Source organism: Brassica napus, chromosome C6 (genome assembly GCF_020379485.1).
Source record: "Brassica napus cultivar Da-Ae chromosome C6, Da-Ae, whole genome shotgun sequence".
Lineage (NCBI taxonomy): Eukaryota > Viridiplantae > Streptophyta > Magnoliopsida > Brassicales > Brassicaceae > Brassica > Brassica napus.
In genome coordinates this window covers 18,029,798-18,172,442 of record NC_063449.1, presented here as the reverse complement: position 1 = coordinate 18,172,442, position 142,645 = coordinate 18,029,798, and the positions used below count along the sequence as shown (strand labels likewise).

The following is a 142,645-nucleotide window of genomic DNA, read 5'->3' as shown; positions in this document are numbered from 1 at the left end:
CCCCCCCCCCCCCCCCAAACCCCCTCGCCTCCAAAGCCCACCGTCACGAGCTCAGTCCACCGTCTTCGAAGCGAACCTGCAAGCTGATAAAGGAGCCACTTAAGGTCCAGATCTGGAGAAGTGTGCCACCTCAACGTCAAGCCCCCGCCCAAAATAATACTCGAACCACCACGCCTATTCGTCATAGAACACTTAACCACCTTGGATCTACAGCAGATAATCAAGGAGAGCTTGGGGTCCACGCGCTAGAAATGACCCCTCAGACATGTATCGTGAAGCTAGAGGCCCAAACAAACCTCCAGACCGCCGCGCAAACCACCACCGCCTTGCAAAAACCACCTTCCTCAAACGCCTTTGGGTAGTAACACTTGAAATGAGACTCAGCTAAAGGAGGGGGGAAAGACACAGAAAGGGGGCCCTCTCACGACAGCCACCGAAGAGGCAATGTGAGTTCGCCAGGAAAGCTCAGAGAGAGAGTGAGAGAGAGAGAGATTAACAAGTCAGAGAGGAAGAAGTTAAACGAGGTAAATAAATATATTCTATAAAATTTTGCAATCACGTCAAGTTCGCCCCAGTTTTTCTCTAAGGCGCCGTTATCGACGAAGCTTACATCGCTCGGTGGCGTCGCCTCTTCTCTCCCTTTTTCACGCTCCTTTTGACTTATGTAGATCTCCATTCTCTTTGCTTGGATTGTACGACATCAAGGATGATCCGATCTCTCTTACCCTCGTGTCAGTGTCAGGGGAGCTTCAGATCCTTCCTCTGCTTCGTCGTCTCTATACTCTTCTCGTGCTCACTCCGATTGTGCTCCTCTGAGATAATTTCTTGGGTTGAGAATGCACAGTTGGATTGATCTCAGACCTTAGACCGTCGCATCGCCGACATGAATCTCACTCAACAAGGCATGTTCTCTTCCACTCTTGGCCGTCTCTGCACTTTGCACATCAGAGTTTGCACTATCCGACAAAGACCAAAACGATCTACTCCCGAGATAGGCCTCTTTTGTGTTCGGATGGGATTGGAAAGCTCAATAAGCCTTACATGCCCCAATCTCAAAATATCTTGTACACATTGCAATATTTCTCTTGCACGAACGGTGTCTTGTGTTCTCAGGTACCAGCGATAGTATTTATTTATATATTTATTAGAATCTTAAATTTCATATTCCAAAAACCCTAAGTCTAGATTAGTTAATCATAGGGCTATAAGTGTCTTCTACCCTTCATTAAAAGTGAGGGTAAAAGTGATTAGCGTAGACATGAAAAATAGTACTATGAATGTAGTATTTGTGGTAATTTCCCTAAAATTTAGTACATATACTATTTAAAAATATGTTATTAGAAAACTATGAAATTTTAATAATTCATTTAAAATATTAATGACAAATCAAATTTTAATTATAACCAAATATTTTGAGAAAAAAATATAAAATATTACCAAAAATTAAAACATTTTTTATAAAATAATTTATTAATGTAGTAACAAAAAAAAATTCAAAATTCAAGTCATCTTCCAAACTCAAAAAAATAGTTGTGTAATTTTCCAACGTTTTCTTGACAAAATATATAATTTTGAAAATAATCATTCAAACTCAAAACAATAATATTTCAAATTTACAAAAGATAAAACCATAGATAATAAAGAATAACTTTTTAAAATACAACACAAAAAAAAACTAAATTTGTTGTAAAAACTAAAGTAATCTTAATTAAAATACAAAATTAATATCATAACATCCAAAAATATATTATATCAATAAAATTTACTAAATTAATATAATATATGCTGCTATATATAAAATTTACTAAAATAATAGGGCTATATTATTTAAACAAAACAATGTTTTTACTTATAAATTCCAGTAAAATACTAAAATGATATAAGTTAAAGTATATATTTTTAAACACAACACGTAAATATAAATTATTTTAAAGATACATATTTTCTATAATATAAATAAATATATTTTAAAAATATATTTTATGCCAAATGTATAAATTAAAGAAAAAAAACATTTTTTGAAAGAGGTTTTCTATTTGATTTTTTCAGATTGTTATTTTATTGTACGTAACTCAAAAATATATTCGTAAGTGATAAAAATTAATAACAAAGTAAAATGTATTAAACAAATCACTATATATTAATAATGTTGAATTAGAAATATAAACAATAATATTATAAAGTTACACAATATAACGCTAAAATGGAAATAACATATATTTAAAATATTTGTAGTAATATCAAATACATTTATAAAATAAAATGGAAAATATCCGCATAGACGTGCGAGTCAAAATATAGTTTTAGTTAAGATTCAGGTTTTTTATTTACGATGAAAAGTTATAGCGGTAAAAACTAAAAAGTATAGAACGAGAATCGCTTTGGTCTACATTTTTTACTTTAGAAACTATTGTTTAAAAACATTTTAAATATAAAATATTCAAAATGATCCGCTAGTGTTCAAAAACATTTTAAATATCAAACATTTTAGAAACTATTGTTTAAATACATTTTAGAAACTATTGTTTAAAAACATTTTAAACTAGCCGTGATCCGCTAGTGTTTCTTAAACTTGACATGATATCTAACAAGCACACATAAAATATTCATGTTATTCTTTTATCTTAATACTCGTGTATTGTAATTTTCTCTTAAAAATTGTAAGAAAAAAATGTGTACCTCTTGCTGTAGAACTTTAGTTGATTGTATTAGGTTAGATGAATAGAATAATTCTCATATATATAGTGGAAGCAAATTAGTCGAGAAAAATATTAATTTTTTGTATAGTTCAACTTACGTTAACAGAGATTTGCCATTTTTTTTATTTTCCATTTTGTTCCTTGCCAATATAAATAGAGAATATTTTTCTTCTATTATTTCCTAAATAGAAATGAATGAAAAGGAATTGTATATGTTCCTTATATATCAAAAAAAGAAGGAATGAATAGGAATGCAGTGTTCCCTCTCGTTCCATTCTTTCGTAGCGGTCACCAGTCAGACAACATTGGTAGTAATTATGATGACGAGAATGTAAAATAGCGATTGAAACACATCTCATTGGTATAGTTTGATAAAAGAGTGTAAAATGGAGAGTGAAACACATCATGGAAGGTTATTTAAAGACTTAGATCGAGGCAGCAGCATTGTCACCACCACTTCAAGTTATATTCATTCGGCAACAATCTTCTTATCTAATTTAAAAATTGTGAATAGTAAATCCAATTTCACCATATAAGTTAAATTAAATTATATTAAATTGTAATCATAACTTTAAAATAAGTCATCAAAGCTACAAACCAACATAAAAGTAAAGACAAATGTCTTTGGGATGAGGATGGAATTCTTAATTTAGAAAGTCATTGTTGGTTTATATGATTTAAATATAAAGTTCCGATGATGGTTTGTTTAAGAAGATTGTTCTTCATTCTAGTTTGATCTGTTATATTTTTAATTTATAATGTATTTTTTTATGAACTGGTTTCGTGAATAATATTATTTTTACATTTGGATCAATTTTTTATTCAATTTTATTTCTATTATGAAACTGTTCAATTGGTATTACAACTCACTAATTCTAAATTTAAAACAAAGTTTAAATCGGTTATAAATTTTAAAACTGTTTTATACAAAAAAACTAAATACATAAGATAAATTTTATTTTTAATCATAACTAGGTTAACTCTTACACCTCTTAGCATTCTGTATATATATATATGATTTCCAGTAATAATAAACAACAAATTGTGAGTTAAATTATTTGAAATTTGTTAGACACAAAGCAATGAATAAATACTAGCCAATTTAATAGTTTAAAATCAATTGTAATATATATAAAAACAAGTTATATTCAAATATATGTGAAAATTTTAAATTTAACTGAAACATATACGAATACCCCGGGACACTAGGAAAATCCCTAGTATTCAAATAAAATACATATATATATATAGGGATTTGCCAAAAGTGACTCAAAACTTGATTTTGAATACAATAGTGTACCGCAAATTCAATCAAATGCAAAAAGAACCCAAAAGCCTAGTGAAATTACAACAGCCCCCTTATGAACAAACAAAAAACATGTATTCAGTTTTACCGTTATAACTCTCCGTTAGAGAAGACTTACAAAGAAGTCTTCTCTAAGAAGACTTTTTTGTAAGTCTTCTCGTTCAGTAGATCTTAAAAATAATTATATAAAAAATATTTTGATGGGTAAAAAAATGAAATCATGTAATAATAAACATTTCTCAATGATGTAAATTTAGTTCATCTGAAATTGAATTATTTTCAACATAGGTGAGTGAATGTATATTGGCTCATGAGTCATTGGTTTAGGGTTCGGTAACATATGTTATAGTATTGTATGTATCTTTAGGGTTAGATTCTGAAATCATACCTTCATTTTTTTTTTTCAAATTGACCCTTATATGTTTAGTAACTATCTAATAATTTGATTTAAACATTTTCTAAGTTTCTTTTAAGTTTAAGAAAGTATTTTTTGCAGGTTTTTCATTACATGGTTCTCATCTTTCACTCATTCAAAGGTAGATCTATAAATGTTGGATATGTATTATTGTGTGCTTTATATATTATATTCTAAAAAGCTATAGATTCAACATATTGTGACTGTTTTGTTTATTATTTAAGCATTAAAATTATATTTTTGAAGCTTTTATCTGTTTTGAAGTCATTTGAATGTTTTTGAATTTGTAGGTTTTTCAGATCTGAGACTTACGTTGAAAGACTTCTCAGAAGACTCTCGGAAGACTTCTAGACAAGTCTTCTAATGCATTTTATGCTAGAAGACTTCCCACGAAGTCTTCAGGAAGTCTTCTTCCCAAAGTAGTACAAATTTTGGATATGTATTTTTTGTGTTTTATATATTGGATTCTAAAAAATTATAAATTCAACCTAATGTGACAGTTTTTTGTTTATTATTAAGCATAAAAAAATGTTTTTGAAGTTTTCTCTGTTTTGAAGCTATTTAAATGCTTTTGAATATGTAAAATTTTCAGATCTAAATCAGACTTTGGAGGACTTCCTAGAAGACTCTTGGAAGATTCTCGGAAGTCTTCTAATGCATTTTATGCTAGAAGACGTCCCACGAAGTCTTCAGAAAGTCTTCCAAAGTTTTCTGCTCAAAGTTATACAAATTTTGGATATGATTTGTGTGTTTTATATATTAGATTCTAAAAAATTATAGATTCAACCTTATTTGATTGTTTTATTTATTATTTAAGCATAAAAAATATTTTTGAAGATTTCTCTGTTTGAAGCCATTTGAATGCTTTTGAATATGCAGATTTTTCAGATATGAATTAGACTTTGGAAGATCTCTTAGAAGACTATTGGAAGACTCTCAGAAACTCTCTGAAGACTCTTCGCAGAAGTCTGCTAATGTATTTTATGGTAGAAGACTTCCCACGAAGTCTTCGGGAACTCTTCCAAAGTCTTATGCCCAAAGTGGTACAAAGGGATGATGTCAACTGGAGACCAAGCTTATCTATGTTGATGAATGATATCTAGTTTCATGTGTAGTAGTTTTGTTTATGGTCTGTTTTATGATTTGTATGTGCACTATTTAGTTGTGAATTTTTTTGTAAACTTAAAGAAATGTTAATCAAAATAATTTTTTTTAGTCATTCTACCCACTCATAACAAAACACAACATCTCAAAAACTTAGTCAAATTTACTAAAATTAGGAGAGAAGACTTCACAAAAAATCTTAGTCAAATTCACAAAAGATCAAACTTGAATTTTAAATGAAAGTTGAAATTTTTTAAATTTCATGTAAGTTAAAAATTATATCTTATGATCTAAAAAGACACATTAAACCACATGACTTGATCTTCTTGAAGTTACTTAACACTTTTGAAAGTTAACACTTATGAGGAAGACTTACAGAAGGCTTCTTCGTTTAGCTAGAAACATTATTAAACATAAATGTTTGTAACTTCATATTTATCACCAATTAAGCTATGAATTCGACTCAGTAGTCCCAATATGGACTAATAAATATGAATTAGAAAGAAAATATTCAAAATTCATTTTAATTTTGGATAAATTTGAAATTTAATAAATATTTACGTAGAAGACTTCTTTTGAAGTCATCCATGGAAGACTTCAAAAGAAGTCTACCCTGTGTAGACTTCAAAAGAAGTATTTTGTTTAGATCATTTTTGCAATTGCAAATTTACGAAGGAAGACTTCTTAATAAGTCTACTTTACAGAAGACATCTTCGGAAGTCTTCCTTTGTAAATATTGGTTTACTTTTGAAATTGAATTTTTTCGGATAAACAGGTTACTTTTGAATTTGACAGAAGTTGGTCAGAATTTTAACATTTTGTAGAAGACTTCTAGGGAAGTCTACCTGGAGAATACTTCAAAAGAAGTCTTCCGGAAGTCTTCTCAATATTGCAAGAAATCTGCTGGGTTACTTTTGCAATTGACTATATTTTACTTTTCGAGAGAAGACTTCTTTAGAAGTCTTTCGTCGGATGACTTCTCTATAAGTTTTCTCTCGCGGGCAAAGGTTTGACCAAAACCCATAATTAAACTCGAGAAGACTTCTTCATTGATATTAAATGTTTTACTATTATTTTTCAATTTTAAAAGTAACTCACGCATACATCTTCCGGCATTGAGAAGACTTAGAGAAGACTTTCAGAAGACTTTTGTAGAAGTTTTCCTCAGGAAGACTTCCTTAGAACTCTTCTACAAAAAGTCAAATTTCTGATGAACTTCGGTCAAATTTAAAACTAACATGTTTATCCGAGAAGACTTCCTTAGAAGTCTTCTCTTAGAATTTTGAAATTTTATGTTTACAAAGGAAAGTTAGAATATTTCTAAGGAACTCTTCTATTAAAACACACACAAAAGGTCAATTGCAAAACTAACCTATGCATTGACCAGAAGACTTCTAAAGAAGTTTTCTTCGTCGAACAGATCTGAAAAATAAAATGTGGTTCGCGATTTCATACCTTGAACTCGTGAGATGACTTGTGTGGTTTCTCCAATCACCCAGAACTTCACCACAACAGCTACCTACTCGTTAATCAGAGCGTATGAACCTTACATAATTTGTAATCAAAATCTTCAATTTGTTTGATGAATTTTGAGAGAAAGTGTAAGATATGTGGTTTGTGTGGATAGGAAATGAGAAAGGATGAGAAAAAAAACTTAAGGGCATTAACACTCTCAATTTGGTAGTTCATGGTGGTTGAAGTATTGATGTCAATGGCAAAGTTGTAAATATTTGGTGAAGATAAGAATGATAAGGTAAAAGCATTATTTTCGGAAAAAAAAAAAGAAAAAAAAGTAATGACATTTTCGTGAATAACTGGAACTTCTAGGGTGAATAAGACAAAACAAAGTTTCAAAAAAAACATAGGTTATTTTTGTGTTTGACTTGAAATTTTGAGTCATTTTAACCCCACATATATATATTTATTTATCTTAAATATTTATTTAATTTAACTTGATCAAATCATTAAAATTATATATATTATTTCAAAATATGTTTTCTTTCAACTTCAAAATATGTTAAAAAAAAATACTTACTTAACAAATATTTTATTAAAAAAGGTTATGTGCAAGGTGTGACTTATTACCTAGTGTGTTATATATTTGATGAACATAAAGTGTTCTCTCTTGTAAAACCGTTGATGATAAAATCTCAACCAAAATGTAGAAGAATTTCGTGCAAATGGTTCTTGGCCCACTAGTCCAAGTAATTGAGGTTTCATTTCTATGGTTTTGGAATATACAATGTTAATAATAAAGGGGTTTTCAAAGGGTTTTCATATTAATTTTTGGGAATTTATAAAATCTGCAAGATAAAAAAATAACAGTTGTAAAGAAAAATTAAAGCCCACTAAGAACCCAAGAGTTGGGTTGACTGACAATAGAGATTGAGCAGAAAAGCTCAAAAGCGGTTCAATAGCTGAAACGAAAACTCGAATGCCGCAGTCTCTGCCAAACGAATCTGGAGGTACCACACCGACGAAGAAGATATTGAACCACTGCGAAGCCACTACCTAATTCTAAACTGAAGACACGCCACTGAAAGAGCACCATGGAGACCACCGAAGAAGCACTACCACTGACGCAGCCACCACCAGTCCTCCGTTCAAGTACAAGTATATTGTTTCACAAAACTTGATTATCAAATATAGAAACACACACACAAATCAATAAGACGTCTTTTTATTCAATCACTCAAGCTTTGAAATCACAATATCAAAGTCAATCACAAAACTCATAAGTGTAACCACAAGTCGGTATTTACTTATATAGAATCATATATTCTTAATCTCATATGGATAACCACAATCACATATATCCTAATCACTTTATTCAAACCAAATCTCAATGTGATTAGGATAGGTTGCTTGCAACTCAAGCTAACTTCAAGTTTATTAAACCAACATTCTCCTCCTTAAACTTGAAGTCATCTTCTTCCACCATTTGAACACCAATCAGCTTCCTCATCTCTGCAAATTTTATTCTTCCAAGGGACTTTGTCAATACATCAGCTCTTTGTTCACTACCCGCAACATGCTCAACTTCCACTTGATCATTCTCGACACATTCACGGATAAAATGAAATCTTCTATGTATGTGCTTACTCCGTCCATGAAATACTGGATTTTTGGACAGAGAAATCGTACATTTGTTATCGACCTTTATGACCACTTTGCTGCTTGCTTGGCCGATAACTTCTCCTAGAAGGTCTTGTAACCATATGGCTTGTTTAGCTGCTTCTGTTGCCGCCATGAACTCGGCTTCGCAAGAAGATAATGCAACTATCTCTTGCTTACATGAGCACCATGATATTGGACTTGCATTGAGATAGAAAGCATACCCTGTAGTACTTCTTCCATCATCAACATCAACATTGTGAGAAGCGTCACTGAAACCTACCAATTTTATCTGTTCAGACCATGTGTAGATAAGTCCGAGAGAGAGAGAGTTCCTCGCAGGTAGCGCATCACCTGCTTCAGTGCTGCTCCATGGGATTGCTTCGGATCATGCATGTATCTGCTCAAGATGCCGACACTAAACGATAGGTCTGGACGGGTATGAAGCAGGTAACGCAGGCATCCTATGCTCCTCCTATAATCCCTTTCGTTGATACTTTTCTCTTCAGCTGATCTCGATAACTTCACATTAACATCCATAGGTGTTGAGACTGAATTACAAGCCGCCATCCCACACTCTTCCATTATTTTCCGAGCATACATATCTTGTTTCAGAGTGATACCCCTATGATCCTGACATACTTCAATCCCAAGATAATAAGTTAGCTTGCCTAGATCACTCAACTCAAACTTTGTTGTCATCTCCTTTTTAAACCGAAGAATTTGCGCCAATGATGTCCCTGTTACAAGTAAATCGTCTACATATACTGCGACAATGAGTGTTCCGCTTTTCTCTTCTTTCTTGTATACTGATGGGTCCTTAGAACAGCGCTGAAAGCTAAACTCCTTCAGGATCTTGTTTAACTTTTGGTTCCAAGCTCTAGGTGCTTGCTTTAGACCATAAAGAGCCTTTTTTAGTTTATAAACTTTGTGCTCCTCGCCTGCAACTTCAAAACCTTCTGGTTGAGTGACAAACACTTCTTCTCTTAGATCTCCATGGAGGAATGCGGTTTTAACATCAAGGTGGTGTATCTCCCATCCTTTTGAGCCTGCTAGAGCAATGATCAAATGAATGGTCTCGATGCGAGCTACAGGTGCAAAGACTTCATCATAATCAATACCTTGTTTCTGAACATATCCTTTTGCAACTAACCTTGCCTTGTACTTGATGACGCTACCATCTGCATTCCTCTTAACCTTAAACACCCACTTCAAACCTATAGGTTTCACTCCCAATGGCAAATCGACAAGCAACCATGTATCATTCTTTTCTATACTAAAAATCTCATCCTCACAAGCATCAATCCATACGTTTAACTTCTTAGCTTCAGTATAATCCCAAGGTTCATCATTAACTATACTCAAAAGTCGTTCACTGCTTCTGCCATAAGCACATAGTTCTCAAGGTAAGACGGTTTGTTACTTGTTCTCGTAGACCTTCTTAGTTGAGGTTGTTCTTCTTGATCACCACCATCACTTTCATTATCGTCACTGTCAACTTCATCAACAGTCTCAGGGTATGTCCCTGCTTCATTCTCCACCTCGTTCTCATTACTTCTTGTATCCTTTCTCAAAGTGATCGAGAAAGATTCACCTCCATCGCCTTGGACTGGACCTCCTTTTGTCCAATTCCAACCTTTACTCTCATCACAAACAACGTCATGGCTCACAACTATCCTTTTAGTCAATGGATCATACAAGCGATATGCCTTAGAACCCGGTTCTGTTCCCAAGTGAACTAGCATTCTAGACCTATCGTCCAACTTCTTTCTTCCTACCGTATCTGTCTTAGCGTAACAGATACATCCAAACACTTTCAGGTGCGCAACATTAGGTGTTTTCCCTCGCAAAACCTCATACGCCATCTTGCCGTCAAGAGCTCTTGTTCCAACATGGTTAATCAGATAAGTAGAGTGCCTAACAGCTTCTCCCCATAACACATTAGGTACCTTCATATGTTTCAATATACTTCTGGTCATCTCCATGAGTGTTCGGTTTCGTCTCTCGACTATCCCGTTCTGTTGAGGAGAGTATGGTGCCGTCAAGTGTCTTGTAACACCATTCTTATCACAATATGCCAAGAACTCGTTAGAGCAAAATTCTCCACCTCTGTCTGAGCGAAACGTTTTCAACGAGGTCTTTGTTTCACTCTCAGCTATCGTCTTGAAAATTTTAAATTTTTCAAAAGCTTCACTTTTCTCCTCAAGTAGCATAGTCCACATGTATCGTGAGAAGTTATCTATTAGAACAAAAACATATCTCTTATGTGATGGGGTCTGCGGTGTGATAGGCCCACAAATGTCTCCATGAACAAGTTCAAGGGGTCGAGCTGCTCGGAAAGATGTTGCTTGGGGAAAGGGTTGCCTCGTCTGTTTCCCAAGGAGGCACGACATACATGTCTCTTTCTCGAACGTTAGTGCAGGTACACCAGTTACTCGTCCCTTGCTGATCATTGCCTTCGTCGTATCGTTGTTGATATGCCCAAAACGTGCATGCCACTTTGATGCCTCTGTCTTACTAGAGATTTGTAGATTGTCTACTTGTAGAATGACTTTATACAGACGGTTCGCTGTTCTAGTTGTTCTCACCATAAGGTTCCCTCGTCGGTCGAATAGCATTAGTAGGTCATCTTTCATTCGAACCTCGCATCCAGCTTCGGTAGCTTGAGCTAGACTAATTATGTTACTCTTCAAGCCAGGAATGTAGTATACATTGCTCAAAATCTTTTTCTCTCCTCCATCAAAAGCGAACTGAATTGATCCCTTTCCCAATATATCAATACGCGAGTCATCTCCAAACCTTACCTTCCCGGTGATTGTTTCATCAACGGAGACAAAGAACCTTTGGTTTCCACTCATATGATTGTTTGCTCCATTGTCAAGATACCATACGTTTGTTGTATCAAGGTCTATGTCGAACATGCTTGGTTTGACCTTCTTTTCGTTGAGATAAACGACCTCATGCATCATAAGTTCATCAGCCTCTTGTGTCTTCTCTGTTTTGGTTTCAGTGGCTTCTTGAAGCTTAAGTGTCTTGTCAGGACAGTCATTCGCATAATGTCCCTGTTTGTTGCAGGAGAAGCATGTTATGTGTGATATATCTCGTCCTTGTCCTTGTCTGTATGTGTCTCTTTGAGCTCGAAAGTTACCAAACCTGCCACGACCTCTTCCTCTCCAGCCAGATCGTCCACCTCGTCCTCTACCTCTGGCTCCACCATTGTTACTATAACCATAACCATCCTGTTGTGAATCCGAATTTGCATACATTTCCTCCATCATCTTGTTGTTCATCTTCGTCTTCACATATTCTTTCTTCATAGGCCTTGAGCCTTCCCACGATATCCTCAAAACTAATTGTGTTTAGGTCAAGAAGTTGTTCAAGAGAAGCAATCATATGGAGGTTGTTAGCATCGGGAACTTGATCGAGGCAGGTCCAGCAGCGTCCTTGTTCATCACGGGTTCTTCCTTTATGTCACTCATGTTTGTTATGTATCGTATCGATCGTCAAGACAATTGTTGCTGGCTATGATACCAAATATTGTTTCACAAGACTTGATTATCAAATATAGAAACACACACACGAATCAATAAGACGTCTTCTTATTCAATCACTCAAGCTTTGAAATCACAATATCAAAGTCAATCACAAAACTCATAAGTGTAACCAAAAGTCGGTATCTACTTATATAGAATCATATATTCCTAATCCCATATGGATAACCACAATCACATATATCCTAATCACTTTATTCAAACCAAATCTCAATGTGATTAGGATAGGTTGCTTGCAACTCAAGCTAACTTCAAGTTTATTAAACCAACATAGTATCCCTGCCTTCTTTCAAAATAGGGTCCTACTAGACAGAATCAGTGGGTCTATCAGATTCCAACAATAGGACCATCTCTAATGTATTTTTTTTTTCATTTATAAAAGAGAGTTTGACATGTTAACATAAGTTGGGCTTCTACTTTAACACTTTTAAGGCATTTTGTGTTGGTAGTGTACTTTGGGCTTGTGTCTTGGATATAATGTGACAAAATTACCCCTTGTTGTAAGGAGAAGCTCTCGCTCGAAATGTAACGAGATTGGTTGGGTTTTCTTTTGTCAACCATTTGTTGGCATTTAAACAATACTTAGGCTTTGGGCAGGTTTATGGAATTCTGGGCTTTCACATGAGCCATTGGATTTATTCAAAAATAGAAAAATCTGAGGGTTGTTAATGAACATAGTAAAACTAACATAATTCTGAGGAATCAGTTTGTGGTTGTGGTAAAGTATGATTATGTGGTTAGATGTTAATATTTTAACTGTAAGTGGGTGACTACGTTTTTTGCAAAGCTATGGGTTTAGCTAATGCAAATGTAAGATGTTTCTTGCTGGTCTGTATGAAATCTAGTTGTTGTTGTTGGTTCTAGTAAATAGTTTATTACCCTTATTTAAGTTGTTGTTAAGCGTATTTCCAACGCGTGGTTAGCTCGACCAGTTATAAATATTAAATTTGTGTTTGTGATTAAGTATGATGATGTGGTCAGAAGTCAACATTTTAATGGTAAGTGGTTGGCCAGGTTTTGGTAAGGCAATGAAAAACTCCAAGTGTAGCTAAAGAAAATGTAAGATGTTTCGTGTTGGTCTGTGTCGTTAACTAGTTGTCGATGTTGTTTTAGTAAATAGTTATTTATGTTGTGTTTAGGTGCAATGCGTGGTTAGCGTGAACAGTCAGGAGGATCCAAGTTGTGTTTGTGGTTTAGTATTATTATGTGGTCAAAAGTCAAATTTTAATAATATGTGGTTGACCACGTTTTTTGTCAAGGCAATTAAAAGCGTTTGGTTAAGCTAATGCAACGAATGGAAAAAAAAACAGATCATTGGGTCTGTTGTGCAGTAGGCAACTTCTCATACGAAGTTAGTGCTTTAGTAACTGGCAAATTGGATACATGTGGTCACCGACCATATGAAGTTACGGTTAGGATGGTTTGTGGCCATAGCTCAAGTTAGAGTGGATGTGTTCATGGATAGGGTCAGAATCGACAGTTTGTTTCTGGTATGGTCAGTGCCGTCCCATACTTTTGAGAGGCTTCAAGCTTTAAAGAAATTGTAGCCCTCCAATACAAACAATATGTTGTTCAAAATTAATTATAAACAAAAAAAATAGAAGTTTGCTAAATAATGGTTCGAACAGTAACCAATAGGTTAACCTTTGAACAATTTGACTATTAAACAAAACTAACATCTTAGAAAATGTGGCCTTCCAATTACAATTATATTTTGTGGCCTAAATCAAATGCTTTATGTGCCTTATAGAAGGAACGGGCATGGGTATGGTTGTGGGAAGGAAACGAGTTCTATATATCACCGCTGGTTACGGCTCCTCGACGAGTCCGATTGGGAGACGATGAAATCCTTAACGGGTTAGAGAATTGTGGAGGAGAAAGAGAGAAGTCGTCGACGGTCTGGAGAATTATGTGGAGGAACATAGAGATGAATTGCGGCGGAGATGAAGAAGAAAAAGTGTTTAACGGAAGTCTCATATTTTGATTTTTAGATCTATTTAGTTGAAAGCGTTTTTTTATGGTTGAAACTAATCATAACTTTTAAGAAAGAGAGAAGGTAAGACTAGGCATGGGCGTTCGGGTATCCGTTGGCATTCGGGTCGGGTTTTTCGGATTTTCGGATTTTCGGGTTTACGCTTCTAGGTCCCATACTAAAATTTTATTAGTACGGGTCGGATTCGGATAATAACACTTCGGGTTCGGTTCAAAATTGTATTGCATCATAAAACCCATAAAGTAATCATATATCGTACGGATTCGGGTTATATCGGTTCGGTTCGGATATAACCAAAATAAAAAACAAAATTTTTGAAGTAAAACATAAAGAAAAACATCTAAATTAAATAAAAATTAATCTATCACATATAAAATTGATAAAATAACAATAAAATGTTAAATAAAGCATGAAAACAAACATCATTTGTAAAAAATATGTATTGCCTTATAGAGAGTAGACTTTTTATTTCAATGAACAAATTATAAAATACTTATTTATAACTAATTGTGTACTTAAAGCATTTATTAGAATTTTAATATTTATTATTATATATAATATTACTACAAATATTGAATTTAATAATTGGAATACTTATATATATTTCAAAATATTTATATTGACTATTAATTTCGGATTTTTCGGGTTACCCGTTCGGGTTCGGTTAATAACACTTCGGGTTCGGATATTTTTTGTACCACCCTACAAAACCCGTTCGGGTATTTTTACGTTTCGGGTCGGATAACGGGTCGGGTTTTTCGGTTCGGGTTCGGTTCGGATTTCGGGTTCCGGATTTTATGCCAAGCCCTAGGTAAGACTTAGAACTCGTTAGCTTTAGATTTCAAGAGTTTAAAAGAAAGAAGGGTATTTACGACAAATCATGAGGCAAAAGTACACTACATGCTCAAAGTATGTCATTGTGTGAAGAGGAGACTTGAAAGTATGTTAAAGAGTAAATTTTTCTTTATAAAATAGAACAATTCTGTAATAGAGATGAAATATACTTCAATGTATTCTTCTAAAATAACAATCTCTAGATCTAGAGTTAAAATAGAAGAATGATATTTCTTCCTCTAAAAATAGAAGAAAAACTAGCAATAGCGATCTTTATAATAGAAAAAAAAAGGTAGATTGAAGCAATTTTACCTCTAAATGCTATTATAGAGATACAATATTATTGGGTTGGAGATGCTCTGATAAAATATGAGAGATTATTACTTGCTCTCACTGTAGTTTTAGTTGCTGATAAAGTTGAGGTAGTATGATGAAGCAGAATATTCAGATAGGATCGTATATGATCTTTGTCTTTTTTTTTTTAAACACAATGATCTTTGTCTAAAAAACACATTTTTCTTATATCAATCACACATAAATTAAACATGTTGAAAATTTATTCTCGTAACATCGTTTATTTAACCAATTGTAGTTTTTATAAGTAATTTTTATCTTATTTGGCTGAGTTTAACTTAACACCAATTTTATTTATTTAAATCAGTTCAAAGATTTGGGTTAAATGAATATTTTTAGATACTTTTATTAATATTGACAAAAAAGATCTCGAACTTTTAAGATGATCTCATATATATACTATATGGTAAAATTTATTATAGAAATTTGTTGAGCAACCAATTTTTGATAAAACATGGCACAGTTTTATATAAACTCATAATTTTAAAGTCGGTAAAACCAATTATCTCTTTTGTGTTAGTAGTTTTGTTTTGTAATATATTTTTTTTCTTTTTTTTTGTCATTCGGTAGTTTACTTTACTTTCTGGGACTTATATATATAACCCGCATAAGAAATTAGAAATAATTATATTATTAATATTTTTATTCGATTTTAACAAGAAATTAAGACTATAGAAATTATCACAAACTTTCTATATAACTTCTTCTAATTATTTTTTCTTCCACGAACTTCCACAGGTGCATTTCATGTAAAGTTCTGTCTGTGAAAATAAACCATATACAATTTATAGGTAAAATTTATTGTGTGAAACACTAATAATACATTACAATAGAATAGTATAGACAGAAGGAGTAGAAACATTAGTACCTAGGGGGAGGAGGGGGTCCTCCTCGACCATGATGATGTCCTCCTGGACCATGATGAGGGTTTGTGTCACCACATTTAGCTTTACAATGTTTAAAACAATTACCGTGGTGAGGCTTACAAGGTTTACAACATTTGTGAAAACATTTTTTTTTTATTCGCTTCTACTGTTACCGCAACAGCGATCACCACCATCATTATTAAAACTATCGCACTCCATTTTGCCATTCTTAACTCTTAACAAGCTTGTTCTACCCTTTTCACTCTTATTTTTCTCTTATAATTATGATTGTTATATAATTTTCAATAAATCAAACTCTATATATAATACTTTTGTTTGTATCTTTTTAAATTTGAGTATATTCTCTTACTAAAGTTTTTTCATATTTTAATTGGTTTTCTCTTTTCATTTCTTTCTATATTTAAAATATGATATGTTTTATAGCATTAACATTTATTTTTACAGAAATAAATAGATGTGATTACATATGGATATTTCAATAAATCTAATCTATTTAATTCTTATAATAAATGACTTTTAATATGATTATATATATAATATATATATATATATATAAGTAGTTGTGTGTAATATAATTTTTATTTTCCTTTAATTTAATTCAATTAATAAATAATAAATAATAATGAATTTTTGATTTTATCTTTAATAATAAATAATAATCAATTTTAGATGCAAAAATTAAGTTAATTAAATAAATAATAATCAATTATATATATAATTTAATTCAATTTTTTTTCAACATTTTCCAAATTGCATTTTTGTAATTTGACATTTTATCTTAAATAATAAATAATAATCAATTTTAGATGAAAATATTAATGTTAATTAAATAAAGTTTCTTAATTCTAAGTTTTCCACTTTTGTTCTTTTTTGTTCAGAAAAAGATCTGATATTCAACATTTGATTTTGATTCGGTTTAAATTGTTTTTTTTTTTGTAAACAATATTTATTTTAATTTCTTTTACATTAACATAGTTGATTAATACGTTAATATATTTGGGAATAAATTTCTAAACAATAAAACATGATTAAAGTTTAATAATAATACATTTTATTTGTTAGTTAAGGTGGTTAATAATATTTTAAACCATGTTTTATTTTTTAGAAATTTATTTAAACAATAGATTGTTTGGAGGGAAAATAATTGTTAAACATTATATCATTTCATTATATAGGTTGGATTTATAGAAAAACTATAGATAGATGGCATATTTTTACCAATTATAAAATTCCGTCCGGAATGTAGTTGGAAAATATGGGGAGATGAATGTAGGGAGAATTCTAGTTTTACCACAAATTTGATTAAATAATTACTATTTTCATAAATATTCTAAATTTTTGATGTAAAAGACTAAAATAAATCTCTTAAAGCATTTTTAATTTTTTATAAACTCAGCCACATCCTAAAAATACTAATCATAAAAAATAATCACTAAACTCTAAACCCAAAATATAAAGTTGACTGTCCAAAGATATATTTTGTGAATGTTTTAAAAGTGGAAAGAATAAAAAATGAATATAAGGTTGATTGTCCAAAGATATCTTTTGTCAGTATTTTAAAAACTGAGATTTGATTAAGATTCGATTTAGTGATTAATGATTTAAAAATTTGTTATCAAAGATAAAAAATATTATAAAGCCATAAGAGTAAGAATCCTTATTTAATAAATAATAAAATTGTATATGTGTTTTCAAACCGCGAGATTACTTTTATTTGCAAAATTTTATCCACTATAAATTATAGTTGCATCTTTTATTTTTTATAAATTTATTTACATCACTAAGTTTAGTTTGGTAAGTTTTGAATTTGTTTTAATTTATTTTTAACAAATTAAAATGAAAAATAGCAATACATTGTTTAATATGTCTTGCATTGAAAAATATTTGTTTTTATATCTTATTAATGAAAATGATTTATTGGGTTCATTTAAATATGATTAATCTATCGGATGATCGATGAAATAATCCGTAACATTATATAATTGTAAAAAGATCAAATTTATCAGTTCCACTATATTCAAATTTCTTTTTTAAACGAACTTTTTCTCAAAAAAAATCAAAAACAAATTTGGATAATTTTTTGTGAAATTGCCACAAATACCACATTCATAGTACCGCTTTTCATGTTTACACTAATCATTTTTACCCTCATTTTTAATGAAGGGAAAAATACTCTTATATCACTAGGGTTAACTAATATATACTTAGGGTTTAGAGTTGAGGGGTGGGGTGGGGTAGGGTTTGTGGAATGTAAAATTTGAGATTCTAATAAATATATAAATAAATACTTAAAAATATATATATAAAAAATTTTAAAATATAGTTTCAAACATAATTTTCGATTTTCAAAAAGAAATTTTGAAAAATATAAAAAGAAATTCAAAAAGAAAATTTATAAAAAGTTCGAATTTGAAAAAGTATAATTCGAAAACATAAAAAAATTATTTTTTTATTTTTTTTTTACATAATGATTTATTATATATATAGATAACAAGGGTATAAGAATCTTTTGCCACTTAATGAAGAATGTATTTTTGAAAATGTTCATTTAGTGGTGGTAAAGATGAAAAGTGGTACAATGAAAGTGGTAAACATAAAATTTCCCCTAATTTTTTTTAAATGTTTAAGAATATCTTTTTGAATATGTACATTTTATTTTCCCAAATTCGGAAATTTCTTCATAAGTGGAAATACTTCTTGAATGTGAATTATATCAATATTTAGGAAGCTTCTCATAAATATATATGATATCTTCCTGAATTTGACTTACATGCATATTTAGAAAATTATTATTCAATATATAACATCTTTCAAAAATTTACGTCGATGCTTTTAAATGTATATGATATTTTTATAAAATTTTGATATCAAACTGAAGAAGTTCTTCCAAAAACTTAAGGAAGATAATATACATATTTCAGAATATCTTACTAAATATACATGTAACTTAAACTTAATAGGGTATTCATCAATATATATATTCATGAATGTCTCCCTAAAAATATATTTCAGAATTTATTTTTAAAATACACATTTCTGAATTTTTTTCTAAATGTTATGAATATATTATTATAAATATTTATCAATATTTTTTCCTAAAAAACATATTCATCAATATTTTTTTTTTCCTAAAAAACATATTTATCAATATCTTCCTTAATTTCAGGATTGCATTTTGCCTCAACTCAAATTCAAGAAGATATCATGATGAATTTTCATGTTTACCTTTTTTATATCATTATTCATGTCTACCATCAATAAAGAGACATTTTCAAAAATACATTTTTCATTAAGTGATAAATTTTAAGTGACAAAAGACTTTTATAGTCTTGTTCTTTATATATTTAATAAATAATTATTTAAATAAATAATAAAATAAAAAATAATATTTGTTATGTTTTCGAATTATACTTTTTCAAATTCGAATTTTTTTATAAATTTTATTTTTTTTGAATTCTTTCGATTTTTTTTCAAAATTTCTTTTTGAAAATCAAAAATTATTTTTGAAGCTATTTTTTAAAAAAAAATTATATATTTTTAAAGTATTTATTTATAATTTATTAGAATCCTAAATTTCATATTCCAAAAACCCTATCCCACCCCTCAACTCTAAACCTTAAGTCTAGATTAGTTAACCTTATGGTTATAAATGTCTTTTATCCCTCCTTAAAAATGGAAGTAAAATTTGTTAGTGTAAACATGAAAAGTGATACTATGAATGTGGTAGTTTTGACAATTTTCTATATATCAGGGGAAATTGCCACAAATACCGTATTCATAGTATACTTTTCATGTATACACTAATCAATTTTACTCTCACTTTTAATGAAAGGTAAAAGATACTTATACCCCTAGGTTAACAAATTAGACTTAGGGTTTAGATTTGAGGTGTGAGGTAGGGTTTTTGGAATATGAAATTTAGGATTCTAATAAATATATAAATAAATATCTAAAAAAAATTTTTAAAAAAAATTAAAAATAGTTTCAAACATAATTTTCAATTTTCAAAAAGAAAATTTGAAAAAAAAACAATTAAAATCAAATTCGAAAAAAAAATAAAAAAAAAGGTACCTTGAATGTGGTATTTTTGACAATTTTCTATATATCAGAGGAAATTACCACAAATATCATATTCATAGTACCATTTTTCATGTCTACACTAAAACAATTTTACTCTCACTTTCAATGAAAGGTAAAAGACACTTATACCACTAGGGTTAAATAATCTAGACTTAGGGTTTAGAGTTGAGGGGTGAGGTAGGGTTTTTGGAATATGAAATTTATAATTCTAATCAATATATAAATAAATATCTAAAATGTTTTTAAAAAAATTAAAAATAGTTTCAAACATAATTTTCGATTTTCAAAAAGAAAATTTTTTAAAAAAATTAAAAACAAATTCAAAAAAAAATTATAAAACAGTTCGAATTTGGAAAATTATAATTCGAAAACATAAAAAAAAATTTCTTATTTATTTAAATCATGATTTATTATTATATATATATATATATAAAACAAGAGTATAAAAGTCTTTTGCCACTTAATGAAAAAAATATTTTTGAAAATGTCCCTTTAGTGGTGGTAAAGATGAAAAGTGATATCATGAAAGTGGTAAACATGAAATTTCCCCATATATCATACACATTCTTGAAGCTCTTCTTTAACTTTATGTTAGAAATAATAAAAGAGAAATTGGCACAAATACCACATTCATCTTCCACTTTTCATATCTACACTAATCACATATACTATCACTTTTAATGAAGGGTAGAAGACATTTATACCCATAGGATTAACTAATCTAGACTTAGGGTTTAGAATTGAGGGTGGGGTAAGTTTTTGGAATATAAAATTTGAGATTCTAATAAATATATAAATAAATACTTAAAAAATATAAAAAAAAAATTTTAAAATAGTTTCAAACATATTTTTCGATTTTCAAAAAGAAAATTAAAAAAAAAATAAAAAAAATTCGAAAATAAAATTCAAAAATAAAATTGTAAAAAGTTTGAATTTGAAAAAGTATAATTCGAAAACATTAAAAAAATATATTTTTTTTATTTTTTTATTTAAATGATGATTTATTATATATATAGAGAACAAGGGTATAAGAGTCTTTTGTCACTTAATGAAGAAGATATTTTTGAAAATGTCCATTTAGTGGTGGTAAAGATGAAAAGTTATACTATGAAAGTGGCAAACATGAAATTTCCCCGTAATAAAATTGTTGATTTTTTTGAAATATGCATTTAAATATTTTTTATATCTGCAAAGTGGGAGTATAATTGTCATTTACCTCTTTATTGAAACTTGTTTTGGTTATTTGACCTCTGTGGACTATTTTGTGAAAAATATAGCTATTCTAGGGTATTTATCATAAATATATATATTTATTAATTTTAAAATCTATTTTAAATATATATATATATATATATCCTATATTATAATTAATTCGACATTGACTTATTATATAATTTTATAATAATAAAAACTAAAGTATATTGTAAAATCTAAGATTTTTTATTATTTTGTGTGTGTATATACTTTGAAATGTGGTATCAAATGAGAGAATTCTATATTTTGAAAGTAAATTTGAAATGTGGTATCAAATTTGTTGTAAAATTAGAGTTTTCTCTTTTATTTAATTTTCATGATGCTATAAGGTTTATCTAAATATTTTATTTTGTATATAACTAATTATGTTGTCTAAATATTATATTTTTTTTTATCTTTTACCATTTTAATGAAATCTATTTTTGGTCATTTTCACTTTTTAGGGCTATTTTGTGACAAAAACATTTTAGTGTTGTTCTAGGGTATTTCTCTATAAATAATTCATAAAATTTTTAATTTCAAAATTTAATATGTATCATATTTGATTTGATAAAATTTTAAATACTTTTACAGTTTTAACTTGATCAATCCTAAAATTATCTTTTACATGTCTTTGCTATTATTTAACAAATGTTTTTACGGAACATATCATTTGCACAACAAGTCAACAACGGACTATTACCTAAATTCAAGTAAGAGACTTTAGGGAGGTCTGACCGTTTGGGTTTGGGTTTAGGTAAAGTTTTGGGGGTTTTTGGATTCACAAAAATAATTATATAGTTTTAAAATAAATATAATTATATTGTTTTAAAATTCACAAAAATAAAAATGTGAAAACATTACTTATCAAAAAATGTTAAAATCTATTCATATTGTAATTAGATTTAGTTAAAAAGTATTTATGTAAGCGCGGATCTTAGTGTAGTTTATAATTAAAAAATATTAGTGTAGTTTATAATTATATCATTTTTTAGTGTTTCCTATTAGAATCCAAAGACTAGTATAGAATAATACAAGATAAGTAAGAAAAAAAAAATGAAATATAGAATCCAATGGTCCGTCCACTCTAAAAAACTGGTCAAGCCTTTTTCCTATAGACATCTAAAAGTTAATGCCATTTTTAAAATTACTTCACTTTTTAGAGCATGATTATTGGAAGGTTCTTAGGATGGGGTTATTAGCGGAATGTAAGAACACGTCTCTTAATTTTTAACTAAAAATGTTAAGAACCGTCTCTTAAAACTCTTATTTAAGAGCTGGTTTTAAGAGACGGTTCTTAGTTTTTTTTAGTTAAAAGTTAAGAGACATGTTCTTATATTTCGCTAGACATGTTCTTATATTTCGCTAAGAACCCTAGCTTAAAAACCCTCCAATAATCATGATCTTATAGCTCTTCTACGACAATAGAACTGCTACATTAGATGCAGACAACTAGTTAGCAACATAAGAACACAAAACCACAATAGAAGAAACAAAACAAAGAAAACTCCATGGACATCACAAGAAACAGCAACACCAAACTCCATCTTCAAACTCAGTCTTTGTTTCCTCCTAATATGGTAAAAGAAACAATGTCTTTTCTTGTCTTTAATACTTCTCTTCTGTTTCTTGTTACTGAATCTCTCTTTCTTGTGTTTATTTGTTTTCAGGAGAAAACTGTAGATCTGGAGCCAAGAATGAACACAAACCCATTTGAAGAAGATTCGCTTATAAGCAGAATCAACCCAAATAAAAATGCAGACCTAAGCAGTAGCAGCAGCAGTAGTGATATGGTAAATGAAAGAAGAGAGAGTTTCTCATCACAAAAGAGCATTGGAGAAGGAAGAAGCAGTGGGCAGAGAAGAGTGATGCTAATGGAGTCTCCTTGCACTCCAGGTAGAGGAGTCTTCAGTTTCAGTAGCAATGTCTCTGGGAGAAGAAGAAACTTTCCTTCTAAATGGGTCGATGCAGAGAAATGGGTCACCTCCGGTCATGAATCTCCGGCACATTCCCTCAAAGTTGTTTACTCGGAGAAGTCTAGGGTTACAGAGGAGAAAGTCTCATTATCTCCACCAGGTCTTATACTTAAAGGTACAAATATAGAAACCCTTTTAATAGATTCTTGAAAAGTTTTGATCTTTGACTCTGTGTTCTTGTAGATAAGTTAGCAAACGAAGTGCTCCCATCAACGGAAGGGTTTATATTCAGAGATTCCGACAAGTTTCTCCAATTTCAGGAAGAAGAAGAAGCTCAAGTTCAACACAGAGACATGGGAACAGAGATGACACCAACCGGAAGCGTAACGGCTTCAAGATGTCACACGCCATTTAAAAGCATGTCTCCGGCTAGACACAACACGCCTTCGAAAATGTCTGGTCCGTTAACAGAAACTAAAAACGTTATAGACATCTCCGAGTTCGCCGACAAGCTACGACTCAGTGGGTCAGCAGCGACTCAGTACTATAGCTCGGTCACTCATTGGAACTCGAGGGAAGAGGAAGAAGAAGAGATATCGAAGAGCTTAAGACAAATAGACATGGAAAGTGAGTTACGGAGAAGTGTTTCAGAATCTAAAGCTGTTTTATGGGATGGTCAAGACGACAAGATCAAGTTTTGCCAAAGGTAGTATAACCTTTTTTTTTGGTTAAACTATTAAAACTTTTTTTTACCTATTAAAACTTAATTTTGGTAAACTCAAAAAGTTGATTTCTTTTGAAGATATCAAAGAGAAGAAGCCAAGATCCAGGCATGGGTGAATCTCCAAAATGCTAAAGCAGAAGCTCAGTCCAAGAAACTCGAGGTATGTGCATGGTAATACATATATTTTAGAGAGAGAACCGTGTGAAAATACGGTTTTTGTTCTGTTCTAGTAATAGATTTGTGGAGCCATGCGCCGAATAGTAGAGTAATGTCCGAAGTCCCTTGCACGAATTCATTGACTAGTCTTTGTTACTTTAGAAGCAAAAAGTCTTCGAGTTTCTAATTTTTTTAAAAGAGATGATGATGTATCTTTGTAGCTGTACTTGAAACTTGTGCAAGTCCCATGTGAAAATTTATTTATAGAGTTTATATCTGTATTAAACCATTAATCATTTTATTATGTAGCTTATTAAATCATACAAGTCCTAATTTTACAGCGTTGTGATGATTTTTAACATTTAATAATTAATTTGTCTTTTCTTGTGTGGTGTTTTATTTGTTTTAGATGAAAATACAGAAGATGAGATCAAATTTTGAAGAGAAACTGATGAAGAGAATGGACACGGTGCACCGGAGAGCAGAGGACTGGAGAGCTACGGCGAGGCAGCAACATGCTGAGCAGTTGCACAGAGCAGCTGAAACGGCGAGGAAGTTAACAAACCGTCGTGGCTACTTGGTTTCTGGGCGAAGCTCATGTGGTTGTATTCCTTACACTAATACTTGTCACTAATTTTAAAGAAGAGAAAGTATATTACAAATGGACAACAATGACAAGAATTTTTGTTTATTATGTGTGTTGGATTATCAATATTTATGTTATTAATAATATCAATGAAATACAACAAGGAATTAGTGGATAACTACATTTTTAGATTACTAAAACTTTTTTTTTGTTGGAATCCACCTAAAACATAAACATATAATAATAGTTTACTACGTGTGTTTTGTCCGCACATGCGGACATAATCATTTTGCTAATAGTTATTAATATATGATTTAAATATCATGATAACTTATTCTCAATCATTTTAGTTTTCTTCGATTTTTATTTCAGTTTACGTCTCCATAACACAAAAAAGCTATAAAAATATGAGACTATAAGAGCATAATTACATATCAAATATTCTACACAATAAAATAAATTAAGAATGTGAATTTTTGGTCTCTCTTAATCTACTTTGTACTTTTGAATCAGAAACATGTATTAAATTACCAAAAAAATACTAAAACACACAAAATCCAAGCAAGAACAAAATAAATTAAAAGTAAATAAAAATTAAAGTTCGATGATAATTTAGAAGAAATTTTTTTAAAAAAAAACGAATTGAGAAAATGACAATATTTCATTGGTTTACTTGATCAATATACGCATTGACTTATTTTAATATTTCATAAGTTTACTTTTAATAAAAGAAAAAATAGATAATGATAGTTTTATTATTAAAGTTAAATTGTGGTTAATTATATAATGATAAATCTAATTATTAATTAAAATATATCTATTTTAGCCGTTTCATAACATTCTCTAAACTTAATATCAAAAAATATTTTTCTTATAGATTAAACAATAATTAAACATACACGGGAAATAACTACATAAGTAATTCAGAATAATTAATTCATAATTTCAAACTCCATGTAACAAAACCGACTTGCTCCTAGTCTTTCAAACTCAAAGAAAAAAAATAGATTTCCAACTAAAAAAACAAATATCAAACGTACATAAATATATATGTCAAAAACTATAATCGAGACAATTTAGAACGAATGAGAAAAATGAAACTATAGAATTTTAAAAAATCTTACATCATATGAAAATAACAATTGGTCCTAACTTGTGTGAAATAATTATAATTGTAATTCCAGTTTTAAAATTTGAAATAGTTTTATATTATTTAAATTAATAAATTAATGATTTATGCTAAAAACTAATAAGAATCTCGTGAAAGTTAAAATAATTATAATCATATTCCAATTAGAAATTTTGAAATATTTATAATATTAAAATTAATGAATTAATTAGAAAGTTTGAAATATTTATATTATCTAAATTAAGAAACTGATTATTTAATCTAAAAACTAATAAGAATATGACAAATAAGCAAAATTAGCTAAAATCATGGAGAATGTGACAAATCAGCAAAATCATTTCATAAATAATAGTATAGATTTTATGATTTCTAGACGTCAAGTATGGCATTATTTTGATAACTACACACTAAACACTCTCAATTTTTTTGAATTTAAGAGTGGATGATTTAACATTACGATTTTAAAAATATTGGAAAAGAAAAGAAAATATTAACCAGTGAAGCTCCTATTGTTTTCCTGTATTATGAAGTTTTGTTGTTGTTGTTGTTGTTGTTGTTTTCTTGTTTACCCTTTTTTTTTGTCAACTGTTTTCTTGTTTAACTAAACTTGAATTGTTGTTATTATGCAAAAGCTTAAATACAGAGAGAAGACTGAACAAAGACAAAAACGTGAGAAGACTTGCAACAAGTAACATCATTTCTTTCTCTCCGTAATCTACAAGACAATACTCCTGCATTTCTTTTTGTTCTTTTCTGCTTGGTTGTATTCCTAGCACTAGTTGTAACCCCTGTTAAAAAACGCGGCCGCCTAGCCGATTAATCGCTCGGCTAGGCGCTCGGCGGCAAGGGACCGCAGCGACTATAGCCAATGCGGTGCAACTATTCGGTCGACCGAATAATCAGACAATTAACCGATTAATCGGCCGCCTAAACCCGATCAAATTTGGACTATTGGGCTTATTTTAAAACCCAGTTGCGAGCTACGAAAGTAACTCTGAGCGACTACTTTTTATAGGCGTCCTCATCAGCTTCCCTTCGTATCCTTTACAGATGTGGGACTTTACTTCATGCGTGTTTTAAAATTTTTTTGTTTAAAATTGAATATGACACACCCGAGGTTCGAACACAGGATCTTATACACCATGGTTACCACCAAACGCCAATAGACCACTGTATAGTTTGTGGTTTATGCTTATATTATCGTTCATATAAACATACCTTTAATAAAAAATAAAATATGACATTCACCTATGCTAACAATGAACTGTTGTTAAACTAATAAATATACATTTCAATAATAACATACAAAAACTATTACATTCTAATATATTTATATTATATATTTAATTTAAATATTACAATAAATAAAATAATAATTAAAACTAATCCCCGCGTATACCCCGATTAATCCTCGAGTTTTTGGTAATTCGCTAGGCCCGGGGTTACCGCCCGACTAACGCCTAGCGTAGTTCCGAACAGGGGTTGTAACACTTAAATTCTGACACTGACTACAGTGTACAGGCAAAAACATAATTCAGCGGGCTATTTTATAATTTGTTTTTATTGTAACACTTAAATTCTGACATTGAGTTAAAAAAAGGAAAATCATTTTAAAAAGTCCTCAAAGTGTCACCTATCTTCAAAATGACATTTATAGCATAGCATAAAAACATTTAACCTAACTTACTTGTTCATAAAATAAAAAGTTGACATGTTGTACATGTAAAAGCAATAAGGTGTCGATTTTCTTTCCAAAAAATAATTATACAATAAATAAAATAAAATAAAAAAATAAAGAAAAATCAGAAAATGCAGAAAAATCAGAAAACTAAACAAAAAAATCAGTAAATTAAATAAAAATTCAAAAATTAATTAAAAATTCAGAAATAAATTAAAATTAAATTAAAATACATAAAATTAAACAAAAATTAATTAAAATTCCGAATTCACAAAAAAAAAAAAAATAGAAAATTCAAAATATCTTTTAAGCAAAAATAAAAATATTTCTAAAAAATTACAAGATTTTTTTTAACTAACATATCATCGTTGACAATAAAATTTTCAAAAATATCTTCAATAATAATTTTGACATCACCGTTGAAAATAACGGTAGATATGTCAATAACGACAATATAATCATGTAATCTTGTAATTTTAAAAAAAATCTTGTAATTTTTTTTTCAAAAAAAAAAGATATTTTGAATTTTTGGAATTTCAGAATTTTTAATTTTTCTTCAATTTTATGTATTTTAATTTTTTTATTTTCTATTTATTTTTCTGAATTTTCATTTAATTTACTGAAATTTTATTTTTCTGATTTTTTTCTTTAAATTCTGATTTTTTATTTATTTTATTAATTAAATAATTATTTTTAGAAGAAAACGATACTTCATCATTTTTTACATGTACAATATGTCAACTTTTTACTTGATGAAATTAATTTAGGTTGAAGGTTTTTTATGATATAAATGTCACTTTAAAGTTAAAAGTGCTAGCCAAAAAAATTGAGAATTTAAAGTGTACACTTTCAAGACCTTTAAGAAAATAGATATTAATTAGTATTTGTACAGTTATATTTGTTCTTTCTGGACTGATTCCTTTTTAGCATATTTTGTTCTTTCAAGATCCACAAAATGTACTGTAAAATTCATATGATTAAATAATAATATATGTTAACCAATATTATAAATCACTAAAAATTAATAATAGGTGGTTTTGAAAAATTAAAGAAAAGGTTACTAATCAACACAATTTTAAATCCAATAACCCAACTAAAAGTCCAGCTCATAATCAAAATTAAGAGCAAAAAGTTAGGGCCTACTTGTGGCCCATGAATAAGATAGTTAGGCCTGTTAAAGCCCATTTTAAAACGACACGTTTGGGATCCATCTAACTTGTTGTTCAAGAAGTGAACTTGTACAAAGCATCTCAGTTTCTTCGATTCGCCGATCAATCAATCAGCTGGTATGATTATCCAATTTCAACAAGTTCTTCCTTGATTACACCCCCTTTCTTTTGTTCCCGAGTTCTTGCATTCATCCAGATCTGTTAATTTTTCTAGGGTTTTGATTCTTTTGGTGATAGCTGATAAGGTTTTACAGATCGAAGAAGAAGATGTTTCTCACAAGGTCTGTCTATCTTCTTCTGCTTCTGGGTTTACTTAAAGTTTCTTCCCTTTTATTTTGTGTATGTTTCAGTCGTTAATGCTTATGGTGATTTGTGATGTTGTTGTTGTTGGAAGGACCGAGTACGACAGAGGAGTCAACACTTTCTCTCCTGAAGGAAGGCTATTCCAAGTCGAGTATGCCATTGAAGCTATCAAGGTAACTCATTGATAAATAGCAGAACCGAAGATATGTGTTTTCTTTCAGTTGTGTGTGTATTATATTTCTTGAGTCTCTCTGATGAGTGTGGAATTACTGCAGCTGGGTTCTACTGCAATTGGAGTAAAGACTAAGGAAGGAGTTGTGCTTGCTGTCGAGAAGCGTATCACCTCCCCTTTGCTGGTTTGACTTCTTACATTCTCAAAATTTTGACGTGGTTGCATTATACATGAGTGGATGGCATAGTTTGTTACTTATGGTGTTAAACTACTAAATTTGAAATGTTCAGGAGCCGAGCAGTGTGGAGAAGATTATGGAAATTGATGACCATATTGGCTGTGCCATGAGCGGCTTAATTGCTGATGCGCGTACTCTTGTTGAGCATGCAAGAGTTGAGACTCAAGTGAGGTTTCTCTTTCTCTGTTTTTTTTTTCTTCCTTTAAGCGTTTATTGACTGCTTGAGTTTGCTGCTGTACAGAACCACAGATTCTCGTATGGTGAGCCAATGACTGTAGAGTCCACCACGCAAGCACTGTGTGATCTGGCTTTACGGTTTGGTGAAGGAGATGAAGAATCAATGGTAATAACTTGATACTCAAATTGTAGTCTCTAGTTTCTTTCACACGTCTCTTGCCTTAGACCGATATATAATCCTTACATGAGTACTGATTCTCTGTCTTCATCCATGCCATGTTATTACAGTCTCGGCCATTTGGAGTCTCTCTTCTCATTGCTGGTCATGATGAAAACGGACCGAGCTTGTAAGTATTTTATTCACTAATGCTTTCTCCTCACTTGTTGGTAAGTTAGTTTATCACATTTGTCAAACGACTTGGGCTTGATACAGGTACTACACGGACCCGTCTGGAACGTTCTGGCAGTGCAATGCAAAGGCGATTGGTTCAGGCTCAGAAGGAGCTGATAGTTCTCTTCAAGAGCAATTCAACAAAGTAACTTCAGAATTCTATTCAATAATTAATTCCCCATTCTTATTGTTACACAATAACTTTAGCTTCTTTTTTTAATCTTTGTTGCAGGATCTGTCGCTGAGTGAAGCTGAGACGATCGCTGTATCTATCCTCAAGCAAGTTATGGAAGAAAAGGTATAAACTTTTCAATCCAAAAGCTTCTTTTTTTAATCCCAATCTAAATGGGTCTGGTCTGTGTGTAGGTGACTCCAAACAATGTGGACATTGCTAAGGTAGCTCCAGCGTACCATCTCTACACTCCACAAGAAGTTGAAGCAGTCATCAGTCGCCTTTGATGAAGATTCTCGAATACGGTTGATGTCTACTTCGAATCTCCGACACCAAGTGGCTTTCTTTCATTTTGTCTGTTACAGACTTGATGTTTAATGAGACAGTTTAGTCTCTTGTGTAAGAGAATCTTTAATCTCCCATGTCATTCTATAACCTCTCGGATGGATTTGTGGCTCAATTCGGATTCAGAAGGGGTTTTACACATCACTGTCTAAAACCGATCGCCATCAAAGTAAATTTAAAACTAAATTTAATCCAAAAGTATATAAAACTCGGAAAAATATATATGCATTATGCATATATATATAACCCGAATGTTGTTAAGAAATTGAATTCAAAAACCTTACCAGCATCCAAATAAGAAATTGAATTCAAAAACCTTACCAGCATCCAAATAAATATCCAAACAACCAAACCCTAAAATTTAGTAACTTCTCTGATTATAAAACTTCAACTATTATCTCATATCACAAAGTCACAAAGTACAAATACAGACCATAATTAAAAAAGTAGAACGAAACCGGATGTTCTCATATAAAACAAAATCTATAAATCCAAGTAAAATCCATAATCTCACTAAAATCAAGATAGCTGATGGGTCACTCCCGTCGCCGGTATCCAATCACCGCCATGTAAAAGCGTTGCCACCGTAAACTTAGCTGCCTCATCCGCCGTCATAACCGCTTTATACCCAGCCCATTTAACTCTCATTGCCACATCCGAACCAGGACCCGTATTCTTGTACTCACCGTACACAATACTCGGAGGCGGATCAACGCCGTCAACCCACGACATCCACCCGGTAGCTTTAACCACCGGTCCAATCTCCGTCTCCATAATCACCGTCGTAGAAAAATCCTTCCACGGTCGGCCAAGATACGTCGGAGCGGTCACATTCCCGTTGGCTGAGATAGTGCATCGCTGGATCGACATGCCAGAGTTCTGGTTCGGATCTTTCTTCCCCTGAGCCGTTATGGTGTTGAACTGGTTCCCGAGAGGCTGACGTGGCATGATCTTGCAGTCTTGGAAAACCACAGCGGCGCTTCCGAAGATGAAGTCGATGGTGCCGGTGACATCACAGTTGCGGTAGAACTGGCGGTTGGAGTGAGGGTAGAGCGTGTCTTGGAAACCGTCGAATGAGCATTGGTAATAAACGGAGAAGTCGGAGCCTGATCGGAACGCCACCGCCTGGTGCTTCGCTGCTCCGGAGGTGTTTATGATTGCGATGTCCTTCATTATAAATCCTTTGCCTTGTATAGCTACAGGTAAAAAACCAAAAATAAATCAAAACGCCGCCGTTTCATAACGGATGCCTTAAAGAAGGAAAAACTTACCAAACGTCGCCGTTTCATAAGTCGGAGTCCCGTCGATAAAGTTCTTCCCGCCGGCGATAATTGTTTTATCTTTCCCGTCGCCGTAGATCATAACATTCCACTTACCCTTATCCATCACAACATTCTCAACGTACCTCCCAGCTTTCACATAGATCACAAACACCTTCAAGCTCTTCTTCGGCACCATCGCCACCGCTTCGTTCACCGTCATCACATCTCCGCTTCCATCAGCCGCTACCGTCACATCAGGCTTCAGACCCTCCGTCTGTAACAGCCTCCGCCGCGCCCACTCCGGGGTCTGCTGACTCATCAAAAGCCGTCTCCTTCCGTGAATCGGAATCCCGAAGTCGCTTATCGCGGCGAGGATCTTCGACACGATTGCGAGGCTGTTGCTTGCGAACTCGGTGGAGCTGCTCATCGCGGACTTGAGCTGCTTCGTGATCGTCGAGTTCCCGTACTCCGTCTTGTTCGTAGCTAACTCGTCTATCGCGTCGAAACACGTCTCGTGATCCGTCACGGTTGCGCTAAGCCAAGTCTTGAGATCGTTGATTCTCGACGAGTTTAGAGTCTTCTTGCTCCCGTCCTTAGACGCGTCCATTGACGAGACGGTGTCGTTGAGCCGATCTAACGCGTCTTCGATCAGATTCCCACATACCCTTAACGCGGATTTGATCCTCTCGTCCTCCGTCTCCGTCGATAGCTTTTCCGGTAAATCGGAAATCGAATCGAGCTCGTCTATGATTACCTTTAACGAGAGCTTGAACAGAACCTCTGGATCTGTTGTGTTGGAAGATGGAAGCTTTGAGATACTGTTGAAGCAAGATTCGGGGAAACGTGTCACGCTGCAAATGGTTTTAAGCGATGTGGATGGTGTTAACTCGGGGGGTGAACTCGGTGTTGGCTCGGATGAGTTCTTGTTTTTGCTGTGGACCACGGTACCGACCACGGCGGCGATTATCACCGCGACGAGGATTACGCCGGAGACGGTTAGGAGAATCAGACGTTTTCTTGTCTTTTTCTTTAACGCTAGATCTTGAGCTTCGTCTACTTTTCCATATCCTTTGAAGGATGTCACTGAATCCATAATCTTCTATAAAGTAAGCTCCTTTTTTTGGTTTCTGGGTTCTTATTACAAAGTTTATTTTATGTTCTGTTGTTGTTCTGTCAGTGGAACATGTGTTGTTGTTGTCTTTTATAAAGAAGAGGGGAACCAAGCAAAAGTGTGAATATATGAATGTGACTCGCTAGCTCCATTTTCTTGGTGTGTGCAAGTGTGCGAGTGTGTGACAGTTGATCTATTTGCATGTGGAGATTCATGATTAAGTTTTTAACTATTTAATTACGTAGATTTATTATAAACTATACTAATCTCCATTACGCAACCTTTTTTGTCTATCCAATCAAGTGCAACAATACCATGTCTCTTCTAAATCCATTGATAACGCATGATTAAAGTGTAATAACCCAAAATAAGTCAAAAGTCAACTCCCTTTATTTCGTAGTAGGACCAAAGGGAGGAACACATTCAAGTGATTACTGGTAACATTTTCAAGTATACACATTGGAAAGAAGAATAATACAACATGAAAATGAATACAACAAACAAGAAAATTGAATACAAAAAGAAGATTATCTTGCAACATTGAAATGGCCATGTGCATGTCTAACAAGTGGTCCATCTAAATCTATTGAGGCCTTAAATCCGACAAGTGACAGCACAAAGATTGGGCTTCGAACACATGAGTCCTGGTTATATTACTTGATGAATCCAAACCAGTAAATCAATCCGGTATTATCCGGTCATGTAGGCTTTGACACCATATCACTCCGGAGCTGTGTGTTAATTTTATTCCATTAATGGAGTGTATAAAGTTTGAATCTCGGTTTGGTTTTCAAAATTTGGTTTAAGTCGGTTTCATTCTACCCGGGTTTATAGTTTGAACTAGGCATGCGGGTTCGGTTCGGGTAGTTTGGGTAGTTTGCATCGGGTAATTTGGAATTCGGTTAGTTTGGTTCGACCAAAATCCCACCGAATCGAACCAGAAAAGTTCAGTTTGGTTCTCGGGTAGTGTACCGAAACAAACCAAAGTTTTTTGGTTTTGATTATTTTTCGGATAATTTCGGGTAATTTTGGTTTAAATTTTTGGTTTATTCGGTTAGTGTGGTTCGAAATTTGGTTGACAATTTTTATTTTTCTTGAAAAATCGAACTAATCAATTTATGAACCGAACCGAAAACTAAAGTTTTTATTAATTTATCGAATCGAACCGAACTTCTCATCGAACTAACCACAATTTTGGTTCGTTTCGTTCGGTTCAAAATTCCAGGCTAGTTTGAACCTCGCCTTGGATCAGGAGAATGACATGAAAATTCATATTGATATGAGCAGATAAAAGTAGGTATGTTAACTTTGGCATGGCTTAACCTTATAAGAGTAACTTTATAATTTTATCAAATCCATACTTTATTGATTAATAAGGGAAGATAAATTAATAATTCAAATTATAAAAATATCAAAGACTCAGCGAGAAAGGAAAACCGGTCGAGCCTAACCAGCCTTCACCACCAATAAACTGACCAGCCGTATACTGTTGAGCCTCTGTAACATTCGTAATCACCTGATAGCCCTTCCACTTTACTCTATTTGCAGTTCCAGACCCCGCTCCTCTATTCAAATACTCTCTATAAGTCAGAGTATCCAACGCAAAATCCCCGCTCCACTCAAGCCATCCTTCAGGTCGGATCACGTCGGAGATATCCGACTGCATTATCACTGTCCTCGAATATTGTTTCCAAGGACGACCAAGATACGTCGAAAAACTTCCTTTGACGGCCATAAGATCCGATGTGGCACCAATCTTACAATTCTGAATCACAATCCCAGTGTTTTGGTTCGGGTCGGACCGGCCCTGAGCCGTGACCATGTTTTTCTGGTTGGAGTTGGGTCGGCGTGCGTTTATAACACAGTCTTGTAAAACCGCGGCTGCGTTTCCGAAGATGAAATCGACGGTTCCGGCTATGTGACATTTGACAAAGAACTGACGGTTGGAGTGAACGTAAAGTGTGTCTTGATAAGCTAACATGTCGCAGTTGTAAAAAGCGGAGAAGTCTGACCCGACCCGGAGAGCCACCGCTTGATGCTTTGACGGACCCGCCGTGTTTTGGAACGTGATGTCACGCGCTAAGAATCTTTCACCAACGGCAGCTACATTCACGAGAAAACAAAACATAAATTAACCTGAAAATGTCTCTCATGTGATGTTACGTGGTACGTATACCGAAAGTCCTCGAAGTACTATTTTCGAATTTTATAAAATTACAAAAAAACATTAAATTTGTTAGTAGTTGCATGATGAAGAATTTTAAAACAGAAAAATGAATAATTAGAATATTAAAAAGTTGATGATTTAGATTTTTCACATGTACATACTAAACAAAATAAATGCACTTTTTGTTTATTATTTTTGAGTTTTTCTTTTAGTTAATTTAATGTTGTATTAGTTTTCCAATAAAATTATACCACTTAGATTTTTTATTTTAGCTATCTTTTATTTTAAAATTAAATGTATTACTTTAAATTTAGAATAATTGCTTTTAATAGAAAACAAAAAACATCAATTATTTAGATTCAGGGGGAGAGTACATACCAACGGTAGCTGAGTGGAAAGTGGTGCTTCCGTCAACGACGTTTCTTTTTCCGGTAATAATAGTCTTTCCTCGACCATCTCCCAAAAACATTATATTCTTCTTCTTCTTCGACACTTCCACATTCTCTCTATAAACTCCTGCTTTTATATGTATCACATACCTCTTATTACTCTTCTCCGGCGCAGCTGCTACAGCCGCCGCAACCGTCGTAAAGTCACCGCTTCCATCAGCCGCCACCGTGGCGTCTGCATTCACCCCCGTTGACCCTTGAAGAAGCCTTCTGTCTCCGATGGATAACCAGTTTGGCCAGCCTTCTCCGTCTAAGTCGCCTGTAAGCTCCTCCTTGAGTTTACGGTTGTTGGTGGAGCCGGACTTGTCTTTCAGCTCGAAGTTGGCTATGTCGGTTTCTGTCATGTTCTTGATCATTGCTAATGCGTTACTACACATGTGCTCCACATGTACCTGTTTTGGTCGGTTCAATTCATTGATAAGCTGTAACATTTTGTTTTTATTCGTTTGAAAGAAATGCTGTATATGCATAATAAGTTCATACATCTACCCCTATTTAATTTTAAATATTCATTTAAACTTTATATTAAATTTGTGTACCTGCCCCTTCAATAAGGCCTTGCGAAGTTTCCGATCTGCATTGTCGTAAGAGAAGCCGTCAAGGCAAGTCCCTTGGTTAGTAATGGCTGAGCTAATTAGTGTTTTCAGATCATCAGCATGTTTCCTCAGAGATTTGCCTTTAGGATACTGATGAAGATCCTCCAGCGCCACGTGAAGCTCATCTAACGTCTCATCAATAATCTCCAAACAATCATGAAGCGCTGTTACCTCACGCGCCGTCAAGCCTTTTCTTTTAGTGATAAGCTTCTTGACTGCAAAGTAGTTGTGTTTCACGGCGTTTGTGGTTAGGTTCAGCGACGCTTCGATAACGTCCTTATCTGACGTCAACTTTTTGCCGGTGGCTGCTACGGCGGAGAAACAGAGCTCCGGGTAGAGAGTTGAGCTGCAAACGGACTTTAAAACGGCGTGTGATGTTGGAGATAGCGTTGGGATTTTTTGGTTTTTGGTTTGGTTAGATTTTGTTACGGCGATTCCAACGACGGCGGAAAATAGCACCAAAGCTAAGACGGCGGAGGAGATAATAAGTTTCTTGTTGTTCTTGAAATCTGAGAACTTGGATATGAGATCTTTTATTGGTGCCATTTTTTGTGTGGGAAATGTTGTTTGTGAGGAAGTAGAAGATGGTGGAAGAGGGTTTATATTATTGAATTTTGAGATGAAATGGTTATATTTTTATTATTTTATTTTGAAATGTTGTTTTACTTGCTTGCTTTTTATGTATATTAAATTTTTAATTATTTGAGTTGATCATTTTCAATCTCCCTTAGGCCCACTTTTGATATCATACTATTATAAATTTAATGATCTCGTATAAAAGTTACAAATTATCTTGAGTTCATATTTTTTACATCGAAAGCATAGATTCAATTAAATTTGCTTATACTTGACCAGCCTCAATAGCTAATTCAATAAGGATCAAAACAGTTTACATAGGATGAGCTAACTTCACGTGATTGAGCACCTTTGCAAGGTGACCCGCACGGACATCTGTAGACTTTGGTATATAAGATATAGAGGTAAAAAAATCGTTAGAGGGAAATTCGTTTTTTTTTCTTGATTCGTATGAACATGCGTTATTTTTATTTTCAAGGAGGAAGAAGCGACTACTCTTGTCCACGTTTGATAAAACCTGAGGAAACATAATAAATTTTCATAATTACTATATGAATAATATTTGAATGAAAGTGTCCATCTGTTTTTAGTTACACACCGAATGAATAATATTTGAATGAAAGTGTCCATCTGTTTTTAGTTACGCACACCGAAATCGACCTTTAATGAATTTATAACTATGAAATAGAATAATTTTTGTTTGTTTATTAGTAATAATTAACTAAAATCAAATGTAAAATATATCCCTTCATCACATGCTGTTCCCGGAATTTATGCTAGGAAAACGAATATTTTAGATGTCATTGGTAACGACAAATATTTTAGATGTTATTGGTAACGACAAATATTCTAGAACTGTAAATGTTTCAAAACATGTCATTGGGGCTATGTATTGATGTAAACTACATGCTTAAGTATCGTTAAGAAATAAAATACACGGTATGTAGCGACAACATGCAAAACAGAAAAATATGAAACAGCAGGAATATTATTTTCTTGATTTTATAATATGGTAATATTCCATTTTCATATTTAGCAGTGTTGTATAAAAAGATTTCCTTTTTGTTGTATAAAAAACTAGATGTCAGCATGTAGTAAACCAATCCATTATTTTAACAACATTTTAATTGAGAAATTGCAAAAAATACCATTTTCAAAGTACCATTTTTCATGTTTACACTAACCACTTTTAACCTCATCTTTAATGAAGAGTAAAAAACATTTATAACCTTTTGATTAACTTTGACAAAAAAAAAACATATGGTTAACTAATCTAAACTTAAAACATCAACTCTAAATCCTAAATCATCAACTCTAAACCCTAAACCCCGAAACATCAATTCTAAACCCTAAACCCTAAAACTTCAAATCTAAACCCTAAAAAATCAACTCTAAACCCTAAACGTAAACTCTAAACCCTAAATCTAAACTTAAAACATCAACTTTAAACCCTAAACCATGAAACATCATCTCTAAACCCTAAACCCCGAAACATCAACTCTAAACCTTCAAATCTAAACCCTAAACGTAAACCCTAAACCCTAAACGTAAACCCTAAACCCTATATTTTTCTGAAATTCGAACCCTAAACCCTAAAAACCTAAACCTTCAAATCTAAACCCTAAAACATCAACTCTAAACCCTAAACATAAACCCTAAACCCTAAAACCCTAATCCTTCAAATCTAAAACCTAAAACCCTAACCTCTAGGGTTTTAGGGTTTAGGGTTTAGAGTTTAGGGTTTAGAGTTTAGGGTTTAGAGTTAAAGGTTTAGGATTTAGGGTTTAGAGTTGATGTTTTAGGGTTTAGAGTTTACTTTTTAGGGTTTAGGGTTTAGTGTTGATGGTTTAGGGTTTAGAGTTGAAGATTAGGGTTTAGGGTTTAGAGTTGATGTTTTAGGGTTTAGAGTTGAAGGTTTAGGGTTTAAGGTTTAGAGTTGAGGTTTTGAGGTTTAGGGTTTAGAGTTGATGTTTCAGGGTTTAGGGTTGGTATTTAAAAAAAAATAGGGTTTAGGATTGATGGTTTCGGGTTTAGGGTTCGTATTTCAAAAAAAAAAAGGTTTAGAGTTTAGAGTTGAGTTTTACGGTTTAGGGTTTGAATTTCGAAATAGTATAATTCGAAAAAAAATTAAAAAATTTATTTTTTATGTTTTTAGATTTTTATTTATTTAAATATTTATTTATTATATATATAAAGAATAAGGACATAAAAGTCTTTTGCCACTTAATGAAGAATGTATTTTTGAAAATGTCCCTTTAGTTATGGTAAAAATGAAAAGTGATAGTATGAAAGTGGTAATCATGTAATTTCCCTTTTTTAATTTGTGTAGACATAACTAACTATCAATATTATTAAAACCTAAACACTTTTTATCTACTTACAAATATTGTAGATTGGACATTTAACTAGTTTTTATATTATTTCTACTTATATTTTACTAAATTATTATTATATATAGATTCTAACCTAAAATTAAAGATGTAAATAACTAATTTATTTTTAAATGTATTCAATTTATATTACCACTAAATTTAAGTACCTAATCAATTATATTTTATTTATTAATATAAATTAGAATTATATATGCCTACTAATTTGCATATATACAACTGCACTTTAATCCAAATGCAAGAAAAACAATTTTTCAAAACCTTTACCAGATACATAATAATATAATTTTATAGATAAGAGTATTAAAACTAGATATATATATGCTTGATAAAATAATATTACTAATAATTAGCTACAATTAATATTTAATGATATGACGAAACATGTTATTATTGACATTTTTATGAGCATAGTTTTACTGATTATTCAAATAATCATGTAAAATATTTATTTAAGTTAGATTTAGGCGTTCAGGTACCCGTTGGGATGTGGGTTGGGTTTTGAATTTTGGTTCTGATTTATATCACATCCTAGCTCTCATTATGGTAAATTTATAAGTACAGATCGTGTTCGGATATAAAGCCATCTTATTGGCGTTTTTAGGATAATTAGTAATTAAAAAAATAGATATTAAAGGAGGGAACGATTCTTATTTAGGGGAAGCAAGATACGTATCTTGTTGGACACGTACCGACGATGAGCGAAACCGAAGCCGTAGGAGGAGCAGAAAAATGGGTTGATGATTTGCAGCGGACGGTGAAGGAATCGACGGATTCCGATCTATTTAGCTGTACTCGTACCGGCTCTCTCATCGAAGAAAAAGTTTTCTCAGTTCTTTGGATTCTCCATGGCCGTATATAGGGGTGTCAAAATGGGTTGTGATTAATGGATTGATCCAAACCAAACCAACATATGGTTCTAATGAGTTAATAACTTGGATCTTAGTGAGTTGGATTAATATTGGTTTGGATCAAAATGAGTTTATGGGTTATCCAATCCAAACCAATTTTTGCACACACGTTGTTTCTCTTCGTCTTTCTCTCCCTTTTTTCTTATCTCACGAGACTTGATCTCTCTTTTTCGATCTCGCTAGACCTTCATCATCGATCACGACATCGATTCACACCTTTTGGGTCATTGATTTTCGGTTATCAATCACAACACAGCAACTCATCTTCCTTGTGAGTCGAACTCTATTTTTCTTCAATTTGGCTTTATGGGTCACTGATTTTGATGATTTGGGATTAACTGAAGTGAATTTTTATGGGTTTGAATCTATCGACAAACTCATTAGTCAAGAGGGTTTCTATCTTGTGGATTGTATTTGAGTTTCGACTCTCATGGCTTAATATGATTTTTTTTGATCATGCGTATGATATAGTTTCTGGTTTGATATTTTCTTATTGGAAAATGCTTTTTGCTCTATTGGGAGTTCATGGAATCACGGTTTATGTTCTTCTCCATCTGTTGTCTTTGTTGAAGGTGAGACGGTTGTTATTAGACCGAGTCCAAATGATGTGGAAGACATGATCACACGTCCACCAAAGGAGTAAGTTCTTTGATTATTCTCAAAGTAAATATTGACTATTTTCTTTGACTCTGCTTATTTCTGAGAAATTTGATATGCATGAGTCTTGAATGTGTCATTCTCGTTGGTTTTATTGCGATACTATGATTCTTTCTTTGGAAATGGCTATTGTGTCCTCAATATAATTCAACAAGAAAACCATTTGTGAAAATCCCTTTTCGAAACGAGTTTCTTTTTGGGTTCTTGTTATGTAAAGTGTTTTACACCTTGGATGGTAAAGGAATAGTGTAGCCAGTGATTGTTACAGTGAGTGTTTCATCAAGCAGAATATTCTCTATCTCTAAATTGGTTCTTTGAATGTTGTATTTCTTCTAAGAGATTTTAAGATATGAGTTTGCACTCAAATGGTTGATTTTGTGTTTCAGGTGAAAACAATGGGCATTAGAGAAGTGAACGAAACGATGAAGTGGCTCGATTGGAATTAGAGACTTTTGTTTGTGTTCTATTATCAAACGACGAGAGTTCTTGTTAATGTGTAATGGTGGAGACTAGAGAGGCAATTGTTAATGTGTAATGGTGGAGACTAGAGAGGCAATCTTGTTTTTCTTGCTAGACATTTGATTTTCTGTTATTTCAAATATTTTGATGAGTTATATTATATAACTTGAGAAAAGAAAATTATATAATTTGCTAATTTTTTATTAGCATTTTTAATTATTAAATGTTAGTAAGTTGATGGTAATCTTATTGTGATATAGTAAATATTTGTAAATTATGTTTATTAATACTATCGTTAATGGGTCAACCTAGGCATGGGCATTCGGGGTTCCAATCGGGTTTCGGTTCGGATCTAATCGGGTGTCGGGTTTTCGGGTTTACAAAAATCAGCCCCATTCGGGTCTTTTTAAAGTTCGGATCGGTCTCGGTTCGGGTTTAGTCGGGTTCGGTCCGGGTTTGGTAACATACCGAAGATCCGACTAAACCCGATATACTTTCGGGTTTCGGTTCTTAACCGGATTTCGGTTCTGAAACACTAACTTATACTTGCTTAGACACTACTAAATACTTGCTATTGTATTACTACTCGGCCTCTTTATGAATAATGCCATGTACGTTAACCTAAAAACAGGTCGTAAAGCTACTCTGTATACAAAAGGCAAACATAAAAATAGACACATCGAATTGTAATCAGACACAGATAAAAGCAACTTTCAAACTTTATTAAAAAGAAGTGATGCAAAGATCACAGTTATTGAAATGAAAACCAAACGAGAATAACCAATATCCAAGTGAAAACCAGGTCTAAAAGCAACATTATTCAATAAAATATAAACCAACTCTTTCATACTTCCAGCTTCAGCCTCACGTTCAAGCTTCAGCCTTCAAACTCAAACATCCAGACATCAATCGTCAATGTTTTGAGCTTCAAACTCTGACAACAAAAAGGTAAATGATTTAAGTGAAATGACTAATATACTAAATTTAATGAATAAAGCATAAGTTAGAGAAACATACCTTTCTCAAGCTTATCAAGCATCTCAACATCAGCTAGGATTTGTTCATTTGTAGTGATGCTTGCATTAAGCTTGATGTCAGCTTGCATCCATTGCTCAGTACACATAAGAACCTCAATCATGAAGTGAGTTAAACAACTTCTATGCGGTTCCAATATCCTTCCACTTGTGCTAAAAGCACTTTCCGATGCCACTGATGATACTTGCATAGCAAAGAGATCTCTGGCCATTTCTGCAAGAACCGGGTACTTGATTTTATGCACCTTCCACCATGACAGAATGTCAAAATCGAGTCCCATTAAGATCTTAGGATTCTCTACAGCTTCCTTCAAGTAAACTTCCAGCTCATCCCTTGTATCTTCACCTTTTTCAGCAACAAGATCCTTGTACACAACATCCATTCTTTCATAGCCAAAATCGTCAACTACAAGTTCCATTCTGTCTGTTGCTTGTTCCTGAGACTCTGAACCAGGGACATTAGAAGCCACCTGCGACTGTGATGCTTGTCCAGAAGCCCCTCTGAAACGCATGTTGTACTCATTGAACATGCATGTGAGAAGATCAGTCACTGACTTTAGCATTTCCTTGGCCTCGAAGCTGTCTTTCCCATACAGTTTCTCAAAACAAAGCTTAGCAAAATGCATCTTATTCCTAGGATCAAAGATTGTCGCTAGGATCACCATTTTGTTGACACCTTTGATGCCATCCCAATACTTCAAGAACTTCTTCAACATTTCAGATGCTTTTACCTTCAACTCAGAGTCTAAGCTACTAGCTAAAAGATTGAGATTTCTCTCGATTGTCACAATCTCACCATAGCATTTGAATGCATTGACCTTAGATGAGGCTGAGACAACCAGAGTGCTGTTGTAAAAGATGATCAAAAATCGAATTAGCTTCTCAACAGCACTCCAATCGCTAGCAGCAGGTGGTCCACACCTCTTAGACCCGTTTTCTACTTCTAAAAAGTAGTCATTATACAACCTATCTTCAGCTTCCATCCTATCAAATGCTATCTTAAACTGCATTGCTCTAGATAACATTAGAAAAGTTGAATTCCACCTAGTCTTTATGTCTAGGGGCAAGCTACCACGAGTCATCTTACCAGTCAGGACTCTTTGATCAAATGCATTCAACCGACTGGTAGAAGATCGAACATACTGAACAGCATTACGGATAGCCAAGACACTCTCGCCTAAATCATTCAACCCCTCCTTAGCAATCAAGTTGATAATATGAGCAGAACACCTCATGTGCAAAAAGTTCCCATCTAAGACCAAAGCATCAGGAGAAATCGACCTAAACTCACTATGGAACCTCCTAATAGCAGAAGTATTAGCAGTTGCATTATCTACTGTGATGCAGAACACTTTCTCAATTCCCCAGTCTGCTAAACAGTCTAAAAGAACAGTAGCAATGGTCTGACCTTTGTGATCCATGACATACTTGAATCCAATGATTAACTTCTTCAGTTGCCATGATTCGTCAATGAAGTGTGCAGTGATAACCATGTAACTTGCACCTGTGAGTCATGAATGAAAACCGTGAACAAATTTGTATAATTGTATGTCATTATTGAACTATGAATTGTATTGACAGGATTAATAAATAAAACACTTTACGGTCTTTACCTGTGACATGAGATACCCAAATATCAGTGGTAAGTGAAACTCTTTGTTTGCTTGTGGTGAGCAAATTCTTCAATGCTGCTTTCTTTTTCACAAACATCTCCACAATGTTCCTTGTAGCAGTCCTTCTTGACTGAGGCTTGAACAGGTTAACCTTGCAATATAACAAATTAAAAGAGTAAGTAACGTTAGATTATTTCAAAACAAATATTAATAAGACAATGTTATATAAGGTATTACCTTTTCGCAGAAGTGCTTAAAAGCAGTACTTTCAATGAATGAAAGTGGCAGTTCTCCTAACACTAGAAGCTCGTTACAAGCTTCTTTGAAAACCGTCTCAGACACTTTAGATGCCTTCAGATTTCCTTCACAACCAAGCCGCTGTTGATTTTTTTTCTGACTAGTTAACCACGCTTGGTGTTCTTTGCAGATTTGCAAATGCTTCTTCAGGTTAGAAGTGCCTGACTTGGATGCACATGAGAAGGTCTTTTGGCAATGGTGACAGATGCATTTGTCACGACTCTCTTTGGTTCTGGTGTAATTCTTCCAGACAAAAGACCTTGGCTCAACCAGCTTCTTCACCTTGCTTGCCTGAGATGATGGTCCATTTGCATCAGCATTTTTCCCTTGGTACTCTTGCTCTTCGTATTCCACATCCATTGCTTCTTCAGTCGCTTGGTTCTTAGAAGATGAGGATGCCATCTGGAATAGAAGAAGAACAAGCGTTAGAATTAGTAAGAGCTTGTTTACAATAAATTCAAACATCATACGTTAAACATGATCACTAATATATCAGCCACATCACAACAAATAGACTTGATATCAACACATATATGATCAACGCTTGATGACTCATTACACATAATGTCAATATTAAAAAATATAATCAATTATAGAATCATCATACGTTAACTCATCAGACATCACACGTGAAGTTCAAGCTTCATCACACTCATATGAAACAAGTTATATCTTAAGAACTTTCAACCAAAGTCAACAACAGAAGCTTCTAAAAACGATTTGTGACAGAAGCGTAAAGACTTTCAACCAAAGTCAAAATAAGAGAACAATTATAGAATCTAAAAACAACAGAAGTTACATGTATCGAATATTAAGACTAATCAAAATCACGAGACTTGACCCAAAACACCAACATATTATCCCAAACAAAAACGTGAAATTGAAAAACGAAATTAAATTTATCGAGAACTCAAGAGAAAATTGAGTACCTCGGATTGATTATTTTCTGACTAAAGAGATGGATTGGTTTATCAATTTTGAAGAATCGCAAAGCCATTTATATAGGAACTGGTATATAGGGTTTCAAATTTGAATCGATGATGAGAATCAGTGAGGATATTTGATTACGGGGTTAAGGAAAAGATATATGAAACAATATTACGGGATGATGAGATTTCGGAAAGGTTTGGTAGAGGATTTCGCAGAGAATCTCGTGTTAGGCTGTGTAATCAAAACAAAAATGGAAAGGGATTAGGGTTGAAAAAGTTCGGGTTTCGGGAGTAACCAATCGGATCTCGGGTTTTTACCCGACCCGACCCGACACCCGTTGTACCAAGAAAACATGACCCGATCGGTATATTTAGAGGATCCGTACCCGACCCGAACCGGTTTTATCGGACCGGATTCGGTTCGGGTTTTCGGGTTCGGATTTATTGCCCAGGCCTAGGGTCAACCAATAAAACCACTAACTCGTTGATTTAAATGAGTTATGGTTTAACCCAATCCATTTAGTTAATGGGTTGGATTAACTCATGATCCATAAACTGCTAAATCCATTTGGGTTTGGATTGGGTTGGGTTGGTTGACCCATATTGACACCCCTAGCCGTAGATACCAAAATCGATCTCCTCAGCGAAAGAGCTCTGCTGATGAGGAAGTCTCTCCAGAAGAGTCAAACCATCACTGACAATGCCGTCTCCATCCTCGGCTCATTCGATAGCCGTCTCTCCGCTCTCGAATCCGCCATGCGTCCCACTCAGGTTCTAGCGGGTCTTGTTCGGCGGCTGCCGTGACTGCTTCTAGTTCTCTGTCTGTTTCATCAAAAGTTCTGTGAGTTCTCAGTTTAGACATTTGATCATTTTTTGTTTTTTTTAATTAACAATTATTGTCTGTGATTAAAAAAATATTAGAAAAACACAAATATGTATAGTATGAAAATCTCTTTCTTAAAAAAAGAAAAGAAAAATGACAAATAGATAGTGAATAAAATTACATTCCCTCTTGCTGTCGACTAAGCTTCAGGCTGTCACGGGATTCATCTTCTTGCTCGTACAATAGGAATCTTTCTGTTGTTCTGATCTTGAGAGAAAGTTTTTGTTTGCATCACTCATAACCGTCCGTGGTACTTTGGAAGGATAGAAAATTATGACTCATGATCACGCTGAACGTAAACTATATAACCAAAATTACTTTTTAATTGAGTCCTATAGTGGGAGTGGTTAATAGGAAGTCTGGCCGTCTTGAGTGGAGAAAAACGGCTATTTCGTATCAAACATATCACAATATATTCAATTTATATCTGGTTTATACTTTTTTTCTTTTGTCAGCAACATATACATATTCATTTACACTTTGCAAACCAAACTTATAACTCCTCATCCATATGAACGACAAACTATGGTTATTTTCTCGCCTGCGTATGAGACTGTCCGCCTTTGAATTCGGTGTCTGTGGTATATGAATGAGTTCTGAGCTGTTGAAACTTCTCTTCAAGATTTTTATGTCTTCCAAATAACTTGCAGAGGCTGACCATTCTTTTGGTTCCAAAACTATCTTCACCAGTTGAGAACAATCCGTTGCAAAAATAACAGAAAATTGTTGTAGATTCCTCATACATTTCATTGCTCAAATGAGAGCCTCTATCTTCGAGTAGAGTGGCGACTGACTCGCTTTTGTATTCTTCGCTCTCATTAGACCATCAAAACCTTCTAGTGTGCTATACCACACTTGTCCCGAATAAGTTTCATGATTTTTCCATGATCCATCTGTAAAACACCATCTACCTGGGATAGACGGTACCGTTGTTTCTACTGGTAAACGAGCTTGATTGATTCCATGTGTAAGTGAAGTCTGTGCTTCGGCCCAAAGTAAAGATTTTGTTTCTGCCAATTTGAGAGTATCTTTAGGATCAATATCCAAATCGGTAAAGACTTTGCTGTTTCTTTCTTTCCATAGATACCATAAGATCCAAGCAAACTAATGATCTTCCAATTCCGGAGAAATCCTCCAAAATAAATGATCTATATTTGCAAAAAGTGATTCAATGGGAAACATTTCTTGGTTCGATGGAATTCGTGAGAGTGCCCAAACCTGAACCGCTGGTGGAAATTCAAAAAATACATGATTTATGGATTCTTCGGATGCTCCACACCGTGCACAAATTGTATCATCTTGAATTCCTCTTGCTCTTATTTTTTTCATAACTGCTATACATTTTGATACCAATTTCCACGGAAAATGTTTCATCTTGAGTAGACAGTAGACTTTCCAGCAGTGTGCCTTCAGTGGAGATACCGAAGTACCATACTCTGTAAGCGTTCTGTCTCTATCTGGGTACACTCGTTCTACTTGCTATCAAGATTTAACCGTATATCTCCCATTAGTAGTAAAATGCCATTCATCTCGATCTGTTGTCTGAACTTTGACTTAATAGTAAACTTTCAATTATTTTCGCATCTTGAGGAGCCACCATATTCTGAATGACCGGTAAATTCCATGATTTTGATGTTACATTGATGAGCGAATCCACTATAAGCCCCAGGTAAAGATGGTGATACCCGGCTTATATGGCAGTGCAAAACATACATATACTTTTGAAAAATCAAATAACATACATTTTTTATATTTTTCAGCGAAAACATACACCGTCGCCACATCATCTAATCTTACTGACGTTGATGTTACGTCAACTATTTTGGTGACGAAGATGCCACGCGTACAATATTTTTTTCTAAAATAAAAGAAATCAAATAGTTGTTTTATAATTTTTAGAAAACGTTAATTTTTATAAATTTTATTTTAATTAGTAAAATAAAAAAAAAACTTCATTAAATAATGAAATTTAATCATATATAAGAGATATGTTCGTAAATGTTCTGATTCTATCATAATAATATCCTTATAAGATATATATTGGTGTTGTAATGATTAAAATTCAATGCTAGTGTTGCAGTCATGTTACTCTCGATTAATTTTGGTTATGTTGTTTACATTTAAAGAATTTATGTTAACATATCACAAATTCTTAATCTCTTAAAAAAAATTATTCGCATAACCACATAACCAAGATAAATCTCTTAAAATACAATTGATCTAAAAAATTTATATACAGACACATAACCAAGATTAACATAAGAATAACTGATAGGATTGAAACATTATAACGAATATATATCTTATATAAGATTAAAATTTTATTATTTAATTACGTTTTGTTAATTTTACTAAATAAGAAAAATTTATAAACATTTACAGTTTATAAAAATATATTTTTATAAAACAACTACTTTTGTTTATTATATATATTTTTAAATTGTTATAGACGTTGCTCCTTGCCAGCAAGATTAGCTGACGTAGCTTCCACGTCAACAAAATTATATAATGTGGTAGCTAATGTGGCGACTAGTGTATGTTTTCGCTAAAAAAGTAAACAAAATGTATGTTATTTAAATTTTTTAAAAATACATGTATGTTTTTGGACGGTCATATAAGTCGGGTATGAATTAAACATATCGCGATATATTGGATATGAAATGACCGTTTTCACTCTTAGCGGTATCAAACTTCAGAGATCTTGTGTATCTTGATGAATCTTATAACGGAATGGAGATGTATTTTGATAGTAAAGAAATAAGTTTTTTTTTTGCAGAGTCGGTCTTAACATTTCGGAAGTTATAAACGGTTCAGTAAAAAAAATTAATAAATGATTTTTTCACAAAATTGAGGGTTTATCTATGTAATTTTCTTCAAAAACATTTGGGACAGAGTTGGGTTTTTTTCTTCCTTCTACAACTATTAAAATTTTGGATTTGGATGATTAAATTCATAAAGAATAAAATATCTAAAATTATTTGTAGATATGATAGTAATTTAGATTAAGTTTATTTATTTTTACAACAATCTAATTAAATTTATATTTAAGTACAAATTATAATTAATTTTAAGTTTTTAAATAAAAATAATATATATTTTGTATAGGACCCTAAACAACTCAGATCCGGCTGTGATCAGTGATCACGTATGGCAGAAAAGGATTTAACAGAACATGATAATCGATAAAGAATTTTTTAACAATAAAATTATTTGGAAAAGACCATGCGGGTTTTGCCTGTTGGACGCCCACATTTTGACTACGCCAGAAACATTCAGCTAAGCCAAATCATTCGGTCAATTCTTTTTTCTTTTGTTTTTATCATCTGGGATTATATTATCAGACATACTAATATTATTAAAGTTGATGGATAATCGATATATATATATCCGAAAACAAAAACTAACAAAAAAACGTCCAAACAAACTATTTTACAAAGAACATTTTCACTCTAGAGCAGTTTTAAGTTTTTTATTACATTCTAGGGCAATTATTGTTTTTAAGATATTTTCTTCTAACTTTTTTTTTTCTAACTAGATATAACTAAGTGGACCTACTCAGTATTTCATCTTCTTCCCTATTTTTTGTAACCATGGAAGCAATGATGTAACTATATTATGAAAACATCGGTGATGGGAACGGTTTTGCCGGAAGCTGTCCGAGAGCTCTGTCATGATAATGTTGCGACTCTGCTTCCACCGTCGGGATCTATCAGCGCGATGAACTTCGAGCCATCGCAGTGATCTCCGACTACATATCCACCTTCGTCGTCTCGATTCATTTCAAGCCATGCTCAAGCTCGATCCGCAAACAGGCCCCCGTTAGCCATGACTGACGTGAAGGAGCAGTCGGAGACTCTGTTGTCGGCGACTTCAAACCGCAGCTCAATTCCGTCAGATCTCTACAGCGGTCCGTGTTAAATTCAAGTCGTCTTCTCCTCAACGTAGTTACAGATCGAAGAGAGCACCACCGGGTTTGGTCGCAGATGGAAGAGAAAGCTTCTCTGGACTTTGGAGTAACGATTGTGAACTTTAGATTATTTGCACATCTGGCCCTCTAGCTCTTGTTTATTCTCCAATTCGTCTCAAGTTTCTAATTTGTTCAAATTTGTCCACGAATTTGACTTGAGACTTTTAATTGTGCAATCCAAACCAAGAAAATATTTCAATTTTACAACATTTGGTCCCTGCCGTTTTGTTTTGTTTCTGCCACATATTTGTCTGATTTTCAAATAAATTCTTTTTATTTGTTCTCATACTTCCAAATGTACATATATATATATATATATATATTTAAATGCATCTTAAAATGATTAAAATGAGGTAAATGAGAAGATAAATATCTTAAAATCATTTCTTTTGTACGTTGTTTCTAATAATAATTGTATAAATGTCATATGTACATGACATTATGTACACAAAATTTCTTTATCCACGTGTAAAATAATTCACATGTACACTAGTGAATTGGATAATGAGTCACATGTACACATTGTAAAAGAAAAATCAAATATATATTTGCTAAAAACAAAATCAAATACTAAGTGCGTTCTTTGGTAGTCAAACTCGCGTCGATAAGGTAAAGAAACACTGCATTTAACCGCCATACTAAATAACTCACTATATACATAATTCGTAAGTAATCTAATATAATTTATACTTCCATGATATATTCAATTTAGTATAGTCAATATATGATTAGTTGTTTGTGTTGGATGTTTTGTGTCTGTTGGATTAAACACTGGCTGTACACCAGAATACCAACAGCGTTTATCTCCTCTTTTCCCGCCCTTTTCCTATTAAATTGACTTGACTTCTTTTTTGTGCACTTTATTTTAAATTCTATTTGTTCCAATTCTTTTAACATATTAGTCGATAATTTTTAAATATATATTTTTTCTTAGTATCATAATAAATATTGTTATTTTACTGATATTTTAATTTATTTAAAATTTATAAACAAAAATGTTATCATTATCTAATCAAACACAATAATTGGTTTATGAAATTTCCTATGATAGGTCTTTTAATTTATTTTCATAAAAATTGCACTCAAAAAAAAAAATGGCCAAAAAATATTTTATTAAAAGTTAAATATACATTTATACCCTAAGGTTAAATGATCTAAACTTAGAGTTTTAGAGTGTTTTTTTGGCTCAACTTCAACTTTTCATTAACAACAAAAAGATTACAAACGATTTAGACCTCACACGAGATTTAACCGCAGTGAAAATAGATTGATTTAGTATCACCTAGGAAGACGTCTATGGTTCATACGCTACCTAATCAAACTCCATTGTACTCTTTCAACCACATGGGACGAATTCACTCCAAGACCCGGAATGAACCGACCCTTGAGCCACACATACATTGTACCACTAAATAACAAGACTACAAAGCTATTCCAGCCAACTAAAACATTCAAAAGATGAAACACATTGTTTAGCACCGAGCAATTGGTGCCATAAGGTCAGCGTGAAGTACATGACCAATCGCCACAACACCATAGAGGCGCATTTTCCATCTAACGGAGAGCTTAAAGGCCGAGAACTAAGGCTTTTAGCCTTGTTAGGGATCAATAGATCAACTCCAGGACCCGTAATTGTCAGCATCAGGAATCCACGTAAGCTACCAAAATATCCCAAAGAAAAGCGGGTTAAGGTTTTGGCAGAACCACGATTCAGCACACTGAATAGGAGAACATGAAGCAGACGCTACCGGATGATGCTTTGAATCGGTACTGAAAATGCGTCACTTCGAAACATGAATAGCGCCCAGGCGCGAACTCCCTCGTTGACCAAGCGATGAAGCTTGAACCTTGTCACGTTCTGTCTCCGAGAACCAGAGAGCAGCTTCCCTCGGGTAGACTTTCCTGCCGGGATGGGTCGCCGATGGCCCAATTGGAGGTTATAGAAGAATGGTATTTCACCCTGAACAAGTAGAATTTAGAGTTAAGAGAGAGGTTTTAAGGGTGGAGTTTCAAAATTTTAAAAATAAAAAAATAAAAATAAAAATTTTTTAAAAAAAGAAGAAGCCATTTTGGTTATTTTTTAAGTTTATTTTGGTGACAAAAAGTTTAAAAGAGATATTTGAGAGAATTGCCCATAATTGTTTGTAGAATATACTGAAAAAGAAAAAAATTGCTATAAGTTGAGAAACCCATAGAAATATTGATATACTTTTTTCCTTAAGACTTCACTTAATATATATCAAGAAAAAAACTGAAGTTTTTATTTTTAATAAATATTTGTGACTAGTTTTTAACTATATATAATAGAACAAATAGGAAATATGTTTAAATTTTGTATATTATATAACACTAATTATGCTAGTAGTAAGTTTTCATTTCTGAGTATTTTTTCCTTGATTGTAATTTACTAGAAAGTGATGTTACGATTATTATATTTCTCAAAAAAATGATGTGATTATTATGAATTTTTTACATTAAGAGACACTTTATCATTTTTCAATTACATCCAAGGTCACAATGCACTTGCAAGACACTTTCTCATGAGAGACCTACAGAGATAATATACATATTTGTCCTTAATGAGAAGAAAATGAGATCTTTCTTAGACAAGAGGAAAGAGAAAATGTGTTTCTTTATTATTGTTTAGTCTACTTTTTAATATTTTTTTGGTTATTTTTAAATTAAAAATACATATAGCAAATTTTGTTGATATAATAAATTATATTTTTTATTCTCTATAATTTGATATCCACTTTGATATATATTTTTGTTATATTTTAAAATCTATACTTGTACACGTATTCAATGATTGTGTTATGGATGAGTGATGTGTGGATGTTTGAAAAACATGGATAACTACATGTATAATATAAGCATGGAACAACACATGTGGATAAGTGTGGGAAAATAAGCGTGGACGGGTAAACATGGACGGCTATTTGTGGACGAGTAAAATTATGATGAAAATTGAAATTTCAGCATACTATATATCTCATGGCGGAGGACTGCGACGAGCTCGAACCACCGCAGCTTCACCAAGCTCATCCACGACGATGTTGAACTCGGAATCCATGGTGTGGCTCACCGGGAAGAGGAGCTGACTCGTTTTGACCGGGAGTTTTGGAGGAGGAGATGACTCGTTTTAACTTTTTGGTTTGTTTAGCTTTGTTTTCATCACTCAAGCTTGTTTTTTTTTCTCGACATGTACGTTGTAGTTATTGGTTTGAAGTTATTAATTTGTTCATCCTTGAAATTGTGGACACATTGGCATTCATATCACAGTCTTTCAATATGTTACATTTTTATATCTATGTTTAGTGTTTGATTTAGTACTCTATCCACCATATCAAACTTCAATTCCCTATACAAAAATTTAAGAGATCTTTCTTGTTCTTTACTCATGGTTATGTTAGCGTTTATATCCACAACATAATCAAAATCTTCTCGTCCCCGTCCACAGACAAACATTGTTGTTGGAGTTGTGTCTTTAAGTTCAATTATTGTGGAGCTTGATCTGATGAAGCTTCTGAAATTTTTACACTCATCTCCGTCCACGCATCACCCGTTCACGTATCATCCATCCACGCATTACCCGTCCACGTAGCATCCGTCCACGCATTGAATGTCTATTAAGGACAAAGTTGTCCACAATTTATTGCTGGTCCACAACAAAGTGTTTCACATGTAAAAAATAACTCTGAGTGTAAAGAAAAGTCCAAAAGTGGCCTAGAGAGTAATCAATTAAATTATTATTGGTTGGCAAAAAAAAGAAAGATGATCATTTTTTCGCTGAGAGATTCTTGGTGGCCGGGTACATTGACAAATCATCCGTCGTAATTATTTCCGTGATGTGATGAAATTATTGAATATTTATTATACTTTTACATTATTTTCGTTGGTATAAAGGCTGTACGTGGAAGTTTATAATCGCCAGCATCGCCGTAAATCGCGCCTCATTTATTTCAAATTCTAACTACTGAATCATTGTTCATTTAATACAAATGCCAATATCCCTTGTACACCAATAAAACATAATTGCACTTGCATAATATCATAACCTCAAAGGGAATGTCTAATATATACGTAAAATTGTACTTAAGCTAATATAAAAACAAGGGAAACGATTTCTCTATTCAGATATTGAAGAAGAATGTTCATCAACGTACTGCTTATATAATAAAAAAATCTACAATATATTTAGATAAGAAAAATAACGAATGTTATGTAATACTGTGTCGGGAAAATAGCACATATTAACCCACTGTATATTTAAAGAGAAATATTACAACATTTTACCTATGACACGTGTCATCATTAGAATGCTTCATAAAATCTCTAGAGAAATATATTGATCCACTAAACATATATTATATATTTCTAGATGTCAAAAAAATATATTATATATTTCTCATTAAACTAACCATGAAATTAATTAACAATCTACAATTATTATTTTTTCTTCTTTTATTAAATAAAAGCTACGGAATTACCAAAAATAAATAAAATATATATTTGACAATTAATAATTTTAATAATAAAAATTTGATAACAATTTACATATCTTCCATTATTTTAATGTTATATTATTAAAAAAAATTAAACAATCATATAATAAAATTTTAAAATTTTTGTATATGTTATCTTTTGAATTTTCTAAAACGACTATAAATTACGAAAACTTTTAAAAATCTCACACTCAAAAATTAGGCTTATGATTTATAGTTTAAAATTTTTGTTATAATAAAATAAAAATGATAAAAGACCATATGAGCAAAAATCACATTTAGTGGATATTCAGATTGATATATATATAGAATTTGTGACATGATATAATTATAGTTTAACGGGCAAAGTTAGTATTTAACAATTATTAGGATATACATTTTATTCCGCACATGTACGCGGATAATCATGTAGTGGTAAGTTATTGAAGAAACAACGGGATATATTACGACGAATGATTTTGTCCCAGAGCTTATAATATATCTCAAGGATTGATTACATTATCTGGTGGCCCTCGATAATCATCTAGTGGTAAGTTATTGAAGAAACAACGGGATATATTACGACGAATGATTTTGTCCCAGAGCTTATAATATATCTCAAGGATTGATTACATTATCTGGTGGCCCTCGACTTCAGATACATGTATCAATCATCAAGCACGTTTGTGATTCACACATAGTAATTGATATACTGGTTTTATGGAACATGGCCAAAATGTAAAAGTTGAATAATCGATACTATGAAAACAGGATCTTTTTTTTATGGATTTTCCTTTTTTTTTTTGGATATTATTTTTTTTGCGCCATCAGCTTTGCTTTAAAAACAAAAATTCATTAAGGGTAAAAGAGAAACATGAAAATAGACCACCTAAGCTACAAAACAAATGACCCCTTTTATTTATATTTATATTCCTGATTTTTGAACTAATCAATTAACCAATACTAGCATTTGATCCGCGCGCCCACGCGGATGTCATTTTTTTATAAAAATGAATAGTTAAAATCTTTTAATACTATATATATAATATATTTACTATATTACATATCTGTTTTAGAGTATCCCTATTTTTTTTTTATGTTTTTTATATTTTAGAACGACCTCAACTTATTTGTTAATGTTTAGCTATTGATTTTTTTTCTTAATGAGATTGTTTTTTTCCTACAACTGTGTGTGTTTTAAACTATTTGTGTATGATTTAAAATAATATTATTTGTTGGTATATGTTTTGATAGATTAGGTTTATGTATAAATTTGTTGCAAAATTAAGTAGATTGTATATGTTTAAATGTGATTTGATTATAATAATACATAAATAATATTAGGAATTGCTTTGATAATTAGTCTGCCCAAGAAAATAGAAATTGTCAAGCAAATCGGACCTCATATAATTTAAAGACCCAAGCCCAATTTTTCCAGAAAAAAACAGAAGAAGCTTACCCACTTTTCTCGTTCGAGAAACTTTTCGTTTTCTTATCTCTTTGTCTTCACCAGATACCGTGCTCAGGGATCTGATTTATGTCATGTGATCTAAGTGTTTTGCTATGTTTACACTATAATTAATCAGATGACTATTGCATCCTACAATCAGTTTTGACATAAAGGTTTGATTTTTTTTATTGAGGTTAACTTGAGTTTTTCGTTTAGTTTCTTCTGAATATATTGTTTCTTTTGCTTTTTTTTTTTTCTTGTAGATTGTCTGAAGTTTCGAATACAAAGACATGAGATTATCTGAGCAAGTCCGATATAGATACTATCACGGAAAGAAACATCATGCATGTCTCAGATCAGTAACGAATCCGTTAAAACTTTTCAGTTTTTGGTTTTCTTCTGCTGACTGTTTTTAAATCTCTTTAGTTTACCCGTAACTGTTTCCAGGACAGGGTCTGAATTTTAGATAGATATATATTCTTCTTACACAAAGTAAGAAGAATGTAAGAAGAAACCGAAGAATAGATGGATAAAATACTGTTGATAACTTGTGTGATGATATGTTATTGATAGCCAGTGTTTATAAATCATGTTAAATTGAGTTCGTTTTTTTCTTGCTCTTGTTTGTGTAGTTTGGCATCTTATGTGGTTAAAACAGATGGTCATAATATTTTATCGAAACAATTAGTTGGAATCAATATTTTGGTTCATCTTTTATACCTCATAAACTGATATTAGACTTTTTTGAATGTTTGACATGCTACTGGACATTGTGAGAACACATTCCAGGAATCCAGCTGCAAATGAGGACAACAACCTTCCCAAAATACATCAACAGAACACGGTTAGTAATTATTTACTATACTTATTAATTCATAAGATGAAACAATGTAGGACCATCTAAAATTAGTTATAAGATAGAAAGAGCCCTGCCTTAATTATATAAGTTTGGTTTTAGCTTGTCAGAATGATGTACTTCTGGGTTTATGTTAATGATAGTTTTATATAAAATTAAAATTTAAAAACATAGCTTCAAGTGACCAAAGATAATTGAATATATTTGTCAAAAACAAAAGACAAAGAACATTATTTAAATGAATTTTGATTTAAAAAAAAAACAATTTTGGTTCCTCCAAATTAAACAAATCTTCTTAAAGCACACCAACTGGCCAACATTCTTCCACCAACGCTATTTAGTTTGTTCCAAACTTGCAAAGAGCAATTATAAATTCCTACAGTTTGATTCTTAGTCTTTATACGACACGCATAAACAGTTAAACCAAAACAATAATTATCATTTCCACTGAAAAGATGTGCAAGTTAGTATCAGGAATAAATATTAGGATGTAATGTATAAAACAGAGTTTGAGAGAAATAACTATGTGTCAATCATACGGAAATGTTAACATCACTTAAGACTGAACCTGTCATAACAGTTTATGGGATTGTCATCTTGTATTGACGTTTGGTTGTTTGACATTGTCCACCAGCAGCAGAAATGGAAACGTTTAGATTGGTAGACCTGGCCATTCTCCTATAGGTAGGCCTCGTTGAACTTTGTGCATGTGACTTCTTTTGCAAGAAACATGGATCTTATTACCCTATAGTTAGTGAAAAGGGTTATATTAGATAATGGTTGACAAGTAGTGAATTGAAGTTTAGATTACGTTTACAAAGAAAACATACCAAATTGATCGGTTAAAACCATCTCGAAGGAATCACCTCCAAAAGATGTGTTTTGCTTTCATGAATGCAAGCATTTAATATTGAACTCGCCATGAGTTTTTGAAAGGTCTGAGTTAGTTTAGAGGAGTAAAAGTAGTAATCTTAGAGATTTTTTTTTAGCTAAAATGATATGGTTTTCACACAGTAGGGATGATGTATATAGAGTTTGGTTCGGAATGGGTAGGTTAAATAGGATATTCTAACAAAATATTTTGTAGTTGTGATTAGAAGGAATAGAAAAGTGAATATACGTTTTTGAATTAATTAATTTTCTTTCCTTTAATATTTAATCATCATGATTTATAGAATATTCGCTTTTAAAGATTAGCCACCCGTGATATGCAAGTTCTTGAAACATAATAATAAGATTTTTTTTTTGTTCAAAAGAATAATAAGATTATGTTAGCCGAGTGATATTGTATTAGTTAAGCGTAGAAATAGGTAAATTTCATTTCTGATTTAGTGCACCAATATATTCTAAAGATACTAACGGTAATATCTATAACTACAAATATTATCAATAGCGATTTAACATACTTATGTTTTGTCGGTTTTGCAGGAAGTTGGTTATGTCTATCAGATTAATTTCACCGGTTTATGTCTTTCAATTTAAGTTCGGTGGTTTTATTATTATGCTAAACGACAGTGCACAAGATCAGTGGCATTCTATTGTAATTTTTTAGGAAAAATTAGGGTTAAGTACTATTTGTACTTCTGTTTTAATAGATTAGATTAATCAAATCCTACTCACATTAGTCTCAAGTCTCAACTATTAATATATCGTAACTTTGATATCTGATTTTAAAGTTATCAACAGTACAATCAACATTACATTTTTAAAGATTGGTCTACCCACAGTTATTTACCTCATCCATGATCAGATTAATCTCCAACGAAAAGAGTATTCCAATCATAAGGCCAATGTACACACAACAGAAAGAACATGCAAATCGATATTTATTCCATGTATCATATTTTTTTTTGTAAATGACTAGAACGAAACATATAATAAGTGAGTATATATGCCCATGGGTGAAATTTGTTTATCAATAGGAACAACAAAAACAAGTATGTTCGTTGTTTCACACCCAAAAAAAAAAGTATGTTCGTTGTTAATATATTATATATAAGTTTACATGTGTAGAACAGAACACTTAACCCCAAACTTACACAAGAAAACCTTACATAACTCTAAGCCCTAAACCCTATTTTTATTTTGTGTTTACATTGAATAGTTAACAATTATTATATTTTACAACCAATTAGATCCAAACTCTTAAAACTGTTAAGTTATCTAATTATATGCGATTTTTTTTATTTGGAAAAAGATAATCACACGCAAAATATTCTTATTTCAAACTCAAAATATAAAACCACCAAATCCGAAATTTTGTTGAGCTCTAATAACAATATATTCTGTCTTGAATATATTGTTAATCAATAACAAAATATACTCCAAGTAATATTCTTTATTCACCAATTACCATTATCAATTAATAACAAAACTTAATATGAACCGAAATATCCTCCCTCCTAACAAAGTTGGTGCCAAATAACATTTTTCACTTAGTTTAAACAAAAAATATACCTTACTATCATCCTACCAAAATATTATAACTCATAACTAAAATATTCTAAAGCGATTTACATTGTTACTATGTTGTTGAAATATTAGCTAAAAATAGTCGAGTATTCTTTCAATACCTATCTATTGTAAGCTATATAACTATCGTATTCAAGCATAATCCCGACAAAACAGAAATTCTTTCTGAGTTTCGAAAATTCAAAGATGAAAAAATTTCGTACCTTTCAAGCCTAAGAACTGATTGAATCATCATCCTTGAAGATAATAATGTGTTTCCCTAGTAAATGGAAAGAATTTTTCTCTATAGGCAATGATCTATAATGAATAGGAAACTTTAGAATCCTCCATGCACCTTCACAAGCAGAAACATACCTACCACAACAACAAATAATTAGATCATATAATGGATTGAAGCAATGTAAAGATTTGTACTTCCCTTTAAAGAAATCTTGTATTTCTTTTTTTCTGTTCTGGATTTGAACTCTTGTTGTTTGCATTGTATGTAGAAGTTTCTCCTTTGTTCGGTGGCATTGTATGTGAAAGTTCTTTGTTATAGGGTATAGCATATCTATTATCGCATTTGAAGCCTTTTTTTTTCCACAAATCGATTGATATCCCTTCTCCAGTAAATTGGGGTAAATTGGGAACCCTTGTTCAATGTAGTTTTGTCTACAAACGCCTTTGGAAACATTTTAGAGCATTTACCATTTTCCATACACAGTGAACGCATGTTTACAACCGCACTTGGGCCATGAATTATCATGTTTTTAACCACTTCATATAGTTCTGGCTCTTCAGTTTTGTCTGAAATCTCTCCTGATATTATCTTGTCAATCTGATCAGTTGTAGAGAATTTAGAGGTTGGATATATGAACAACAAAATGTGGGCATGAGGCAAACAACGCTTTTGAAACTCGATAGTATACATAGCTGCCATATAAAAAACTAAATAAATTAGGAATTTTCACACAGCCAGAATGCACAAAAATAAAACCTAAAATTAGCAAAGTGAGTTTTATTAATACGCCACGGTCTTCCCAGAATGATCATAATCAGTTAGATCAATCATTAGGGAATCCAATTTTATCTTGAACATCCGGTACATAATCTATAGTCTATCCTCAGTTTTCAAATTTCGTTTAGACAAATACCTTGTGATCTAATTCAAAAAAAAACCTTGTAATCTCAGACCATTTTGAATTGAAAAAGTCTCAAAACCCAAAATGCCTACAGATGGCCATAACATCTAAATAGTTGTTCTTCATGTACCCTGGTCCTCCAATGAAAGAAGCTGGCAAAATAAACTTTTGACCTTGATCATTTAAATATATTTTTCCAGCATTCTCCGCCTACTGAAATAGAGTCAAATGTATCAGACCTCAAACATTTCTGATTCAGCCTCAAAAAACTTAGTATGTGCTTCTCGGTGGCGGACCAGCTTCAAACGGTTTCTAGGGTTTCGGGGTCTCTGGATTGGGCCTTTTTGTGGGTCATGCCATCTAGGGTTTTCTTAGTCCGGGTCCAATAGGGGTTAAATGGACCGGACCTCTGTCAGTTTTCTTTCTTTTTTTCTATTTCATGCTTTCCTGTAATAAAAAAAACTCGAAAATTAATACGAAAGCCTTAAGAAAATATTTACGTGGGTGATAAGGCATATATCCTCCAGTTCTTATTCGTTTTTGAACAAAGGATCGAATTCATACGAGCCGTATCTGCTTCTTCTTTTTTGAATTAAAGGAGTTTCGGGCCGGAGCCCTAATCCCTCGGCCATAAACCACATCATGTAATATTAGTTTCGTCTAAGCATTTATTCAAACTGGGGACCTCTAACATAATGGCCAGGGTCCTTTCCAGTCATATATATTTTCCTTTTCCCAGTTTGTTCTTTATTTTTCCTTTTTATCTTTTGGGCTTAAAAGGTTCTTTCAAGTCTTAGCAAGTATAAGTTGGATCCAAGAAGAGCAAAGATACCTGTTTTTGTCCGTCTACATCCAAAAGCTAGGGTTTAAAGGTATCTAACCCCCATGAAAAAACTGAAGCAGAACGTCTTAGAGGATCAAGGATCCAACACACAATCTTTGACCCTAGGAAGAGAATACTCAGACCTACCAGATCATCTTCTAATCGATATATTCTTCAGAGTCCCATCAAAGGCTATAGCTAGACTTCATTGCGTATCGGTCTTCAATTCTTCGTCGTCAAGATTTCACTGAGTTGTTCCTGACGAAGTCTTTGACTCTTCCGCGGCTTCTTTTCGCTTTTGAAGTTGGTGGCAAGTTGTTCGTCACCTCATCTCTTCAGATACCAAACTGGGACAATACATCTGTTGAGATTGAACCTTGATTAAATATCCAAGAGAAGAAGAACAAAGAAGAGTAGCTTAGAAGAAGCTACAATAGAAGAAGAAGAAGAAGAAGCTTGAAGCTCAAGAAACAAAGAAAGAAGAAGAAGAAGAAGAAGCGTGAAGAGCAAGAAAGAAAGAAGAACAAGAAGTCAAGGAAGAAGACTTGGTTTTGTAACTAGAAGTTACACAACAACAAGAATAAAAGTAACTAGTTGGTTTGTAAGCCAACTAAGTTAAGATGAAGTGGGAAGAGTTGTTAGAGTTGTTGATGTCTAGGATAAGCATTGCTTGTAAGAATAGTCTAGTGTCTTAGGCACATAGACTAGAAGAAGTTGTGCAAGTGTAGTAATTAGAGAAGTCTACTATAAAGTGTATGTGTGTATGATGTTGTAAGATATCTTTTTCAATAAGAAAAAGAGTTGAAAGAGTAGAAATGTAGAGTATCCTCTCTTCTCTCTCTACATGAACAAGAACAAGACAGTGAGAGAGTAAAGAGAGAAGTGAGTGCTTGTGCTCAGTTGTAACACAAGTATGAAACGTGAGTGAGAAACAAAAAGTGTGAGAGTGTCCAAGCAAAATCACAACAACATCACGTCTTGATTCTGTCGATCATCAAACTTATTAGCCCAAAGATTGTTCCACAGCATCAATAGAATATCACCATTTAAATGGATTGATCTGTCGTCAAGAGCAGAGGCCAAGATCGGCGGTGATTTGTAATCCTAGCACGGGAGAGTCTCTAACCTTACCGGAAGTGTCAACAGAGAGAATTGATAAAAGAAGCTATTTTATTGGATATGATCCAATTCAACAACAGTTCAAGGTATTTTATTGGCATGGTATATCTCTAATGTATACAATTACCCCAGGAACATCTAGTTATGACCTTAGGGAATGCAAAAAATTTATGGAGGAGAATTAGGTTTTGCAGACCTCATTATCCTTTGCCTAAAACGATATGCATAGACGGCGTTTTGTATTACCTTGCTTACATCAGCATGATTTTTTGTATTACCTTGCTTACATCAGCATGATTTCAAGGGTTACTACAATAGTTCGCTTTGGTGTTAAGTCTGAGGTATTCAGCTTTATCGACATGGATGAAGGCATGTCAATATCTTCTTCTTCTTGTACTTTGATCAACTACAAAGGTAAATTAGGTTTGGTTCACCTAACAGGTTGGATTGAAAGAGATCTTGAGATGTTCATTCTAGAAGATGTTGGGAAACATATATGGAGCCATACTTACGAATTGTCTCTTTTGTGGAAGAGTAAAAATGAGAGTACTGAGTTACACATTGTTGGAGTAACTGGTACATGTGATATTGTGTTTTCACCGTACTTTCTATCAGACCCTCTCTACGTTTCTACTACAATCTCGACGGGAGAACTTTGACAAGATCTGAAATCCGAGGATTTCATAAAGAGTTTTAAAATCTTAGGGCCGGGTTCACACCTTTCAATCTTTGTAATTCCCTTTTAATGAAAATCTCTTTTTAAATCTTTTTAATACTTTTGATTGGTTTGTGTCTTAAACTTTGGGTGTTTGTTAATGAAATTTCACATATACAATTTTTTTTTTTTTTAGAAAACCATTTAAATACAGAACACAAACGTAAAAATCAATTCCAAGAGAACGTGTGTCCCTCTCATTACATCAACTATAGCTGCATTGTAAATCAATAATGAATAGTAACCAATAGGACAAATAACTTATGGTGATTTTAATCAGACTATATGGAATGATGTGTATATACATTACACAAAATCAGGGCTTGATCCGTGCGTTGTTGTTGTTGCGGTTGGATTCATTAGTTCTGAGATCCATTTTGTTCTAATTGATCCTGAATTAGAGATAGTTTTTTTTTTATCGTATTCCCATAGACAATGCCAAATTGTGAAAGTTAAAACCCGTAATCAAAATTTGAATGTGAACAGAATAAAATTTAGGGAAACGGTGAGAAAAATTACTGTTTGTTCGATTTTTTGACTAAATTTATTGACAACGAATATGATAAAACAAAGAACAAAGTACAAGATAATACAACTCGAAAAAGTATTCTAGGTCTCAAGTGGATAAATAAAAAAGTCTCTATCAAATAATGGTTTTGGCTTGTTCTTTTATACTGCTCAGCTCGCTCTAACCACTTTGTATATATAAGGTGCACGTGTCGTACCTTGGTGCACCAAAAAGTGACGTATCTGCACTTATTTTAAGATTTTATGAATTCTTCCAAATTTTTTTATCTTCTTATAATTTAACCCAATTAATTTTACACCATTTAACAACCCATAAATTTATTTTCTAAAAGTATTCTATTTATAACTTTTTGTGATGACTAAAACGTTATCTATAGATATACCATATTATTAAATATTTAAATTTAAAATATATTTTTTATATAAATATGTTTAAAAATAAATATGATATCATTTGTTATCTTCAGTCACTTAGTTATATTAACACAAGTTCATGAAAAAATTAAAGGTCAATTTAAATCTTCTAATCTACAAACTAAAATTCTATTTTAACATATTTCAGTAAAATATAATAATTTGATTATACTAATATATTATACATATATATAAAGTAGTTTTTCTCTTCTGATGATGGTTCATCATTTATATGAGTATTACATAATTAAATATTTATTTTTAGTTTAAGTATACATATAATTATACTTAAAATATATAAAATATGTTATTTATCATTTTTAATAAGTTATACATTAATTAATTGAAATATAAAATATTATTTGATATTTTATATGGTAAAATAAAATAAATGTTTAACATATTTTACTAAAAGAAATTAAGTTAAAATATAATAATATATTTCAGACTTTTATATTTTCAAAATTATATATTTTTATTTAAAATAATGGGTCCTTGAATGAATGTTACTTGACCAAATTGTTATACACAATATATCATTTAAATAAAATAATTATTACAAAAAAAAGATTACCAAATTAAAATTTTGTTTAATAATAAAATACTATGGCAAATTTGTTAAGTAGATCATAAATTAATGGTATATATATATATAAAATCCAATGTACAAAAGTTTTATTCAAAGTTTTATCAAATAAAATAAAATATCCATCAATTAAACTCTAAAACAAACAATAATATTTTTTAAAAAATTCTTAATAAACTTGAGAGATATGGTTTATCTGATAAAAAATTAGATAAGTATTTATGTTTTTAAATAGTAACGATCAATATTAGATTGTTATGCTATCAAGTTGATTTTAGAAAACATATTTTATATCAATTCACTTTTTGCAACATGAACCGAAACAAAAGTACTAAAGTATTTAAAAGCAAATCAATAAGAGAGGAAAATAATCATTGATAAATCTATTGAATTTCAGCTGTAATTTGAGGGATTTTATTTTATTAATTTTTATAATAAATTTTAACAAAAATTGTAATGAAAAATAATACATTAATAAAATTTTCATAATTAACTAGACAAACATGATATTTCTAACAAAAACAATAAAAACTACTTTAAACTATGGATTTTGCCGTGCTACGCGCGGTTTGTTTGTCTATGAAATTTATATAATTATAATATTAAATATAACTTAAACCTTAGAGTTTAGTAAAAATTAAGTTTTTTTATATTATATCATTTATTTGTTTTGAAAGCTTATATTTTCTGTTTGAAATATCATTCAATTATATTTTTAATATATATAGTATATGTAAACATATTAAATGTTTCTATTAATCTTTTAGTAATAATTTTTAAATCATTCTTACAATTTAAAATACTCTACATTTAAAATATATATATTTTCTATTATCTTATGTATATTATATATTTTCTTATAGATCATCTGATTTATTTTTAAATTATTAGTTGAAGTATAGGTAAATAACCTAAATAACCTTTATATCATATAAATATATAATTTTGAATATTTAAATCTGTAAATTTTGATGACCAAGAAAAAATGATTCAGTAATTCTTTAAGTTTTGAAGCCATAATTTATTTTCAATATTAAAATTTAGTTGGTATTTATTATTTTGTAAATAATTATTTGTTATAAAAATGTGAAATCTGTAGTAGATTTAAGTATGAATGATTCAATGTTTAGTTACTAAATAAAAGTACTTTAGATAGATTGAATTACACATATGCAGATATATTAGTTATTGGTAATATGTAAAAAAACTATAACCTTGGATTTTTTTTGGATTTTACAGTAGAAACATATTTCACTATTCTTAAGCTTAAGAAGGTGTTGGAGTAGCGAGAAGTAATTTAGAATTTTTAAAAGTTTTGTAAAAACTTCTCAATAAATTAATTGGTGATGTTCTAACCTAAATTAAACTTTACACAAATTTAATTCATATAAAATTATAAATAAATCATTAAAAAAATCTAACAGTATATTGATAAAATCTAACAATTAAAAAAATCTTTGTAATGCGATTTACTGAGTGAAATCAAAAGCTCTAAACAACTTATTAATTCATACTTTCATCTAATAATTTTGTAATTAGAATATATACAAGCTTATTTCTATTTTATATTGATAGATATGATTTTTAATAATTTTAACACTTCTAAGATTTAATTTGTTTCTCCATGTTTGTTAAATTTTACTAAATTTTAATATTTAATTAAAATAATAAATGTTAATTTTCAAAAACTTAACCTAGATATTCAGTTAGTCATTTTATACTGATTTAAACCCTTTTTGGTTTTGAGAAATTGATTTTAACTTTATTTTGACATAATTATTTTTTGAAAGTTTTACATTTAAGAAATTTTTATGTTAGTGAAACTTTGATGTTTAGATTCCAAAAAAACAGTCTAAATATCAAAATTTGAATGTTTTTGAGTTCATTTTGTTTTAGAAGATATGGAAGCTTTAATGTTTTTAAAATGTAATCACAAAGCTGACTAAACATAACCAATATGTTTTTTTAAATATATTTGTGGTTAACTATGAATGCATTAGGACGTTTTCTGGAATCAAAGAACGAAAATATAGTGCTTAGGACATTGTTCTGGTAAACAAATGAATTAAATTATATTTTCTAGAATATCATAGACCAAATACGAAAACAGTCCCATTGTTTTCTTGGCGGAACATGTCATAATAAGTGACCATGCGAGGAATATATATGTATCATCTATGCATGAACATGTCGAACATTGTAATAATCGAACATTGTAATAGTCGTACTAATGAGGCAAAGGGTGACAAATCAAGTGGAATTTCTGGATTATCATAAAAATATCGAGAACTAACATGGATTTAAACATCATAGACCAAACTGATATACTAAAAAAAAAAAAATAACATCTCAATTTAAAATTTAAAGCCTCTGCAGACCCTTTATTTGAGCTCTAGCGATCTCTCCAGTTCTTGGGCTCGTTCTTCCGAATAGAAGCACAAGAAATTTTAAAACACAATCCCTGGTTAGACCTAAGATAGAAAAGAAAACTGAGACTTAATTCCAGAATATTTTGAGAACTGTTGTAGGTTTAAGAGAGCAGGCATAACCACTTTAAGCCAAGATTTTCCAAGTATCATCCTCCCCGATAAAGAGAGACTAAAGTATCTACATTAACAACTTAGGACAGTATTTTCTATGCAATCATTCAGCTGAAAAGGAAGTTACAAATTTTTAACACATAACAGATAACTCGCACACATTCCTGGAACCTGCAAATCGACATGAGATGCAAAAAAAACCAGAGGGTTGAGGCATTCTTCTGCGCCTGACCTGGTTGAAAAAAGTTCAAACGAAACTCAAGTCTGTTGTCTTATCATCAGTTGTATATATGTGTAACACTTTCAGAATTTCTCAACAACAAAAAAAAAATAGAGAGAGAAGGGAGCAAGAAAAAAGACATAGATTCAGCTTATATATGACACTTAAAACAAAAAAAAACGGTAAAAAGCATCAGGTATAAAAAAATGTTATAGTTTAAATCGATACATACTCCAGTTAAAGATATCTAACCTTGTTATGATATGGAAGCTCCAAGTGTTCTGTAACCGTTTCTGGACTCTAAGAACAGACCGATTATCTCCATTCCAGTACACAGGAAACAATGCCTCCTCACCAAGTCCACCAACAGTATTATGGTTCCTTGGTCAGAAACATAAGCTAGATATAAGGATTCTAAAGGTTCAACATGTTATCATTTAAATGAAAATTCTAAAACACCGCAAAGAACGATGGTACCTCATTTAGCCCACCCTTAACAAGTAACACCAACTCTCTCCTCTTCAACTTCATAGAGAGTAGATGACACAAAAGTTTCTAAATGATTATCAATTAACTGTTTATTCGATTTATTTTTAGGAACAACTTGTGGTAGAGAGCCTTGGCTGCAATCTGCATACTCTTTCCACCAGAGTGACGAAATCTCATCTTCTCTATATAGCACAAACTTCCCACGTAACATTAGCTCATAATTTATATATACCTGCACACACTTGCACTTGTATAAAAATGTTAGTAACTGAAACCGTCTCTAGTACTAAATGAATCATATAGATCCCAAGTTTAAGGACATATATTAACTCGCGTTTGACGTGGATCTATGCAATGAGTTTACGTTCTATGGATTCGTGTATGTTGCTGTGTTATAGAGAAACTGTAAAACACAAACAATTATAATAAGAAAGCTAACAATAGATAATTATCCAAGCTAATATACGAGGAATCCTAACAGATGACCAAATAAAGCTACTATCTTTCTACCAACATCGCTTATGTGTAACTGGTGAGAACCGTTAGGTTGAGGAGGTTGGTGGCCTTGGCTTGCGTAAGCAAATAAACATCATGTGAGTTTTCATAACTTGCAACGAATCCAGGGCCTTACATCAACAGGTTCATAAAGTTATAAGTTAGTTTTGCAAGTAAACCTTGAGATTCCTTGGGTTTTGAGTTGCCTCAACAGCTGCAGTTGCTGCTCTAGCTTTGATCTCCACGTTAGACAATTCTTCTTGGAGTTCACAGTTTGACAATGTAAGTGATCGGTGGTTTTCTCCATACTGTGTTCATGGTCGCTTGTGTCAGAGAAGCCCTGTTTCAAAACCAAACCCAAGAATCTCATCATTCGTCCAAAATTGTCAACTCCACAACAAAGGTATATTCAGTTTTCACCTTCCTTTACATGGTCGCTTGTAGGCATGGGCATAATATCCGTAACCCGAAATTCGAACCGAACCCGAACCGAAAAACCCGATCCGTGTCCGGTTCGAAATGTAAAAAATATCCCAATGGGTCTTGTAAGGTGGTACAAAACATATCCGAACCCGAAGAGTTATTAACGGATAACCCGAACGGATAACCCGAAAAACAAAAAAAAACCGAAAAATCCGAAAACAAAATCCGAAGAAACCGATCCGAATGTCCAAAATAATATACAATATAATTGTATGAAACATGAATATATACTTCAAATATTCAATTTCATATTTATTTTGATATGTTATCTAACAATAAGTATTTAAAATTTAAATAACTATCTTAAATACGTAATTATATATAAATAAATATATATTTCTTACGTTTTACTTTTAAATTTTTGATTTTATTTTGGGTATATCCGAACCGATCCGACATAACTCGAATCCAAATGATATATGATCACTTTATGGGTTCTATGATGTGATACAAAACCGACCCGAACCCGATGTGTTATATCCGAACTCGATCCGTACTTGCAAATTTACTAGAATGAGACCTAGGAGGTGTTATAAAAAAGAACTGAAATCCAAAAAATCCGACCCGAACGCCAACGGGTACCCGAACGCCCAGGCCTAGTCGCTTGTGTCAGAGAAACCCTGTTTCAAAACCAAACCCAAGAATCTCATTATTCGTCCAAAATTGTCAACTCCACAACAAAGGTATATTCAGTTTTCACGTTCCTTTGCTAACTTCTTCCCGAAGAGTCAGCCTTAATCTCCATGGCTCAGTTTGATTTAGCTTTAGCCTTAGCTATCTCGCCATTAAGAACAGTTGTCGTCGCCGATGGCTTCTGTCTATCTTCAGCTAGCCTCTAGACAATCAACCTTACCTCTTGTGCCATAGCTTCTCTCTGGGGTTGGTTTCAGCAGAAGTAGACGACAAATTGAGATTTGTAGGTGGAGAGCTGAAATTTTCCGGTGGTATTTCATGGCCATGGATGTAGCTTCTTCAGAGTAGGTATTTTTTATTAAGAATGAATTTAGGTTTAGAGATATGGCTTTATATAGGAGAAATATCGAGGGGAGGTGAAACAAAACATTCAAGAATAGGTTTAAGATCATCATTGATTAAGAAGGTAACTAAGGAAAAAAAATCAGACATTGAAGAAGATGAAGTGGAAGAGTCAGGGAGAGAGACCCTCGACGCTTGAAGACATATAGTTTTGTAGGCATGGGCTGGGTTGGGCCGGGTGAAAATTTTAAGAAAACCCACACAGAAGCCCAGTTTAACTCCACAGCAGTGACATGGCGATTTAAAGCTCTCTGATTAGATGATTTTCCAATCCGACGTGGATAGCTTCAAATCACTCCTTCAATCCCTTTTATATATTGGGAAGAGAGTAAATTAAATAATTTTTAACATATATTAAAATTAAGACTTTTCTATTGCTTTTTCCTTTACTCACGGGTGGGTTGCAGATACTAAATTGGTAAAGAATGTATGTACAAGACCAAACATGTTTGTAAAGAATTTCGTACAAGAATCCTTAACAAGATGATTAGTTTAGATATTCAACTATGTGACTATCTATATACTGATAACTGAATACAATGCAACATTCACCAACGAAAAAATCTCTGGCTTTCATCGTCATGAACTATATGCAAGCCTTGGAGGATCGCATAGCATTCTCACAATGCAAGACACCACAGAAATATTTAATTAGTCATCAATGGTCTAGAAACATAAATGGATTGGACTTGCTGGAACAGGTGAAAATCGAGACTTGAACAGGTACACTATCAGAAGAGTCAAATTCGAGGAGTTAAAGCATTTTAAGAGCAACCTTAAGTTCACATTCTTATGGATTATGTAGAGAATGTGACACCTATGCAAATGTCAACTGCTTCATAAACTCGACACTTGTGTTTTTGTTTCTCAAATTACTCTTTAGTTTGTTCATGTTCCACTATATTATATGGTTTGTCACCCTTTTAATATAATGTTATTTTCCCAACTAATGATAAATGTAAAAGTAATGTTGATTTGAATCACACTATACATGTCACACTTCTCGTAAAACATACCAAAACATAAATTGTTGAATGGATTCAAGATTAGCTATTATTTCAAACATTGCTGTTATTGGTACCGCTTGAACCATTAATGCAAACAACACCTTTCTTCTCTCTACTCAACAACTTCTTAAGTGATCTCAACCTTGTGAACATCGGTGACTTCGGTTCTTCTTCTTCTTCTTCTTGGATTCTCTCGGATGATATCTCACTTGAACTCACTGGAATATCCACCACAACTTCCCTTACATCTTGCGCTCTGTTACAGCTGTTAGTACTACTAGTAGATTCATGTTGACGATCACTAGAACCGAGATCTTCAGTAACTACAAGACCTGTACTTCTAACTTGATTGTGATCTCCCCAAACTAGTACATTTGTCGGAAAATTCTGAGTTTCTGTCGGAAACCCAAGAACAGAGCTCTGATCTTGAGATGAATGCCCAGATTCAAAGTTTTGATTTTGAGACAACAAACCCTCATTCCCTCCATGTCTTGTCTCTTCCACAGAACCAACCGTGTTTCTACAGAGAGGACAAGTGGAATGAGACTGAAACCACATGTCGATGCAATCAACATGGAACCCATGGTTACACCCAGGCAGAACCCTAGCTTTGTCCCCGTCAACAAGATGAGAGAGACAAACAGCGCATTCTAGCCCGTCTTTGAAGTCACAAGACTTGAAAACAAGGATCGGGATGGACTGGAGGGTTGTAGAGTCGAGACCGGCGTGGCGAGGAGGATCTTCTTGGCCTTGAGCGAAGACGAAACGACGTCGTTGGTTGTTACGGCCGATGACTGTGGAGCCAGGAGTGTCGGGTTGGGTTAGGTTTAGGTTGAGATGGTTCTCTACGCGCCACCAGAAGAGCCTAGCGTAGAGATGAAGCAATAGGAGGAAGAGAATCGCTGTGAAGAGGGATACGATTGCGAAGAGGATTACTTTTCCCATCATTTCTTCTCCTTCAAAGTTTCTGAAGATGGAGCCATTAGAAGCAGATTCTTCGTCCATGTCGTTGACAAATGGTGAAACCCTAAAAACTCAGACTTTGTTGCGTGGGAAGAAAGGAACAAGAAAGATTATCACATCAAGACGAAGATTGTAAGGAGTAAAGCTGTTAAGACCTGAAAGATCGATGATTTTATTGAAAGTGGTGAAGCTTTATGAGGTCGAAGTTTTAGTTGGAGGTCCATTAAGTCTTCGAGGAAACTGTCTTTGAAACCATGACTCACGGCAAAGTGTCGATGAGAAACAAAGACTGGTTCAAGATATTGAAGAAAGTTGGGACACAAGTCAGTGGAACACGCTTTGGGTTGTTGACTTGGTTTAGTCAATTTCCTCATCGGATCGTCAGTCAATGTCAGCTTAAAAATACTTTTTTTTAAAAGAAAAAATTGTTTCAAAAATACATTTATATATTTTTAATTTATTAATTAATGATAAATTGCAAAACTTCCAAAATATAATTGTGGCTATTAAAATTTTACGAGAAAATGACTAGGATAGTACTAAAAAAGTTTTTGTCACCAATATAGTCTTTAAGAATAAAAATGACCAAAATAGCACTTAATGTTTTATCAAAAGAGATAAATATACACTTATACCTCCAATGGTAAATTAATTTAAACATTAGGGTTTAGGGTTTAGAGTTTAGAGTTTAGGGTTTAAGGTTTAGGGTTTAGAGTTTAGGGTTTAGGGGGTTTAGAGTTTAGGGTTTAGGGTTTAGAGTTTAGGTTTTAGGGTTTAGAGTTTAGGGTTTAGAGTTTAGGTTTTAGGGTTTAGAGTTGGGGAGTGGGATTTTGGGGATAAGATTTCAAATTTTGAAAAATAAAAAAAATTTAAATTTTTCAAAAGATAAAATGCTATTTTGGTCATTTTAGTTTTTGAAGACTATTTTTGTGACATAAATTTAGAAATGTGATTAGCCCAAATTTTATTGGTTAAAAGTTATGGAAAATAACTAATTACAAAAATAATGTTTCATATGTTTTCTTCAAATGTATAAAATTTTAGAACATACGTCTTTAAAAAGGAGGAGTAAATGGTTTACTAGTCCAAAGGACCAAAACTCAACATACGTATTTAGTTATGTTGGACCAATATTTTATTGAGAAAAAGACAAAAATAGCACTAAATCAAGTTTTTGTTCCCAAACTAGCACTCAAAGTCAAAAGTCACAAAAATAACACTTAATGTTTTATCAAAAGTCACAAACTTAGGGTTTAGAGTTAAAGGGTGGGGTTTAGGATTTAGGGTTTAGGGTTTAGGGTTTAGAGTTTAGGGTTTAGGGTTTAGAGTTTAGGGTTTAGAGTTTAGGGTTTAGGGTTTAGGGTTTAGTGTTTAGGGTTTAAGGTTTAGAGTTTAGGGTTTAGGGTTTAGAGTTGAGAAATGAGGTTTTGGGGATAAGATTTCAAATTTTGAAAAATAAAAAAATTAAAATTTTCAAAAGATAAACTCAGAAAGGTGCTATTTTGGTCATTTTAGTTTTTGAGTGCTATTTTTGTGATATAAACTTAGAAAGGTGCTATTCTGGAGATTTGCCCTATTTTATTGGTTATATGTGAAAACGAAATGGGCCATTGGGCCAATCATCTAATAAGCCTTTGAGGCATGATGATTAAAGAATGGAAGTAGAGAAAGTCACACATCGGGGAGAACCGGAACAAATGAGGAGTACATATATGTATTCATTCTAACTCTTGTTCAAATGACGCACATGAGAGGATAGGCTCGCCCTCCATGCGCGCGCCGCCGCCGCCGTCCGTCCGGTTCGGCTGGGTCTTGGGTCTTGGTGAAGGGCCTCTGGCCCGATCAGAATATTTTTTTGGACCAAGTTAAGCTCAACGCTTTGCCATTTAATTCGAGAAAAAACGACATGCATTTTTATTTAAAACGACAAGTAGTTTGTCTAGAAAATAAAAACGTCATGCATTTTATCCTCTCGAATTTTAAACGAGATAAGAGAGTCTTGGGGAATAAGTTTTCAAAACTTAACTTCCCGTGATCTCCGCACACTTGCAGCAACTGTTGCGGGAAGTGGCTCTCGTCCGTCTCTTTAAATATCGACTCTTCTCCTTCTTAATTTGAAATTTTTTTTTCCGTATAAAAAACCAACAGCAAAACTCCCTTAGCGTAAGTCTATAGTTCGAGAGTGTTTCGTAGATTTATAGTTCGATAGGACGATTCACGAGTGAAGCGTGATCGTCTGCCATGGTTGTATCCTAGGACTCGATATTCGTACAGTACTGTCTCACTAACGGAGCGAATATTTAGAGTTAAGGAAAGAGATTATATCTCGACTCCATGTTTATTTGCTAATATGATTTCTTATCGTTCTTGTATTCGATTTACAAATCATCAATTTCCTTAACATGTTATTTTGTTATATCGTTTATCTCAGTCTGGTTATCCGACTTCTACAATCTTAACTCTATTTTCGCTTTCTATTTAAAGCATTTAATCGGATTGAAAAACGGTTCAACAAAGATTTGTTAACAGTTTTTAGAATGCTGTTTGCGATTTGCTCTGTGGCATTTCCGCGAAACGTTTCTTATTAATCTCATAAACGGTTTGCGTTTTGCTCTGTAGCACTACCGAAAAACGTTTATTCATATACGATTCATACAAACCTGTTATGGTTTCATTCAAACGATGTTTGCGATTTGCTATATGCTTATCCGCGAAACGTTTCTATGTTCTTTTGAAAACGAGTTTGCGATTTGCTTTATAGCCCTTCCGCGAAACGTTTCTTATTTGTTTCATAACGCTTTGCGGATTGCTTTCTAGCATTATCGCAAAACGTTTTTGATACATTATCAAAATGTTATTTACATGAATCGTTTCAATAACCGCTTTCTTAAGCGGGTTTGTGAAACATTCTAAGTCTATACAAAACGATTTCTGCGAACGCTTTTAAGCGAGTTTGCAAAACGTTTTTCTCAAGACTTATATCGATATGATTTGGTTCAAACACCAAAAATGAAAATTAATTTTAGACTATTATTTTTTGCTTAAAAATAATATGTTATTTGATGATTGGAGTACTAATCCGTCTTCATGTTTTCTCTACAGAAAAATGACTAACGATAACAACACCCCCATTGATGTCACAACAACTCCACTCAACGTTGCATCCACTGATGCAACTGTGACAACCGTTGCAAACATCACAGCGTCAACCGCTGCAGCAACAACAAGCACTATCCTCCCTGCGGGAAATGCTGCTGATGAAACCACTCGCCGGAGTCTATTCGGTGCTGGTCTTTATCAGACGGGTTCAGTTTCAGCAACTGCAAGTGGTCCGGTGGCAGTTCAAACTCCTCCGGCTGTCCCTAGTGTGTTCACTCAAGGACTGTTGCCAGACAAGTTTGATGGCAAATGCTTCAAAACGTGGCAGAAAAAGATGATGTTCTTCCTGACAATGATGAAGCTGGACAAGTTCATCGAGGAGGACAAGCCCCTTATTCCTTACGGGATTGATGATGTTCACAGTCTTGCAACTGTTGACATATGGGTGCATTCCGACTTCATCTGCAAAGGTTACATTTTGGGTCGTCTCATTGACCCATTGTACCGTGTCTACTGTGAAATCCCCACGGCGAAAGAACTATGGAGATCACTAGACAAGAAGTACAAAGGTGAGGACGTTGGCTGCCAGAAGTATGTGGTCTCAAAATTCCACGACTTCAAAATGGTGGATTCAAAACCCATCATGGATCAGGTGGAAGCGCTTCAGCTCATTTGCCATGAAATCACTGCTGAAGGAATGTCCATCTGCGAGGCATTCACAACTCTCAGCTTCATTGAAAAGCTTCCTCCAAGCTATGTGGATTTCAAGAACTACTTGAAGCACAAGAAGAAGAAGATGGGGCTCGAGGAGCTCATCACGAGGCTTCAGATGGAATCCAGAAACCGAAATGCTGACAAGGTCACTGCTAAGGAGCACAGTGTCAACATGGCTGAGCACAAAGGCAAAGGAAAGGCACACGCTAATTCTCCTGCCAAGCCTTCCAAAACTGTTGCAGCCCTGAAGGCTTCTGAAAAAAAACTTCAAGAACAAAGGCATTGAGATCAATGCGAATGTGGAAAAGTTCAAGGGGAAATGTCACTACTGCCATAAAGTGGGGCACAAGACTGTTGAGTGTCGAAAAAAGATCAAGGATGAGAAGGCTCAGGCAAATCTCGCTGAGGAGGATCTCGTTGCTGTGGTGACTGAGGCCAACATGGTTGAAAGCAACAACCCCAAGGAATGGTGGTATGACACTTGTGCAACCACCCACATTTGCACCGATGGGCGATGTTCAGCACCTATCAGAAAAGCGAGACTCATGAGAAGCTCAGGATGGGAAACACTGCAGTCTTCAAGATTGAAGGACGCGGCAATTTGATTTTGAAGATGATATCTGGATGTGAGGTCACTCTGACGAATGTGAAGCATGTGCCTGACATGAGGAAAAACCTGGTCTCGGAAACCTTGCTCAGCAAGAATGGATTCGCAATAAGTTTTGAGGCGGACAAGCTCGTGATTAGGAAGAATGAGATGTATTTGGGAAAGGGGTATGTTAAGGGTGGACTTGTCAAGTTGAATGTAATGATAGTTCTTCCGAAAGTTGTAGCTCCAAAAGTTTCAATGAATAAAAAAGAGCCAGTTGCTTATTTGGTTGAGTCTTTTAATATATGGCATGAAAGATTAGGCCATGTAAACTACAAATCTATACAAAGATTAATGAATTTAAATCTAATTTCTAAATGCAAAACAAGTAAACAAAAATGTGAAGTATGCGTATAGTCTAAGCTCACAAAAACGCCATCACCTCGTGTTGAAAAAACTAATAAACCTCTAGATTAAATTCACACCGATTTATGTGATTTAAAATACATACAAACTAGAGGTGGGAAAAGTACTTTGTGACCTTCATGGATGACTGCACAAAATATTGTTATGTATATTTATTACATAGCAAAGACGAAACCTTAGAAAAATTTAAAGAATTTAAACTCGAGGTCGAAAATCAGCTTAAAACAACTATTAAAGTAGTTAGAAGCAACACAGGAGGCGAGTATGATGGTCCATTCAATGCATTCTGTAAGGAACATGGAATAATCCATCAAACTACAGCTCCTTACTCACCAGAATCTAATGGAGTTGCTGAACGCAAGAATCGAACTCTAAAAGAGATGATGAATGCAATGTTGCAGACTTGCAGGAATCTGGGTTACCCCATAACATGTGGGGGGGAAGCGTTGCTTACCACTAATTATATCCTCAACAAAATTCCACACAAAGTAACTGGCAAAACTCCATATGAATTATAGAAAGGTAATTTACCTTCGTATAAATACCTTAAAGTGTGGGGGTGCTTAGCAAAAGTTGCGGTACCGCCACCAAAAAAAGGTCACTATTGGACCTAAAACAGTGGATTGCATCTTCATCGGATATGCGCATAACAGTAATGCTTATCGATTTCTGGTACATAAATCTGCAATATCAGACATTCATGAAAATACAGTCATGGAATCAAGAAATGCATCTTTCTTTGAAAATATTTTTCCATATAAGGAAAAACAAGGTTCAAAACGAACTCGAGAAGAAAGAGACAATGACAAAAACTCAGAAACTGAGACAAACGTCGAGATTTCTATAAATGATATTTCAGAAAATGAAGAAAAAGATGAACCTCGAAGAAGCAAAAGAGCTCGAAAGGAAAAATCTTTTGGTGAAAATTTCCTAATGGCATTTTTAGTAGAAAATGTTCCAAAAACTTTGGCAGAAGCCATGGCTTCACCTGAAGCTCCATTTTGGAACGAAGCTGTCAGGAGTGAATTTGATTCTATCATGCAAAATTATACATGGTACATAACAAATTTACCACCTGACTGCAAAGCATTAGGAAATAAATGGATAATGACACGAAAACTTGGTGGAAAATACAAATATAGGCTTGTAGTTCAAGGATTCCGACAAAAGAAAGGTTTGGACTATTTTGATACATATTCTCCAGTAACGAGACTAACATCAATAAGACTAATGATAGCAATCACAGTCTTAAGAGACCTAGAAATCCATCAAATGGATGTAAAAACCGTTTTTCTAAATGGTGATTTAGAAGAGGAAATTACATGAAACAACCTGAAGGATTTGTCGTTCCCGGACAGGAATACAAAGTATGCTGACTTGTAAAGTCACTTTATGGACTTAAGCAAGCTCCTAAACAATAGCATCAAAAATTTGACAATACAATGATTTCAAATGGTTTCAAAATAAATGAATGTGACAAATGCATATACTACAAAACTACAAAAAATGCGTATGTTTTGCTATGTCTATATGTAGACTACAAAACTACAAAAATTGCGTATGTTTTGCTATGTCTATATGTAGATGATATGCTCATTATTGGAAGCAATAAAGACATTATCAATCAAACAAAGAATATGCTCAAAGGGACATTTGAGATGAAAGACTTGGGATTGGTAGATGTAATTCTCGGGGTTAAAGTTATAAGAAACTCCAACGGAATTACCTTAACCCAATCTCATTATGCTCAAACAATATTAGAGAGATTTAAAAATTACTCTAATAGTACGGCAAAAACTCTGTTAGATCCCCAAATGCACTTAACAAAGAATTCAGGTGAAGCGGTTTCACAAAACGAGTATGCACGTGTGATCGGAAGTCTCATGTACTTGACCAATTGTACAAGACCAGATCTAGCGCATGCAGTAAACGTACTTAGTCGATATACAAGTAATCCAGGTCATACACACTGGAAAGCTATAATGAGGGTACTCAATTACTTGCGCTACACCAAAGATTTTGGGCTTCACTATTGTAAAGAACCAGCAGTTTTAGAAGGATACAGTGACGCTAACTGGATGTCAGATTCTAAAAACTCAAAATCCACAAGTGGATATGTCTTTACATTAGGAAGAGCAGCAATATCATGGAAATCTACTAAACAAACAGTGTTAGCCAGATCCACCATGGAATCTGAGTTCATAGCCTTAGACAAAGCAGTAGAAGAAGCTGAATGGCTTAGAATTTTTTTGGAAGATATTCCTATGTGGGAGAAACCTGTGCCAGCTATACGCATATATTGTGATCGTCAATCAGCTATAGCTCGGGCTCAGAGTAATCTCTACAATGGTAAATCTCGTCACATCAGAAGACGACATAAAACCATTAGACAACTTATCTCAACTGGTGTAATCACAATAGACTACATCAAATCGGCTGACAACTTAGCGGATCCATTTACAAAAGGTTTGTCACGAGATGTTGTTGCTAAATCATCAAAAGGAATGAGTTTAAAGCCTATAACGAATGAGGATGCTTGACTGCAACCCTACCTATCATGACTGGAGATCCCAAGACGTAGGTTCAAAGGGAAAACAAAATCAAACTGAATCTAACCAAAGCACTTGGGACAAAGTAGTCTCTTCCCAGCTCCTAAGATGATAAAAGTGCTAACAAATATGAGAAGGATAAGCATAAGCTTTTAATGATTCCATAGCTTCCAAAGCGGAGTATTACTCAATACTTTACATGGTCAATCACTTAATGAGTGTAAAATGGGGCCGTTTCTAGGAAAATGAATGCAAGGCTATATTCTATAAGTTCACTCATGAAAACCAGGAATAGTTCAGGGCCACAATGAACACAATAGAGAACTAAGTTCTACGAGAAAATGAAGCTGCGTTATGCATGTTGTCTCGGTCTACATAAAACACCCGTTGGTTCAAGACATCATGTTCACCATTTGGTAAGGTAAACCCGACAAATATTAACTATGAGTGGTTCAAGGCTTAAAAATGCCACCAACTCAAACACAGTGAATTTTTCGCAAACACTCTCGATAAGTATGTCTAGTCTAGTCAGGATTAGAATAAGTATTTTTTTTAGAGTTTATCGAGTCTGCATTTAGTCTACATATGTTTAGAGTCATTTCTATTCATGTGGGGGATTGTTGGACCAATATTTTATTGGTTATATGTGAAAACGAAATAGACCATTAGGCCAATAATCTAATAAGCCTTTGAGGCATGATGATTAATGAATGGAAGTAGAGAAAGTCCCACATCGGAGAGAACTGGAACCAGTGTTGTTAAAACCGGACCGGAAGCTGAACCGGAAATATTTTGGATCACGGTTCAATATGGTTCGACCGGGTCAAACCTGGTTCAATAATATGGTTTAATATTTTTTTAGTATGTAAATATAAAGTATTATTAGTAAACATGATGCATAGTTAAAATATAAATCAATTTTGAACATAAAATATTATAAATATAAATTAGTTTCTTGTTTATATGGATGGTTTATAGATTTTCAATAGTTTTAGTGGTTATTATTGGTTTAATAACTTTGAAATATAATCCGGCTATGTGGCCGGTTCATGGTCGAACCAATTACTAGACCCACCCTGCTATATAACCGGTTCACGGTCAAACCCGGTCCAACCATCGGGTCGGTCCGGTTTTAAAAACACTGACTGGAACAAATGAGGAGTATATATATGTACTCACTCTAACTCTTGCTCAAATGGCGCACATGAGAGGATAGGCTCGCCCCCCCCCCCCCTGCGTGCGCCGCCGCCGCCGTCCGTCCGGCTTGGCTCGGCTCAGCTTGGGATTGGGATTGAGCTTGGGCTTGGGCTTGGGCTTGGGCTTGGGCTTGGGCTTGGGCTTGGGCTTGGGTCTGGGTCTTGGGTCTTGGTGGAGGGCCTCCGGCCCGATAAGAATATTCTTTTTAGACCAAGTTAAGCTCAACGTTTTGTCATTTAATTCGAAAAAAAACGACATGCATTTTTATTTAAAACGACTAGTAGTTTGTTTAGAAAATAAAAACGTCATGCATTTTAACCTCTTGAATTTTAAACGAGATAAGAGAGTCTTGGAGAATAAGTTTTCGAAACTTAACTTCCCATGATCTCCGCGAGATCTCCGCACACGTGCAGCAACTGTTGCGGGAAGTGGCTCTCGTCCGTCTCTTTAAATATCGACTCTCCTCCTTCTTAATTTGAAAAAAACTTTTTCCGTATCAAAAACCAACAGCAAAAATCCTTTAGCATAAGTCTATAGTTCGAGAGTGTTTCGTAGATTTATAGTTCGATAGGGCGATTCACGAGTGAAGCATGATCGTCTGCTATGGTTGTATCCTGGGACTCCATATTCGTACAGTACCGTTTCACTAACGGAGCGAATATTTAGAGTTAAGGAAAGAGATTATATCTCGACTCCATGTTTATTTGCGAATACGATTTATTATCGTTCTTGTATTCGCTTTACAAATCGTCAACTTCCTTAACATGTTATTTTGTTATATCGTTAATCTCAGTCTGGTTATCCGACTTCTACAAGTTATACATATACCAATTGTCACTTTAAAAACTGGAAGTACAGCCTGTGACATGAGACAAGTACTAGAGAGCTAATGAACAATATGATTTTTTCTGTCTGCTTTATGGTAACAATATTCTAAGAGCAATGTTGAGACTTGAGATCAGCTCAGGTTTGATAGATTATGTGATTTTTTTTAAAAAGCAACAAGTGTCTATTAGGAATCCTTGGTCAAAACAGAGTAATAAAAAAGAGTCTTAAACAAAGGCTAAAAAGAAGAATGAGAATAAAGTGTTTGACTTATCTTTCTCTCTATGTTCTTTTGCTTAGTCGCTGGAATTAGCCTGAGAAGGTAAGCATGGCCTCCACACAGTTTCGTTGCCCATATCCATTAATTTTATTCCTCTAACTTCCAGCTCTGCTCTAATCTGATCACTTTTCTTAAAATCTTTTTTTTTTTTGGTAAAAAACTTTTCTTAAAATCTTTGTTCTACCGCGCCATTGTCCTTTCTTCCATCTTCTGTGAAAAGCCCACTTCGCTCAATCCTGCTCTTGTTAGTGTTTTTTGCTTCATCTCATTCAAAATCTCGGCACAGCTTACGTCATTGAGCAAACCAAGCACATCAAGAACTTTCCTGGCTGCTTTCTCAATCTCAAAGAATGACACAAGCAGTGACATCCTCTCGGCATAACTCTGCATTTTCTTGAGCTCGCCGATGGAAGCGTTGATGAATTCCAATGCACGTTGGTAAGCACCCTGGAGTATATGGACAGTATTCAAATCGTCTGCCATCTTTGCGTCAAACTCACTTTTGAGCTTGTCAACGATGTTTTTGGCTTCTGCAGTCTGTTCAGTGTCTTCAGGCATTGCGTCTCGGTATGGTGTGAGAGCATCATCAAGATCTTGCAATGTCTGATAAACATAATACAAAGCTTCTGACGAACTCTCTAGCTTTGACGCTGAGTAGCTCAGAGGAGACCGGTAGTGCGCACCAGTCACCAAAAAGTGCCTCAAGAGCCAACGGATGGTAACTTTCCGTGATTTCTCTGATTGGTATGAAGTTATTCTTCGATTTCGCCATCTTCTCGTCATTGATAGTCACGTGCCCATTATGCAGCCAGTAACTCACGCCAGCATCCTCACCGCACGCAGCACGTGTCTGAGCGTTCTCGTTCTCATGGTGCGGGAATATCAAATCCGCACCGCCACCATGAATGTCGAACCTCGGAGACAGATATTCGGCACTCATGGCGCTGCACTCGATGTGCCATCCCGGTCTTCCTCGTGGACCCCACGGGCTCTCCCAAGATGGCTCCTCCTCATCAGGTTTCGCAGCCTTCCACAAGGCGAATCAGCAGGGTTACGCTTCCTCGGATCAACCGCAACTCGCTCGCCAACGCGTGTATGTTCCAGCACTTGACCCGACAACTGACCGTAGTCTGTTAATTTGTCCACGGAGAAGAACACGTCGCCTCCTTCCACAGCGTACCCGAAACCATTCTCGATAATCTTTTCAACCATCTTAATTATCTGATCGATATGGCCGCTGACACGTTGCTCGTCGGTGGGACGAAGGCAATGGAGAGCGTCCATATCTACCCAATACTCCTCGCAAAAGCGGTTACTCAACTCTAACGGTTTCTCTTTATACTTATCAGCACGTTCGATTATCTTCTTGTCCACATCCGTGAAGTTCCTGACGTATTTAACTTGGTAACCCAAACGCTTCAAGTGTCTGTATAGAACGTCCAAGGAAACGGAGGCGCGAGCATGGCCGATGTGACTCAAATCGTAAGCTGTGATTCATGGTGTTGTACAGCTTGAACTCCATCTTCTCCGCCTCCATATCTATCACCACAGGTCCGCGAAGTAAACCAAGCTTGAGAAACCCTCGATAGATATATACGATATCGTATAATATTCATGTTTACATGTTAAACTCTAATTTTCCTATTCTTTAGTTATAGATACGTCTAGTTTCGTATTTTGTCCCCAAAAAAAAGAGGAAAAATTTGTGTTAAACCGTCATTGTCTTTTGTCTAAAAATATACTCAGCTTACATGCATAGCTTAATATTATCGATAAACCCACGATAGATTTTGTAGTTGGAACTACATTTTAAAATTTTAAGTTGAGATCAATAAAATATCAAAATTAAGGTATAAAAACAGGATTAAAATTTTATAATAGTAAGTGGTTCAGATCTATTCAAAACCTAAGGGTTTTTTTTTTTACCATGAGAAAGTGTAAGCAAAAACAAGCCATTTCATAATATCTCTATTGGGTATATAACCATCAAGTGGTTCAGATTTTTCAAAATATTTAGATTTAGTTAAGTAACTAAGATATATTAAAATACGAATCCCCTATATATTAATTGAGAAGCATTTGAAAAATTAGAACCTTCATTTTGTATTAATTAAAAAATACCTCAAATCCTATGTGGCACTCTAAATGCCTTCTAAATTCTATTTCAAAGAATTATAGAGCATCTTATATAAAGTATAATTTAATCTAATAGTGTCACATTATTCCATAATTATATAACACTAGAGAACATTATATTAACCTAAAATATAGGAAGTGTGTATTCTTTCCTTAAATAAAAGCTACGGAATTACATAATATGATTTACAAATATATGACAATTAATGATTATGAATAATAAAGATTTGATAATAATTTTGGCGCCCTTCTTCATTTTTGTTTAAATTTATATTATTAAAAAAACTTAAACAATCACATTAACCATATAATAAAAAAATTAGATTTTTTCTTATATGTTATATTTTGAATTTTTTTAAATGACTTTAAATTGCAAAAAAGAGGAAACCTTATATGTTATATATTTTTTTAAAACGATTTTAAAATACAAAAATGAGGACACCTTATATGTTATATTTTTCTTATATGTTAGAATTTTCTTACATATTATATTTTGAATTTTTTTAAAACAGACTTTGAATTACAAAAATGTAAGTTTTCCTTAAGTATACGACTAAAAACATTAAAATGACATGTATCAATTCGATGGTTGATTTGAAAGCTTTCAAAACCATATGGAAGATAAAAGTTAAAATAATTTAATTGTAGGAACAATACTGTTCACTTTTTTCAAGAATGTGTTCGATAGAAAAAATAAGGTTTTTATGTCATAATTTGTTTAATGTCCAATAGAGAACATTATATTAAGAGTTATTCTTGGGTTCACCCCCTAGGGTGAACCTCTAGGTTCACCAGCCAATAGGATCTCATTATTTCAAATTCGATATTTTTTAAAAAAGGAAACAAAATATTATCAATTTATATTATGTTTTTAAAATAAAAAAAGTAAAAAAAAATAGCAGCTACAGAAAAAAGAATTAAAAAAATCTTTTTAACGTCGTCAGCAAAACACTAAACCCTAAATCCTAATCTCTAAACCCTAAATCCTAATCCCTAAACCCTAAACCCTTGGGTAAACCTAAATCCTTGGGTAAACTCTAAACCCTTGGATAAACCCTAAACCCTTCGATAAATCCTAAACTCTAAATAAAAACACTAAACCCTAAAACTCTAAACCCTAAATCCTAAACCCTAAACCCTAAACCCTTGAGTGTTTTAGTGTTGAGTGATTTTCATTTAGAGTTTAAGATTTATCCTAGAGTTTAAAATTTATCCTAGAGTTTAGGGTTTACCCAAGGGTTTAGGGTTTAGGATTTAGGGTTTAGGGATTAGGATTTAGGGTTTAATGTTTTGCTGACGACGATAAAAATATTTTTTTTTGTAATTACTACTATTTTTTATTTATTTATTTTTACTTTTTCATTTAAAAAAGATAATATAATTTGACAATATTTTGTTTCTTTTTTTAAAAGATATCAAATATTAAATGACACAATCCTATTGGTCGGTGAACCCAAGAATAAGTCTTATATTAACCTAAAATATAGGAAGTGTGTATTCTTTCCTTAAATAAAAGCTACGGAATTACATAATATGATTTACATATATATGACAATTAATGATTATGAATAATAAAGATTTGATAACAATTTTTGCATCCTTCTTCATTTTTGTTTAAATTTATATTATTAAAAAAACTTAAACAATCACATTAACCATATAATAAAAAAATTAGATTTTTTCTTATATGTTATATTTTGAATTTTTTTAAATGACTTTAAATTACAAAAAAGAGGAAACCTTATATGTTATATATTTTTTTAAAACGACTTTAAAATCAAAAATGAGGACACCTTATATGTTATATTTTTCTTATATGTTAGAATTTTCTTACATATTATATTTTGAATTTTTTTTAAAACGACTTTGAATTACAAAAATGTAAGTTTTCCTTAAGTATACGACTAAAAAGATTAAAATGACATGTATTAATTCGATAGTTGATTTGAAAGCTTGCAAAACCATATGGAAGATAAAAGTCAAAATAATTTAATTGTAGAAACAATACTGTTCACTTTTTCAAGAATGTGTTCGAGAGAAAAAATAAGGTTTTTATGTCATAATTTGTTTAATGTCCACTAGAGAACATTATATTAACCTAAAATATAAGAAGTATAATAAAAGTTACGAAATTACCTAATATGATTTACATATATATGACAATTAATGATTATGAATAATAAAGATTTGATAACAATTTTTGCATCCTTCTTCATTTTGTTTAATTTTATATTATTAAAAAAATAAACAATCACATTAACCATATAATAAAAAAAATAGATTTTTTCTTATATGTTATATTTTGAATTTTTTAAAATGACTTTAAATTACAAAAATGAGGAAACCTTGTATGTTATATTTTTTTCTTAAAACGACTTTAAAATACAAAAATGAGGACACCTTATATGTTATATTTTTCTTATATGTTATATTTTTTCTTATATGTTATATTTTGAATTTTTTAAAACGACTTTAAATTACAAAAATGTAAGTTTTCCTTAAGTATACGACTAAAAACATTAAAATTACATGTATTAATTCGATGGTTGATTTGAAAGCTTTCAAAACTTTATGGAAGAAAAAAGTCAAAATAATTTAACTGTGAAAACAATACTGTTCACTTTTTTCAAGAATGTGTTCGATGAAAAAAATAAAGTTTTTATGTCATAATTTGTTTAATGTCCAATCTGATCAACTCATGATGTATTAATTATAGTTTTGTTCCATTATTTTTAATAAAAATTGATCTGATCCATCGAAAAAAAATTATATAATAACAACAAAAAATATTTTATATATACAAATAAAATGATCAAATATATAAAAAAAACTATCGATAATATATAGAAATAACTTATCATAGTATAAATTAGTTTAGGATCTTAAAATTTTACTTTTGTCCAAAAATATAATCAATAATAGTGGAAAAGCTGTGGAGAATAGTTTAATAACCTGAAACTCTGACATACAATTGAGTTTATAGATACAACTGGTACATCTCTCAAACTGGAAAATTGCTTCTCTCAAGCAATGATGAGACCAAAAGAAGCCAAAACTTTGAATCACTACTTGAACAATATGAAAAAAAAAACTCTCTGCTAAATCACTGCAACAAGGTTGATAAGATTTCAGGCTGCTTCTGCGACTTCTACAAGCCTTCCACGAACCCACTTCTTAGTTACATTTCCTGACTCCAAAGACTCAGCCTTTTCTTCCGTTCCCTGGTACACGTTTGAACCATTTGGAAGATAAGGGCTCTCAGTAAGCTTGATAGCTCCATTAGACTCTGGTGGTGGATAGACTCTGGTTCCGTTTGGTTGTTTTGTAGTACCTTCTATGTTGAATGTCGGCAAATCGCTAGGCTTCATGTTCAAGTGAAGACTCTCTCCGTTGATGGTGAATGTGTATGTTCCGTTAACATCTCCTGGTTGTTCTTGATCGGATTCAGTGTCTACATCAGGAAGACTATTACTAGGCTGAGGTGAAGTCGCATCCTCATCTGAAGCTATCTGCCTCATTTCTATAGATTCAATCAGCTGTGTTGCTTTTGTTATGAGCATTTTACTCTCTAGCAAAGATGTTTGAGCAACAGGGCTTGTCATAGCAGCAATCTCAAGGACCTTGGCAGCTTTCTCAGCTTCCCTGATCAAAAGCCTAAGATGAGAGAAACAAAACGTTAGTTCTTTGTTACAATTCCAAACATAGATATGTTAACAGCACTGACCTTGCTCGTTCCACAGCATCCATCTTCTTAGATTCTTCTGCAACTCTTTTTGCTCTGATGCTTTTTATCATTTCAAGTTTAGTACTCGCGAGAGGATCTTTATAAACAGGTGTTCTGCGCTTTCTTACTTTCACTACTTTAACTTTAATTTGCCGTTCGGTCTCTGGTTCTCTTGTAGTTTTACTTGTAGGGTTCTTCTTTCTAGGCTCTGCATTCCCACTTGGTCTTCTACGTCGCCTTTCGCCACCTTCAGGTATACCGTGATACTTCGCCAAGCCAGAGCAAACCCTTTCACGGTAAGCCTGACAAGAGAAACCAAACCAAACCAAACCGAGTTATATATATATATATATAGTAGGCCTGCGGTTTATAACCGAACTGAACAGAAGAGTTCGGTTTTTGGCAGGTTTATAGAAAACTTTGGTTTTCTGTTAGGAAATCGGTAAGTTCAGTTTTTCAAAAAAAAAATGTTAACCAAATTTCTAACTGAACTAACCGAATTAACCAAAATTTCAAACCAAAGTAACCGAACAAACAGAAATTACCCGAATTTAACCAATTTTTTTAACCCATATATAACAAAACCAAAATCTTCAGTTAGTTTTGGTAAAAATTTTAAAACCGAACTACCCAAATACTGAACACCCAAATACTTAACAGAACTTTTTATGTTCAATTCGGCGAGGTTTTGGTCGAACCAAACTATCCGAGACCCGAACTACCTGAACCCGCAGGCCTAATATGTAGGAACACGACATCATAGTTGGTTTGATAAAATCTACAAGAGTAACTTACTGGATCAGCCCATTTAGCAGCAATTGCCTCTGCAATTTTCCTTCTTTGTTCCGGAGATTTTGGAGCTCTTCTGTTGCTTTTAGCTCCTCTAACGGCTTTCCTCTGCTCTACACTCACCAGCCATTCCAGCTGATTCTGCTGATCCATAATCTTGTAAGAATCCCACAGAAACTCTTGTTCGTCTGTATATCCTTTTCTAGCAGCTTCTGCTAGCAAGTTCTGCCACTCGAAATGACATGTCTCCTGCACTTTCCTCATCTCCTTCCGCCTTGCCCATCGCATCCGCACTCCCTCCCCAATCTTCAACCGTGTCTCCTCGCTGTAAAAAGAATGCAAGTTTGAGAAGATAACATTATGATAAACACACAAAAAAACATAAGAAAAGACCAGTACTGACTTTTGAGCGTGTCCGAGGTTTGCTAACTTCATCTTGATCTGCAAAAGGAAGAAGGCACAAAAGGTTCTATGAGGATTGAGAGAATCTGATGCATAGAACAAACATAAACGTCCTAATGGTAGAATCTGTTTCTTGTGTGCACTAACAATTAATATTGGTTACAAGTCCCACTATACGACGGCCAAGTCTTCTAAGAAGACATATATGAACATTCTTACATGACATCACCTTTGGGTTTTGCATTGCAATCTTTGTCCTTTCTCTAATCTTCTGTAGGGTCTCTGCATAAACGCAAAATAAATAAATAAAACTTTTGTTATAATGTTCACCAACTAGAGGCAAGTGCAGATAGATTGCTGAGGATATGTCAAAAGTAAAAAAAAAAAGTACCCACCAGGACTATGCTTCCTGCCTTTGTTCCAAGGAGTGTTCCCTCTATTTGCTTTGGAGATCCTCATCCTTCTCAACTTTTCGCTATCATCCACATCTTCTCCATCATCAGAGGGTTTTGAAGCATCAGAAGAAGAAAAGGGATAGCTTTGCTCTTGTTCTTTCTGAGCAGGATATTTGGTTTCAACAGTGGCCACTGCAGTGATAAGGACTTTGCGTCTTCGTACATAAAGATGACCCGTGTAAAATTTCGAAGTCTTGGAGAAAGTGGATTGTATCCATGGATTAGGTAGGGTTTTAGCATGGTTAATACTCTGTGGAACAAGATGAGCTTGCAAGGAAGGGTGGACAGGAGCAAAATCTGCCAGATTAAGCATGTCATGTCAAACCAAACAGTCATCCCCAAAACATTTTACAAAAAAAAATGAAATAGTCTTTTAAACACAACAAGTTAGCAACCCAAGACCGCAAATGCAATGAATTGTCACTCAAGAATGATACCCAATAGACAACATTCTAAACAGTTATAACCAAACAAAACCCAGAAAACTATTGAGTAGAATCTGAAAAATTTACCAGAGAAGGTACCTAAAGAAGGCATTGGGAGAGCTCATTCAGCCCAGGAAAAGGAGTAAAGAGAGAAACTTGAAACCCTCTTTTTCTTTCCGAATGAGATTATACGAGACAACGATACATTAGTAAGAGATTCGATGTTTCTCTGCTGAATGGAGAGGCGAGGGTTTTGGCAAGAATTTTAAGACAGACAAGAAGGATAAGCCACACAAAATAGCAAAAACTTGAACGAAGATACACTTCTCTGTCTTGGCTTTTGACGCAGCAACCAGGAGACGGTGGATAACGATAACCGGGTTGTTTTAATTACCCGACCCGTATAATACAAATATTTGGCTAATGGGCCGCCTTAAGCTTTAGGTGGGACGTCAAACGGCGACGTGTTGGTTTGTGGTGGAGGGTAAGCACGAATCATAAACGGCCACGTCTCAGGGTCGTTCTACTTTGTTACCAGTGACCCGACCCGTTTCAACTGTCTAAACGGAGCATATTACAAAGATGGAAAGCTTTGTGAATTACTACTATTGGAGGGAAGCTACTAGCGAGAGAGAAGCCGTGGGAAGAAGATATTGCGCCGCCAGCGACAAGACTGATGAGGAAGTGGAGATTCATTTCAGACCAGATGATATTGTCATTGCGGTCGGAGACGTGTTCTATGCTATTGCTATTTGCTAATGTTGAGATGGGCGGATGCAGCCTGGACCCTGGTGGTCTTGTACCTCACTAGCACAAGTGCAAGACTTTGATTGAGCAATTGTGCTCACTGGCAAGATCTTCATTGCTCTTCATTTCAGCAGGCATGGATTTTTGAAGTTCTGGTATGGTGCATTTTCCACTTTTTTTTTTTTTATTACATGATAAGTTATTATGCAGTATGTTAGCTGAATGTGAGAACTATATGTTTGGTTTTACTACTACTCTTAAGTTCTCTGGTAGTGTGGTCACTGACAGTAAAAACTTATTCTTTTTTTTAATGTAGGCAAATTATGATCAACCAAATTATAGCATTGATGATATGCTACCATTTAGAAGCATGGCTATACTTTTGTGAATATATCATTGAACCTACAAATCTACTTAGTTTAGGCGAATTCCTTGGCCAAGTTTATTATTTGTGGATAAAGTATCAGCATAACAAAGTTTTAAACACATGTAACAACAAGATATTCGTAATAGCTCATCTTCTTTATCGCTTTTGAGATTCTAAGTAAACGTGTAGTTTTTTTTTTTTTGTCTTTTCATAGTGGTTTTTGGTCAACCTCTTGTCATCGCTGAATATTAGATTACCCAGGAACCGTGCTAAGTAGTTTTCTCCTTGTTTTAGTAATGGCATTACAGTAATGCCAAGAATCCAAGTTGCTTTCACCCTATTCCTCAAGCTGCTGACTTGTCTCTACTGATGCAGATGAAAGCGAAACTGGTCTGCTACAGCCTACAGTCACTGTAATTGATCCTTAATGGGATGCATTGTTTGTTGTATAGACATGGTCTAGAGGGCGACTCACAGGTAACATCTTCTCTCTTCTCTTTTCCCTCTTTGTTTTGGGCATTTGAAAGAATGGAATCTCAACAAAATCATATTTTTTTTTAGGTGGAAGCAATTTGGACAAGACAATATGCACAATGTCAAACGTGTTCATTGGTGCCTCAGGTTCTATTTTTACAGAGAGGATATATCGTCATACTCAGAAAAGATAGGTTGCAACTGCCAAAACGAGCAGCCTAGCTTTGTAGCCGATCATTAAATAAAACTAGGAACAAAGCAGATTTACAAAATCTCGCGTCTTGTGAGTTCTCATCATATATAAACAATTTAGCTCTCTTTGTTTTTTTAGTAAGCATAGCTTATTATATCACTAGTGTATCATCCAATAAAGCCTAATATAATCTGAGATTGTTCCGAGTGATGTGTGAGTTTCTAATTGCCTCAGTCCTTATCCAAATGGCTAATGATTTTAAAACTAAACACTAAAAGCATTTGCTAATTGCTTATATAATCTGTCATTATCATATCAACTCTGATCCACAATCTCATAAAAGACAATTGTTTATGTATTACATTTTTTTTTTGTTCAACAATTTATGTATTACATAAGAATCCATTGCATATTCGTGTGTGTATCTGTTCATTTATGAGACGCGCCGCCGCTTCTTCGACTCGGTTTAGTCGGTCGATAGCTATCTTTAAAGCTTCGATCTTTCCTTTGAATATAACAAAACTCACGTCCAGATGACAGATTGACCAGATCCTTACTAAAGATCGGAGCTTTCCCAAAAGTGTGATCATGAGAGCGAGATTGGTGGTGTTCCCGATCAAAGGGAGGAAGTGGTGTTTCAGCAGATCTGTTGATCCTTTCGCTTCTCAGACTCCCTCCGGTGTTACTCCGACCACTCTACGAGGTTTATGGAAGAAGTTATCGTCTGAGTCGAAGCCCATCAATGCCAACGCAGAGCTTCTTGTCGATTTCATCTCTGACAAGGTAGACGCTTTGAAACTCTTTTTTTTTCTTTTCTTTGTTTATATAAAGTGGACATACGCGTGTGTTTATGTGGCGCCTAGTGAGGTTTATGTATCTATTAGTGTAGTCAAGTTTGTGACCAATAAGCTTTTGTTTTGTTTCTGATCAAAAGTAGTAAAACAAGAAAATGGTATTTTTTTTTGTCAGTTTGATGAGTTTTTGTTGTGATGATTAGATGAACAAAGCGTGGACGGGTCTTGAGAAAGCGCCTGAAGGGTCAATGAAGAACAAGATTCATGGGTTTGTAAATTTCGCTTCGCTTCCTATTTGAGACGTATCTTGAGGCTTTGCCTTTGTTCTTCTATGTTTTGTTAGGTTTGTTGTTTTAAATGGTGGTCTCTGTGGTTATGGATGTATAGGTTAGGATTGAAGCTTCTGGCTCGTGTTAAGCCGTCTGAAATATTCTTGAAGTCTATATCTAAGGAGGTCACTTCCATACAAGTCTCTTATCCTCCTAGGTTCTATTCTCTCCCTCTCCTTCATGAGCATGTTCTGGTGAATACAGATTATTATTTTTTATCTAATCCATGTCAAATGTTTCAGTTTAGATCCTAGACTTGTACGCAGGAGACTACGCCACATTGCTTTGAGGTAAATTGCTTATTTGCTACCCAATGTTCTACGTTTTATGCATTGTTGATTTTGGGTTGAGAATCTCTCTTTTTTTCTGATTGGATCTCTAGTGGAACAATCCTGCACAAGAAGTACCTGATTGGTTCAGTAACTTTGCTTCCATTGACCAGTGCATTTATGGTATGTACGTACATGAAAGCCTTAGCTTTTCGGTTTAGTTTCTTCAAAATCTCTCATAAACCAACAAAGCCTTTTGTTGTTTTATTCCATTTAGGTATTGCCATTACCAAACATTCCATTCTTCTGGGTCTTATTCCGCACATATTCCCACTGGCGAGCTCTTCAGGTCTGTCATGTCCTACTTCCCGGTACATAATCCCATTATCATAAAAAGGTTTTATATAGAGACAAGATCACCTTTGGATATTGCAGGGAAGCGAGCAGCTGCTTAAGCTCCTCCCAAACCAAACTGATGATGAAAGCAATAACAACAAGAAGAAGCCTCAATCTCCCACATGTGTAAGCTTGTTGTACTCAACAAGAACAACTCAAATGTTCTATTCTTGTTTCTTATTTTGTCTTTGTTTCTCATGAAACAGGTTTTTCTGCCATCAGAGGAGCTATGCCAGCTACTTGGTGAAGCTAGCGAGGAAGGATGGCTTAGTGAGGAGACCATAGTAGAGATTTGCAAATTATTTCATCTCAATAAGATTGATGTTCTTAAATATCGCAATCTAGTCTAACTCGTTTGTTTTGCTTGGAACAAATTTTCAGATGTTTGAACCTAATTTACGCTCCAATTCTTTTTAAGTGTTTTTCTTTTCTGTTCACTGGAACTTCTGGAAAAGATCTTTGTTACTTGGAAACCGTGGAATTGTCAAATTTGCACTAGGAAAAGGAAAAAGAAAACATAACAACAAGCTTCGTAACCATCAAAGCAAAGAAACAAGTAAAACTTTGGATTTAGAAAAGGAATCTAAATGGAAAATAAAATTTTAATACAGCAATTTTGATAATTACATTTATATGTTAGTAAAAAAAATTGTTCAGAAATTAGCAGTAAAGAAAATTCAATTTTATTTTCTGTGTAAAGTTAAACGAAATAAACATAAAATATATACATTTTAAATCTAATTCGACTAAATAATACTAAAATAAAAAAATTAGAAAAATAATACAATTTTTGTTTGTTTCATAATTATTAATTTATAATTTATATGAGACTGTTTATCTAAGGGCAATTCTCTCAAATAGATTTTTTAAGTTTTTGTCATAAAAATTGATTTAAAAAATTAAAATGACGAAAATAGCATTTTTTATTTTGAAAATTTTAAAATCGTTTTTTATTTTTTTAAATTTAAAATCATATCTCTAAAATTTCAGTCCTCAATTCTAAACCCTAAACCTTAAACCATAAATTTTAAATATCATTCTTCAATTCTAAGAGCATCTCTAACCCCTCCATTTCATAGTTTATGCAAAATGGCGTGGGAAATGGAGATGCACTGAATGCTAAACTCTAGGGAATTTCTCTGAATGCTAAACTCTAGGGAATTTCTCTATGTTTAATTCTAAAAAACATTAATTTATCAATTTTTATATATTTTAAGTTAGTATATCTTCAGTAGACTCACTAGAAGAGAGAGCTTCTCCTCCGAATATTTTCCTCTCCGGCAAGACAACTTGTGAACTCAAATCGCATTTACCTGTGAGATCTCCGGATCGAAGATGTCGAGAGATATCGAAGATGAAATCAGAGACGAGAAGAACCCTCGCCCACTTGACGAAGATGATATCGCTCTCCTCAAGACTTATGTAAAGCCTCCTTCTCCCGACCCTTGATTCACAGTAGAGTATTTTTTATTTCTTAGATCATGGGAGATTACGGATCCAGAGTATCTTATAGTTTCCGGACCATTCCTAAGCCAATTTGATGTTTACTCCCGAGCTAAATTCCTTCTTTGACGAGCCTGATTTAGTCGTACTGATATTGATGAATGTGATAGGGGTTAGGGCCTTACTCTGCACCGATAAAGAAAGTAGAGAAAGAAATCAAGGACCTCGCCAAGAGGATCAACGATCTCTGCGGTATCAAGGAGTCTGATACTGGTTTAGCTCCTCCCAGTCAATGGGATCTCGTTTCTGATAAACAGATGATGCAAGAGGAGCAACCTCTCCAGGTTTTCTTTCTTTCCTTCTTTTACAACACTCACATTTTCTAACTTTTAATTACTGTCCAGGTTGCTAGATGCACAAAGATTATTAGTCCAAACACTGAAGACGCCAAGTACGTCATTAATGTCAAACAGATTGCTAAGGTACATTCATTTCCAAACCTCATTTTTTTCCAGTTTTGGTTTATAACTGGTTTTGTTCGTGACTGCAGTTTGTCGTTGGCCTTGGTGATAAAGTGTCTCCCACTGACATTGAAGAAGGCATGCGCGTTGGGTGTGTTCCCTGCTTATCAACTCACTTTTTCTCTGGTTTATTCCTTCCTTCCTTCTTGTATCCCCTGTTATGGTTCCTAACTTACAAGAAAAACATTCCGTGTTTGATTTTGTACTTGCAGAGTTGATAGGAATAAGTATCAGATACAGATTCCTCTGCCTCCCAAAATCGATCCTAGTGTCACCATGATGACTGTTGAAGAGAAACCTGATGTTACTTACAATGATGTTGGTGGCTGCAAGGAGCAGATTGAGAAGATGCGAGAGGTCCGTTACTGTACTTTGTTTTCATCCTGTTTTCATTATCTTATCTCCTCACCTATAGTTATAACCTTATTGGTGTGTTATAATTATTCAAGGAAGCCAATTGTTAAACGTTTTTATCTCTTTGTTGATTGTAGGTCGTTGAACTGCCAATGCTTCACCCGGAGAAGTTTGTGAAGCTTGGAATAGATCCTCCCAAGGGCGTTCTCTGCTACGGTCCTCCTGGTACCGGCAAAACCCTTCTCGCTAGAGCTGTTGCCAACAGAACCGATGCTTGCTTTATCAGGGTTATTGGCAGTGAGCTTGTTCAGAAGTATGTCGGCGAAGGAGCTAGGATGGTTCGTGAACTGTTTCAGGTAATATACTGTCAACTTTCCTTCTTGCTACCTGTGTTTTTGTCTAGCCAACGCTGCTATATTCTGAAATGTCATTTACCATTCTCGCTTTGCAGATGGCACGGTCCAAAAAAGCTTGCATTGTGTTCTTTGACGAAGTTGACGCCATTGGTGGTGCTAGATTTGATGACGGCGTAGGAGGTGACAACGAAGTCCAGCGTACTATGCTTGAGATTGTGAATCAGCTTGATGGGTTCGACGCACGTGGTAACATCAAGGTTCTTATGGCAACAAACAGGTCCACAGTCTCATCACCATCCTTGAGTAAACTACACAACACATTTATACCGTTAGACTCATTGGTTATTTCTGTTATTCCAGGCCTGACACGCTGGACCCTGCTCTTCTACGTCCTGGACGTCTTGACCGTAAGGTTGAGTTTGGTTTGCCTGATCTGGAGAGCAGAACACAGATCTTCAAGATTCACACAAGAACCATGAACTGCGAGAGAGACATCCGTTTTGAGCTCCTTGCTCGCCTCTGCCCAAACTCAACTGGTAACCCGTCTCCGATATACTATTTTCTTCTCTTGTGGTTTTGTGTAATCTTCTTCTTCTTCTTCTTGCCAGGAGCTGATATCAGGAGTGTGTGCACTGAAGCTGGAATGTATGCAATCAGAGCTAGGAGAAAGACGGTGACTGAGAAAGACTTTCTGGATGCAGTGAACAAAGTCATCAAAGGTTATCAGAAGTTCAGTGCAACCCCCAAGTATATGGTTTACAACTAGTAAGAGATATATGAAAGTAGTTTTACTTTCTTCACAAGTCTCCTTAGACTCAGAAACGCTCTCTGTCCTCTGTTTCTATATATCTGCAGCAGCACTTGGTTTTGTTTGTTCCTGTGACTATTGTTTTCTTCTGACACTTTTTATTTTTGCAAGTCAACTTCCTAATAAATTATGAACAAGGCCCAGATGGAACTTACATGTAAATGTAATCAATCGAGCATTAGCTTTAGTAGCTGGAAAGACCCGAAGGATAGTTAATAGCCCTAAGTCAAAGCTAAATATTTCATTTGGTTATTAAAAATTCAATGTGCCTACGTGGATACTGTAACCTTTGAGAGAGTAGCGCTATGTGGGTCCCTTACCTCTTACAACCGCGTCAAACAGTTTTTAGATATTTACAGAATAGCCTCTAACGTTCTATATTTACAAAACGGAACGAACATAAAATAAAATAAAAAGAAATCAAAAGCGCAATAAATTTTGAAATCCGAAGATTCTGAAAGAGACGAAGAACGATTCGCGGTAAAATGTTCACTCAACTCATCTTCATCATCGTCTTCTTAGCTTAATTTCTCAAAATCAGACTCAGATTTGCTCTTTTTTTTGTGATTTGAGGAGATATTCTCAGTTCGCAGATCTGGTTCGTGCTCGGAGCTCTCTCCTCCGGTATATTTACACCTCACTTCTTCTCCGCATCCATCTTGCGCTTGAAATTTCGACATAGGAAGTATCCGAACTTCCGTTTCGGGAGGGAGAGAGAGAGATCTCTCGGGACTATGTTTCCGTTTGAGCGAAACCATTATCTATCTGTGTGATGTCGAACATTGAACTCTGTGATCTTTCATGAATTATTCATGTATTGTTGAAGTTTCTAAATAAGATTAGGTACACGTCTCCGATCTTCTTCTATCGATTAGGAACGAAATGATCCTCTGTATGATGTTCTAACGTTGAACTGTATGATTACTCTCCATATTTTATATGTGTGCTATTGATTCTTTTGCATGATGATTGATGAATTGCTACTTCAGATGTAGAATTTTCCATCGTTTTTTGGATGTAATCGTGTCTTTGCTTGTAATTTCCATTTGCGGATCCGAGTTAACGCTCACTCTATTGCGTGCGTACAAGTAAATTTTAGTCATCTTGTACCTTCTGCATGACTTGCCTGAGTCAGATTTTTTTTTAATCCAGGTGGTGTTCATTGGCTATTAGTGATCACTGGACATTTTTCATTTCCATGGCGAACTCCTCGTTTAGAGCTCTATTACTTTTGATTGTTTGCTTGTTTTGTACAAATAGCTACAGAAAGTTCCCTAACTAGATTAAGAATTGCTACAGAAAGTTCTCTTATACACAACTGATGTGATGTGATGTGATGTTCAGTGCATAAAGATGTCAGTCATTATTGGGACCACTGTTGGTGACTTGTTGATTGATCTGTTCATCGAGAAATGCCCAAAGACCTGCCTGAATTTTCTGAAGCTATGCAAGTAAGGGTGTTAGTAAAGTGCTTTTTTTAACAATTTTTAGTATTGTAAAGTGTTTGAACTTTATGTTTTCCTCAGGATCAAATATTACCATAATTATCTCTTCCACACGGTCAATAAAGATTCTATAGCAGTGACCGGCGATCCAACTGGCACAGGAACCGGTGGTGACTCTATTTTCAAGTACTAAGTCTTCTTTTTTCTTGTTTTCTTTCTTCATTCTCAATCTTTTTATCTACTTATTTCTCTTGCTATGTGTTTTAGATTACTTGATGATGCTGAGGGTGAGCAGTTTTTCGATAATGAGATTCATCCAGACTTGAATCACTTTGGGAATGGCCAGTATGGGAGCAAATCAGAATGCATCTCAGTTCTATATCACTCTGTGTGATAATTTGCATTCCTTTGATGGGAAGCACACTGTAAGCACTCATATATTTTTTGTATTCTGTTTTGTATATAATACTGTCTTCATACCATTTTCTATTTTTTCAGGTGTTTGGCGTGGTGGTTGATGAGGGTCGAGACACTATGTCTCAGTTAAAAGAATCTTCCGTTAATAAAGAACACAGGCCTTATAAACCTATTATGATCATTGGCATGGAAATCATTGATGATCCGTTTGATGATCCTCCCAAGCTGGCTCAGTTGATACCTGTTTCAACTGATGAGGAAGGTGATTCTGTTTCAACTGGTGGTTCAACCGATGAGGAACATGAGGTTATCACTGTCGATTTGTGTTATTTGCATCAAAATTTCAGTGGCTTGTTCTGACCTTCTTTCTCTTTGCAGTTACGAGTTTGCCTTTGGAATCAGAAACTTAAGGTACATCATCGATAGTTTCAGTTTTGTTGTGTAACCCAGCTAACAGCCCATATGAGTAGTTCACGTAGAAAAATTCTTAATCATTCGTACATGTATCTGTTCTCCCTCCATATGTTTTGTTGCTGACCGATCTTTCATAACTCTCATTCCTTTGCAGGGGTCAGGGCCTTACTCTGCAGCTATAAAGAAAGTAGAGAAAGAAGTTGAGGATCTCGCCAAGAAGATCAACTATCTCTGTGGTATGTTTGCACTCTTTGTTGCTGAAGCGTTTGGCTTACTTTGATCAATGACTTGTGCTTACAACAGACACTACTAAAGTGAAGCTTTTCACTTTCATTTCAGATACCGATACTGGGTTAGCTCCTTCCAGTCAATGGGATCTCGCATCTGATAAGCGGATGATTAAAGAGGAAATGTAGGGTTTTTTTCTATCTTCTTTTCTTCTCTAACGGGTAACTTCTAAGGGGTTATGGTAAACGTTCTTACTGTCCAGGTTGCTAGATGCACAAGTGTGATTAGTCCAAACACTCCAGACGCCCAGTATGTCATTAGTTTCAAACAGAGAGCTAAGGTACATTGTCTCTGCATAACCAGTTATGTGTAGCCTTCTTCCGATTTTTGGTTATAACTGGTTTTGCTCTTGACTGCAGTTTGCCGTTGGCCTTGGCGATAAAGTTTCTCCCTCGGAAATGCAGCTTGTCGTTGGCCTTGGCGATAATGTTTTTACCACTGACATTAAACAAGGCATGCGCGTTGGGTATGCTTCCTGTTTTCTCTGGTTAATTATCAGTTCCCTCTCTCTCTTCTCATATACCACTCTCCACTTCGACTTATGAAGAAGTATCAGATACAGATTCCTCTACCTCCAAAAATCGATCATCGTGTGACCATGATGACTGTCGAAGAGAAACCTGATGTAACATGCAATGATGTTGGTGGCTGCAAGGAGCAGATTGAGAAGATAAGAGCGGTCTGTTACTGAACTTTGTCTTCTCTCACTACCTAAAGTTATAAACGTTTTCAATGATTAGAAAAGTTGTTGTCTTTGTTGATTGTAGGTCGTTGAACTTCCAATGCTTCACCCGGAGAAGTTTGTGAAGCTTGGAATAGATCCTCCCAAGGGCGTTCTCTGCTACGGTCCTCCTGGTACCGGCAAAACCCTTCTCGCTAGAGCTGTTGCCAACAGAACCGATGCTTGCTTTATCAGGGTTATTGGCAGTGAGCTTGTTCAGAAGTATGTCGGCGAAGGAGCTAGGATGGTTCGTGAACTGTTTCAGGTAATATACTGTCAACTTTCCTTCTTGCTATCTGTGTTTTGTCTAGGCAACAACGCTACTATATTCTGAAATGTCATTTACAATACTCGCTTTGCAGATGGCACGGTCCAAAAAGGCTTGCATTGTGTTCTTTGACGAAGTTGACGCCATTGGCGGTGCTAGATTTGATGACGGCGTAGGAGGTGACAACGAAGTCCAGCGTACTATGCTTGAGATTGTGAATCAGCTTGATGGGTTTGACGCACGTGGTAACATCAAGGTTCTTATGGCAACAAACAGGTCAGTCTCATTACCATCCTTAAGTAAACTACACAACACAGTTATACCGTTAGACTCATTGGTTATTTCTGTTATTCCAGGCCTGACACGCTGGACCCTGCTCTTCTACGTCCTGGACGTCTTGACCGTAAGGTTGAGTTTGGGTTGCCTGATCTGGAGAGCAGAACACAGATCTTCAAGATTCACACAAGAACCATGAACTGCGAGAGAGACATCCGTTTTGAGCTCCTTGCTCGCCTCTGCCCAAACTCAACTGGTAACCCATCTCCGATATACTATTTTCTTCTCTTGTGGTTTTGTGTAATCTTCTTCTTCTTCTTCTTGCCAGGAGCTGATATCAGGAGTGTGTGCACTGAAGCTGGAATGTATGCAATCAGAGCTAGGAGAAAGACGGTGACTGAGAAAGACTTTCTGGATGCAGTGAACAAAGTCATCAAAGGTTATCAGAAGTTCAGTGCAACCCCCAAGTATATGCCCCATTACGTTTAGAGAGAGAGAGAGAAAGCGACTTTACTAATGTCCTAAAACAAATAAAACTTAGAAAACACTCGTCACCCTTTGTGTCTCTCTTACACTCGATCTCTCTTTTGCAGTACCTTTTTCAGTTCCAGTAACTCCGTTGTGTTCTACAATAATGTCCGATACTTTTTGATTCCTTAAATTCTCATTTTAGTCTTATTATGGACTATATATGAACCTTTACCTTTTTTTATGGAAACCTCATAACTGAGTGTGGCAACATGCATCAGACTCCGGCATTTTCTTACTTGGTATCTTGGCTTCCTCTAAGCTGAAGTTTGCTGATTTGTAACCCTTTACTAAAAGGATCATAAACAAGCTTCACTGGCGGACTATTAAGTTCTTGTCCTATATGCTGGAAAAATTAGGCTAATCTCATTAGTTGTCTACATACTGGTGAATTTCTGGAGCCAAGTAACTGTCGTGCCAAAAACGTTTTAGGCAAAAGTTGATTCCCTGTGATCTGATCATCAGGCTTGGAAATATTATATACATATCATATTATCATATGATCTTACAAATTTATTTTGACTTGTTTGAAAAAGTATATGTACATAATTTGACTTTTGACGGGGTTCTTAATTATTTAACTTGAATTAATTAGAATCGAATCTTGATTTTTTTCTTAATTACGTTATATATTAGTATACAAAATGATATGAACTTACTAGTTCAAATAGCCAAACAGAAAGTATTATTTACAACAAAATAGATATATGTATATTATTAGAAAATGAGAATACATATAACTGGAATATGTCTAAACATGCATAAGCAATCTTGGCGGGTCTAAATAGGCTTGGTGCACTGTATTTCACTCCCAAGGCATTGGCTCTTCAAACATGCTCTTCTGTTACGCAGTGACAAATTTTGTGTGAAAGAAGAAACGAAATTTTGAAGATAAAGATATATAATAATGCGTAGTGATGCATAAGCTGGCACAATCCTCTCTTTATTTGAAATGATGGGCTCCGCTAACTACTGCATAGTGAATATCGCATGGTTATGAATACAAAAGTTAAACATACTCACTAAAACACAGCATATAATAAGATATATAGTGCATTGCTATTTGTCCTTCTATGAAACGACTAGCTTACTAAAGATCCATACATATTAGTAAGTAGTCTTCTAAGCGTTTGAGTTGACCATGGGAGCCTTCTCAATTTATTCAGATTTTCTCTAACCTACCACTATCTATGTTTCAGGGGGAGCAACAGAAAAGTTACCTTGCTTGCTCCAATTCCATATTCGACTTGAAATAGCCTCCGTTTAAGAGTAAATGTTTGTGTTCACTCCTTTGTCATACTCAGTCCTTCAAACAAACAAAAATGGAATACAGACACTAATCAAATGAAATACTGAAAAAGACAATGCTTTAAAACAAAAGTTGATCAAGACTTACATATGTTTCAAATTCTCAGCATAGTCTAGAGAAGTGTAAACTCTCGCACGTACAAACCCTTCCAGACCTTGGATTAGAACTCTTATGAAAGTGTTGCCCTTGGGATTGTAGTAATAAATGCAAAATGGATGAAGCAGATGCATCGTGGCCAACACAACTTCACCTCCAGATGTCACTCCAACAATGTCCAAGTCAGAACGACCAACTATGTTGTTCCACAAAGGAGGTATAGTGTAGACACATTTGGACCATTTACATTTTCCAGCATCCTCAAGAACCCAAGACACAAGACATCTTGGATTCGATAATGTAAACTGGAGGGCACCTAATTTACCCTTGTAGTTGATCAAAGTACAAGCACAAGTCATAAACATGCATAGATCTATGTTGATAAAGCTAAACTTCTCGGACCTGACATCAAAGCAGACTATCGTGGAAACCCTTGTCCCCCAATCAAACCCAGCTGAATAATACAAAATACCATCAATGCATATTCCATTAGATTTAGGATAATGGGGTTTGCATAGGGTTGTTCTCCATAAATGTTTTTTATTATTCCCCAATGTCAGAATTTGATGGTCATCAGACGTATTTGGGACATCCTCAAACTTGACGCACAATACTTTGAACTGTTTGTTGATGGGATCATATCCTAAAAAAGGTATCATCTGGATATTAATGTTCTTGGATTTCACCTCTGGTAAGAATATTGACTCTCCTGTGACGGGGTTACTAACAACTATAGTATCTACTTTTCCCTTATCTTGACGACAGATGAATCCCCCAAGAGGAGAACCAACTCTAACTGAATAATCTTTGGGATAATGCTTGCGGTGAACATTATAACGAGCAGGTACAAGAGATGAATCATCACCCGGATTCCGAGGCTGAGGTGCAGAGAAGAAGAATATACTCTCCTTATTTTCAAAGGTGAACAAGAGTAGGGGTGGACGACACGGATACTTGGTCAGGAACAACTCGGTAAAACAAGGAAGGCTAAGTATGTATCCCCACAATCTCGATACGCAACAAAACCTTTTTATACTCTTTGCTGGAACTCTCGACAAAATCTCCATGACGAGATCGAATGGCAAATCTATTCCTAAGTTCGGACATTGTGTTCCTTGAGCTTCCAAGTAAAGCTGCCTTAGATTTTTCATGGGGCCCATACAATCACTTAAAAAGTTTACAAGTACGAGCAAAATCTTTGTAAGCCGTAACTGAACGAAGCAGCACCCAAAAATCTCAAAGACCAGCCAGATTCAAACTACAACCTAACAGTAATAAAAAAAAGTACAGAGATCAAAACTACAGTTACTACAGCGAATCAATTACACAAAAAATTAAGACCTAAATTTTGATGTATTATGCATCAGTTATTTTCTTTTTTCATAAATAAAACTTTGTATTGTATAATCAACCGTAAACTGTGATAGAATTGATGAGAGACACGAACCTGAACAAAGTCGATCCAGAGAGAGATGCAGGGAGAGCTGGTTCTGAATATGATTTAGGTCTTATTTTTGTTTTATTTTATTTTAGGCTCCATGCGGCGTCCTTATTCCGACAAGCTCGGGCCAGTTATAAAGTTGGGCCTAATACACATGATTTCTTTGCTATCATTAAATTAGGCCTGAACAAACTTCGAGTTCTTTCTAATTTTTTTTGTGGTTATGATTAGAGTTCGATTGTTCGTAGTTTCTGTTTTAGGTTTTTGCTTTTGTAAAAACCCTATTTTATCCAATCAAGTTTTAGCTTTTAGTTTTTGTTTTTGTAAAAACCATTTCACTTGCCAATCAAGTTTTTTAACAAATAGATTCCCTAAAATTTAGAAAAACTAGTTTTTCAAAATTTCAACCAATTTGTGAAGATAAGCCAAAAACTAACTTTTGTGGGTTTTTAATATAAAAATAAATTTTGTTTATTTTGTATAAAATACTATATTTTAATTAAATAATAATTAAGTAAATAATATTTTCATAAAGATAAAATTTCCATACAATTTTTTTTTTATCATTTAACATTAATGTAAAATAATATATGTGTTTCATATATGTAAATAAATGTAGATAATTTTAGTATTAGTTGTAACCAATTACTTATTAATATCTATAAATAAATTATTGAATAATTTTATTATACATACTAAACAACAACTAAAAATTATAAAATTTAAAATATTTTATTAATACAATATTATTATATTAATTTGAAAAAATAGCCATTCAAGTTCTAAAAAACGAAAAATATTTTATGTAATAAAATTTATAAATAGTTTCAAAATTAAAAATATTTTATTTTTATTATTTATAGATATTTTATTAATTATATTTAAGTATAACACTTAAAAATAAAATAATTGAAAACATGGTAATATTTTTATTTTAAATAACAACCACTATATTTTGATAAATTTTAATGATAATTTTTTTAAAAAATATTATTTTAAAACAATGTATTGCTTATTTTGTAAAAAAAAAAACTAAGGTGATGATTGTTTCACTAGTTTTTTGTTTTAGTTTTTGGTTTTTAGATTTTAGCTTTTGGTTTTTAGATTTTAGTTTTTGGTTTTCAGTTTTATAGAAAACTCGACTGTATTTTGAAATATTTGAATATTCATATTTTTGTAGAAGTTTACTTTTTTATACAGGAATAGGAGAATCATCTGATTCAAAATTTAGAACCCAGAAATTTGAAAATAAGAACTTGGCGTTTTACTTTAATTAAGCCAAACGTTTTTGCCCTTGGATTAATTATCCTCAATAATAATTATATTTATATTAAATTTATATATAATTAATTACAAACTTATGATGTTAACATGGTTACATATCTTCTACAAAAAAACATGGTTACATATTTACATAGTATTTTTATTATCTTATTATTTTAGTAGATGTCATATTCTGAACCAATTCAATATAAAATTAATATATTTATTTAAATACTGAGTTTATTGATTTAGTGATATTAATATATATGATCTTAGTTTCTTCTCTCCAGGATCCTCCACATCACTAAGTCATCTCTTCCCTTTCAGTTAGTTGATACGGGGTTCGCTATTGTTATGTTTATGGGCTGACCTGTGACACTTGCATCTTCTTCCCGAATCACAAATTTAGGGTTCATCCGCTTTAAGACTATTCAATTCTCTAACAATGGCAATTATGAAATTGCGTTTTCGTATACGCTTTGTTAATAATCTCAAAGTCCATTTATTTTCAAATCGTTTTGTCTTCTATCTTTTACCTCTGAACCGTTACAAGTCGCTAGATTGGCATCAATAACACAAACTTAACTCTTCCTCACCACTACGACCACGATCAAAAGTTCAATGAATCTTATTCAATTTCCAGTCGGTGATTCTCACCTATAAAAATGTAGGTATTTATCCCTTGAACATCATCTTTACATCTCCTATCATCGAGAGAAATATAATTTTCATTGTAATGGCTGCATCATCTGTCTTCCTCTCTGATTTGAAAGCAAATGTTATTCTTCCACGACTGTTGTGTTTATTAAACTCTAGATTTTGTTTGTTTTTTTGTTTTTCTCTTTCCTCTCCATAAGATTTGTTGATAAACACTACGGATTGGTTATGATTTCTTTTGTCTTATCTACTGTTGGTTCAATACAAACCACATGGAGGTGATCTTAGCTGCCGCCGTTCAGTATGAAGCAGACTTTGTCGGAAAGCTATGGGGAAGATTCTCTGTCAGGAGATGGAGTTGAGATGAGGATGAGAGTTCAGGCAACACTGAAACTGGAAAAAGCTATTCCCTTTAGTCACGAGATGGAAATTATTCAACTCAAGTTGCGTGATCAAGCTAGATACGACATATTGTTACAGTCACACAGCGGATTATTAAATACCCGTCGAGGGAACTTTTAATCCTTTCATTGTTGGGTAACTAAAGTTTCCATATTTATCTTCTTATTATATGATTTTGATTGCCTATAAGGTGCTTGAGTTATTGTCTACTTTTCTCATGTCTCAATCAAATAGTTGTTTCTCTGGTTTTGTTTTCTTCTGCTCAGTTTGGTGTTCATATTTTAAACAGATTATACTACACGAAATTGCGGCTGTGATCTCCCCCAAAAGCCTTTCACGTATAAATCGACACAGGAGGTGATATTTTGTGGGTTAGTTGTGCTTCTTGCAATGGCTGCCCTCAAACACAAAAGGTGATATTTTGTGATTTTCATGTTTTTTTCATTTTTAAATTCTCTTATTTGAGATTAATGTGTTGCTTTGTTTACAGGTTCAGTTGACTTACTTTGATCCAGGGAGCTCACTAACAACGACACCAATCTCATTTACCGACCAAAGATGCACACTACAAGAAAACAACGACATACTGAGGGAAAAAATCGTCGGTATGTCGTCGGAATAACGTTATTCCGACGACATACCGACGAAACAAGTCCTCGGAAATAATTCCTCGGAAATTCATTTTTCCTCGGAAATCCCTCGGAATTTTCCGACGGAATTCCGAGGAAACAAATTTCCGAGGAAACTCCGAGGACCACCAGTTCGTCGGAAAGCTCCTCGGAATATACCGAGGGAGAACTTCCTCGGAATTTACCTCGGAAGTTCCGACGAAATGTTCCTCGGAATTTTCATCGGGAATTTCCGAGGAAATGAACCCTCGGAAAATTCCGAGGAACAAGTCCCTCGGTATATTCCGAGGAATGAGTCCCTCGGTATATTCCGAGGGTTCATTTCCCTCGAATTTGAACCCTCTGAATATACCGAGGAACAACTCCCTCGGTATATTCCGAGGAATGAGTCCCTCGGTATTTTCCGAGGAACATGTCCCTCGGTATATTCCGAGGGTTCATTTCCTCGTAATTTAAAAAAAAATATTTTTTTAAAAAAAAATAAATTTTTGAAATTTAAATTCGAAAATATAAAATTAAAATTAAAATTGAAATCATATTAGTTAATATTCAAAGTTGTACAAATAAAAATAAAACATTCCGAGTTTTTGAAAAAAAAAAAACTACGGGTCTGGCACGTCCGAGAACACTTCGTTCGGGTACATCCTCTGCATCATCTCCATCATTTGCTGGTTCAACCTCCTCTGTGCCTCATAGCCCGCCTGTTGAGCCGCCATCTGGGTCTCCAACAAAGATATGCGATCATCTTTGTCCTTCAACTGAGCCGTAAGTACTTCTGGATCAACAAAGGGCGGTGGTGCGGAAGAAGGAGGAACCGACCGGGTGCGACGACCCAAACCGACCAAACGTCCCTTCTTCTTTGGAACCGACTGAAATAGAAAATAGCCAAATTTTAAATCAAGAAATAAATGAATCGAACTTTAAAAAAAAGAACTTACGGATTCAACGATTTCGTTGATTCGAAACCGGGACAAGTTGGTCGAAACCGTCGAAGCGTCATCCTCGGTTTGAAGCTGAGACACTTCGTCTTGTACCTGAGTTTGGACCAAGGTGACCACTTCCCTCACAAGACCGTCATCAATCTGGCCGGTCTTCTTGTTGGTATACGCCCTCTTCATTAGGGAGAGATCATCAACCGGCTCGCCATCATTTTCTTCCGCCTTGAAAAAAACATAAATTAAAGAAACATTAGAAATTAGAAGAAATGCACAAAAATAAAATTTCAAAACTTAAATAATTGAAAAAAAACGACTGAACTTACCATGCGATCTCCCAGAGAGGCAATAGATTGAGCACCCAAGTTATGCTTGAAGACGCCCTTCCCTTTACGGTCGCTCCTGCGGTTGGTGGAGTTGGTGGAAGAAGTTTCTTTCGTCTCTTCCTTATCCCAATGCGCACACAACTCCGTCCAGACCGTGTTGTTTATCGACTTTGGGACCTTTTAATAAAAAAAAAATAGTTTAATAAATTAAAAAATATTTTAATAAATTAAACAATTGTTTAATAAATTAAAAACAAACCTTGTTGATTTCCCACTTCTTCTTCCACTCGTGGATCTGCTTCACATTGTTGTCCATAACTTTATGGACGAAGTGGTGATAGATAAAGAGCGTCTCATCGGAATTCCAGTTGAATTCTTGCTGAAAAAAAACACAATTAGTAGAAAATTTATATTAAAGATTAAAAATATAAGTAAAAAATTTGAATACTTACCGCAAACTGACGAAACCACAGATGCTGCTTGTCGGTAGGGAAGTCAGTGAAAGTCGGATGTCCCTTGTCGAGGACCGAGTACATCATACAGTTGATCCATGCGCTGATCTCGTTCCCGGATCGGTTGAACCTAATAAAAAGAACAAACGGTTAATAATGAATCAAATTTTAATGAAAAAAAAATATGTTTAATTACCATGTTTGACCCCGTCCATGTGGATACGGAGTGAGATAGGGAAGATGGTCACGACCGGGCTGTCGAACCAACTCCGCAACACTCATCACTCCCGTAGGACCCGGAGGAGCAGGAGCGGGTGCAGCAGCGGGAGCGAGAGGAGCAGGAGCGGGTGCAGCAGAGGGAGATGTACGGTAGGAGCTGTGGGGCGAAGGGGAATCCTGAAAATGGCTGGAATCCCGAGACTGGCTCCCCGTACCACCACGACCACGACGCTGTCGAGGCCGGGTCTGATCATCTCGAGACCTGTAAATTAAAAAAAATTATTTTATAAATATAGAAATATATAAATTAATTTTTTTTTAAAAAAAAATATCAAATAATAGTTTTTAATCACAAAAAAAGTTTTATAGATATTAAAAATGTTTAATAAATATATAAAAATAGTTCTAATAAACAAAAAATAGTTTTAATAAATAAAAATTAGTTTAATAATTACAAAAAATAGTTTTAATAATATTAAAAATGTTTAATAAATATAGAAATTTATATAATATATATATATATATATATATATTTTATATATATATTTTTGTTTTTTAAAAAAATCCCAAATAATAGTTTTTAATCACAAAAAAAGTTTTGTAGATATTAAAAATGTTTAATAAATATATAATAGTAGTTCTAATAAACAAAAAATAGTTTTAATAAATAAAAAATAGTTTAGTAATTACAAAAAATAGTTTTAATAATATTAAAAATGTTTAATAAATATAGAAATTTATATAATATATATATATATATATTTTTAAATCCCAAATAATAGTTTTTAATCACAAAAAAAGTTTTATAGATATTAAAAATGTTTTGTAAAATCCAAAAAATCAAATTTATATACAAAAAACGTTTTGTAAAATCCAAAAAATCGAATTTATATACAAAAATCATTTTGTAAAATACAAAAATCGAATTTATACACAAAAATCGAATTTATATACAAAAATCGATTTTATAAATACAAAAAAATAAAAAATTTATAAAAAAATTCTAAATCAATTCAACAAAACAAATTATTCAACCAAATCACAATTCTAAACCTATTATACAACAAAATCACAATCCTAACCAATCAGCCGAACAAAAATCTATCAAATCTACACAAAAACCTAACAAATAGAACCTAAGAGAGTGGGATAGGGTTCTTACATGATTTGTGTAAGAGAAGGGGGAGATCGCCGGAGATATCGTCGGAGAGAAGGAGGAGATCGCCGGAGAGGAGGGAGAGGAGCCGCGCAGAGGAAGAAGAGAGAAATGGGGAAGAAGAAGCGACTCGTGGTTATAAAACCTAGGGTCCGACGGATAGTTTCCGTCGGAATTTCCTCAGAATTCTGATTTCAATTTTCGCGAAATATTTGCCCGGTTAAATGAAAATATTCCGAGGAAATTCCGACGGATACTTAAATATCCATCGGAATTCCGTCGGAATATTCCGAGGAAATACCGAGGAACTAGTGTTTGGGGTTTCAAAACATCGATTTTTTTTGCCGTATTTCATTTCTTATACAATTGTAATGCATACCATTGAGGATTCTTTGTATAGATGATCATAAACCATGAAATAACAAAATTTCAAAACGAATTGTAAGTATTCCCTTTACCGTTCATTAAAGTGTATAAGTGTTTCTCTTATGTTGTGGGAATTTCGTTCATACAATCGGAAAAGTGTTTATTATAGGGTAAGGAACAAATTTTTGACTTCATAATCAGTCTAAGACACTTAATAAGGGTTATATAAGTGTTATTCAAACCACAAAACGTTGTTTTCGGTTTAAAAACCCTACTTCCTCGGAATTTCCTCGGAATATTCCGAGGGAATTCCGAGGAAACCCTTATCTTCCTCGGAATTCCGTCGGAATATTCCGAGGAAATACCGAGGAACTAGTGTTTGGGGTTTCAAAACATCGATTTTTTTACCGTATTTCATTTCTTATACAATTGTAATGCATACCATTGAGGATTCTTTGTATAGATGATCATAAACCATGAAATAACAAAATTTCAAAACGAATTGTAAGTATTCCCTTTACCGTTCATTAAAGTGTATAAGTGTTTCTCTTATGTTGTGGGGATTTCGTTCATACAATCAGAAAAGTGTTTATTATATGGTAAGGAACAAATTTTTGACTTCATAATCAGTCTAAGACACTTAATAAGGGTTATATAAGTGTTATTCAAACCGCAAAACGTTGTTTTCGGTTTAAAAACCTACTTCGTCGGAATTTCCTCGGAATATTCCGAGGGAATTCCGAGGAAACCCTTATCTTCCTCGGAATTCAGTCGGAATATTCCGAGGAAATGCCGAGGAACTAGTGTTTGGGGTTTCAAAACATCGATTTTTTTTTGCCGTATTTCATTTCTTATACAATTGTAATGCATACCATTGAGGATTCTTTGTATAGATGATCATAAACCATGAAATAACAAAATTTCAAAACGAATTGTAAGTATTCCCTTTACCGTTCATTAAAGTGTATAAGTGTTTTTCTTATGTTGTGGGGATTTCATTCATACAATCGGAAAAGTGTTTATTATAGGGTAAGGAACAAATTTTTGACTTCATAATCAGTCTAAGACACTTAATAAGGGTTATATAAGTGTTATTCAAACCGCAAAACGTTGTTTTCGGTTTAAAAACCCTACTTCCTCGGAATTTCCTCGGAATATTCTGAGGGAATTCCGAGGAAACCCTTATCTTCCTCGGAATTCCGTCGGAATAGTCCGAGAAAATACCGAGGAACTAGTGTTTGGGGTTTCAAAACATCGATTTTTTTTTGTCGTATTTCATTTCTTATACAATTGTAATGTATACCATTGAGGATTCTTTGTATAGATGATCATAAACCATGAAATAACAAAATTTCAAAACGAATTGTAAGTATTCCCTTTACCGTTCATTAAAGTGTATAAGTGTTTCTCTTATGTTGTGGGGATTTCGTTGATACAATCGGAAAAGTGTTTATTATAGGGTAAGGAACAAATTTTTGACTTCATGATCAGTCTAAGACACTTAATAAGGGTTATATAAGTGTTATTCAAACCGCAAAATGTTTTTTCTGTTTAAAAACTCTACTTCCTCGGAATTTCCTCGGAATATTCCGAGGAAATTCCGAGGAAACCCTTATCTTCCTCGGAATTTCCTCGGTATTCCGTCGGAATATTCCAATAAAAAAAAAGTCGATGCTAGTCTGTTTTCGAGTCATCATCACCAGATGAATCAGAATCTGGATCTTGGTGAAACTCTCCAATCACTGGTTCATCCTCTACGTGAACGACGGCTTCCTCTCCGAAGTCGGTTAAATCGACTACAAGGCCAACTCCAGGTAAATCTTCTGCTGTACTTAAGTTGCCGGATGTGCTTGGTTGTAGTGGGTCTTCCAGCTCAGAACTTCCCTGAACTCGGCCTCTCGGGTTGAGTCTTGTAACAGTAACCCATGGATCATCTCTGTTCCTTATCCGGGGGTACTTGATATAACAAACATGTAACATTTAAAAAATTATTAGTAAAATTATAAATTAATACACATGATGATGAATCATTCTAAATAATTAATATTTAATTACCTGATCAGCCTCAGAAGCAAGAATGAAAGGATCATAATATTGCAGCTTTCGCCTCGAATTTACTGATGTAACACCAAATGCATCTGTTCTCACACCTCGATCTAGAGTGTTGTCGTGCCAATCACAATAGAAAACAGTACAGCGCAATCCAACCATGCCCAAATACTTGATTTCCAAAATCTCATGTATGTGTCCGTAGTATACATCATCTCCTGATGCAGAACAAACGCCAGCATCATAAGTCGTACTCGAACGTCTTCTCTTCTGAGTTGTGAATGCATATCCTCGAGTATAAAATCTCGGATATGACTTCACAACAAATTTTGCTCCAACGACCATCTCGCGTATCCAATCATCAAATGTTTCACCTCTGGCCAAACCAGCGGACACCTATATTAATAGCACATATATATGTTATATCAATAAATGTGAATTAGTATAAATTTGTGATAAATAATATTTTAATTTGTTTAAAGCACTCACATAAGTAAACATCCATCCAGAAAATTCTCTCTGCTTCATTTCTTCTAGTTCATCCTCTGTGGCGTATCTATATTCGAACCTCTTTTCTGCCATAAAAATCCTGTACATATGATGACAATAATGTAATTAATTAAGATTTAAATTTCAACTTGTTAAAATAAAAATTTGTAAGCTAATTTATTTACCTCTCATATTGAAGAACATCTTCGCAGTTGGTGAGCAAATATGTTTGCAAATTACTGCGCTCCTGCTCAGTAAGTCGACGGTCCTTTGGTTTTCCGCTAAGTCGTCCAACGTCTGTGAAAATGTCTGGAACCGTAACATGATATGTTGCCCGTTCGCCTCTATCATCATGCCGAGTAGGTCTTCTGTTTTTGGTCTGAACTTCTGCTGGAAAGTAGTACTCGGCAAAGTTTGAAGTTTCTTCATTGATCATCTGTGAGACTCTAGAACCTTCCACCCTACTTAAATTTTTCACCATCTTTTTCAAATGGAACATATACCGCTCATACAGATACATCCATCTATACTGCACAGGACCACCAAGTTCCAATTCTCTTGCCAGGTGAATAACAAGATGCTCCATAACATCAAAAAATGAGGGATGAAATATCTTCTCAAGGTTGCACTGAATCACGGCTATATTAGTCTTTAAATTTTCAATACCTTCAAGAGTCACTGATCTCGTGCATAAATCGCGGAAGAAACCACTTATCCCTGCAATTGCTTCATGAACATTTCGTGGTAATAGTTCCTTGAAGGCAAACGGAAGGAGGCGCTGCATCATTACATGGCAATCGTGGCTTTTCAAGCCAGTAAACTTTCCTTCCTTTCTGTCGATACAGTTACGCAAATTAGATGTGTAACTGTCTGGAAATTCCACATCGTTTGAAATCCAATCAAAGAACGCATCTTTTCCCTCTGCATCAAGTCGGTATATGGGAAAAGGAGCCCTACCATTCTCATCAACATGAAGTTCTGAACGAGCACATATATCGACTAAATCCAGTCTTGACTTCAAATTATCCTTTGTTTTACGTTGAACATTAAGGATCGTGTTCATGAGATTGTCAAAAAAGTTCTTCTCAATATGCATGACATCTAAATTATGCCTTAGCAGATGATCCTCCCAGTATGGCAGATCCCAGAAAATATTTTTTTTTGTGCCAGTTATGTAGGTCTCCAACAGCATCTACCGGAAAACGCTCATGTCCACCGACGTCTGGCGTCCTTTCTGCACCAAAAGCTCTTAGTTGTGTCTTCAAATCTTTCCCACAAATTTCCGGAGGTGGACTGTCAAACACCCTCTTGTTCTTCGTAAAAAAATTCCTACTCCTACGATATGGATGATCAGGTGGTAGGAATCTCTTGTGACAGTCAAACCAACACGTTTTCCTTCCGTATTTTAGTTGGAAAGCATCAGTGTTATCTTGACAATATGGACATGATAGCCTTCCATGCGTTGTCCATCCAGATAACATACCATATGATGGAAAATCACTTATTGTCCACATTAGTACTGCCCGCATTTGAAAGTTTTCTTTACACAAAACATCGTATGTTTCAGCACCTTGAGCTCATAGTTGTTGCAACTCATATATTAGTGGCTGAAGAAACACATCAAGTGATCTCTTAGGATGCTCTGGTCCGGGAACGAGAATCGAGAGAAACAAAAACTCTCGTCGCAAGCACAAGTTTGGGGGTAGGTTGTATGGTGTAAGAATGACTGGCCATAGAGAATACTGTCTTCCACTCTTGCCAAACGGGCTGAAACCATCAGTACATAATCCAAGGTAGACATTTCTTCTCTCATACGCAAAGTCGGGATACTTTGATTGGAAATGCTTCCACGCTTTTGCATCTGAAGGATGTCTGATCTCACCATCTGTTGAGTGCTCTGCATGCCATCTCATTGGTTGCGGTGTGCATTCAGACAGATACAACCTCTGCAACCTTTTCGTCAAAGGCAAATACCACATCCTTTTATATGGCACTGGAACTCTTCCACTCGTATCTTTATAACGAGGCTTTCCACAAAATTTGCATGTAACCCGTTGTTCATCCGCCCTCTAATAAATCATGCAGTTGTCGCTGCATACATCTATTACCTGATATGATAAACCAAGACCAGCTACGAGTTTTTGAACCTCGTAGTATGAACCAGGAGCTACATTATCCTCGGGTAGAATACCTTTTACAAAATCAGCAATCGCATCCACACAGTCTTCAGCCAAATTATAATCTGTTTTAATGCCCATCAATCTTGTAGCAGATGATAAAGCTGAATGACCATCTCTGCAACCTTCGTACAATGGTTGCTTTCCAGCATCCAACATATCATAAAATCTCCTAGCTTGTGCATTAGGTAAATCTTCCCCTCTAAAATGATCATTTACCATCTCCTCAGTACCTACACCATAATCTACATTCGTTCTAATTGGTTCTTCTAATCTAACCGCTGGCTGAGGTTCACTAGTACTACCATGTTCATAATCAGTTTCCCCATGATGATACCAAATTTTGTAACTTCGTGTAAACCCACTCAAATATAGATGAGTCCAAATATCCCACTCTTTAATAATCTTTCTATTTTTACAATTAGAGCAAGGACATCTTAACATACCTGTTTTTGCTTCCGGTTGTCGGTGAACTAACCCCATGAATTCGGTTATACCTCGTTAGTATTCTTCCGTAAGCAATCTCGTGTTCGGATCCAAATGAGGTCGATCGATCCAAGAACGAAAATAATTTGAAGAAGACATGTTTTTTATGAATCAAATTCGTGTGTAAAGAGAGTAAGAGAGAGGATGAAGATATGGAGTGAATGAAGAGGAAGAGAGATGCTTGTATTTATAGTTGAAATCCTGCCGACAGACCGAGGAAATTCCGACGGAATTCCGACGGAAACGGCTAGTTCGTCGGAATTTCCTCGGAATTTTTAAAATCCCCCAACGGCTTTCTAACGGCTATAATATATCCTCGGAATTCATCGGTTTTTTCCGAGGAATACGTTTTTCCTCGGTATTCCATAAGAATATTCCGACGGATTAATATTTCCTCGGAATTCCGTCGGTATATTCCGAGGAAATTCCGAGAAAACCAAATTTTGTGTTTCCTCGGAATATCCTCGGAAATTCCTCGGGATATTCCGAGGATTTCATTTTCCGTCGGAATGTCCGTCAGAATACCGCTGTTTTCTTGTAGTGGCAGCTGGGGAGTTCTGTCCTCTAATTCAGGTTGTTCTGCTCATAACAACATTTGCGCTTACACTCAATATGGGGATGGAAGTGGAACCTCAGGGTTCTTCGTCTTTGATGTCTTGCAGTTCGAACGATGACTCTTGGCCTGACATGTTGTCTCATTCTTGATTAAGTGCTCCACGTTTCAATGTTTTCTTCTTCCATCGCTTGAACAGTGATGAGCCCAAGGCTGAAGCTTTTTACCAATGTCACATTCCCACCTGGCTCAAAGAAATGTTTTTAATATACATGTGGTCTATGGGTTTAGATTTATGAACTATGGAACACTTCTGATTCCAAATTGTTTCAAAGGAACACGTTTGAAACTTTTTGTGTATCTCTATCATCTATAGATTTCCGCTACAAAGAAGAAATAAACAGGCCTTCACGTGACTACTGCGACAAGAATAACATGCAGTACTCATGAATACACATGAATTGATATTGATGCATGGAGATATGTCCTTTTACCTTGATGGAGTGTTGAGCAAAGTGCTTGCAGTTTTGGCACTGAAGTCTCAAGATGATCTTCTTCGTGATCTTAGCTTCAACGGGTAACACAAATACACATCACCCTAAAACAAATTCTGACACAAAAAAAAACATAAAGTAAAATAATCCCAAATCTAAAAACACTAAGAAAAAATTTCATATGATTTTGATCTGAAAAGCGTCAAATACATAATCATAAAAACAACTCAGTCCCTAAAACTACAAGATAAATGGCTCACTACATTGACTAAGAATAGCTAAAAATTGCTCAACAGATTTAACTAACATGTCTAATTCAAACACACACAAACAATGACTATTGTACATTTGGTGCCACCCAAAAACAACAATCCAATGAGATGAAGAAGGAATATCAAGTATATCAAGCAAAAAAGATCAAAAGAGACACCATGAAAAATGAGAATTCGGCCAAAAAAAACCTTAACTTTGTACGAATTGCCAAAAGAAACATGAATTTTTGGGCTGACCAAAAAAACACCAAACTTTCATTGACTTTAGAATTAATTAACAATGTTTTCGCTGACTTGCCAATTTAGCACGCCGTCAACAAATTTAACAGAAATATTTGACGTCGTTTATTGTTGGCGTTAAGTGAAACGACGTCGTTTTCAAATGAGATGAAACGACGTCGTTTTACATGATTTGAAATTAAAAATATGTACGAATTGCTCAACAGATTTAACTATGACTAAGAATAGCTAAAAATTGCTCAACAGATTTAACTAACATGTCTAATTCAAACACACACAAACAATGACTATTGTACATTTGGTGCCACCCAAAAACAACAATCCAATGAGATGAAGAAGGAATATCAAGTATATCAAGCAAAAAAGATCAAAAGAGACACCATGAAAAATGAGAATTCGGCCAAAAAAAACTTTAACTTTGTACGAATTGCCAAAAGAAACATGAATTTTTGGGCTGACCAAAAAAACACCAAACTTTCATTGACTTTAGAATTAATTAACAATGTTTTCGCTGACTTGCCAATTTAGCACGCCGTCAACAAATTTAACAGAAATATTTGACGTCGTTTATTGTTGGCGTTAAGTGAAACGACGTCGTTTTCAAATGAGATGAAACGACGTCGTTTTACATGATTTGAAATTAAAAATATGTACGAATTGCTCAACAGATTTAACTATGACTAAGAATAGCTAAAAATTGCTCAACAGATTTAACTAACATGTCTAATTCAAACACACACAAACAATGACTATTGTACATTTGGTGCCACCCAAAAACAACAATCCAATGAGATGAAGAAGGAATATCAAGTATATCAAGCAAAAAAGATCAAAAGAGACACCATGAAAAATGAGAATTCGGCCAAAAAAAACCTTAACTTTGTACGAATTGCCAAAAGAAACATGAATTTTTGGGCTGACCAAAAAAACACCAAACTTTCATTGACTTTAGAATTAATTAACAATGTTTTCGCTGACTTGCCAATTTAGCACGCCGTCAACAAATTTAACAGAAATATTTGACGTCGTTTATTGTTGGCGTTAAGTCAAACGACGTCGTTTTACATGATTTGAAATTAAAAATATGTAGACCCCTGGATTTGAACCCGGGATGTTTGGTCAAATGGCAAGGTCTTTTACCACTAGGCTAATGAAACTTTCAATGTACTTACTAACATGTTTAGTTTTATTTGGTACTGATTGAATATAAAAATATTCTCTAAAAACTTAAAAAGATCTTTAAAATTCCAAAAAATTGAAAAATAAGAAATTTTTTATAAAATCAATTTTGAAATTAAAATTGAAAATAAATTTTATTTTTCTTTTTAAAAAATAAAAACTCTTCCAAAATTTTCTATAAAATTAAAACGAACTTTAAATTCCAAAAACTTGAAAAAAATAAAGAAATTTTTTATAAAATTAATTTTGAAATTAAAATTGAAAATAAAATTTTATTTTTCTTTAAAAAAATAAAATTTTATATTTCTTAAAAAAAAATCTCCCAAAATTTTCATAAAATTAATTTTGAATTAAAAGTAAAATATTTTTTTTCTTTAAAAAGTCAAAAAGTTTCCAAAATTTTCATTTTTTTAAAAAATCCAAATTTTTTAAAAATTATAATAAAATGCAAAAAATTAAAGTTACAATTATCAACTTTTTATGTGTGTATAATTAATTTCAACTTTTAGCAAATGTATTAAAAAAATTGAAAATTTTGGAAGATTTTTTATTTTATGAAAAGAAAAAATAAAATTTTATTTTCTATTTTAATTTCAAAATTAATTTTATAAAAAAATTCTCTATTTTTTCAATTTTTTTTGGAATTTTAAAGATCTTTTAAAGTTTTTAGAAAATTTTGGAAGAGTTTTTATTTTTTAAAAAGAAAAACAAAATTTTATTTTTAAAAAAGAAAAATAATTTTTTTTATAAAAATCTTCTTTATTTTTTATTTTTTTTGGAATTTTAAAGATCTTATTAAGTTTTTAGAAAATATTTTTATATTCAATCAGTACCAAATAAAAGTAAACATGTTAGTAAGTACTTTGAAAGTTCCACTAGCCTAGTGGTAAAAGACCTTGCCATTTGACCAAACAACCCGGGTTCGAATCCAGGGGTCTACATATTTTTAATTTCAAATCATGTAAAACGACGTCGTTTCATCTCATTTGAAAACGACGTCGTTTCACTTAACGCCAACAATAAACGATGTCAAATATTTCTGTTAAATTTGTTGACGGCGTGCTAAATTGGCAAGTCAGCGAAAACATTGTTAATTAATTCTAAAGTCAATGAAAGTTTGGTGTTTTTTTGGTCAGCTCAAAAGTTCATGTTTCTTTTGGCAATTCGTACAAAGTTGAGGTTTTTTTTGGCCGAATTCTCCATGAAAAATGTTAAAATTTGCAGTTAAAAATTAATTATCTTAGTATCAGTTTTGGTACCAATTTATTTTTAATCCAAAGAGATTCTTTGAGGTTTTTATTTTCAGAAATTACATAATATCTAGCAATAATGACAATAAGTAACAGTAGTGTACCTAATTTGTTTTTCCAAAATAGTATAATTAAAGAATGTTAATCTTATAATTAATTATATATCATGGATCATAAACAAATATCGATCCATTTATAAGTATTTTCATATAAATTTCACATCAAAATTATTTTAAACATTAAGTAAATAGTAAAATTAAATAGTGTAGTATTATGTGTTTTTCTAATAACCATTTTAAATCGGTTCTTTATATCTGATGAAATATGTTTCGTTTTATTTAACAATTATTCTTTTGTGATTTTGTAGTGATCTATAACGAAAGAATAAATGATACATATTTAATTAACTGCAACGATTTTTAGGTTCAATTTACTGAATTCATTATAAATGATGTCATATAAATAATATCTTATAAAAAATATATAACTACATTTTGAAATTATTAAAAAATCATGTCAAATACTTAGCGAATTCACTCGCCACATAAAGCGCAGCGCAGGCACATTATCTTTGTATATCTAAACTGCTTAGAATAAACTATAAAGTGTCAATTAAAGAAAAAATATTCCCTACTCACGTGCCATTCTTGGTAGCAGATCCACTTTTAGTAGTTTATTGAAAAGTGTGAGTGAAAAATTCTCAATGGAATTTGGATAAAAACTTTAACTAGAAATATAATAGAAAGTTTTTCGAGAAATTTGTTAAAGATAAAAACGATATCTTATATATTAAAACAGAATTCACAACCTTGATTCATGTGTGACTTTTTTTTAAAAATGGACTTAATGAACATATTTCTATAAAGTCATGTTACATTTAATTTTTAATCATATCATTTAAATTTTGGGCCTACCAGAAATTTTTATTGGGCTATCAATAATTGAATTTAAACAATAGATGATTTATTGGATTAATAGATAGTATAAATTAAATGAATATAATTTAATGTTGTAATACTATATCTCCATATGTTAATTATTTAAATATTTGTCGATGTTAACTTTTAAAATTATAAATATTTTTTTTTAAATAACAAAAATTATATTATCTAACAATGATTAATCTTTAGTACCTTAAACCAATGAAAATAAATTTTAAACTATATAGTTTATTTTAAAAATTAAACAAAAACTAAATGTTTAATTATTTACTCGATAATATAAATCTACGAAGCGAAAAGTTTAATTTTTTAAAAACTTTATAAATTTGTGAAATATTACAATATCTTTGAATATGACAATAAAACAATATTTTACTAATATTTATATATATAGTTACGATTTTAATAATGAAATATTAATCCAAAAATATATATATAGAAGAAGATACAAATACTTGTAAAAGTTTGAAACAATTTTGTAACGACCCAAATCTCGGCCCGGAAAAATTTAGCCCAATAAAACCCAATTACATTGCAGAAAACCCTAAAGTTTTCTTATTTAAGATGGATTTCGTGGTGGCCTCTGACAGACAGAGACTTTTGGGGATGGCAAAGCCCTGCCGGAACGTCACCGGAACAGCCACAAATAGCCACCATGAAAGAGAAGCCATCCCACCATCCGAAAAGAGAGATTAGAGCTCAGCAGACATGTTTTGGGGGAACAGAAGAACGATCGATCAAATATGAGTATTTGGAAGCTAAATTTTGAGGTTATGTTCTACACTCATATATCTATGTGTATCAGAAAGCAGATCGTCATTTGGAATTTTTATCTAAGAGTTATGGTTGTTTCTTTGGGACTGATATCTACAGATCGGATCCGCGAATAGTCAACTTCATCAGCGTTTTACCGTTGATACAGAAGTAACCAGGGAACGGACGAGATATCATTGGAAAGATCTCGATTCCAGATTTTCAGATCATCTATCCGATCATCAAATCGACGTACGGTTAGAAATTTATTTACGTTTTTTCTTGGCGAAGAATAAAGCTGTTGAATTGCAGAGACAGTTCCGACCAGTCTCGGTGTAAGTGAGAAACGGTCGTCAGAAACAAAATCTTTCAGTCTGGAAATTTTTTAGTAAGTAGTTAATTCTCTTATCTATCATCTCTTGCAAGCGGATCGTTATTCTGAGTTATTTTCTGAGAGTTATGCTTGTTTTCGTGAGAGGTGTTGGTGCAGTTTGCGTTTACGACCAGCCTAGAGATGAAGCTACTTTGGTTAAGCAAATGGTGTCCGATCGGAGTAAACTTGGTGTCTATGGATAGAGGACACATAGGAATACATTATGACTGGAGAGATCGAAAAGTTAACGGTCAGTTCTTGAGTTATTCATCTGTTTGCTCTATGGTTCAGTTCTACCAGAATATCATATTGATCTAATTTCAGAGAGTTCCAGAGTTGCTTTGTTAGAGCCGTAAAGGTCCATTCGGCGTTTCCTCAGGTTTCTTCAGAACCCATGGCAAAGGTGAGGGTCTTTTCCCGAGCTTCTCTTACACGGCTTAGGACCTCGAATAAGTATTATTTATTTCTAATGTGTTCCGTGTATGTGAAATCGAGTCTGTCATTGTTTGCTTAGTTTTAGGTTCTTTGCTTAACCGGAACTACGGTGTTAGATGGTTCAACAGTGCTTGTTCATTTATAATTGATAATATATATGTATATAGTATATTGAGGTGATTTGGGTGTTAGCCGACCATGGAGACGTAATTCCGTGTGTCGGCCGGAGACCAGTACATTGGGTGTGGTGTATGCTGCGGCACAGCTTAGTCGACCTGTTGTGCCAAAGCTCCGAGGTCGATAAATCGTCTACGGGCGTGTGTTACCGAGCACATATTCGGTGGTGTTTTGGCCTGTTAGTGGGCAGCGAGTGTGCACCTCACTAGGACTGTTGTGTGATCTTTGGGTACTTTAGGTACCGTGTTTGCAACGCGTTAGGATTAAATTAGATTTATTCGGAGTGCTCTGTCCGAGTCCATGGACTTCGGGTTTAGTATCCCATACCTCACTGAGTGACTTCCCCGTTACTCACCCCTCATTTGCGCTTTCAGGTGAGACTGACGAGTAGGAGATTGATCGGACAGCTGGTGCTTTTAGGCGTTTTCCTTTGTTCTATTTCTCAGACTTTTATTTATTATTTTGACGATTATTTCAGTTATTTCGACTATGAGATTTATGGATTTATTTCGTTATTTATATGGAAGTCGACTTTCAGACCTTTTTACGGATTTAAGATATAAGTTGTTGATTAGTATCACGCCGGTCTCGAGTGTTAATGAGACGGGTGTTACAAATTTATTCAATGAAAAAAATATACCGTAAATTTATTATGTTTTAAAAATTGATAGACACATATATATTATAATATATACCAATTTAGAATTGAAAACAAAATGTTTATATACAAATAAATGAAAACAAAAACAGCGTGGCTGCGCGGATCGAAATCTAGTTTATTTTAAAAGAAAAAATTATATGTTTAAACAATTTTTCTTTTGTGAAAATACTTTTACCTTCCACTTATAAATCTTAATCTATACTATACTAAAAGGGGGATATGAGCTCCATTGAGCCTATCCACCTCAGCAAATTAAATCAGCCACTTAGAATATGAGTTTGTGCCATGTCAACTCTCAATAACTATAATTACAAGCCACATCATCTCATCAGTTCACGTTCTTAGTTCCTTCAGTTTCCTCCTCCCAACGTAAGCATTTATCGCACACACAAAACTGGTTCGGTTTCTTCTCATATTTTGTATTTATAGGAGTCATAGTCCTGTCTAACCCTAATCCCATGAGAAGCCTTCCTCTCCCCCGAGACAGCCAAGCCTACTCAACGTGAAAGAACAAAATCATTGTAGTAGCCATTATCTCCCCGGTCCTGATAATATCCTTGATATAGGTCCGAAATTCTTGACACATCTTTTTAATGTTTGCGTCCGTATACCTTATGATATTTTCTTGCCATGTTTTACAGATACGTTTGTACGGAAGCAATTGGAAACTTCAGGGCAATACCTCGAACCCGGTCAGAATCTTTGTATTTGATGGCTTACTGATTCTCAGAATCTTTACAATATTTTCTATATGTTTAATGTTTGTATGTAAGGTTACCTAAAAGCTTCAATTTCTTTATCCATCTTCTAATATCTAGATTTAAAATATGATTTTTTGGTTTGTTTCTATAGTAACAAGTGTATGGTCCAAGGTAGTTTCCATAGCAGAAGGGTTGTATGCTAGATTCTCTGCTGCAGCAGTTTTTTTAGGTCCTTACAAGGCTGGTTCTTTTTTCTTTGTTGACATCTGCAATAAGAATCTTGACACGTTCGGTGACAATCACTACTACGCACAGGTTTGTGTCGATCTTTCAGTTGGTTTTAGTAGATTTGTTTTTGTGCAATGTTGCTAATATTGTTTTCTTATGTCTAACAGATGGTGGATACGATGCACAGTTTGATCAAAGTCCAGGGAGGTTGTTGTTAAGGAAACAAATGAAGCGAAAATGCTAAGAGCAGAGAATAGTTGTGGCCAGAACCAGCCTTGATCAAGGTGTTAACGCGGAATTCTTAAGACTGAATTGGAATCAAGTAGAATTTGTTTTGTAGATATGAAATCACTCAGTTGTTGTATTTGATTTTATTATAGGTAAGAGTAATACCCCTTTGAGAATTGGCTAGATTGATCAAGGAAAAACGTTTTTCAAGCCAGGGTTAGGAAAAACATCCCTTTAGGTTGCACAATATAAATGTAGTATCAATGACGGAAAGGTGCTACATGATGTTTTTCTTTCAAAAAGACACACCTCTATTCGTACGGCAGCAACACGCTTTAGTTTCAGGAAAGTGTTGGTTATTATTCTCTTTTTTTTTTTTGTCCTTAAGGTTTTTTTGCTAACGATTTGGTATAAGTTTGGTTTGTTCCTTATGTTGAACAAATGAAGGAAAAGTTGCTGCAAAAGATTCAAAAACAGAGCAAAAACCATAAAGGCCAAATACATGGATGATCTTTTTGGGGTGTGTACAGTACATAAGTAGTATGTAGTTGGAGACACGATTTGGTTTGAAATATGACGTTGAATGTTGTGGTTGAGTTGAAGAAGTTAACTTTTGTGTTACAAACTTTCTCTGTAGTTAGAATCTGCTATAATTTTTGGTTACAATTTGCAAGAAAAAGTTATGCCTTGTGGGAGTTGTGTTTTACATTCTCCTAAATTGTAACAGATCTTCAGACAGAATAAGTCGTTTGTTTCATCTGATATTTGACTTTTTGTTAGAAATTATATATTGTTTCTTCGACAACAATCAAGGCCTTGGATTCTCAAGCTTATCTCTCTTTTAGTGTTTCATTGTTTGCAAAAAAAAAAAAACAAAGGCAAATATGTTTGTGATCTTTTAAAAACATAGTCTTTCTTTTTCTTTTAAAACAAAATCTTTATATTGTGAATGTGAGTTCCTTAGCCTGTGGAAAATTTTGAATTTCAGGTGGAAGGTGAGGATGCTCAAATTATAAAGAGAACGAAAAATGTGATTTTAGGAGCTCCTATATGGGGGATGTGCTCTGTTACTCTTTTCTCCTTATTTCCTTTTTTACCTTAGTATTTGAGCTCAAAGAAGATCATTTAGTACTAAACCATTACCTCATATCTTAAACTACTCATCTTGCTTTCAGTCTGCAACATGGTAAACAGTTTTTTCAATCACAATAAAATATAAAAATCTTCAATGCATGTAATCTAAAAAATATTTGGGGATATACTTGCAGGCGCTGCACACTCGTAGAATCTGGAACTGCACATTTATATGATGAGCTAGAGATATAGGTAGTTGAAAAAACGAAGGAAGCAATGAAACAGCAACAGCTGTGCTTCATCAACAATTTTAAAGCTGTGAAAAAGCGATAAAAGCATCACAATCACAGATTCTTCACCTAAGCGGACTTAACAATAATATATTGTAAAGTTACAGCAAAAAACAATAATATATTGTATACTGCATATACAAAAATATTAATTTTGTGTTAATCTAAAATTAATATAAAAATATGAAAACACCAGGTGTAAAGATTAATGTATTTATATATTTTGAATAAAAGTAAGAGATAAGAAAACAAAATAAGACGAAGACAATTAATATTATATAGTTACTTTAACAAAGGAAATAATAAAACAATGAAATTTAGTAAAATAAAATATGGTTTAACTAAAAAGTTAAGATACACAAAAACATATAAAATTTATATAATTAATAATAAATTTATAATTTTTGAATCATACATTTTTCAAATTGAAACTTCTTATATTTTTTTTCAAATTTTCTTTTTTGGTCAAATTTTCTTTTTTCGATTTTGTTTTCAAATTAGAAATTTTTTTGAAACTATTTTCATTTTTTTTAATATTAAGTATTTATTTATATATTTATTAAAATCATATACCCATTTTCCAAAACACTATCCCTCAAATCTAAACCCTAAGTTTAGATTAATTAACCATATGATTAGAAGTGTTTATTTATCTTTTTAAAAGTGAGAGAAATATGGTTAAGATAAACATAAAAAGTTGTATTTAGAATGTGGCAGTTTAGAAAAAATTTCCTAAAATTTTGATATAACTAAGTAGAAAAACACTAATCAAATAATAAAAAATGATCTATTATACTTTAAAATAAATTATTATTCATACTAATAAAAATCTAAAATGGAAAATTAAAACATGAGAAAACAAAAAAAATGACACATAAAACAAAAAAGAAGAAGATAAAAACATCTTTCAAAGAGAGACCTTCAACATAAGCCATAATATTTAACAAAAAGTAACCAATCAAAATATTCCAATCAGCCATCTTACTTAAATATATCCAGTAATACTAATAAATAATAAAATAAAAATATAATTACATATATCAACATAACCATATTCTCATACGAGACATTTCCTCGAGGCTAATCAATCTCATATATAGTGTCTCTAAGGCTTTATTTCAGTGGAATGAATTCATCTCCCATCCTCTTTCTTCTTACATACTTTATAAATGATTCCTTCCATCTCACCTGCTCTATATCTACAACAATGTCAAACGGTGTTAAATTTTTGGTTAAACTCTTGATTGACTTATTGAAAAAAAGTTTTGAACTGATTGACTTTATGAACTTTGTACGATGATAAATTAGTAAGACCGGTGATATAGATCGAACTCATGCATCACAGTATCAGCAATACACAAATCTTGAAATAATCTACACATAGTTTTCTTATTGTTGTTTATCTGTCATTGGCGTCTCTAACGCTTAAACATGAGCGAAGGCAACATCTCTCATATCTAGAAACCTGCAATATCTACAGTTGAAAGGTTTTTTTCTTTTCCATTTATCATAACAATAATAATATCCAACAAAAATTCAAAATATTATATATATATATATAAGTGACATAATAGACAAAACTCAATTATTAATTTACGAGACACCTCAAACAAGAAGATTTGGGTTGCATAAAATTGTTGAAAAAGTTTAATATAAACACAATAAAGAACAAAGTAAAATTCACCAATTCAAAAAATCACAATAAATTATTTTGAGTTATTATTTTTTTTGTTTTTTTTTCTATTAAACCTTTTATGATTTTGAGAGAAAAGAAATGTAAAAAAAAATATCTAAAAATATTTTAGTGCACTAATCCGCGCCGCTCTACGAAAAGATCTAGTATAGATAATTATATATATATATATATATTAATGTCTTAATAATGGAAGATTGAATTTCCGGCCCTAAAAATTCCAGTTCAGTAGACGATTGGATTAGGATTAGAGGGGAAACACAAATCTCAAAACATTTTGGGAGTCAACGAATCGTGTTCCTTTAGACTTGAGTAAAGAAGGAAACCCCCCACCATACTGATACAGTAACTCCTCTGTTTGTTTCTCTTTTGTTTTCTTCCGCGCTAGTTTAGTACTATTGGCATCTTCTTTTATTTCTTCTGATCTTTTTTTTTTTTTTTTTTCTTCTGATCTTTCTGAACAGAACAATTTCAAATTCGAATCGATTCGGATGATGGGTCTTTGATAAAGAAAGATTGAATCTTTGTGAATCTTCTCTTCTGGGTTTTTTTTTGTTTGATCATAGAAAGGATACAGACGATGGAGTCTTTTCTAGTCCATCATATAGTGATTGTGTTACTCTTCCTCTGGTTTCTCTCTTGGCTGAATCGATCTCACGGCTTCTTCTACTTTCTCTCTCTCATTTATCTCTACCTGGTATGTATTTTTTTTGTGTTTTTCTTGGGTTACTTGTCTGGATTGGGTTAAAAAAAAAACTGTTGCTTTTGGTTTTGTCCAGGTTCATGAACGCTATGTGATGAGATTGAAGAGACAACTACAGTTTGAAGAGAGGAAGCAAGCTAATCAAAGAAGGGTAATTTATAACTTTGTTTGTTACTGTTTCTTTGGGTGGAAAGATTGAATCTTTCATGTTTTAATGTCGAGAAAGAGGAGATCTTATAACTTGTAAAGCTCTTAGGTTGCTTTATCTTTCTTTCTGTTTGAAGTATGGGTTAATGGTTTAAGTCAACTATAGTGTTGCTATGAAAGTGCTGGCTTTGTGCTAAGTATTCACAGTCTTTTCACTTTTGCCTGTGTTCACTGATTAACTTCGTTTTGATATGTTTTTCTTTGCTTCTCAAGTTTTGTTTTTTTCCCCTCTCAGGTTCTAACGGATTCTGAATCTGTGCGGTGGTTGAATCATGCTGTGGAGAAGATATGGCCTATATGCATGGAACAGATTGCGTCTGAGAAGATTCTTGGTCCAATCATACCTTGGTTCTTAGACAAGTATAGACCATGGACTGCGGTAGGTATTCTAGTAAAACATATTTTGTCGGTCTTATATCTATTTGGCTTTTCACTTTCTTTTAGTACTTCAACAGCTCTACGAATGGTGTAATATGAAAACCACATGGCAACTTGTAAGAAGTTAGTTGTTGTTATTGACAATGTTGTACTATGTATGTGCAGAAAAAAGCTGTGATTCAGCACCTTTACATGGGCAAAAAACCGCCACTGTTGACTGATATTAGGGTCCTTCGCCAATCCAAGGGTGATGATCACTTGGTATAGTAGAACATCATACTTTGATCTCTTCCCTTTGATATTATCTATAGCAGAACTGATGGTGGAGTTCATACAGGTGCTGGAACTTGGAATGAATTTTCTAGCAGCAGATGATATGAGTGCCATACTTGCTGTGAAGTTAAGGAAAAGGCTTGGTTTTGGGATGTGGACAAAGTTGCATTTGACGGGAATGCAGGTCGAAGGAAAGGTAATAACACCTTTCTTTTACTTTATCTGAATGTGTGACTTTTGTAAACTAAACACATATCTTTTTGTTTGCTTCTGCTCTGAAAAGGTGTTGGTTGGGGTGAAGTTCCTTCGTCGATGGCCTTTCTTGGGGCGTTTACGTGTGTGCTTTGCAGAGCCTCCTTATTTCCAGATGACTGTTAAACCAATCTTCACTCACGGCCTTGATGTTGCTGTACTTCCAGGCATCGCAGGATGGCTAGTAAGTAGTCTTAACAAGATTTTTTAATCTTCTTGTTTTACCTTTCTAAATATTCATCCTTAATTTTATTTAATTTCTTAATCAGGACAAGCTTCTTTCTATCGCTTTTGAACAGACCCTTGTTCAGGTAAGAACTGCATTCTGTAACTTTTTTTTTGATAAAATAGTCCCTCCCAGGGAGAACTGACTCCGCCATTCCTTTACCACTAGATCAACAGCTCGTTGGTTGCGTTTTGTAATTTGGTTTCTCTTCTCGGATCATTCTGAATATACCCTTCTTATAATTTGCTTGCAGCCGAACATGCTGGTTGTTGACATGGAGAAGTTTGTTAGCCCAAAGCCAGGTATCTATTTGATTAACTTAACTCCCATCTTTAACTTCTGTACTGTCTACATTCATTAGTATCTCTTAAGCTGTCATTAACTTTGCACCCTTTTATCTGTGTTGGCCTCCAGAGAATTGGTTCTTTGTTGATGAGAAAGAACCAGTTGCTCACGTCTTAGTTGAAGTCGTTGAAGCGTCAGATGTTAAGCCATCCGACCTAAATGGTCAGTGTTTGATATTACCACGACTGTGAAATTCTTTCAGGTTTAAACTTTTTTGATGTTTTTGGGGTTTCAGGTTTGGCTGATCCTTATCTGAGAGGGAAACTCGGTGCTTACAGATTCAAAACAGACATAAAGAGAAAAACACTGTCCCCAACATGGCAAGAAGAGTTTAAGATACCAATCTTTACATGGGACTCTCCTAGTATACTTAACGTTGAAGTTAAAGACAAAGATCATTTTGTTGATGATACCCTTGGGTTTGCTCCTGAACCCTCATTTCATTACTCCAAACCAGTGTGAATATATCAATAGTTTCTTGTTTTCTTTGCAGTGCATGTTCTGTGAACATTGGAGAGTTTAGAGGCGGGCAAAGAAACGATATGTGGCTGCCTCTTCAGAACATCAAAATGGGAAGGCTTCATCTCGCTATAACCGTAATCGAGGACAGTGAAAAGGTAAACCTCTTTCTGTTTCTAACCGCAGGATAATTTCTTTAAGTGATTCTGATTCTTGAAACAGTGGAGTGAGGATCCCTTCAAAGGAGTGAAGCTAAGCAAGGAAGACATACAAACTTCTTTTGCCTCTGATACAACAAACAAAGGTTCTTTCACTTCAGTGAGTTCTGAAAAGGCTTCAAGCGTTGCAGACAACGTTGAGCCGATCAACATTAAAGGGCAGGAAGATGCCGGAATCTGGGTGCAAAGGCCAGGACCTGAAGTCTCACAGATTTGGGAACCAAGGAAAGGCAAGAGCAGACGTGTTGATAACCAAGTGCAAAGAGTTTCTAACAATGGATCACCAAACAACGAAACTAGCAGCAGCACGGATGAGAATCAAGAGGGATCAAGAAACCCAATGAAGTCTGTTGGTAGAGGGCTGAGGAAAATAGGGTCCGTGTTTAACAGGAACAACAACAAAAAGGATGATTTTTCGATAGGGAGCATTGAAGAGGAGTCACATTGTCAGTCTCCTCGGATCAATGTGAAGGCAATGAACCAAAAGGATGTTGGAGTTAAGTACATCGTCGATGACAATCTCTCTGGTCCTCTTACAGGGAAGAGTGTGGAAAGTGAGAGTATGAATGGAGAGGAGAATCACAGTAAGGGTCATATGAAGGATGTTGCAAAGAGCTTTCTGAAACAAGCTGAGAAATCTGCGAAACAGTTTAAGCATGTGTTTTCGCTTAAAGGAATCAAGAAAGCAAGAGATGGGCAACAAGAGATCATTCCTGAGTCTGATTCTGTAACTGATTCTGATTCTTCTTCTGACGACGATGATGATGATGAGTACACCTGTGTACAGAAGGTGGGAACGGTGGCAGGAACACCGAGAGGTCTAACACGCGATGGGAATATTGTTAGAACAGGAGATGAAGATCATGTAGACACGAATAAGACGTTAGCAGAAGAAGCCAAGGAAGATCCAAGTGCTGATATTGCAGACAGCTCGAGGGATGCTGAAGCTAAAGAGGAGAAAGTAGAGGAAGCAGACTCGGAGACCACAGGTGTGGACGTCGCCATGAACGCTAAAACTGAAGATGAGCAAGTAGTGACGGCTAAGAACATCGAAGGGGAAGAAAAAGAAGTATCAGAAGTAAAACTGTAAAAACCTTTATGCATGTTTTTGTTGATGTATCTGAACATATATCTCTGTTTATTGGTTACAAAACTTAAAACCAAAGGGAGGATCTTGACTCTGCATATTGATTCCCTTCTAAGAGATAAAAATGTTTAATTATATGTTTGATTTGTCTTTTGTTTTGAAACTGATGATTACAAGATATAAATATCATTACCTTGTAATAAACTTGATGATTACAAAAGATAAAACTTGAAATCTAAGATGCTTCAAGAAACTAAATTGCTTGTACAGGCCAAAACAAAAATTAAAAAATACTAGGGAAAACATAATAGGAATAATCTAGAAATGTAGATTAATGCTAACCAAAATTACGTGAATCTTTGCACAAAGGGGTTAGTGGGAGTCTTCCAGGGGGAGGGATGTTCTTGGTAAATGAATTCTCATGAACTTTTGAAATTATGAAATTTTATTGTGTTATTGGTTCATGGATTTTTAAAGTCTTAGCAAAATCTATTATTATTGATTTGAAAATTTTCAAAATCTATTTAAATCCATTATTATCCAAAAATTTTAGTTATTATTGATTCTCTTTTTCTTAATAAATTTAGTATCATTATTATAGTGGGTTTTATTCCACATTTTTTATTTGAATAAGGACACTTTTATGATTTTATTATTAAATCATAGAGATGATTTCTGTTTTGGTCATTCATAAGAAGATGATTTAAACCGTAAGATTATCAGTTATTGTTATACTTCAGAATTTTGTTAGATTTCTTTTTAAAATATAATAATAATAATTAAATATTTAGATATTTACAATTTTACCTCCTAGTTTTGAGAAAAATACGGGTAGGAGGTACTTTTTTAGATTGTTAAAAACTTAATTGATGTTTTTTGGGTTAGTCGTTATAATTATCCTCATAACTGTTTAAAAACTTAAAAACATTAGACACATGTGTCACTCTTAAATCATAAGACTTTCAGTGATAAGATAATAATAATCCTGATCTTTTTGTAAAAATAAAAATAATAATAGACACATGTGTCACTTTTATATGATATCTTTTTTAGTCATTCACAAGGAGATGATCAAAATAATAAAATTATTAAAATAATAATAAAAGTTCAGATTTAAAAAAAAAAACTTTACAACAATAAACATATGTGTCACTCTTAAATTAAAGAGATCACATCTGTTTTGGTCACTTATTAGTAAATGCTGCAGCTTTATTTTTTTTTGCTGTATAATAATTGTTGTAGATTTTTTGATGTATCTATATATTTTATTGCTGTAAACATTTGACTGTGATATTATAGCTGTAGTTTTTTAAAAGTATGAGTGGCATACATATTAGATATAAATTAGTATTATATACATATAATAAACAACATATTAATAAAAATGAAATAAAATTTATAGTAATAAAATTTTTACTGAATAAATTAAAAATTCTAAATTTTTCATAAAGTATGAATCTCTAAAAATAACTTTTGGTATAATGATAATAGTTACGAAAAAGTTTAAGGTTAGGAGAGTTTTCACTGTACAACAACATGTATATATATTAAGAACTAGAGTTTTATTGTTTACAAACTAATATTTAAATAAATTAAAAATAAATATATTTTTATCTTAGAAAGCTCACAAAATTGGGCAGTAGAAACTTGACAGATAAGCTGTGGAAATAAATATACCAATAAAGTTTAATTGATGTACATCTAGTGCTTTAAGTAAAAATAATGTTGTGGACAATAGCTATAGCCAGATTTGTGCTAACCATAGTAAAAAAAAGGCGATCGCCTCAGGCCTCACATTTTTTCATCGGTATTTGAAGCCCCATATCTTTTGTCTTTCTTCAAGCAAAATATCAAAACATTCGCATGGTCTGCAGCATGCCCGGAATCGACATCAGTATCACCTCCCACGACCTAAACGTCGACCCTACGTTTAAGCCCGTCAAACAGAAACGAAGAAACTAGGACCCGAATGAGCCAAGGCTGTAAACGACGAAGTAGACAAGCTCCTAAAAATCGGTTCCATTTGCAAAGTCCAATACCCTGACTGGCTCGCAAATCCAGTCGTAGTAAAAAAGAAAAATGAAAAATGGAGAGTGTGCATCGATTTCACCGATCTCAACAAAGCATGCCCAAAAGATAGCTTCCCACTACCACACATCGACCGGCTGGTAGAAGCCACAGCTGGACACGAACTACTTTCCTTCATGGATGCATTTTCCGGCTATAATCAGATCCTTATGAACCCCGACAACCAAGAAAAAACGAGCTTCATCACCGAACGGGGCACATACTGCTACAAAGTGATGCCATTCGGATTAAAGAACGCCGGAGCCACTTCCAAAGATTAGTAAATAAGATGTTCTCCACACAACTCGGAAGAATGATGGAAGTTAACATAGATGACATGCTAGTGAAATCGTCAAGATAAGCAAGGAAGCCATTCCAGTTCTTTAACTACTTGACTGAGCATCATGATTTCTTACCGATTATAAAAGAGGTCTGGGATTCTACGGAGGCTCTCCACCAGTCTCGATCAGCTTTATCTAGATTTCATGGGAACTTGAAGCTTCTTAAACAACCGCTGCGAAACCTAAATCGAACGCACTACGGGGACCTCCCGGCTCGAACCAAGCAAGCTTATGAAGAGATGTGTACCTGTCAAAATAGAGTGTTGCAAGATCCATCCCCAACAAATGTAGCGCTGGCTGCTGAGGGAGAAGAGAGATGGAATAAGCTTGCTCGCATTGAAAAGAAGTTTTTTAAGCAGAAGTCTTGTGTTCGGTGGCTGCAAGTAGGAGACCGTAACACAAAGTTCTTCCACAGTGTGATTCAGACTCAGGCTGCAAAGAACACAATCAGAAGTTTGGTCACTGCTCAGGGAGAAGTGCTCACATCCCAATCAGATATCAAAAAAGAAGCGGTCACTTACTTTCAGATTTTTCTCCAGAGTCAAGATGCCACAACAGAAGAAATATCAGTTGCAGCGTTACAGGATCTCCTCACTTACCGCTGCTCCACTGCAGAGGCAAAAATGTTTATTGGCCCAATTACAGCCAAGGAGATTCTTCAGGCCCTTCACTCACTGCCGAATGATAAGGTCTCGGGCCCCGACGGGTTTACCAAGGAATTCTTTGTTGCAGCATGGCCTATCATAGGCAGGGAGTTCATCATAGCAGTGTAATCATTTTTCTTATTTGGCTTCATGCCTACTGGAGTGAATGCGACGATCCTTTTGCTGATTCCTAAGACGACAAGTGCACAGTCAATGAAGGAGTACAGGCCAATAGCGTGTTGAAAATTTCTATACAAGGTAATATCGAAAGTCCTTGCTAAAAGACTCAAGATTATCTTCCCTGAAGTGATTGAGGCTAACCAATGTGCTTTTATCACTGAGCGTTTGTTGCTGGAGAATGTGCTGCTAGCCTCTGAATTAGTAAATGGATATCACAAGACAATGGGGAAAGAAAAATGTGCGATCAAGTTGGACATTTCCAAAGCTTTTGACACCGTTAAGTGGTCATTCATAATCTATGTGTTACAAGCAATGGGACTACCGGCTCAGTTCATTCACTGGATACGTCTGTGTATATCAACAACAACCTTTCTCTGTGTCAGTCAATGGAAGCCCAGAGGGGTTTTTCACGAGTGCCCGGGGTATAAGGCAAGGCTTCTCTCTCGCCTTACCTATACGTCATCCTCAACAACGTTTTATCAAAGCTCCTAAATGAAGCAGCGGAGGCAGGAGTATTTGCTTATCACCCACAGTGCAATCAAGTTAAGCTCACACATTTAAGCTTTGCTGACGATATTCTGGTCTTCACCAACGGTACAACTGAGTCGCTATTGGGAGTTCTAGAAACAATGAAAAGGTTCGCAACTATGTATGGCCTCCACATCAATGCTTCAAAGTCGTCTATCTACGCGTCAGGTAGTGATGTAAGCAGTCTTGTAGCCACGGCAGAGGCCTTGCACGTAGGGGTAGGAACACTCCCCATCCGCTACTTGGGCATGCCACTGACCACAAAGTCACTTACCAATCATGACTATGAGCCGCTTATCGACAAGATACGCAACAGAATGCTTTGATGGTCCAACAAATCACTATCATTTGCTGGCCGACTGTAGCTGATCCAGTCAGTTATCTCCAGCACGGTAAACTTCTAGAGCTCGGCGTTTATACTACCAGCCAAATGTCTTGATACTATAGAAAGCATGTGTAGTGCATTTCTCTGGTCAGGTTCACCTATTCAAACTCATAAGGCGAAAGTGAGTTGGGAGGATCTCTGTTTTCCAAAGGATGAAGGTGGTCTAGGAGTAAGGAAGTTGCGAGACTCTGCGAGAGTTTTTGCTCTGAAACTAATATGGAGACTATTCACACAATCAACCTCTCTATGGGTTAGCTGGGTGAGACATTATTTGCTGCGCTACAATTCTTTTTGGGACGTTAGAGATGATAGTAAGGGGTCATGGATATGGAGGAAACTGCTTAAGCTGAGGGATGTAGTTTATCAGTTTCTTAGGGTTGAAGTTAAGAATGGTCGAAGCTGTCACTTCTGGTTTGATAATTGGATGGGCAAGGGTCGACTGATAGATGTCACCGGAGCTGTGGGAACCACTTACCTGGGTGTTCTAAGGCATGCTAAGGTTAGTAGTGTAGCAACAGAGGAGGGATGGAGAATCAGGGGGAAGAGAAGCCGTCGCAACCACGAATTATACGATTGTATAATGGCAATAGAACCACCTAAACCTGAGAAGGGGGAGGATATTGTGCTGTGGAGGAATGGAGAAGATGACTTTAAAGACTCCTTCGGCGGCAAGAACTTGGGAACAAGTGCGAGTTAAAAGAAACAAGGTGGAGTGGAACAAGGTAGTCTGATTCCCACAAGGGGTACCTGGATACTCTTTCATTACTTGGCTTGCGGTTAAGAACAGGCTGTCAACAGGTGATCGGATGAGACAATGGGGAATGATTCAAGGTTCCGAGTTATGTGGAGAGCGAGATGAAACGAGAGACCATCTCTTCTTCGCATGCCCATATTCGTATACGATTTGGGAGAGTTTGGCTCGGAATCTTGTAGGCACCAGGATCAATCCGGACTGGCAGTGGACGATACAATGGTTGCAAAGACTTGGAGTTAAGGGTATGGATTCATGTCTGGCCAGACTCTTGTTTCAGACCACAATCTATCATATTTGGAGAGAGCGGAATGCTAGAAGGCATCAACAGCCTCGGGTTTCTACAGATAACATGAGAAAACTAATCTATAAGGCGATGAAGAACATGATTAGCTCTCTTAAATATAGGCATAATCATAAGCTGGAGGGACTAATGAGGAGATGGTTTGAAGTAACACCATAGAAGTAGATTTACGCTCTTATAGCATAGCTCTTCAGTTCATAAAGTGTTGATATGTACATAACATTCTTTTGATAGTTCAATAAATTTGAAATTTCATCAAAAAAAAAACATTTTATGTTATATAATAAAATATATCAATAAATTAATATAATTTGGTGTTATATATTATCTAATTTTATAATAATATTCGTGTGGCATATAATATTATTACTATAAAATTTATAATTTTTGTATTTTTGTAACAAAATGTAATTTGAAAGCATTATTATGTAACAATGATGATTTACATAGTTTTTGTTTTATTTCTAAATTTGAAATATATGTGGAAATTAAATTAGGGTTAACCTACATAATAAAGAACTTGGTATATAGTGATTAATTAAACCAAATTAATATAGTTGTTTAAATAATAAACCGAATTGGTTTTTAACTCATGAGAATACACAAACGTTAATAACAGTAGGCTAAAGTCTTATATATACAATATGAATAAAAATCAAATGTTTCATCTATGAAGGAATGTGTAAACTAATTGTATTACATGGCAAAACATATAAATGTATGACTTCTAAATGGTCTTAGATTAAAGAGAAAATCACATATGAAATAAGTCGTAATTTATGTGCTAAATAGATAAAATATTTTTATTTTTAAATTAGAAATAGAAATTAATATTTTTTTTTCAAAAAAATTAAAGATATTTTTTATCAATTAAATTTTTTAAATTAAATTAATTTAAATTTTTTACTATCATTAAAATATTATTAAAATTATTTTATATAATTATTAATTTTTTTACAATCAAAACTAAACTAAAATTTATTTTCTAACTATACTTTGTGATAATTATAATTTTAATTAACAAATTTCGAAAAATATTTTTAAAAAAAATTAAAAGATATTTGAAAGATTTTGTTAGACATTTCCTTAAGATATTAATTTCTATTTTAAATAATAATAAAGATATTAATAAATATTATAATTAAGTTATGTAAAATTTAATAATTTTTTTATGGATAGTCTAAATAAAAAATTATACATTGAAAAAATCAATACTTCTATTTTAATAGTATATATTAGCCTTAAGCCCCCAAAAGTGTAGGCACGGCACTGGCTATAGCAGTCACCAATCATCACCCTTCATGTTATTGGTTCATAAACACACATTTACACTAAATGTGCAACATGCGCCAAACTTGTCCCTATGAAAAACTAATAGAAAAAATATTTTCAAGAAAAAAAAGGAGAACACATCCAAGACCATGTTCAAGATAATCACATATAAAGTTAACTGAGGATATTTAATGAAAATATATCACCATCAAGATTATTGAAGAAATCTTTTCAAAAGCATTGAAACACATCCATAACTATGTTTAAGAGAATTACATAGAACGTCGAAAATATTTAATGATAATATACCACCAATAGTACTTTATAGACATAAGTTTCTAATTGCAATTTACTATGTGAAAGAGGCAGTTGATTATGATGTTGGATTTAAAACAAAAATCACACCGATTAGAGTTTGGAGACACGAGTAAGTATGAGATATTATAGAAGAGCATTGAAAATTACATTGAGTGGACATAATTGTGTTAATTTTGCTAAAGAGTCGACGTACGTTCACATTAGCTCAATTTTCCAAACATTTTAAAACTTTCCCTAGTAGTTAGTGAGCCTTTGTTTCCCCAACTTGTGAGCATGCAAGCAGTAAATTCCAATACGTTGCATTCATTTCGTGAAGACCCTAAAAGGCTACTATACTAAGGGATGTTCTCGAACTTCAAGATAGCTTCAGCCCCATGAACGTAGACATCTAGGTCTGCGATCCAATAATTCAAAACTGCTAATCCAGCATATTTTGATTGTAACAATCATTAAAAAAAATTTCTTGCATCCTTAATATCATCGGCCAATCCATAAAATCAGAGTTGCTTGCATAAGATCGAATAACTTTTGATCGACAGTTTAACCAAGCTCTCATGAACTCGTTCGTCCATGATTTGTTACATTTCATGATTGACGTTTTCCTGAGAATTCCCAATGCCTAGCGTTTTAATCCATAAGCTTAACTTCGTTTACATTTTGTCTTTTACATTTGTCGCAATTGAAACCGTAAAAACAAAATCTTTTTGTTCTAGCTTGATTCTTCTCTCGTAGATTCATAGTGTAAACTTGATCTCTGAAGCATTCGATCGATATATACTACCGGGCATTGCCGTGCATTTGCTGTTGGTTTTAGTGGTAAATATTTGAGTATATCAGCAACCTGTTTGACTCTGAACCCGACCCTGACTGGAACACCACACTAGCGCATCTGCTCACGAGATCTTATGATCTTCTCACTTTCATTATGCTGAGATTGGTCTTGCAGGTCAGTATCTCTTTTTTTTTGTTGGCGGGAGCGTAATGATAGGAGACACAATGGCACTGTAAAATCAGTGGATCATTTTGCTAATTAAAGTGATAGATAAGACAGTGAGAAAATAGATTATGTCTACAAAGTACTACTTGAAGCCGAAGTACCAGGGACTGCTGCGTTTCTGGTTCAATGCCCATCAAAGTTATTTTTTTGAAGTAGTGTCTCTATATGAACTCATATCTTTGTACATATATATTCTTTTTCACGATAATCAACAAATTTAACATCTCATAAAAAAAATGGTGCCAAAAAGTTTTAAAAGTTAAAAAATCTCTTTTAAAAAGTGATTAAAAATTTTGGAAAATAGGGGGTGCTAGATTCTTAATTAAATGTGTTTTTTTTTTCTTTATGTTATTTAATATTAAAAATAGCTTAACATCTCAGCACAATTTCTAATGGAAACATAATAACTATTAAATACATTGCCCAATTGTAGATAATTATGTTAATTTACAGTCAAATTATGATATGGAGAAATTCATTACCATGATATCGAATATTTATTTTAAAAAACTCTATATATTTGTGTATATGTGTATACAAACACAAAGAAGACCAACGCAACCAGTTCTCGACAAATAACCAGAGTAAAGGTGATTTGATCTACAATGTTAAAGTCTCTTACTGAAGAAGACAACAAATATTGAAAAATTAAATCTTTGAAGAGTTCCAAAATATTTCTTACATAGAGAAATATTGTTTTTGATATTCGTTATGTTCTTAGTCTTAATTAGTCCTTATTATATAAGAATTTCTTCTAACATTTATTTTGTGCCAAACTATTTTATAGGCTGTATTTTCTTCTAGCATTTACTAAAATTAAACTAAAGTAATGGCAACAGAGAAGTTTTCATCTCTTCTGTTACTTTCCATGATGGTGTTTGCTCTCATCATTTTGCCCATTGATTCGGCCGTTCCAGGTAAACGTATTTCTTTGTTTAGATATGGACTTCTCAAACTCAAAAAATAACTTTTTCTAATCCGTATTTTCTCAATCCCGTTTATTTTTTATCTATAAAAACAAGTCTAAAGCCACTAAACACAGAACAAAAGTCCATTTGTATATGCAATATGTTAAAATATTGAATTAATTTATTTTGGTACTTGATGTATTGTTAATTTGTGTTTATGATAAACCAATTAATTAGGAGTCTATTACAAATGTATGCCGGACGGATGTACACTCACACCACCGTGCGCGGCAAAATGCGAGTCTATGGGGTTCCAAAATGCAGGTGAATGTCGAATTTATAGTTATGGCGGTGTTTGTTGCTGCCAATGCACTGATAAATCATGTATAAATTAATACCGTACCTAGTCCTTCTGCTTACTAATCAGTTCTTTAATCTATATGCACTCTCATTTATACATGAATAAAAACCATATATTGAAAATGTTCCATGTTTAAACGATCTACATTGTCTCATCGAACCAAAAATTATAATCTTTTCTTGTATTATATGTACTCTCAATTCACAACACCACACTGTAGGAGCACAAATTCTAAAATAGGGCAAATTGAACAATTGTAAAGCATTTGAATAAATAAATCGATAAATATAAATATCGATACAAGAATTTGGAAAGAAAAACGGGTTTGCGGAGGAAAGACACTCTTTCATTAATTCTGTACTAGGCCCATTGTATGATAATTTGCATGGCATTCCAAAATCTCATGATACAACTGAATATATTTTAATTTTCTATCACTGAAGAAAAGAACGTGTTGAACCTATGTTCATTACCCTCAAACACAAAACAACTAAAAAAAATAAAAGAATATTCAAGTGGAAGAAGATGTCTTATTTTTTGTTGTTGTGTTCGAATGAATGCATCTCTCTAATATGAAAGAATTAGGTTTTTATAGGCTTTGTCCAAAAGTAATAATAACAAAATGTTATAAATTGAATCCACGACATCTTTTATTAATATTATTAATAATTAATTAATTTTAAAAATATTTATAACAGTGTATAAGCAAGCTATAATCCCCTAGTTGATAAGAAAACGAGAAGTTAGAAAACCATGTTAGTAATCGATGCATTGACTCTTGAGTGATCAATATCATTAGGATCTAGACTTAAGGCCTTAGAGAGGGACATGCTTCCTTCTTGTTTCGAGCGTTTTCTTCTTCCATATTGATGATCCAAGATTCCGAGTGATTAACCTAAAGTCGAATGTACATCATAATCAAATATGTAACTTGAGCTTACAGATATTGGAAGAATCACTACAAGAAAAATGCGTTTTAATAGCGGACGAATAACGCTATATAACGATACTATAGCGGTTTTTGAAGCTAGAGGGAACTAATGAGGAGATGGTTTGAAGTAACACCATAGAAGTAGATTTACGCTCTTATAGCATAGCTCTTCAGTTCATAAAGTGTTGATATGTGCATAACATTCTATTGATAGTTCAATATATTTGAAATTTCATCAAAAAAAAAATTAGGTTATATAATAAAATATATCAATAAATTAATATAATTTGGTGTTATATATTATCTAATTTTATAATAATATTCGTGTGGCATATAATATTATTACTATAAAATTTATAAATTTTGTATTTTTGTAACAAAATGTAATTTGAAAGCATTATTATGTAACAATGATGATTTACATAGTTTTTGTTTTATTTCTAAATTTGAAATATATGTGGAAATTAAATTAGGGTTAACCTACATAATAAAGAACTTGGTATATAGTGATTAATTAAACCAATTTAATATAGTTGTTTAAATAATAAACCAAATTGGTTTTTAACTCATGAGAATACACTAACGTTAATAACAGTAGGCTAAAGTCTTATATATACGATATGAATAAAAATCAAATGTTTCTTCTATGAAGGAATGTGTAAACTAACTGTATTACATGGTAAAACATATAAATGTATGACTTCTAAATGGTCTTAGATTAAAGAGAAAATCACATATGAAATAAGTCATAAAAGTGCTAAATAGATAAAATAGTTTTATTTTTAAATTAGAAATAGAAATTAATATTTTTTTTTTCAAAAAAATTAAAGATATTTTTTTCAATTAATTTTTAAATTAAATTAATTTAAATTTTTTACTATCATTAAAATATTATTAAAATTATTTTATATAATTATTAATTTTTTTACAATCAAAACTAAACTAAAATTTATTTTCTAACTATACTTTGTGATAATTATAATTTTAATTAACGAATTTCGAAAAAATATTTTTAAAAAATTTTAAAAGATATTTGAAAGATTTTGTTAGACATTCATTAAGATATTTATTACTATTTTATATAATAATAAAGATATTAATAAATATTGTAATTAAGTTATGTAAAATTTAATAATTTTTTATGGATAATCGATCTAAATAAAATATTACACGTAGAAAAAATCAATACTTCTATTTTAATAGTATATATTAGCCTTAAGCCCCCAAAAGTGTAGGCACGGCACTGGCTATAGCAGTCACCAATCATCACCCTTCATGTTATTGGTTCATAAACACACATTTACACTAAATGTGCAACATGCGCCAAACTTGTCCCTATGAAAAACTCATCGAAAAAATATTTTCAAGAAAAAAAGGGGAACACATCCAAGACCATGTTCAAGATAATCACATATAAAGTTAATTGAGGATATTTAATGAAAATATATCACCATCAAGATTATTGAAGAAATCTTTTCAAAAGCATTGAAACACATCCATAACTATGTTTAAGAGAATTACATAGAACGTCGAAAATATTTAATGATAATATACCACCAATAGAACTTTATAGACATAAGTTTCTAATTGTTATTTACTATGTGAAAGAGGCAGTTGATTACGATGTTGGATTTAAAACAAAAATCACACCGATTAGAGTTTGGAGACACG

General features: G+C 33.6%; 12 protein-coding genes, 4 long non-coding RNA genes and 1 pseudogene across 24 annotated transcripts in view; 10 read left to right on the top strand and 7 right to left on the bottom strand.

The window, feature by feature from the left end:
• Positions 1-1,164, top strand: part of LOC111206785 — a 2,608-nt gene extending 1,444 nt beyond the window's left edge. Inside the window, exons 1-2 of the long non-coding RNA XR_002659052.2 lie at positions 1-524; positions 669-1,164. The exon at positions 1-524 is cut by the window's left edge and continues 1,444 nt beyond it. This is a non-coding gene — a long non-coding RNA (uncharacterized LOC111206785). The remainder of the gene's footprint in view (positions 525-668) is intronic.
• Positions 1,165-16,006: 14,842 nt separating this feature from the next.
• On the bottom strand, positions 16,007-16,477 carry LOC106418034. Its single transcript, XR_001283584.2, has 2 exons — positions 16,239-16,477; positions 16,007-16,131 (listed from the first exon to the last, which is right to left on the bottom strand). It is a non-coding gene; the product is annotated as an uncharacterized LOC106418034 (long non-coding RNA).
• Positions 16,478-22,115: 5,638 nt separating this feature from the next.
• LOC106417828 lies at positions 22,116-26,443 on the top strand. Of its 2 annotated transcripts, none has more exons than XM_013858568.3 (5): positions 22,116-23,150; positions 23,241-23,646; positions 23,730-24,192; positions 24,289-24,370; positions 24,776-26,443. In XM_013858568.3, the coding sequence occupies exons 1-5, from the start codon at positions 23,082-23,084 to the stop codon at positions 24,998-25,000; spliced, it is 1,245 nt and encodes a 414-aa protein (XP_013714022.1). In that variant the 5' UTR covers positions 22,116-23,081; the 3' UTR covers positions 25,001-26,443. The 2 variants fall into 2 exon arrangements, with proteins under 2 accessions (XP_013714022.1, XP_013714021.1); XM_013858567.3 differs by having other exon boundaries at positions 22,554-23,150; positions 23,241-23,661; positions 24,776-26,358.
• A 2,520-nt stretch (positions 26,444-28,963) lies between these two features.
• On the top strand, positions 28,964-30,865 carry LOC106416418 (proteasome subunit alpha type-5-A). Of its 2 annotated transcripts, XM_013857291.3 has the most exons (10): positions 28,964-29,045; positions 29,143-29,209; positions 29,323-29,404; positions 29,507-29,587; positions 29,694-29,807; positions 29,883-29,984; positions 30,107-30,165; positions 30,252-30,354; positions 30,442-30,507; positions 30,576-30,865. In XM_013857291.3, the coding sequence occupies exons 2-10, from the start codon at positions 29,196-29,198 to the stop codon at positions 30,666-30,668; spliced, it is 714 nt and encodes a 237-aa protein (XP_013712745.1). In that variant the 5' UTR covers positions 28,964-29,045; positions 29,143-29,195; the 3' UTR covers positions 30,669-30,865. The 2 variants fall into 2 exon arrangements, with proteins under 2 accessions (XP_013712745.1, XP_048616677.1); XM_048760720.1 differs by having other exon boundaries at positions 29,029-29,209.
• A 238-nt stretch (positions 30,866-31,103) lies between these two features.
• LOC106418361 (pectinesterase 1) lies at positions 31,104-33,191 on the bottom strand. Its single transcript, XM_013859051.3, has 2 exons — positions 31,998-33,191; positions 31,104-31,922 (listed from the first exon to the last, which is right to left on the bottom strand). The coding sequence occupies exons 1-2, from the start codon at positions 33,079-33,081 to the stop codon at positions 31,246-31,248; spliced, it is 1,761 nt and encodes a 586-aa protein (XP_013714505.1). The 5' UTR covers positions 33,082-33,191; the 3' UTR covers positions 31,104-31,245.
• A 1,252-nt stretch (positions 33,192-34,443) lies between these two features.
• LOC106416420 (pectinesterase 2) lies at positions 34,444-36,895 on the bottom strand. Its single transcript, XM_013857292.3, has 3 exons — positions 36,255-36,895; positions 35,645-36,107; positions 34,444-35,202 (listed from the first exon to the last, which is right to left on the bottom strand). The coding sequence occupies exons 1-3, from the start codon at positions 36,855-36,857 to the stop codon at positions 34,511-34,513; spliced, it is 1,758 nt and encodes a 585-aa protein (XP_013712746.1). The 5' UTR covers positions 36,858-36,895; the 3' UTR covers positions 34,444-34,510.
• Positions 36,896-40,253: 3,358 nt separating this feature from the next.
• On the top strand, positions 40,254-41,446 carry LOC106417893. Its single transcript, XR_001283513.3, has 3 exons — positions 40,254-40,459; positions 40,761-40,827; positions 41,232-41,446. It is a non-coding gene; the product is annotated as an uncharacterized LOC106417893 (long non-coding RNA).
• Positions 41,447-70,810: 29,364 nt separating this feature from the next.
• Positions 70,811-72,128, bottom strand: LOC106417669 (RING-H2 finger protein ATL60). The gene has a single exon (XM_013858449.3). It carries the CDS (start codon positions 71,867-71,869, stop codon positions 70,916-70,918), a length of 954 nt encoding a protein of 317 aa, XP_013713903.1. The 5' UTR covers positions 71,870-72,128; the 3' UTR covers positions 70,811-70,915.
• Positions 72,129-81,261: 9,133 nt separating this feature from the next.
• On the bottom strand, positions 81,262-82,988 carry LOC106351962 (annotated as a pseudogene).
• A 3,573-nt stretch (positions 82,989-86,561) lies between these two features.
• On the bottom strand, positions 86,562-89,787 carry LOC106418665. 3 transcript variants are annotated; one of them, XM_013859412.3, is made up of 7 exons: positions 89,537-89,787; positions 88,953-89,309; positions 88,787-88,839; positions 88,559-88,596; positions 88,162-88,480; positions 87,367-87,668; positions 86,562-87,296 (listed from the first exon to the last, which is right to left on the bottom strand). In XM_013859412.3, the coding sequence occupies exons 1-7, from the start codon at positions 89,547-89,549 to the stop codon at positions 86,771-86,773; spliced, it is 1,608 nt and encodes a 535-aa protein (XP_013714866.1). In that variant the 5' UTR covers positions 89,550-89,787; the 3' UTR covers positions 86,562-86,770. The 3 variants fall into 3 exon arrangements, with proteins under 3 accessions (XP_013714866.1, XP_013714865.1, XP_022561005.1); XM_013859411.3 differs by having other exon boundaries at positions 89,525-89,786; XM_022705284.2 differs by lacking the exon at positions 89,537-89,787 and having other exon boundaries at positions 88,777-88,839; positions 88,953-89,165.
• A 1,731-nt stretch (positions 89,788-91,518) lies between these two features.
• On the top strand, positions 91,519-93,443 carry LOC106351964 (uncharacterized protein C23H3.12c-like). Its single transcript, XM_013791666.3, has 8 exons — positions 91,519-92,001; positions 92,216-92,280; positions 92,400-92,498; positions 92,584-92,631; positions 92,724-92,793; positions 92,888-92,959; positions 93,046-93,132; positions 93,213-93,443. Exons 1-8 carry the CDS (start codon positions 91,807-91,809, stop codon positions 93,354-93,356), a joined length of 780 nt encoding a protein of 259 aa, XP_013647120.1. The 5' UTR covers positions 91,519-91,806; the 3' UTR covers positions 93,357-93,443.
• A 742-nt stretch (positions 93,444-94,185) lies between these two features.
• Positions 94,186-96,678, top strand: LOC106348206 (26S proteasome regulatory subunit 7 homolog A-like). 2 transcript variants are annotated; one of them, XR_007325022.1, is made up of 10 exons: positions 94,186-94,428; positions 94,620-94,793; positions 94,854-94,931; positions 95,000-95,061; positions 95,183-95,327; positions 95,462-95,680; positions 95,776-95,957; positions 96,041-96,216; positions 96,289-96,516; positions 96,549-96,678. XR_007325022.1 is itself a non-coding variant. In XM_013787889.3 (9 exons), exons 1-9 carry the CDS (start codon positions 94,342-94,344, stop codon positions 96,444-96,446), a joined length of 1,281 nt encoding a protein of 426 aa, XP_013643343.1. In that variant the 5' UTR covers positions 94,186-94,341; the 3' UTR covers positions 96,447-96,678. The 2 variants fall into 2 exon arrangements, 1 of the variants encoding a protein (XP_013643343.1); XM_013787889.3 differs by having other exon boundaries at positions 96,289-96,678.
• A 1,156-nt stretch (positions 96,679-97,834) lies between these two features.
• LOC106350500 (26S proteasome regulatory subunit 7 homolog A-like) lies at positions 97,835-101,025 on the top strand. Its single transcript, XM_022706816.2, has 14 exons — positions 97,835-97,939; positions 98,015-98,119; positions 98,201-98,358; positions 98,432-98,656; positions 98,729-98,761; positions 98,919-99,000; positions 99,104-99,176; positions 99,412-99,462; positions 99,506-99,518; positions 99,600-99,731; positions 99,820-100,038; positions 100,136-100,317; positions 100,398-100,573; positions 100,646-101,025. Exons 3-14 carry the CDS (start codon positions 98,272-98,274, stop codon positions 100,804-100,806), a joined length of 1,434 nt encoding a protein of 477 aa, XP_022562537.1. The 5' UTR covers positions 97,835-97,939; positions 98,015-98,119; positions 98,201-98,271; the 3' UTR covers positions 100,807-101,025.
• Positions 101,026-101,490: 465 nt separating this feature from the next.
• On the bottom strand, positions 101,491-103,833 carry LOC106348207 (F-box protein At1g53790-like). Of its 3 annotated transcripts, none has more exons than XM_013787890.3 (4): positions 103,698-103,833; positions 102,242-103,515; positions 102,066-102,151; positions 101,491-101,817 (listed from the first exon to the last, which is right to left on the bottom strand). In XM_013787890.3, the coding sequence occupies exons 2-3, from the start codon at positions 103,408-103,410 to the stop codon at positions 102,109-102,111; spliced, it is 1,212 nt and encodes a 403-aa protein (XP_013643344.1). In that variant the 5' UTR covers positions 103,411-103,515; positions 103,698-103,833; the 3' UTR covers positions 101,491-101,817; positions 102,066-102,108. The 3 variants fall into 3 exon arrangements, with proteins under 3 accessions (XP_013643344.1, XP_013643345.1, XP_013643347.1); XM_013787891.3 differs by having other exon boundaries at positions 101,491-101,814; XM_013787893.3 differs by having other exon boundaries at positions 101,491-101,686.
• Positions 103,834-120,821: 16,988 nt separating this feature from the next.
• On the top strand, positions 120,822-122,507 carry LOC125588845. 2 transcript variants are annotated; one of them, XR_007325021.1, is made up of 3 exons: positions 120,822-120,996; positions 121,100-121,602; positions 121,677-122,507. It is a non-coding gene; the product is annotated as an uncharacterized LOC125588845 (long non-coding RNA). The 2 variants fall into 2 exon arrangements; XR_007325020.1 differs by having other exon boundaries at positions 121,100-122,507.
• Positions 122,508-127,040: 4,533 nt separating this feature from the next.
• On the top strand, positions 127,041-131,122 carry LOC106348208 (C2 domain-containing protein At1g53590). The gene is made up of 13 exons (XM_013787897.3): positions 127,041-127,184; positions 127,304-127,536; positions 127,619-127,693; positions 127,985-128,128; positions 128,293-128,388; positions 128,465-128,596; positions 128,684-128,836; positions 128,922-128,963; positions 129,132-129,180; positions 129,293-129,385; positions 129,459-129,642; positions 129,717-129,840; positions 129,905-131,122. The coding sequence occupies exons 2-13, from the start codon at positions 127,420-127,422 to the stop codon at positions 130,988-130,990; spliced, it is 2,295 nt and encodes a 764-aa protein (XP_013643351.1). The 5' UTR covers positions 127,041-127,184; positions 127,304-127,419; the 3' UTR covers positions 130,991-131,122.
• Positions 131,123-134,441: 3,319 nt separating this feature from the next.
• Positions 134,442-135,073, top strand: LOC106350501. Its single transcript, XM_013790380.1, has 2 exons — positions 134,442-134,565; positions 134,649-135,073. The coding sequence occupies exons 1-2, from the start codon at positions 134,442-134,444 to the stop codon at positions 135,071-135,073; spliced, it is 549 nt and encodes a 182-aa protein (XP_013645834.1).
• Positions 135,074-142,645: the final 7,572 nt, after the last annotated feature.

Bases quoted from the DNA above. Each gene is read 5' to 3' on its own strand.
- LOC106416418 (XM_013857291.3), top strand. The intron at 30,355-30,441 runs GTAACTTCAGAA...TCTTTGTTGCAG, and splicing joins TTCAAGAGCAATTCAACAAA to GATCTGTCGCTGAGTGAAGC. The intron at 30,508-30,575 runs GTATAAACTTTT...GTCTGTGTGTAG, and splicing joins AGCAAGTTATGGAAGAAAAG to GTGACTCCAAACAATGTGGA.
- LOC106348206 (XM_013787889.3), top strand. From the start codon at position 94,342: ATGTCGAGAGATATCGAAGATGAAATCAGAGACGAGAAGAACCCTCGC. The intron at 94,932-94,999 runs GTACATTCATTT...TCGTGACTGCAG, and splicing joins ATGTCAAACAGATTGCTAAG to TTTGTCGTTGGCCTTGGTGA. The intron at 95,062-95,182 runs GTGTGTTCCCTG...TTGTACTTGCAG, and splicing joins GAAGAAGGCATGCGCGTTGG to AGTTGATAGGAATAAGTATC.
- LOC106418665 (XM_013859411.3), bottom strand. From the start codon at position 89,549: ATGCCTTCTTTAGGTACCTTCTCTG. The intron at 88,481-88,558 runs GTCAGTACTGGT...TTCTTTTTACAG, and splicing joins AACCTCGGACACGCTCAAAA to CGAGGAGACACGGTTGAAGA. The intron at 87,297-87,366 runs GTCAGTGCTGTT...CTCTCATCTTAG, and splicing joins GATGCTGTGGAACGAGCAAG to GCTTTTGATCAGGGAAGCTG.
- LOC106417828 (XM_013858567.3), top strand. From the start codon at position 23,082: ATGGACATCACAAGAAACAGCAACACCAAACTCCATCTTCAAACTCAG. The intron at 23,151-23,240 runs GTAAAAGAAACA...ATTTGTTTTCAG, and splicing joins CTTTGTTTCCTCCTAATATG to GAGAAAACTGTAGATCTGGA. The intron at 24,371-24,775 runs GTATGTGCATGG...TATTTGTTTTAG, and splicing joins CTCAGTCCAAGAAACTCGAG to ATGAAAATACAGAAGATGAG.
- LOC106417669 (XM_013858449.3), bottom strand. From the start codon at position 71,869: ATGGACGAAGAATCTGCTTCTAATGGCTCCATCTTCAGAAACTTTGAA.
- LOC106348207 (XM_013787890.3), bottom strand. From the start codon at position 103,410: ATGGGCCCCATGAAAAATCTAAGGCAGCTTTACTTGGAAGCTCAAGGA. The intron at 102,152-102,241 runs GTAAGTCTTGAT...GTTTGTTTGAAG, and splicing joins GCTGAGAATTTGAAACATAT to GACTGAGTATGACAAAGGAG.
- LOC106418361 (XM_013859051.3), bottom strand. From the start codon at position 33,081: ATGGATTCAGTGACATCCTTCAAAGGATATGGAAAAGTAGACGAAGCT. The intron at 31,923-31,997 runs GTAAGTTTTTCC...TTTTACCTGTAG, and splicing joins TTATGAAACGGCGACGTTTG to CTATACAAGGCAAAGGATTT.
- LOC106350501 (XM_013790380.1), top strand. From the start codon at position 134,442: ATGGGGAAAGAAAAATGTGCGATCAAGTTGGACATTTCCAAAGCTTTT. The intron at 134,566-134,648 runs GTCTGTGTATAT...CCGGGGTATAAG, and splicing joins TCAGTTCATTCACTGGATAC to GCAAGGCTTCTCTCTCGCCT.
- LOC106350500 (XM_022706816.2), top strand. From the start codon at position 98,272: ATGGCCAGTATGGGAGCAAATCAGAATGCATCTCAGTTCTATATCACT. The intron at 98,359-98,431 runs GTAAGCACTCAT...CTATTTTTTCAG, and splicing joins CCTTTGATGGGAAGCACACT to GTGTTTGGCGTGGTGGTTGA. The intron at 99,001-99,103 runs GTATGTTTGCAC...CTTTCATTTCAG, and splicing joins GAAGATCAACTATCTCTGTG to ATACCGATACTGGGTTAGCT.
- LOC106348208 (XM_013787897.3), top strand. From the start codon at position 127,420: ATGGAGTCTTTTCTAGTCCATCATATAGTGATTGTGTTACTCTTCCTC. The intron at 128,837-128,921 runs GTAAGTAGTCTT...TTTCTTAATCAG, and splicing joins CAGGCATCGCAGGATGGCTA to GACAAGCTTCTTTCTATCGC. The intron at 129,181-129,292 runs GTATCTATTTGA...GTTGGCCTCCAG, and splicing joins GTTTGTTAGCCCAAAGCCAG to AGAATTGGTTCTTTGTTGAT.
- LOC106416420 (XM_013857292.3), bottom strand. From the start codon at position 36,857: ATGGCACCAATAAAAGATCTCATATCCAAGTTCTCAGATTTCAAGAAC. The intron at 36,108-36,254 runs GTACACAAATTT...CGACCAAAACAG, and splicing joins AGGCCTTATTGAAGGGGCAG to GTACATGTGGAGCACATGTG. The intron at 35,203-35,644 runs GTATGTACTCTC...TCGTGAATGTAG, and splicing joins TTTCCACTCAGCTACCGTTG to CTGCCGTTGGTGAAAGATTC.
- LOC106351964 (XM_013791666.3), top strand. From the start codon at position 91,807: ATGAGAGCGAGATTGGTGGTGTTCCCGATCAAAGGGAGGAAGTGGTGT. The intron at 92,499-92,583 runs GTTCTATTCTCT...CAAATGTTTCAG, and splicing joins CAAGTCTCTTATCCTCCTAG to TTTAGATCCTAGACTTGTAC. The intron at 92,632-92,723 runs GTAAATTGCTTA...TTGGATCTCTAG, and splicing joins CTACGCCACATTGCTTTGAG to TGGAACAATCCTGCACAAGA.